Source organism: Camarhynchus parvulus, chromosome 4, assembly GCF_901933205.1.
Source record: "Camarhynchus parvulus chromosome 4, STF_HiC, whole genome shotgun sequence".
In the NCBI taxonomy this organism is placed as follows: Eukaryota; Metazoa; Chordata; class Aves; order Passeriformes; family Thraupidae; genus Camarhynchus; species Camarhynchus parvulus.
The window spans coordinates 35,561,804-35,705,982 of NC_044574.1; the positions used below are offsets into that span (position 1 = coordinate 35,561,804).

The 144,179-nt window shown below is 35.5% G+C and overlaps 1 protein-coding gene across 1 annotated transcript; it reads left to right on the plus strand.

Moving 5' to 3' along the window:
- The first annotated feature begins 2,319 nt into the window (after positions 1-2,319).
- Positions 2,320-117,937, plus strand: GPM6A (glycoprotein M6A). The gene is made up of 7 exons (XM_030947698.1): positions 2,320-2,881; positions 79,597-79,789; positions 92,354-92,510; positions 106,113-106,266; positions 108,287-108,363; positions 109,668-109,733; positions 115,696-117,937. The coding sequence occupies exons 1-7, from the start codon at positions 2,845-2,847 to the stop codon at positions 115,846-115,848; spliced, it is 837 nt and encodes a 278-aa protein (XP_030803558.1). The 5' UTR covers positions 2,320-2,844; the 3' UTR covers positions 115,849-117,937.
- Positions 117,938-144,179: the final 26,242 nt, after the last annotated feature.

Consider the following 144,179-nt stretch of genomic DNA (forward strand, 5'->3'; position numbering starts at 1 on the left):
TTAACAGCACCTGAAACTAAGCAGAGTTCTCTGAAGAAGGGGCTTTGGCACTTACATAGTTTGGAGGAGTTGCTGTTTAACAGGAGGAGCTGTCAGCATCTTCATTAACAATAATATTTACAATGAAAATAGAGTATTGTAGGGGTGGGAATAAAACTTCAAGCTATTTTTTGTCAATGTTACGCTTTGTTTCATCAATTACAATGTTTTCATCTTAACCTTTGGCATGTGAGTGTAGTAGTCTTTTTAGGAAGTTAAAAATCCTGTTATTAAGATTAAGGTGTGTGTGAACCTGATGTGAAAATGACCATAATGGGAAGTAAGATCAAGGATTCATTCAGCTCAACATCTCATATATTTGTCCCAAAAGCATTCTACCTTGGAAGTAGTACAAGAAATGGCTAAAACTTTTTCACAAAATATTCCTCTACTCCCTAGTAATCTGCAGCTCAGGGATTTCATATCCATGAATCCTTGGGATTCAGATTCTCCTTGTCATTTTGTTGGGTTCTTTTCCCCCTCTACAACAGCCTGCTACAACAAGTTTCCACAATTTAAATACATGTTGTATAATATGCCTTTATTTACTTCTGGGCCTACTTTCTTTGCAGTCCTGTCCCTTTACTGAGCAAGTTGTTTCTTTCTGACCTTTTTCTGTCACTCAAGATTGTACCATCTTTATTGTATTTCTCCCAGTTACCTCTTTCCAATCTTTATTCTTTTTGTTTCCTGTTATATTTTAAAAAAGTTCGTGTTTTTATTTCAAGTAACAAAGTAATTTGGTTTCATCAGTGACCTATATATTCCATTGTTGCAAACATCCCTGTTGAGGATGTTGGTCATCTCAAATATTTGGTGCTATTGAGAAATGCAACTTAGAAGCAATTTGCCAGCCTAGGTAAAATATTTGCTAGACTGTCTTTAAAATATGAAGATCTGTTAATGCTTATCTGAGAAAAGATTTTGAAGAGAAAGAATAGCATAGGAGACTTACAGAGGAGATCTGTTTTAAAGGAAATATACCTCTCCTAAAAAACTGTCTAAAAGAATAATTCCTAAAAAGATGGGAGCTGCTTACATCCTATGGTGCTTGCAGCACTTCTATATGTATAGACCTTCTCAATGAGTTGATTTTTAAATGATCAATTAGATCTGAGAACTAAAATAATTGATAAGTTTTTTTCAGTTATTCCAGAAAATGGAGCCCTAAATACATAAATTAAAAGGAAAAAAAAAGGTAAGAAATGTGTTGACTTATAAATAATGATTCAGTTAATGATATATATGCATTTAACTTTATACATGATAATTATTCTGATGCAAACCAGATTTGAACAGATTTATATGCAAACAGGGTAAAAAACAAAAAAAATCCCAACAATAACCTCCCCTCAAAAAGCCCCTCCCTAAACAAAACTCCAAACAAAACCCAGCCAGGCAAAGTAAACAACTTTTTTTTTTTTTTTTTGTGGCTTAGAAGGCAGAACTAAGCCAATGTATTTAGATAGCACAAAGTAAATGGATGAGCTATTTATCATATGTTAATAGGAGTTTTCAGCCATAGTAGTTTTTTATTTTTGTTTAAGTTTTAGTCACTTCCCCCAGAAGGATGAGAAGTTAAACCTGCAAAGAAAAATTGGAATTGTGTTCAGTTTGCAGTTTTGGAGGAATAATGGAAGTCTTAAAATGATGAGATATTACTCTGTAGACAAAGGTACAAAAATGCTAATTTATTGCTAGACTGCAGCGTCCAATTTGCATTCCAAATCAGACTGCAGATCTCCCCAAATTAGTAGGTGCCCTCACAGTGTATTTAACCTATGTTTTTCCAGAGCAAACTCCTAGAAGTGTATGTGTCTGTATGTGCTTCCTTGTGTACATACCCACATGTGGTGCTTCACCATTTTAAGATCTGGTTAGTTTAAAAGAGCTTTGAAGAAAGCTGATTTGAGATATGAGGAATCAGAAAAAGAATTGATGCAAAAACTGCTTTAAACCTCTGAACTGCCTCTAAATTCCTGTTTACTGTGACAATGAGGATGTGTACAGTGCATAAAATTTGCAGTGATTATTGTGTTGTGTTGAATTGTGCTTGTGTGTGTAAACACATATACATACACACAAAATTGTATTGCTATAAAGATATTTTTTAGAATACTGTAAGGGCAATAGTGTATATTTGTGGTTAGTTCCTGATGATACAGATATATGAGAAGAAGAGAAATGAAGAGTCATATTATTCTTAAATGTGCTGATACAGGAGGAGGGGGAGAGGCGGGGGGAGAGAGAGAGAGAGAGAGAAAGACAAGTAATACAGCATAAAGAACCCACAGGCATTTGGGCTTTCCCACTTCACTAGCAAATAGGGGGAATTATGGGTTGGTGGTCTGCTTCCCTTTAGGAGGACACTCCTCCATCTGTTTTCAGTACAGCCTGTTTCCAATTTAAACACAGATTTCAATACAAACCTCGATTTCTTTACTCCATTTTATATGCAAAGTGAGGCTTATGAATCAGTGTCATTGCTATAAGGGCTCAGACCAAATTTCCCCCCAAAATTCACAGGCTCTTCATTTGAATACCTGCTTACAGTGGTACACAATGGGCAGCTTTGAGAAGAAAAATTGATAATCTTCACGGAAGAGTAATTTGAATGAAATTACACTTGACAGCCTGTCTCCAAGCAAACAAGGAGAGTGAGGGAGCCTTAGCTAAGCTCTGAGGACTTGCCTAAGCCTCTGCCGTTGGAGCTTCCCAGGGAAAAAAAAATCCACACTTTTTCCTACATCTGACTGAAGCTTTTGATTAATTCTCTGTAGCTGTTTCTAGTGAAGAAAGGTAGCCATGGAAGAGAATATGGAAGAGGGACAAACACAGAAAGGTATTGTGTTAAAATTGCTTTTTCTTTGCATGGAGATAATTATTTTGCTGTTCTTTATTTGTCTTAGCAGCGTGCTGTAAGGTTGGGGAGTATCTGTATGTGGCAGATGGGGAAAGACATTATTTTCATATTATTTACTTCATTTTTTTCTCTGCAGTAGCACATAGCATTAAAAGAGTGACTGCCAGCTGATATCTAGTATAAAAAGAATCTAGGTAGCAAATTTTGCACCTATACGAATAATGTTGCGAGCATTTAATGCAGCCTGCTTTCCAGACTAGTCTTTGTTAATGTTCATTTATTTCACGTTTTCACGCTTGTCCAGCTGGGTCAAGGGAGTCTAGTGTGAACTATGAGAGAGCTACTCACACAATATTTGGAGCTGGTTTCAGTTGGATATCTAACAATGTAGCCAGTATTTACACCTTGAATGAGAATCCAGTCTGAACAAAGACCTGGGGTATATTTTGTATGTATTAGGCAGTATTGAAATTTCCCTCTGCCTTTTTGCCACTTTGGTTTTGTAATGTGCTGCAGCAGACTTGCTATCATTCCAATATTCGCATGGCATAGATTTGCAGAAATTAATTTTGCAGGCTGCAGCTGAAATTGCTTTAGCAAGATGTACACAGCATGTTCAGAGCATTTCTGTTCCATGGCTTCTGAATGAAAACAACTGATTGTTATAGGATATGTTAGCACTTAAAAGTCCAATTTAAAGTGATTGTGGACAATTAATTAATGTGTGGATCTTTGGGAGACACAGTGTTTTCAGTCTTTTCACTTAAGTGTTATTCTGTACAAGAGACATAACAGTACTGAAAGGAACCAAGGCTTTTTTCATTTTTCTTTACTGCTAGCACAAAGGGTAATCCTAGTGAATATTTGCTGTGTTAAATTTTTATTGCTTTCATTTTACATTTTTCTAATTCACTTCCATTCTTGGAGGAAGATATAGGAAGTTGCCAAATAATTCAGCATAAATTGCCTGTAAAGGCATATTTTTCTCCACTGAGGCCATATTCTGTTTTTCTGCTCCCTGATCAATCTGCTTCCTACATGTAAATGTCATGCTTTCTCATTATAAGTGACCCATTTAGACAGAATGCAGCTTTGAATTGTTTATGGTCTTGATCTAGATGCACAGTATATAGTCATGACAACATTAAAAGAGGATATATGTGCTCCATGTGTACACACACTTATTTTTATAAATAAGTACATCAGTACTTGATTACAGCAGTTTCTTCAGTTGAATTTTATTATTTGTAAATGAAAGATAGAATAGGAAAGTACAGGACAGGTCAGTTTTTGTTTTGGTTTGGTGTGTTTTTTTTTCCTGAAGGTAAAAATCAATACTTTTACTCTATGATTCAAATTGTTTAGGGTGCTTTACACCTAGAAATAGAACACATGCTTTTTTAAAAATTCTGAAATGCATTCTTTTGCTTCCTAAAACTAGTAATTTGAACTGTGTGACCAAGAAATCAAAATACGTCATTGCTACCAAATGATGTTGCCTGAAGAAACAGCGTGAAATTCAAAATCCCTAAATTCTTATTAAGGAGAGGGAAAAAAAAAACTACAGGGGAAAGAAAAAACACAGAGAAAAAATTGAATATTTTTTGTATGTTGAAAGAATTTGCTATTGATAAACAGTGCCCTCATTGTTCGTATGATAAGCAGTTGAATGACCAATAGCCACTCAAAATGGTGTGATTAATAGTGTGATTACAACAGCTAACACTACTTACCCCCCACCCCCATTTAAAATGCCATGTGTTCAACCTTTTTCCCCTTTAGTGGTACCCAGCTGTCATCACAGACAGTGGCACAAGGATGTTAAAAGCTCACAAATCATATGTATTTTTCCTTATTGGTGAGAAAGGGAATGCTGTTTAGTTTCTGTCATCACACCTGTGAACTTGTCATTTCAAAATGTGCTCCCCTGTTGGGTTATAACAGCTTCTAGAATATATTTAGAGTTTCAAGAAAATTTGCAATTCAGGAGGAAAATTAAAAAAAATATTTTCAGTTTTGAATTTTGGAGGTGCTTGACTGTATGATAGGGAAGTATAGGGATGATTATGAAATCCTGGATCTCCTTAAGTTTTGCATTTTGCGCTTGAAAAATATTGACTGGTACTAGTATGACATGGTAGTTCTCTTTCATAGTTTCTAGGGTCTTTTTGCTTTCTTTTAGTGTGCTCTATCTACTGTGTGTTTAATTGATATCCACAGGATAGTTCCAGGTCATCCAGACCAATTTTGCTAATTGTAGTGTTTCAGATATATGGTAATTTATATATTCTACTTTTCATCCTCCTGCCATCTCGAATGAAAATGTTTCTTTCTCTTTTCTGATTTATACAAAATCAATGGGTGTATAAATTGTCACTGCTTATCAGCTCCTGTGCTTTTCACAGCAGATGCTTTGAACCTCCCACTGAACAGCATTACGTCTTGCTAGCAGCCATGATGGAAGTGAATAACTTCATATTGATGCGTTTCATAAATACGATCAAGATAGCTCTAGCAGATTTGGAAGCCTTTATTTCTGAGAATTTTATCAAATAAGATATAATTAAGTGCAAACACAATTCTTAACACAGTGGTTTCAAATAATGACCTTTTGCCACAGTCTCTCAACATGCTAATATTTAATACTTATGATTTCTTCATGCCCGTATCTTGGAAAATTATAAGCAGGGAGATACATTTTTTTTTTCTGAAAGTAATGAATAATTAGAAACACTTCAAAGTAAGGTTCATCTTCTCCCCTCCCCATTTTCTTTCCATTGGCTGCAGAAAGTGTGTTTTCATACTGGCATCACTACTTTAATATGGTTAAATGAGATAAGGCTGTTGCCCAGCAGTTTTCAAGTATAAGGCTGTAAAAATTGAAACCAAGAATAATTTATACTCATAAAATTCCTGTTCTAAAATTCTGGAAGACTTATTGTGCCTCCTCCACCCTATTTTTTCCCCTTTGCTAGGAACTCAGTAAAGGCTGGGGAGGAGGTTTCAAAGGTATTTGCTCTGGAATTATCACTAGCTGTCCAAGAACTGAAAGTGTATAGGAAGTCCATCTCAAATACGAAGTAAATTAACAGTAAAATATATTCTAGAAGGTAAAAAGTCATAACATCTCAGAAATACCAACTTGTTCATGATTTCTGTAACTCTGACATTATGCTACATCCTAGACTTCAAACATACTAAGACATTTGACTGCAGATTTGCTGTCTGAAAAACCCAGGGTAACTAAACTGGGTTTATTTTTCAAAAAGTATCAGGTCCACTAAAAGGCAGAAATTTCACTGATGTCTTTAGGGATGCATGCTAATTTTGAAAAACTCATGCATAAATTGCATGTGGCAGTGATAAGTCTCAGCTGCCAGTGTTTGAAAGACAATGATGTCAAACTGATAGCTTTATGATGCGGAAAAAGGTATATTTCCAGTCTCTGCATTTCAGGTCTTCTCTCTGAGATAGCACTATGACTGCAATGGTGTCCCCAGCCCCAGTTATTCATCCCAATAAAGAACTTTTCAGAGGGCAGGCATGGTCATTTTTTGCACTGTAAGGAACTTGGTACAGGGGAGTGAAAGATTATTCTCACCACAATCTGTTTCAGAAAAAAAGAGAGATGTTCTGGAACACAGCAAATCACACCATTTGCACTAAATGGAAGATGAATTTGACTTTTTTAATGATTCATCCATAACTGCATTTTGCAGTTTGAATTCCTATATAAAATAAATGGGAATGAATGGAGCATCATGTGTTTATAGAGCAGCAAACAGGAGGAAGAGCCTAATTTTACTTAAGCTCTCTTGGCTGTAGTATAGCTAATACAGTTAAGATTTCACCAGTAGGATAGCAAAAAAATATGTAGTGTTATTGTGACTACAAATGATTGAATGCCAGAAAATAATGTTTGGCCTGCATTAGCAATATAAGTAGATCTGCAGCCTATTATCAGAGTTTTTTCATTTGTTGTCACAGCATACCAGTAAAGGGGAGCTTTAAGCAGAGTTTTGGAAGAAAATCATAAGGAGACTAGGATGCTATGAGTAAAATGCACGCACAGCCTCTGCTTCTTCAGCCATGAGAGGGTAAATTGTTTCCTCTTACTTCAGTACGTTTTGGAAAATGGTAGACTGACTTAGTAGGATAGTACAGAGTAGTGACATTAAAATTATGAATGAAAATTATATGTTTTATTTAATATTAAGAAACATCAACAGCCAAACAGTCCAAACACTGCTGACATCCTTTCTAAGTTAGTCTTCTAAATCTTTTTATTTCCCTCTAAAAGAGAAGAATTTTTCTTCTCTTTTGACTGTTGTTGCAAAGTTGGTTAAAATAAGAGTGAGGAAATCCCAGTATTTTGCACTTTGATTTTGTTTGGTGACAATACTTGTAAATAAAGCAGAGGAGTTATTTTTTGTTCTTTGGTGTAAATGCCACACTTTGTGTGACAGCCATGCTTGTATCTTCAGTTAGATCTTTTTATGTTGTTAGTATTCAAAAGGAAACTTGGAAATAGTGTTTAAATTTGGCCTTATGAGTAGCAAGTAGTGGACATGTGCGGGCTGATATTCTCCATACAAATCTGGATTTGTAGTGCTTGATTCTTAAAGAAAACATGGTGAGCAGAGGTCAATCTCTATTTCCTTTAGGAATATCTTTTCAACTTAGTAGGCTTAGTTCCCAAGCTTGTGTTCAGATTGGATTTTTGCAAGTTGCTTCAGAGTGGAATGGTCTTAACTTTCATCATGTTTATTGTTTCCTGTCCTTAAAGGTATGTGTGTTTAATAAGAGTATCAGATAAAATACTCACTTAACAGTTACAAAGTCACTAACAGAGTAAATAAATTTCCTTTGTAATCAATGCTAAATATGGAAATAAATTTTAGCATTTGGCAAACTACCTCACTGTATTTCCTGCTTAATATTCCTTAGTAGTCAATCAATATGGTTTATTAAAGAAAAATGGAATAACAGTCAATATGAATTTGAAGTTAATTGCTCTAATACTGCAAGAGTTATTCTCCTTTATGTAGTAACTACAGGCTACCTTACTTAATATTATTACATAAGGAGCCCTGACTGGTAGACCTGTAATTTGAATATGTTATTATTCAATACATTAGGCTTTTATTCTAAGATAATGATGTAAATAAATTTAGTCTTTCTTGCTTACTTAATCTTTAACATTGAATGTCTCTGTTAAGAGCAGAAAACTTTGTATTTCTCACAGGCTTGACATTATACTAGTCCTAGGCATGAAAATCCAGCATTAATAGGACTTAATTATAATTTTATATACACTCTTTCAGGGCAAGAAACATTCCAACTGCCCCAAGGCAGATTGAATCCTCAATTCAATGTGTGAAAATTTAAGTCTTCATGGTTATTTTGACACTTGGATGTCAATTTCATAAATAAGCTATATTAAAAAGATTTTTCATAGGAGATGTAAATGCATAGAAAAAAGTGTTGAATGTATTTTAAATTATTGATTTACAATAATTAGTGAAAAAATACCGCATCAAAATAGCAATATGAATTTTTTTGACAATACGAAGCTTTTTTGACAGTTTGTGAAAGTAAAGGCTCACCTTTGGGGAAAAAGGGCTATTCTGGGTTTCCAATTACTCTAAAAATAGGAAATAAGAACAATACTGTAGAGGCAGCAAAATTAAATTTGATTCAGCTGAGTGGTTAGGTTCCTTATGGAGAAGAGTTGAGAAATTGTTATGCTTAATATACGAATTATTTTCATTTTAGATTGTGACTGTGCATTAATTTCTGATAAGTACCTTAAACAATTTGGCAATGTGACTTTGTAACCTGTTTTAAGCAGCCTGCCACTGCACTAAAATTCAACATGGAAGAATGGAGGAAATGCTACTGGCCCCACATAACCATAATGTTTGCTTTCTTGACAAAATAATTTTTACCTATTTTTTCTCTCCATATACATAGGTGAGAGCATGCTGTTTCCTCCTAGTGGTTTTATATGGAGGACTGAGTAGAAAATGATAAAAAAACCAACCACATTTTTGGGCTGTTTTGCCTCATATTTTAAACACTGTGAATGATTTTATAAATTCCAAGAAGAATATAGGCAGCTGATGGCCATTAAAAAACAGAATAAAAAAGGCAAAGGTGAATATTGATCTTAGATTAAATACCTTGTCAGTTAATATTCTGTTTGACAATTCTATTTCAGGAGAATTTTCAGCCAATTCAAGTGACTAAAATGCAAAATTCCTGCTAATATCTCATCACATGGCCAATTTCTGAGACAGGCAGCAAGTCCCACATTGATGTGTTGGCACAAATCTTTCTCATGTGGGAGTGGGGAGTTAGGGAGACTTGAGTTCCACTGTGCAAGGAATGAGAAATAAGTCTTGTCATTTTCTCAGCTGCAGAGGGATCAAACTCAGAGCATCAAAATTGAGAGAGTCAAAGATATACACCAAGTATGAATTAACAAAACTGGGAACAATTGTGTATGTGTGCTCTAGGGTCTTATGGAGGAACACCACTGACACAAAAAAGTGGCTTATGTATTCTCTTAGCTTGTCCATGGTAACTCTTCAACGCATTAGTCTCAAGAAGGCTAATTTTTGTCTTTTATTTTTTTTCCGTCTCTAAAATTTTCATCTCCTTCTTACTAGTTATCGTGTAGGAGTTCAGTACTCCTTCCAAAATTTATACTTCAGCCATCTGGAGCAACATTTTTCCAAATAACAGTTGCTGAAATGCAACTACTAAATGCAAGCATTACTCTTTTTTACATTTGTAATGCACCTGACATTTGTGCTTGGACAGTTTCTGAGGACTTTTTTATTTGGTTCACATAGTGAAAGTTTCTCTTTTTTCCCACAGTACTGATAACAATACAATTCTTCAGCAAAGGAATATCACAATAAATTTAGTATCAATTTTTAAATTAAGCAGTGCATTTGCTGAGGTTCTAGTACAAACTTAGACCAACAAAATGCATTTGCTACACTTTTGGTGTATGAGATTTGCAGAAAGGTACTACTGCCATAATTTTAAAAAAACTTAAGACAACAATATTTTTCCCCTTGCTGGTCAGTATCTTCCTATTTGTACCGCAAGAGTGCAGTTTTGTTTTTTTTTTAATTCCTCTTAAAAAAAGAAAAAACAAAAAGGAAAAAAGAAAAAAGTAGCTCTTTTTGATTGTTGTCCTGCTTTTCATTTTTCTGTGGAAGTACTTTCTTTTCTTTCTTTTGCTTTTACTTTTCCATGCCTGGAAGTAATGGAAATTAAATTCTGCAGCATTTTAAAATCTCTTCTGGGAACATGTAATAGAAGATGACAACTGCGGATGTTTATTAATTAAGTCATAGCTGGTCACATCCTACTTCTCAGGTTGCAGAAGAATGATTTTATACAGGCAAAATTGGACATTAAGGAGGAATTTGAAGGAAGAGAGTAGTAGCATAGCTAAGTGATTAGGCAGGGATTGTTCTGCACTAAGGTACAATGAGAAAAAAGTAGAGATGATTGATGATTGTGCTGATAGAGGTTCAAGAGAGGCAATATGAACAGAAGAAGAAAGGAGTAAGCAGTAGAATTTGAAATACCTTTGGAGGGCTTCAGAAGTCTGAAGTTGATATGGTAATAGGGGAATCATATGATCATTTATGTCAAAACAGACCTCTGAGGTCATCAGAACCAACCATAAACCTAGCACTGACAAGTCCACTACTAAACTATGGTGGAAGAGTATATTAGAATTGAAAGAACATTTATGTTTTTCATAAGTTAATAGAAGCATGCATTTGAATTATCATTTTTAAATAGTGAACAAATAGTTTAAGCACATTTTCCCCTCAAGTAAAACAGCAACTATGTTCATGGCTACTAATAATACCATAAAATTACTATGGTAATATTGTAACTGGGGGCAGTTTCTAGCTATTTAAGGCTACAGGTGAGGGCAAAGGGAGAGTCAGTCTAGTTTAATCTTAAAGTGATGAGAGATAGGAAAGATTCTGTTAGTTGGAAAAGGAAAGTATATCACTTCACATTCATGGAAAAGAGTTATCACAATTGACCTGTTGGCCTAGTTTCTCTGGTGAAGGAAGGTGGTATTGCACCCCCTTACTTAGAAAGGTGATGCAGCCAATGTAGGAGGCTCCACAGTGTAGTGGCACTCTCTGCTACTGGTGAATCACTTTAGCTTTCTTTATGTAGTTTGTCAAAGCCTCCCACCCCCTGCTTTCCTACCAAATCATCCCTTACTCTATTAAGATACATGCCATTGTAAGCACCTGGCATAATTTTGAATCTATTTAAAAGCTTTTAGAAAACAACCATGGGAAGGGCTTGGAGTATATCTTTGCAGTTCTCAAGTGAGGAGCTTTGACCAATGCAAAGAATTTAGGTTTGCTTATTTTTATGCAGGAGTAGATCCTGAGGTTCTGATGCCATGGTTTTGATTGGTACTGCAGGGTGAGATGAGGAAACCCATCCAAACTGAGTTATCCCTATGCTTGGATGGCACAAAGCTCTGACTCTCATCTCTCCTGAAGAAAGCTATTACATACACCCTGTTGTGTTCTACTTCCATCTGCCACATTGTTTGTTCCCAGTCTCTTTTACCATTTTATGACTCATCTCACACCATACAACCTTCAAAAGATTTTCAGCTCTGAGACAGGGAATGTTACTGTCAGTACCATGAATGCTTTGGGAGCATTTGTGGACTGTCTAAGCAACAGCGAAGTCATTCAGTTGAGGATTGCTTTCCTTGTTAGTGAATGGTGATAGACAAGGTAAAATTACCTTAACCTGTCCAGACAATTAATCCTTGCCTTTTGCCACTTAAAAACCATAGTGTGTCTTAGTTTATATGCACTAAGTGATATGTATTCAGCAACTCCTTGCTCTTTACTAGTCTGCTTGTTCTGCAACCTCTGTAATGAAAATTTATTTCCAGCCACATTTTCCTGCATAATTTATTTACCATGTTCATGACACAACTTGGAGTTGGGATCTGTTCTCTGAGATGTTTATGTTTGATTTTCTCCCTTTCCAATGGAGGAGGTGGGGAATGGCTGAGATGAATGTGCTGCTGTCACTTGGACCAGACAAATGCTTTAGTGCCTTACCTGAGTGTAGTGTTAAACAGGCCAGGCAGCTGCAGTAGGAGAGGATGTAGTATCTGATACTGGGTGCAGTGAGCCCAAATACAGCCTCTCTGTCTGCTGGATTAGTCCATTGTGGAAAACTTTAACTGACCAGATGTCTGTGAAATAATTTTTTATTTTACTGATAATGATGATGATAGTAAAATAAAATAATATTTTGAAATGTATATATGGTGTGAAAGAACTTATAAACTCTAAATGATAGTGTTTTTCAAAAACATTATAACCAATAAAAAACATGTACTGGAATTTATGGGGCTAACGGGTTGATAAGTCATTGTAAATAGTAACTCAATATGCATAACTGAAGATGAAAGTAAATGTCTGAAATCGCCTTGAAAAAGGGACCATTGACTACTAGCCACGGTGTTGGTCATGAAGGTATTCAATTATATTATTGAACGTTGTATTATTGATTTTTAAACTGAGTAGCTTTAGTGTGAAATGCTTCCTGCTTAAACTGGTTTGCCTTTGTTCATGATTTGTTGATAAACCAGTCCCATATAGAAAAGGAATCTACATTTCTGGCTGATTGACACAAATACAGTAATTTACTTTATTATGAATTAGTCTGAGTATATTAGATATATAAAATGCTTTTCCTATTTGTTGTGGTATTTCAATACAGCAGCACAATTATCTTCAGAGAATTTCTCAGCCTTCTAATTTTTTACTGACACACTAACCACTGCTTCTGACCAACATACACTTTTGACATTATAAATAAACATAACCATGATTTCCCCCACCTTTTCTCTTAGTAGCAGATTGCAGTTCCTTGGAAACATCTGCAGGTTCTCTTTGCAGTTCTCATGGTAGTCAGGAGCCTTATTGCCATGTTACTTAACTAGATGGTTAACTAGATTAAAAGTGTCTTGTTTTCCAGGTGTTCATAATCAGCTTGACATCTACTCCTCTGAGTCACAAAACATGTCTACTATTTAGTCTTGACTTATATTTGCTACCTAATGTATCAATTTTGCTGGAAAACTCATAGTTCTGATAGAGCATTAAGGATCCCTTTTATCCACAGTGCCTACCAATGTTATAGAAAAGACTAAGATTTGCTTGTAAGTGCATATGTGGCCCTTGATTGCTTTCAAAAATTACAGACATCAGTAAATCTGGAAATCTGAAAAATCAGTGACCAAAGTTCTGATTTTGCAAAGACATTCACTGAGGTTGTGGTTCAATCCCTGCGTGGGTCATTTACTTAAGAATTGAACTTGATGATCCTTGTGGGTCCCTTCCAACTAAGAATATTCTGTGCATCTAAATATACATCTTTGATGTCATGCACTGTGGGTAATCCCATTGGTTTTATACCAATATAAGCAAAAAGGAAGCACATGAGTGTCTGTGATTAAGACCTAACAATGCCATGGAGTAATTTGCATGTTGCTGTCAGGTTTTTGGCAGGATATCTGTGAGAAGACATGATGATGCAATTTAAAAGGGTTTAAGAAACTGGAAGGAAGGTTGAAAGGAGTTTTCTTACCAGCTGAAGGGGGTTTTTTGTTTGTATCACATGGTATTACAGTGATTAATATGCTTTGGGTCTCCTGTGGCTGTCTGCAGTTTTTGAAAAAAATATATTCTTCTTATATGCCCTTTTTTCAAAGATTTTTGCTTGTACTTTTTTTTTAATTTGTAGAATTTGGATTTAGTCATGGGCAGGGTATACTGAACCTTCTAGTGGTATTGAACAATTTTGCTGTGTGTCCTGTTCAATATTTAAACCAAGATGATCATCAAATTTACTGTGCAGATGGAATTTTTCCCAAGGCAGGCTACTAGTGACCTTCTTTTTACCTTTTTTTTCTGCAACATGGTCTGCTTTCTAAGATTATCTGGGAGTTTATGTTCATTAAATTCTTGCTTCAAGTTCAAGACTAACACTGGTGTTTTCCCTCTTGCTGTCCTCTTGTAACAAAATATAGATGATCTTTGAATGTAGGTCTGGACCAGCATGTTGGTTATTAGCCTGTATTTTTGGGTAGACTGGAGAAGATTTAATAAATCCCTCTGAACTGGACATCTTTTACAAGGTTTTCTTTTATTAAAAGGTTCTGGACTCTGACAATGTCTAGTCTGAGCACTATGCATTTTTTCCTGAGATTTTTTACCATATGAACTGTGCTGTTAAACATTTTAAAGGGAAAAAAGATACTATTTTCAGCTATGTGTAGAATTTGTGTATCTTCTATTTTTATGATACCACTTTATTAATACAGATAAAATTAATAAAAAAGGTGCTCATCGCTGTGATATCATAAGAATTCAGTAAAACATGTATACTTCAACCACACCCATGACATGTGGCACAAAGGCCAGAAAATGAAAATTAGTTTCAGCTGTTCGGCAGCATATGGAGGCTACCTTTTCTCAAAGATGTTATGTTGCAATTTCTCCAAATTATTCTAGATATATGATCATTGTTCACTAGTGAATACGCTGGAGTAATTATAACCTAGTGGTGGGTAGGTCTTTTAGGTCAGCTGTGTTTATGCGTGTGGTTCAGACAAGATATTTTTCTCCCCCCTCCCCATCTGGTACATTCATCAAATATTTAAGACACGGGGGAACCTGTTAAGGACATTTGGGCTCTTTTATCTGCTTTATGGCTGCGTTTATCTAATGGGGACTTTTGCTGTTAATATTTTTTCATTTTGATCTGTTACATGTCTATGCCGTCTGTATTGTCTGCACTTCCAGCAGATATCCTTCCTTTGTTACATGTCATATCCCCTTCTAGACAAGTGCATCTACTTTATTACATAATTATTCACAGTATGAACAATTAAAATCCAGTCTGGACACCACTGAACTGGATTTAGTGATTGTAATATGTGGATTTCAAGACTTTAAAGAACCTGTAGCTGTTGGTTGGTGTGTTTCTTGAATATTATACACAACCAAAGAGCTGAAATACACTTTCCTGAGAGCGGACTAGCTATGTCCCTGCCTGGGGAGTTACCTTCTAATATACAGTTATTCATGCTTGTCTGTCTTGATTTATTCCTTTTACTGTTTTATTTTTATTATTATCTTTTAATGTAGACTCAACTAGATTTGATGTAGCTGCTGCAGTTGCTGTCTTGTCATGTCCTCTGGGGTATATTTTTTCTCCTTTGTGTTTTTCTTGCCTTAATCACTCCTGATCTTTTTTTTTTTTTTCAACTCCACACCATCTCTGTCTCTCAAGCTGGAAAGATGGACTGTCTCCTACTGGAGGTGTGAAAGTACTGACACTCCAGAATCCCTGATCTGTAATCATTCCTCTAATCTAATACCCTGACAAGGCGATAGACTTCAATGTTGTTACAGAATTGTGGTTGTTTTATTTCTAAAAGGATAATTTTACTAGGCTTTTTGTGGTCCTTCAGGGACAATGAGTTACACAATGGCCCAGATATAACAAGCAATATGTAGCAGTCATTAAACTAAATTATTGCACTCATCCTCACTGTCCTTAATCTGTTAACGTTTTGATTTTTTTTTCCTTAACCATCTCAGTGTGATAAACTGTATAATTTAAAAGCTTTCCTACTGAAGTGTGATTAGGAATAATTTGACTGTAGAAGTGATGCAGAATTTTTTCAGGTAAGCATAGTCATAAATTCTATAATTAGTTAAACTAGTAAGTACTAAAATATAGAACATTTGCACAGAATTAATAACATGACACAAACTTCTCCTTTGTAAGTGGGCAAACATGTTAGAAACTTCCACAACAATTCATCCACCATTGTCAGAATATGAAAAACTTTCAATTTAAAAAATTTCAATGATTTTATGTAAAAATAGCATAATTATTCACATTTGCTGTGTGCAGTTGCTTTGACTCTCTGTTTTATTCTTTGTCCATTATGACTCATTTTATGAAATTGTTTGTTTTACCTTTGTTAAGAAGAATTAAGAAAACACCTTTTTTCTTAGTGTCTTTATGGTTGTTGAAGTAGAATAGCAGTTGCTCTGTCAGTGTCACAGTGTTTATTTTAATCTCTGAATTTATTTTCTTGGTTGCTAGGCAATTCTACTTCATAGATTTAATGGAAATGACTAATTCAGTGTGCTCTCATTTCATAATAGGCAATCGTTTGCATTAGAACTGAAACTAGGTTTCTCTATGACATAATGTTTGACAAATACTCCTGCCAGCATACAATTTTATTACTTTAGTGAACAAAATATTAAAATTTCTGTTATCCAGTCCTGTATTTCTTGCACAATCCAACAAAGCTGTTGTAAATATAAAGTATTCAAAAGAGGGAGAATTGGCATTTTACATATATGTAGAGGGCAAACACCTGCCCTAAGGTCTGACATTTTGGAAATTTTTAAGGCATCTTATGGAGATGGTTCTCTAGTATGTATTTAGAGCTGGTATCAGTTAAGTCTTTTTATATCCTCAATGGCAGTGGTGTAATTAATAACTGCTTTGTATCTCAGTTACTCAGCCTACAGATGTATTCAGCAGATGCTGCTTATTAGCAGTACATGGAAGTTCAAAAATAGGTATGAATATTCAAAGTAATAATAGACATTATTAAGGAAAACTTCTCAGCAGTTGGTCATTCTGGAGGTTTTTCATACTGAAAAACATAATGCCTGAGGACAGTTTCTTTAAAATTTAGAATATTGTGTTCTGCTATTTTGATACTATTTCTATTTAAGGACAAATATGTAGGAAAAGGACTTTAAATGAAGCTTCTTACGTTCCTCTGTATCAGGGTAGTGCAGGCCTCTTTCATTTTGTTGCTACCAGCTATGCTTTCATTTATTCTGAGCTATCGTCTGCTGAAATACTGTCTTTCAGCTTGTTATCTCCATTTCACTCCTATGTCTCCATGTTGGGGAGCTGCACAGCTTAACAAGGAATGGAACCCACCCTCTTCTGTAGAAGCATAAAGGATTCTGTGGGCCAGACAGCCAGTGGTGTACTCTAATATTCTCTGGCCTTCTGACGTTGGTTCAAAGTTTATCAGTTCAACTTTAGCCCAGAACATCATTCTGCATGCTTATTTGCTATTTATTTTCCTTCTCTTTAGTTTATCTTACATTTGTATTCCTGACAGCGGCCACCTTTTTGTACAGTTAGTGTGCTGAAGACCACAACTGATTTGGTTTATCTATAGTTTGTGGCCAGCAAAACATTAAATTATAAGTCCAGTTCACAAAGACCTAATATTTTATCAAGATTGGGAATGATGTATATTTTAATCCTTTTTTTATTTAATACACAGTCTTTCAGTACCTATTAATAAAAAAACACTCTAGAAAAATCTCCCAGTTGCTATCTTATACCTTTAATTACCACCTAATGATTATAAAGTAAGCAATAATACCCATGCTATTTTTGAGCTTTTTTTTTGGATTTGAGAGAAAACAAATTTCAAAAATCACACAATTAAAAGTATTTTAAGCTTTTTTTGAAAGGACATAGGACGAAAAAATTAGATCACTGAACTCTATGCCTTGCAGAAAAAAAAAGTGGTTTTGTTCAGTTTTTTGTTTTATTTGAGCTAATAAGATGGGTAGTTAGCCAGAATACTTGCAACTGTAATTGTAATGGACACTGAAAGCAAAAAGTCGGCTGGTTTGTATTCAATACATACTTGTGAGACTGTCTCAGTTTTTGTAAATGAGAGGCGGAGTATGAAGCCAAAATGAATAAGATTATATTTATGTCAGTGAACTCTCGCAACTCATCTTAATCTATTTTAACATTTAAAGAAAGCAGTACTGAAATGATAGTTTTCTGTTTGTGGAACTGCGTTATGAAACTCCTGCAACAGAAGCATGAAAATGTTAATGTGAGTGAAAGCAAACCTCTAGGGAAAATGAAACAAATTTCTTAATGAATATACTCCATGTCCCTGGCTCCACGAGGCAGAACACTTACTTGGATAAACTGGTTGCCAAAGAAATCTCTTTAGTGTACTAACTTTACAAAATACCAACAATTGCCTTTCAACAAATGGGATAATGGGAAAAACCTTCAAAAATGAAATCAAAGACCTCCAGGTAGTTTCAGCAGTGTGCCTTATCCATGGGGATGAGTAGACATGAATTCTCTTTTTATGGGGATATAAGGGAAAGGTTTTTCACCCAGAGGGTGGTTGGGCACTGGAACAGGCTCCCCAGGGAAGTGGTCACAGCACAAAGCTTGATACAGTTCAAAAAGCATTTAGACAATGCTCTGTGGTACATGGTGTGACTCTTGGGGGCAGAAGTTGGACTTTGATGGTCCCTGTGGGTCCTTCCAGCTCTGCATATCCTATGATTTTATGATTCTCAGTAAGAGTACAAAATTACAAAAAGAAACTACATCATAACAATAATTTCCATCATGCTTGGTATTTCTGAGGAATGAAATTGTTATGAAATAGTGAAGGTATTAAAAGTTATGGTATTGAATTAAAAAGTAAGCTCTCTTTTCAGCCAGTAATTCATAAGCTACTTCTTTAGAGATAATGTTTTGTGAAATTACTGGGACATCATCTAAGATTCTGGATTTAGATATGAAATACCTGAAACACATTATTTGTATAATTTACATTTTCCAGTTTGATTTGCAGAAATTGCTACAAAATTATTTGTGACCCTGAAAAATCTCACTGTAATTCACTGTGCCTTGATTTCCCATTTGTGAAATGAAATATAGGACATACACAAACTTTCATTTCTTCCACTCATTCTGATTTGTTTATCACTTTAATTGGTGTGGCAGTATTTACAATTCTACAATGCAATCTCAGTTGAGTCATCTAGATATTAAAGCAAGATGAAGAATGCTAGGGAATACTTACTTATTTGTAAATAAATAAATAAATTGCAGGCATTTGATGCTCTTTGCTAGTAAGGGTGAAATGTAGTGTAATTGAAAATTCTTTCCTGTCTCACCTTAATTCCTAATCAAACATTTTATTTAAATGAACAAAACTGAAGGAGTTGCATTCATTATACATATGGCATATGCGTTGTTAAAATGAAGAGTGACAGACCTTTGATTTTTAACAGAGACATAATGTAAGTCAGAGTGCTGTGATATACATATGGTGGATGTCGGTACAGCATGCCAAAGGAAGGAACAGTTCAGAAAGTTGTTAACTTCATTCCCTTCAAAAAACCTGAATTTCTTAGTGATTATAATATGTGATATGGGAAGTTCAGAATGGATATGTCTCTACTAGCCTGTGTTTGCTTGTTTGTTTAAAAAAATACACATTTTCTTGTGATGAATGGCTATTTTTCTTTAGGAAGGTGATTGCAACACTTTCAGCTACTGAAATGATGACAAAATTTGTTCTGTCTTTGGCAGCAAAAAATATAGACTTTGTTTTATCAGCACGTGATGGAGTATAAACCCAAATACAAAGAAAATTTCAGGCTGGAAATTAACAGGCCTAACTCTTAACAGAAATATACTCAAAATATTGTTTTTTTAATGTGTCTGCTTTCTTTGAATATATTTGGTATACAGCCCATGCAGAGAGCCTCTGAGCATCTTCCTGCACGTGCATGTGATGTGGTCCCATCACATGCCATCCAGTCTCTCCCCAAAACTAAGCACCACCATCTACTTTGTCTTAGTGGGAAGAATGCACTGTGGGGAACTCGACGCTGTTATAGCAAGATTTATGTCTGCTAATCAAGCTATCTTGTTTACATTTTGTTTATAACCCCTTCTTTAAGACTGCTGTTTGTTAAAAAGATGTACAATTAAATTAGTTGTAGAAATAACCAGTCTTTGGCATACCTTACTTTGTTGCAAGTTTGAAGTCCTCTTTAAAAGCAGCCCCAAAAAATCTCGTGATATGAACAAAATCTCAGCAGCTTCATTACAAAAGCAAATTTCTGACCTTACTGGCTTCAATAAAAAATTATCCTTAAAATTACATTTATTATCTATTTCATCAATAGCATATGGATTATGTGGAGGCTCTGACAATGCTGGTAACACTTTTGGCAGGCATGGGCCCTATCTTTGTTTTAATTTACTTGCTTCCAAAGAATTTGAAAGGTTGGTTGGTTTTGTTTTCTTTATTTTCTTTCTTTCTTTTTATTCTGTGATAAATATGAGTATTCCTCAGCCTTTGGTATTTTACTTTTAATGTCAAAGCACATGATGGACCTAGTGTTTGCCACTAATGCGTTGAATAACATTGAAGAGCAGTTCTGCCCTCAGACAACAAATGTTGTATTTAGAATGACTGAAAGCAATGTCAAACTACTACAGGTTTCTCTAGATATATATAAGTAGGCAGAAAGGACTTGTTGTAATTCAAACAGATGAAGCATAGAATATAAAGTTTTCTGAAATATAGACTGTCTAGTATGTAGATTGGGAGAAAAGTGGATGGAACTTTATCTTCTACATCCAGTCAGAAATTGTAGTAGTACAGTTAGCTTGCTAGAGAGGATTAATGATAATACTAGGTCAGTCCATGGAAGCATATTTCCAATTGCTTCCAGTCTTTTTTTTCAAACATGAAGTATTCAAAAGAAAGCTTTGCATTAATTTTTTACAAATTTTATACTAACCTATGAAAATGCATTTATGAATTCAAATCTTTTCTAAAATGTTTTTCTCTTCATAACTCTATCTAATCTTATGGCATTTTCTTAAGAAGTTTGAAGTTTGGGGTTTTTTTAAGTTTCTGTTAATAAGTGTAGTGCTTTCTTTATATTGTGACATGCTGTTGTATTTTAACCCATCCAGCAGCCAAGGTGCACACAACTGTTCACTCGCTCCCCCAGCAGTGGGATCAGAGAAAGCAAAAACTAGAGAACTCATGGGTTGAGAAAAAGACAGTTTAATAGGGAAAGCAAAAGGCATGTACACAAGGAAAACAAAACAAGAAATTAATTCACTACTTCCCATGGGCAGGCAGGTGTTCAGCCATCTCCAGGAGCACATGCATAGCAGTGACTTGGAAGGACAAACACCGTAATTCCAAACATCCTCCTTTCCTTTATTTTCTCTACTTTATATACTGAGCATGATGCCACATGGTCTGGAATATCCCTGTGGTCAGTCTGGGTCACCCGTCCTGGCTGTGTCCCCTCCCAGCCTCCCATGCACCCCCAGTCTCCTCCCCACCATGGCAGTATGAAAAGCAGAAAAGGCCCTGGCTCTGTGCAACCCCTGCTCAGCAATAACAAAAACATCTCCCCATTATCAGCCCTGTGTCCAGCACAAACCCAAAACACAGCCCATGCCAGCCACTGGGAAGAGAATTAACTCCACCCCAGCCAAAACCAGAATACATATATGGAAAACTTTTTGCCCATAATAAACACTGCTATCTGTGGGGGAGAGATATACTGGTGGAAAAGGAAGTGAATTTATAGTGGTTTGGTTTAGTCATGGAACAGTGCTTTTCTGAGTCCCAGAGACAGGTAAAGTAGTACCAAAAGAGTAGGAAATAAATGTTATTTGGGTCTGCACTCTGGGGCTTAGTCATAGTAGGTTGTACTAGCGTGCTGCAATAACTATTTTATTTTTTTATATAACTATACTGTAGTTGTACTGTAATTGTTAGATGAGCAAAGTATGTAGCATTCTGAGATATGGTTTGGTTTTCTCAGTTCTGTGAAATGATGATGAACAGACCTTTAAGAATATATTGTGAGAATAAAGAAGGCATTTTTTAGAATATTTGCTTTTGCTGTGCAGCAAGTGTTGGGCCATCATTCAGATCATGAAGCAAAAGAGACCCATAAAGTTTCCTGTGCTGGCAGCAGGGGTAGAACATAGTTGTATGTTGGTATTCCTCACCAAGGGAAATTAGGAAAGAGGAAAATGGAAAGTAATTGCAGCTTTCTCATGCCCCACTGTTCAGCAAAGCCAGGTCGATCTGAGGGTGACCTAGTCTGGAAGAAATGAATGATTATCAATATTCATGACCACTGGAGAATGAAAGAACAACAAGAGAATGAAGAAGACTTTCAGCATGAAGGAATTTTGAACAGCTATGCAGCACGTAAGGTGTCTGTTGCCTGAAGTTGTGTGCCACATCCGCTTAGATTTTCAAAATCTCCAAGGACTAAGTGATAATAATTAAATGAAAATATCAGTCTTAATGTCATTAAAAAAAAATGAGACATCTTGAAAATGTGAAGTGGATGCATTCTGAAAGCTCTGGAACCAAAATTAAAAAAGTGAAACAATAGACGACTTGTTAAAATAAACAAAAAAGAAAACAAATAAAAAAACCACGAACACCTACACACAAGGCAAAAAAAGGCCCCAAACTTGTTTTAAGCGTCACGTGGAAGCCTCCTGTCAAGTCAGGCCTCATTTACAGTTGATGACAATTAATGTTGTCCTATTCAGTGAACTATTTTAGGACAGTAAAGCTAGCTGTCCTTTAGCAGCTCTTTTCATTTGAACAATTAATTTCCTTGCTCCTAAAACAGACAATAACAGGGCTACTAAGGATGTCTAATTAGAGTTCCTGTGTCTAAGAGTGCAGTAGGTGGGTACAGACTTAGTGTATAGTGTTAGGTGAAGATCTGCACTCGCAGGAGCTGGATAGTGGAGTACGTCTGATGGGCCACAGACAGGATTGTATGGTCTTGGAGTGAGAGGGTAGATAGCTGCTGAAATTGCCAATGGCTGGCAAATTAGCTAACTACACAGGTTGCAAGGGTTTAATGTACAGAGGGAGTTGTTAGGACAGGAGGGTCTCCATCTTTTATTCTGTGTTTAGGGAATATGATATCATACCTGCACAATATTTTACTCCTCCTACTTGAAGCAAGAAGCTGAGGGAAGAAAACCAAAATCACTTTTCAGCTAGAAGGAGTTTCTGTAGCAGTTATGTTGGATCTGTGCAAAGCTGTCGGGGGTGGCATTGGCACTGAGACTTTAGCCAGAGAAGCTTCAAGGACTGTAGCAAATCCCCCAGGCAACAGAAGAAAACAGATAGAAAATGCTATGCCTGCTCCTGGCTGCAGAATTCCCATATACTCTTAGCCCTGTATCACAGAATCACAGAATAAGCTGAGTTGGAAGGGACCCTCAAGGATCATCAAGTCCAACTCTTGGCCCTGCACAGGACAGCCCCAAGAATCACACCATGTGCTTGAGAGCATTGACCAAATGTTTCATGAACTCTGTCAGATTTGGTGCTGTGACCACTTCCCAGAGGAGCCTGTTCCAGTGCCCAGTGGGTGTTGCTGTGCCTGATGCACCCCACAACATGGTTAGCCCTCCTGGCTGCCCGGGCACAATAAGTCAGATTCAGCTTGTTGTCAACCAAGACCTCTTGGTTTCTTTCTGCATCTCTGCTTTCCAGTGTCTCATTCCCCAGTCTGCACTGTACATACAGGGCTGCCACATCCCAGGTACTTTCCCTTGTTGAACTTCCTGGCTGGAGATTGTCCAGTCTTCTACTGTACCAAGGCCTCTTTGCAGGGCCTTCCTGCCTTCAAGGGGGCCAACAGCTCCTCCTAGTTTCCTACAATCTGTGAACTTGCTTAGTATCCCTTCTGCATCCAAGTAATTTATGAAGATGATGAAGAGCACAGGCCTGAGGATGGAGCCCTGCAGAACCCCACTTGTGACAGGTCCCCAGTCTGATGTCACCCTACTCACTGTAACCCTTTGTGCCCAACCTGTGAGCCAGTTGCTCACCAACCACAAGATATATTTATCCAGCTGTGTGCTGGACATTTTGTCCAGAGGAGTATGGTGAGAGACAGTATCTAAAGCCTTACTGAAATCCAAAAAGATCACATCAGCTGGCCTCCCTTCATCAACTGGTGGGTTACCTTGTCATAAAAAGAAATAAAGTTTGATAAACAGGACTTTCCTCTCATGAAGCTGTGCTGGCTGTGACTGAGGACTGTGTTGTCTTTCCGGTGTTTTTCAATGTCTCCCAGAATAATCTTCTCCATAACTTTACCAGGCACTGAAGTGAGACTTACAGGCCTCTAGTGGGGTTTTCTTTCTCTCCCTTCTTGAAAACTGTGACAATGTTTGCCAGTTTCCAGTCAGATGGGACCTTCACAGATTCCCAAGACTACTCAAAATCACCCAGAGAGGTTTTGTGAAGACATCAGCCATCTCTGCCAGGATTCTGGAATGAATCCCATCAGACTCCTTAGATTTGCAGGGATCCAGCTGGAGAAGCAGATCCTGCACCATTTCAGGGTCAGCTGGGAGTTGATAATGGTTCTCTAGCTATCTGGTTTCACCATCTAGGTTGCAGTGCTGCATAGGGTGTGCACATTAATTTTGATTTTAAAAAATTATATAAAAACATTGCTTTACTTTGAGCAGCAGCTTTAGCATAGTCCACTGCTAAGGCTGCTCTTTGGTGATACTTGCCAAAAGCTCAGTGCAATATGTGCAATGAATCACAGAATGTTCTTCTAGCACAAAAGATTGAATTCTCTCATTTTTGCTGCCCTCAGTCTTTGGCTTTGGGAAATGCATTTTGCAGTGGTTTCTCATGGAGATGGGGGGCACTGGACTGAGATCTGCTGGGAGATTTCCCTAAGCTGCTAATTAGGAGGAAAGGCCAGACTTGTGGAAGGGAAGACTATCTAACAGCATACAGTAGATTTTGATTTTTCCCTTGCAGATGTGGTTTGAAAAGTGGAGAGAAAGCTGAAGTAATACTTTCTCCCAGTTTGAACTGACAGCATTTGGAAAGCTTCACTTCCAGAGAGGCAAGAATGTTGAAATCATTCACAATGACTCTCATTTAAGGATGTGTTGAGGAGAAACCTAGGTACTTTCAGTCACTGGTAGATGCAAAGCAGATTACTTGGTGTGGGGAGCAGAGGGGAACTGGAAGGTTAAATTGTCCTGCAATCAAGAACAGCAGACTGGGCTGTAAGAATTCTTATAGAGTTTCAGGGAACTGGAAATCATGGAGAGCATTTGGTAAACCAGCAGATATTCCCTCTTCACAAGGGTGCCATAAGATGCAGTCAGTTCAGGATAATTCTTTCTATGTCCTGGTTTGCAGAGATACAGGAGAAGCTCTGCTATGGCCCATCAGACCTGGATTGTATCGCTGACAGCATTTGTTCTACAGTTACAGCAAATCTCTGAGTGTATATCACAAATTTCATGGAGCAAGTCTGAAGGAATTTTTTTGTGCTCTTTTTTTCAAAGAGCACATATCTGAGAGTATGCCTGTCCCATTGCCATTTTCAAGTCCCTCCTGTAAATCCTAAAAGAAATCTTAAAGTTGTTCAAAGAAAAGCTTGCTGGATTTCCCACTCACAAGGGAAAATTAATATATTTTCCTTTAACTTCACTCTTTGGAATAGTGTGAGATATTTTGGCTGTAATTTAAGAGATTGCAGCCTGGAGGGACACCATGCATAGCCAAATGCATCCTTAATAATTGATTTTGGAAAATTAGTAAATGCAAACAGTGTTTTACATTGGAAAATATTGGCATAATAATGCAAGTTACTACATATGAGAGAAGTCAAGTGTAAGAAAGAGGGGAAAGGAGTGGAACGAGAAAATCAACACAGCTGTGTATCTCTATTACTGGTATGTAGTATCTATGAAGAATGAGACTTTATGGATTTGATAAAATATGTATTGCTTAAAGAATTTAACTTATGTGGTTTCATAATATTCTGATATTTTTCACAGCAAATGCAGACATTAATTAGACTGTGTATGGAATAAGACAAGATTATAAACAAAGATAACCCTCCTGGGAGATGGAAAGGAAAGTCCCTGTGTTCCTTTTGCATGGCATAGTGGCATGGGCCTAGGGAGCCTTTTAAAGAGATGAGAAATTTGGGATTTAATTTTGTGGAAAGAAACAAAGCTGGAAGAGCCCAGAGGAAGGACTGAGTGATCAGTAGTGTGGAATATAAAAAATGTGCATGGGAAAGGTGACTGGAAGAAAAAGGGTGGTGTGTGGTTCCCCATATCTCCAGACTAGCCAAACTATTAGACAATACTGCAGGGATATTATATACAATCTAGAATTGCAATTTTTACCACACACTGATGCTGACTTTTTTAGAATAAAGTTTTCACCTTTAAGTCTGTCTGGTATCAGTAATCTCATGCAGGCATAAGGAACATTTGCCTTCCCCCACACCTCCTGAAAATAATATTTTAAAAAATGTCATACAAAAACTATGGGAGTCTGCAAGCCTCAAAGGTTTGGAAATATCAGTTTCAGGATGTGAAGAAATACCCACTCTTAGGTGTTAATTAGAAAGGTATTTCTGCCGGGGGTGGGTGATGGAGAAACAATCCAAACCAAGAATTTTGATAATATCCAATTGCTGCAATATGGGTTCATATAGCCAGGCAACTAATAGAAATATACAAAATATTAAGAGTAAACATATAAATAAACCTTCATTGGATTAAAAAATAGCCTTTTCTACAGATACTGCAGAAGGCTGAAGCTATTTTTTGCTCACTGCATGGTTCCTCAGATAATTCCATTTGGTAACTAGTGACATGCGTTTAAAAAAAATTGCTGACTTTCATTTAAAGTGACAGGGTAATATTGCTAAGAAACTAAAGAATGTAGGTAAACATGTATTAAAAATACATTTTTTCTATTTGGTAATATGCCATAATGTATATTTAGTTCTCTTGGTAGTTGCCAGCCTTTTTAAGCAAATCATTTATGTTTGAATAATCTATTTGCAGAGAATGAAAAGAACAGAAGGAAACTGGGAATTGAAGGAAGGGGGAAGATTTTGAACATGCCTGCAGTAATATATTTGTAAAGGGGAAGAACTGAATGGGAAACCTGTAACTATCCTGCACATAGTTAATTTTTAAATATAAATCCATGATCTAAATGTCTTGCAGAAATCACTGTGGGGGTTTTTGTAACGATTTGCTCCTACGATAGCCATCTGTACAAATATATTCTAAATTAACCATTGCATTTGTATAGCTTCAAAAAAGGTTTTCAGGTCTTAATTCTGCTCAGCTCTAGCCAAGAATGCAATACACAAAAGCTATTTATTTCCCATTACTCTTATGGCAATATTGACTTAGTTTTGTGAACCTAGTTAAAAAAACAAATACACAAATAATGAATACAGATTATCATGGTAGAAATTTCTCCTTTAAAGCAACAAATACATGGGAGGATTAAAACATATTACTGTTAACTCTGTTTATAGTGTTCTGGCTTTTCAAACTGACAAAGATTTTTTCCAGACATTGTAGTTCAGTCCCTGGGATTTAATCTCTGTAATGTGTTACACTCACTATTGTCCCAGTGAATTTGTTGACAGACAGTAAGTGGGTCACTGCATTGAAATGCCCGATGTAAGCCCCGAGTTCTCTCTTTGCGTTGGCAAGGCAACGGCAGTGGTCCAGGAATCATGCGCAGAGCAGGCTCCCAGCCTCCTGCTCTCACGGGGTCTTGCTGGAGGGCAGGGAGGAAAAATCCCTTGGATGCTGAAACAGGCAGTGGATTCTTCCCCCCTTTTTAATGTGTCTATTGTCTTTGGTGGTGGGAGGGACAGAAATGCAATCTTACAAATTAAATGAAGCAATGCACAGCACTTCATTCTATGTTCTGTGTCCTGTGTTGCTTTGTTCTAAAGTCTTGGGATATTATTTTAGTTTGGTGAGATTGAATACATTATACATCAGTCAGACCTAGTTGTTCTAATGTATAACACAAGAAAGATAAATATTTCATAACTGCTTTAGATCTTGCTAAGGTTTGCCATTCTCTCCCCCGCTTTTCCACAGCTCCCAAAAACAAGAAAAACACCTGACAAAGTGGTTTTTTTTCATGACTCTATAAAGAAGCAAAATATCATGTGTTGTAATCCTCATGTATGCGAACATTTAAAAAACATCTGCAATAATTAAATTTATAACAGTTTTTTGAAAGGTAGTCTGATCACAGAGAAAACTTGAATCTGAACATCCACAAATTCATAGTAATTGTTGATCTAATGAACTGGTTCCTACAGTTGACACTAACCCCTAGTATGTTACCACTAAAACTGGATGAAAAGGGATGTGAAGGATAAAGGAAGTAATTTTGTAATTGCAGAGAGGTTCAAATCTTTCCCATTGACCACATCACAGCACCAATGAAAGTTGCGCATCTGGAGGAAACAGCTTTGTTACTAACAATGGACTATGTGTTCATTTGTTTCATGCGAGCAGCTGATAACTGGAAGAGGTATGGACTTTGGCAAAACCAACTATTTCTGTAAAATAAGAGTTGTACAGAGTTGTACAGGGCATGTAAGGTTCTGTAGTTACAAAGTTTTTTTTCTAAAAAAACTATATTCAGGTAGGAATTTCTAAGAGTAGTTTCCTCCTGAAAGCTGCTATAGAAGTGGGAACAGTCGCAAGAGCCAGCTCTGTTTCGCAATTCATGCTAAGCTAATGTAGGGAGCCAGGCTTCACTGTATATTTTACAGGGCCTTCAGTAATCAAAAAAATCCCTAAGAATGACAGTGTTATAATGCTGCACATGCGGACTTGAAATAGTACATAGCTTTTGCCACCTTCATAACTCATATGCTTCCCATCCTTGGCTGATCAACAGAAATAACTTCTGGAGAGTAAACTCACATTGCATGGTAAATATTTCATACTTCATGTTTTGAGCCTGCAGGTGTTTCATAAGTACTGGAAAAAATATGTTTTGGAAACTGTCTTATACACAAGCAAAAATTCAAACTATTAGGGAATCTCAGAATGGGTTTTGAAAGTATTTCTAAGTAAATGGCCTAATAAAAAATGGCACCCTGGACAAATAAGTAGGCAAGCTCCAACTCAACATAGCTGAAAGTAGAAGGTGGGAAAATTAGTTACAGAAGTTATTCAAGCTTAAAAACTGAGGCTAGATGAACACTGAGTCATGATCTGGTGCAATGCCTTCTAATGCTCTCCAAAGATTTTAAGCAAAAGGGAAAAAAATCTGAAGCTAACAGGTCTTCATTCTCCCAATGTCCCTTGTAGCTTATCTTTCTCTTTTCTCCTTTTCTCTCAAACCATCCTTGTCTGACTTAATTATTTCCCTGCATAGTTTAACTAAACCAAATTTTGAATAGAAGAATGCAAAAAATTAATTGATCATTATACTACTACTAATTTTAAAAAAAGAGAGAACAGTAGGTTTTGAATTTTAAAAAAAAATGTTATTACTGTTTCTGAAGTAGTTGACCGCTTTAGCCTTTCAGCTTCATTGCCAAATTATTATGTAGGCAACTGAAGGTATATTTTTAATAGGAAAGTTAAATAAAAACAGCAGTACATAATCATTTTTAAGGGGTAGCAATCTAGTAGCAATTTTATATTTTGTTCTTGCAGAAAAGAGTGAAGAAAATTTTCCTTTTCATTCATTTTCAGTTCAAGTTCAGAGAAACTCCATGGCTTTTGAAAACATTGTTTTTTCCTTGATAAATGTGAAATAATGCTGTGTAGAATTTTTCAGCCTTTTAGGACTACTTTTATAAAATAATTGTCTCTTTTTCTTTCCTTTAGGAAGTTTCCAGTATCTTGTAGTCTATTTCTTTAATAGTTTCCTGCTGTATGTTTATCTTCTGAGCAAAATAGCTAGATGTATTGCTGTTCAGTTTGACCCAAGTAGTCCTGTGATTATAACTCTCTGCGCTGCTTTTACAGAAATTGATAAAACTGCACAAACCCCACTGATGTATAGTCAGATCTTAAATTATTTGCCTCTGCAGGGCTTTAAATCTCTTCAAGTTCACGAATAAAAACTTCATATTTCATTGGAAAGTGTTAAAGAATGTGAGAGACAGAGCTGCAAAAAAAGCCAGGGACAGTAAATAAAGTGACCATAATGCCAGTCACTGGCACTGGGGACTCAGATTTCTAGAGGCTGTGCTTAAGGAGTTTGTTTTCAAGTGGGTGCACAAGACAGTGGAGGACATATGGCACAGTCTTAAATCTCACAGCTTTCTCTGCTTTTATTTCCCATTTGTAGCACTGTTATTTTCAATGTGTTCTGTATTTTCCAAAATGAACTCTGGATAGTCAAAAGACATGAGAATTAAATTTTGTTCATCTTCAGTGATGCCTTTTCTCCTCTAGACTGTGTATATGGAGACAGCTAGTACCTGTAGCAAAGTATATCTTAAACCCTTACTGGATCTCTTTTAACAGATGGACTGCAGTGAGAATACAGGAAGCTGCTGCCAACTTTCAGACAGCAAAATGTGTCAGGGATGAGGATATCTTTAAGATGCTAAGGACAAGTAACTTCCCCCTGCACCAAAAATGTCCAGATTCCCCTAATGAAATAAGTCTAAAAATCCTATCAGTTTGATTTTTGAAAAGTGATTTACTGCATAATTAAAATGACATATAATTTTCCAGAAAGAGCAGAAATGCATTTTCATTTTGAAATTATTTTGATTAAATATTTTACTTGTAACTCAAGATGAAGCTGCAACTCTTTCCTGGCCCAGCTGTCATGTCTTTTGAGTAGCCTGCTAGAAGTGAAAGGTAAAACATATATGTAATTTAGTGTACAGAGATGTGGATAAGATCCTTTTGCTGGGATCCAACTACGTGGGGCTTCTTCTAGTATCTTTTCCAATAATATTTGCTTGATTGGTGGCTTTGAAAGTGATATATATGACTTTAACTTCATTCTTAGGGACACAGGACGTAGCCTAATAGATTGAAACATCACAGAGAATATTTCTAATTTTCTGCATTTTAAGTTCTTGCAGAGTTAACGGAATGCCACTAAAGCATCTCTCTCCATGTTTCCTACTTAGTATGCAATGTTATTGTAACATATTCTACAGCTCTTTTATTTTAAGGTTTTTTTGGGGACTCTGAGGTCTCTTCCTTCCCCTTGCTTTCTCTTCAGTAGTGGGATAGAAGAAAAGCTGAAGTCAATAAACATGAATGGAATGGAATGGAATGGAATGGAATGGAATGCAATGCAATGCAATGCAATGCAATGGAAGGAAGCACAATTCTTATTGTGATATATTTCTGCAGTAGAAATGCTGGGACCTGAGCATAACTTTATCACAGTTCATATGCAGAACAAAATATGAATGCCTTTATTTCAACGTATATGCACAGATACATTAGCTGTACATTTTGACATTTACTGCCACAAAATATTCAGCAATCCTTCAACTCAGCAATCAAGGGTTTGCATCAAGGGTTTGTATCAAGTGTCTACATCATGAACTTCCAAAGAGGCTTGTCTTAAAGTGTATCTGTGCTTTAAAATAAAGAAAAATGCTCTACTTCTTGTAAAAGAAATTGTGGGAATAAAAACTATCTAATACCAATAGGAAGATCTAAAATCTTCTCATCATGGTGTTTGAGTTTGTGGTTTGTTTTTTGTGGGCTTTCATTCTTCCCTATCCCCCTCCTCCAAAGTTTCTTGGGTGCTTGTCCCCAGAGAACCTCCCACAACTCAGTTTTGGATTGGATTGGATTGGATTGGATTGGATTGGATTGGATTGGATTGGCAGGGAGGCTTCCTGTGGCAGTAGTTTGATGCAGGTTGTGATGGACAGTAGCACTTTATTTTCAAGTTCCCAGCCTAAATCTCTTGCAGTTGTCTGTATAGAAGGAGTGGAAGACTTAGGACTCATCCAAAAAGGGAGTTAGTTTAGGTATGTACATTTTAATCTGATCCTCACTAAACCTCATGACGTTTTGCCTAATCCTGGTGGCTTCTACAATGTGTGTGTACCAAAACACCTTAAGTTGCATTAGAGACATCCTGGAAGTGGAGCTGCCAGTAACTGGCTTAGTGAGTTTCACATCTTGTGCAGTTCATCTATGTGTAGAGTCTTGCTTTCCCTGTGCTGACTTCCAGGTTTCATCTTGAGAAGTGTGATCTGAAAATGCATCAGAGATGAAGAGTGCTATGTTAATGGTTGCAGCATATGCTTGGGATCAGGTCCCTTCTCACCTACATTTACTATATCCCTGAGCATATTCTGATGATTGATCTGTATGTTGGGTTAGAATGGGGCCATTCTATCTCTGCTGAAACTGTTGAATATAACTGAAAATAATTATAGATTGAGTAGAAAAGAGAGAGGGAGAGGGAACATGATGAGGAAGTCTAGTGTTTGCATGCATATTTTAAATAAGCTGTCACTAAATAAATTATTGAAATAAGAATTTGAAGGTTTGCTTATTGTGCAGTACTATCACAGTAGCCTTTCTTGTAATTCTTTTGCTTCCACTTGAAATTCTTGCCCTTGCCCCAGCTAAGAAAATTGTGCATCTTACAAGAAAATTTCATGTTCTGCAGAAGAGATATGAAGCCAAGCTAATGTTGGACTTGTAGCTTAATATGTGTAATTCTAGACACCTGAATGAAAAAAACCCCTCCAGTCTTAATATAAGATCAGCAGCCACTTTGTATCACCATAAGGGTGTCCTTATTTTTATTTTTTAAAAATCATATAATAGTTTGATTTGGAAGTAACCTTTATGTAGTTCCAACCCTGCCTCACCAGCATGGGCAGGGACACTTCCCTTTAGATCAGATTGCATTAAACTTCATCCAACCTGGCCTTCAACATTTCCAGGGATGGCACATCCATGACTTCTCTGGGAAACCTCTTTGGAACAGATTGTATGTGACTCAGCACTCCCAAAGCAAAAAATTTCTTTCTTACACCTAGTATGAACCCACCCTCTGACAGTTTAAAGCCATTCTTCCTTGTTCATCACTACATGTCCCTGTAAAAAGCCCCTCTCCAGCTGTCTTGTAAGCCCTTTTTAGGTACTGGAAGGCTGCTAAAAGCCTCCCCAGAGCCTTGTCCAAGCTGAAAAACAGTCTCAGCCTGACTCCACAGGAGACAACTACTTCATCTTCATGGCTCTTCTCTGGACTTGCTCCAACAAGTTTCTGTTCTTCTTATGCTTGGAGCCCCAGAGCTAGAAATGCAATATAAGAATGTAAAAATATTTCTAAATTTCAGCTGATACTCCCAGTTCCTGTGATTCTGGGGTTGATGGTCCTTTGGAGTCTTCAATGAGGGCTTCAGTTTAGCACACGGACTTGTTTTCTGCCTTTTCTATAACATTAGGACACATGGGACGCCAAATTCAAGATCTTAATGGTATACATTCTGTATATATAAATAAAGCACTTCGAATCTGTTGGATTCTATGAATAAAAGGAGCCTTTTGCCTAAGGAGCTTAAATATTAAATGCTGTTGCAAATGAAGTGTGAAAGATGAAGATAAAGCACATAGCTGATGTATTTCTATGCAAATATTAGGTATTTTAGAATTTTATATATTATTTTTCCAGTGAGCTATTTGAAAGAAAAAGTGCTAGCTCATAGTACTTAATGGAAGATAATTTAGGAAGAATCTGCTGGGAGGAAAATGAAGCTTATATAATGAGTGAGACATCACGAATGGAGCAGTGAAATTCTTTGTTCTGATATCTTCCATGTTTGAAGTTGTTGTATTTATATGTCATTGGTAAATGAAGTATTCATAAAAGTGTTTGAATTGTCCTATGAAATGTGATAAAGTAACAAAGTTATATAGATTTTAAATTTTTCTTGTCTGTTGTCTCATTGCCTAGCTAATTTGTTTTCTTTATGAGTACATTCCAGGTCACTTTGTAGTACATTTCCAGTAACCAGTATTAAATAGGACAGGACAAAAAAATCCTGAAAGAAAATGGCTTAGGTTACAACCATAATAACCCATACTGAGCCTACAAAAGAAGTAAACCAACATGAAAAAGGAGGAATATCTTAAATGCCTAATCTGTATTATTGCAACTACATTTAATAGTTTTCTGATGGAAGATATATTTATTTGTTTACATATATTATTCTAGTATGGTGGTTGTCACACAGGTTCATACTATTGTGTATGAAATCATAGAATATCCTGAGGTGGAAGTGACCCACAAGGATCATTGAAGTCCTGGCCTGCACAGGACAGCCCCAAGAGTCACACCATGAGCCTGGGAGCATTGTTCAAACACTTCTGGAACTCTGTCAGGCTTGGTGCTGTGGTGTGGAGGGATAGAATGTAAGACAATAGTGCAGAAGGCAGTCTCACACCTGAGGAGTTGCAGCCGTACCAATCACCAAAGCTTAGGAACAGGCCTGCCCTTAATAGGCCACAGCTGTGTCCAATAAGAAGAAGAGTGCTACAAAAAGAGTGGGTTAGCTGGGTGAGGAGGGAGCTGGAGTTTGTTGGCTGTGCTGAAGGAGTCAGTGTTGTGAGGAGATGTCCATGTGAAATCACCCATAAGGTATGGAACTTTTGAAATAAGATGTGGTCATTCCCAGGGGGAATGTGGTCATTCCTGGGGGGAGTCTATTCTAGTGCCCAACCACCCTCTAGGTGAAGAATCTTTTTCTAATATCCAGCCTAAACCTCCCCTAACACAGCTTCATGCTCTTCCCTCAGGTCCTATCTGTGGTCACCAGAGGGGAGAGAGCAGTACCTGCCCCTCCATTTCCCTTCATTAGGAAGCTGTAAGTTGTGTTGAAGTCTGCCCTCAAAATTCCACTATTCATGGTGAGGTGCACTGATGCAGAGCAAAACAGGGCAATCTCCTCCCTTGACTGGCTGGTAATATTTTGCTTAATTCACCCCAGGACCCAGTTGGCCCTCCTGGCTGCCAGGACACTGCTGACTCATATCCAACTTTCTCTCAGCTAAGACGCCCAGGACCTTTTCACGGTATTGCTCTCCAGTCTCTTGTTCCCCAGTTCTGTAGGTACATCTAGGGTTGCCCTGTCCCAGGTACTCAGAATTAATTTTCTGCCTGTCTAGAGTATTTCAAATGCAAGGATTAAGTTGAATATTATTTGATCTACTAATATTTAAAATATACCTTCATTTTACTCTGTGTCAAAAAAATATATGAAGCACCCTAAATTAATTGAACTGAAGATGCTTAGTTTTCTAGTAAAAAATATTAAAATGGTGCAGAAAATTTTCGAAGAGTAGAATGACCTATTTAATGTGTTGAAGACAAATGTCTCATGGGTGAGAATTTCAATATGTGTCAGCAATGTGCACTAACAGCCCAGAAAGCAAACTACATCCTGGTGTGCATCAAAAGGAGTTTGGCCAGTGAGCCAAAGGAGGTGAGTCTGGCCCTTCACTCTGCAGTTCTGAGAGCCCATCTGAAAAACTGTCCAGCTCTGGGACCCCCACACAAGAAAACTGTGGACCTGTTGGAAGAAGTCCAGATGAGGGCCACAAAGTTGAGCAGAGGGCTGGAGCTACTTTCCTATGAGTCAAGTCTGAGGTGGCTCAATGTAAAGTAGAGAAGGCTTTGGGGAGATCATATAGCAGCCTTCCAGTACCTGCAGGAAGTCTACAAGAAAGCTGGAGATGAACTTTTTACAAGGGCAGGCAGTGGCAGAACTAGGAGGAATGGCTTTAAGCTGGAAAAGAATAAGTTTAGATTTAATATTTGGGGAAAAATTCTTTACTGTGAGGGTGGTGAGGCACAGGAACAGGTTGCCCAGAGAAGCTGAGGATGCCTCATCTCTGGAATTGTCAAAGGTCGGGTTGGATGGGGCTTTGAGCGACCTGATCTCGCGAAAGATGTCCCTGCCCATGGTAGAGGGCTTGGAACTAGATGATCTTTAGATGGTCCCTTCCAACCCAAGCCATTCTAGGATTCTATGATCTTAGTGTAGCCCAGCAGGAACAATATTAGATCAAACTGGTCATTAATTCTCAGTCTACCTAACATTTAATCGTCTAAGTTGAATCATAACTATGTAGTATATGCTTGAATGGGATTGTGCCTCCTTTTTGACTGCTGGCCTGTATGGCCACAAATTGGCAATTTCCGAGCTAGATGTGCAAAGTCAGTGTCTCATATGAAGCTGCATAATAAAAATAGTTGAGACTTACCTGGATTTTTGGATATGCTCTTTAACATTTTTTTTGGTAATTGCATCACTGTTTTATGCAATTCTTCATTGGGCTATGATACTGTCTTTGTTCTTACATTATCTGAATTTTCTGATATGAGCATGCTACAAGAACGATTTGCCTGCTGTAGACTTCATCCAATTGTTGGAAATAAAAACTGGTTGTCCTCTCTTATTTCTTATTTACATCTTTGTAATCTTCACCCATTTTCAAACTGTTTTGGGTTCGCATTATTAAATCATCTTTATAATATGTATAGTATGGTTTTGATGTAGCAAAATAGAAGATAGAAATTTTGTGGTAATAAAGAAGACTAAATTGTTTTTACCCATTCAAAAAGAATGGTATGAACATATTGAATATGTATCTCCTTGTTTTTCTTTTGTGTATATGATGCTGCTATTAGGAGTTCTTCTATGTACATATAAAAGGGTTCAATAAAGTCAGTTGAAAAGTCATCCTTTTAAGCTAGCAAAAAATTACTAATGATAGCCAGGAGTTATGGTAATATATCATTGTTTTTTCAGAAACTGATAAGCAATTTTCAATTTTAACTTCTTTACTGATAGATTTGTACTGCAGCTTTAGTATTATAGCTTTAGCATTGCAGTGATGTTTTGCTTACTTTCCTTTTTTATTGAGCAGAAATGAGAGAAAGAGGTTTCCTGGCAACTTAGTGCTTAGAACAGTGAGGAAAACTTGGGATTTTCTGGTGGAGGTTTCTTTTGTTAATTTGAAGTGAATTTCAGGTTTTTTCTTGCCCTTGGTTATTGCTGCTTAGCACTGCTTTTGTACTCAGTTCAGTGTGCTTGCTTGCCTGTGTTAACTGATAGGAGAAGCTAATGCAGAAAAACACTTCCTGCCGTGCCCATCCTAGCACTTTCCTAATTGATTTAATCTCTGCTTCATCAGAGCATCGAAGCCTCAAACCTGTTCCTTAACCCAGTCTATTAGTTTGATGAGAATCCTGCCATGAGGAGTCCTTGGTTTGTTTCTCTTTATTGACTTAAAAAAGCCAGCAGCCAAAAAACCTTAATCTTTGCTACATTACGAAGCTGTGGACATAGACTTAAATCACTCTGCAGCAGGCTAATAGAGATATTGGTAACTGATTTTTTGGAAGAGACAAAATAAAAAAATCTGTGGCTTAATGAAGTATTTTGCTTTTATTTTTTCTTAATTGTGCAACAAAAATGACCAAAAGAGCATTTTGTTTCCATTCATTTTTTTGCTATGCAAAAGCCATCCAAGGTCCAAGACAAGTCCGTCAACTTCTTATTTGGCCTGTACAGCTGGATATAGTAAAAACTGGTTTTCTGTTCAAAAACACTTTGCTCAAACTGGTTGTCCCCTGGTTTATTCGTTGTCTGTAATGATTTATATTTCTTTTAATATTTTGTTTTCTGTTCTTCTCATTGTATATGATCAAATTTAAATATCTGTAAATGCACATGCAGCACAGAATTGTGATAGATGTATTGACATCTAAATGGACACGGCTGCATGGTGATTGATAGAGATGCCATACTAACTTCCAGGTTTGAATTTTTTCCTAATGAGTTTGTTTTTTGTGGGTTTCTTAACTGATAATCTTTCTTGTCTGTACTGATACAAAACTGCTTCATGACATAGTGACACTGGTGATTTGTACTTACAAAGAGAAAGAATCAAATGCAGTTGTTAAAGCTGCTTTTTCTCTTTGTGCAGTCTTCACTATGAGTATTCTGTACCATAGTTTTGCATCATGGCTGTACAATAGTTTGAACTGTTAGTGGTTCCTTCTAGCTTCCAAGCTGCTGTGGTTTTGAAGTCATGGCCATCAATTAATTTTCAGTAAAACACCTGACCTTTTACGTTTTACTTAAATTTCTTAAGCCACATTTAGTGTGAGCATGTTCCTTTTGTTCTGCGGCAGAAACGTATATTTGTGGAGGATTTAGTCTCACTTTCATCACATTATTTTTTACCTGAGGTCTGTGTTGTATTGAAGTATCTCTCAGCTTGCTATACCCACCTTACTTGGGACACTAAAAATGTTGATAACATGAAAATCTTGAATAATCATGGCGTAGAATATGAAACATATTACATTTTAACACTTGGATTTTTTGATGAATGTTTAAAGTTTCACTTGTGTATTTAATTCTATTAATATAATTGTTGAATTTGTTTATCTTGGAAACAAAGTTGTGCTGATTCAAACTGGCCAACAAAAGAAGATACTTTGTTTTCTAGGGATACATATCTGGAATGGCATGGTGTGGTGAGAGACTCCCCATGACTTGGGTAGATTAGGGAGAACTTCTGAATTCTCCAGTGTATTCAGGTAGTGAATGCAGTCATCTAAGACTCTTGTCCACTTTGCTGTGCATTCCTCCTACCTGGAGAGTCACATTTTGCCATAGTTCTATATGTCAAAGCTAAAGTAAACAGTCTAGGCAAGCAAGATTTGAAAAATCTATCAATCTTATTTTCATTTAACAATTTGTATATTCTGAAGTAGAATACAGATCTCTGAGCCTTGAGGTGTCAGGTATCTGAGCAGATACAGAGTCGTGTCAGACCATGGTAGCCTTGACTGTATCATGCTCTCCTGCATGTAGCCAGACGTGCCTTCTCTGCTCGGCAGGTGTATCAAGTGTTGTGGTTGCAGAAAAACATAAGCGTTTATCCTACAAATAAGTTGAAGGAAATAATTTGATAATGAAGAAGAAGAATACATATGCTGGATGTGAGGCAGAGGAGATTCAAAGGTGCAAAATAATGTTTACAAAACTTTTACTGTTATAAGTACCTAACCCTTTTCTTTTCCCATTAACTTCTGTTTATTCACTGCCTTCCCCCTAGAAATACTCTAGGTAAAACAACTTTGTGACGCATTTGGCAGTGAGCCTATCAATGTGCCTTTTATATCACAATTATCAGACAATCAGTGAATGTATGCATTGTTAGATATGTTTTTCATCTTCTGACTGAGAGACAGCTGGTTATTCAATCTATTGATCGAGCACTAGTGTTTTGTTTTTGCATTAGTTGTGGTTAAGTACATGTAGTAGTTATTTATAATACACAGTGATTTACTTAACACTCTCAAATGCTTTATGTTGCATTTGTAGGTATGTGACTTTATCAAAACATTCAGAACTAACACAAAGCTTCTCAGTGTGTGCATGCTAAATTTGTTGGTATTTGAAATGTCTGGCATGATAAATTATTGAATGTATTTATATGGATTGACTTTTCAGGGCTTACTAGTAAAATGGAATATTTTTTACCTAAAAGTGGCTTCATGCTAGGAAGGTTTTGAAGGTATTCCATCTGCACAAAGTACTTGGGATATAATCCACTTAAATCCTGTCTATTTCATTTGAACTGTAAAGTCAAGTACTAGGCAGGTCTCGTGCATTAGGATGTCTGGTTTTCTGTCTGCATTAGCATGTGATAAAGCTACTATTTTGCATATATTTCAGCTTCATATGGGCAGCAGCATGTTCAAGACAAAACCAATATGCATGTATGGCTCATAAACTTTAAGAGCTATGTCTTTACATTCTCTTCATGTCAATAATCCTTACAGTGGTTCTTCTGAGACCCAGAAAGATTACTTGTCTCTGCAAGTACTACTGTGCAACTACTACTGGTGCTATACAAACCCATCTTGGCATATTTTTTTGTTATATGCTTGGACAGCTTTTTTAGACACATTAAAAAACATTTTTAAGCTGTATTTTTGCTACTCTGGGTGCTACTTCTTACAACTACAGTATTCACCAGCAGTTTTTTGCTAGAATCAGCTTTTATATGGTTCTATGATTTTATAAATATTTTATTTACAAAGAGCAGTTGTATCTTGGTTGAATGGTGTGGCAGTGGTAACTGAGTGACTAGAATGAAGAGTGTGGTAAAGTTTCTGCCTCTGACATTAATTATCTCTATGTGGAAAACATAGATATAAATATATTGTAAGGAGGATAAAAGTCTACATTTGACTTTCCAAATAACAGCTGTACATTGCAGTTAGTAATTCAGCTGTGATGTCTATGCCATACCAGGACAGTAGATGTTACAGTGTGTGCAATTATTATGTAAATGTGAAAACACCAAATTGCAACTGGATGGTAGTACTCCTCATCTAATCATACTCTTCTAGAGGTACTGCTAAGATGTCCATTTTAAAGCTTTTCAGAGTGAAATGCATTAGGAAGAAAAGGTAACTTAATTCTTCAGCCTTGAAGGAAAGTTTCTGTACTGTAACAGAGAAGATAATTTATTCAAAGACAGTTCTTTATTATTTTTTAAAACTTGTAATATTTCCAGCATCTGTACCTGAGTAAGCAATAAACAAACTAAACTAAGACATTGCAGAGGCATTTCTCACATCTGTCTTTTTTTGGAGCCCATCCAAATTGGTTAAGTTTTCTGAACTGTGCTAATTACCAAATCATTCAATTTTTTCCCCATCTGGATTTATCTCCTTGGTATTCCTAACCAGCTGAGTCACTGTTTTGCATGCCAAATGTCATGATAAATACCTAGTTTGTATGAGCTACGTCAAAAAGTCGTGACAATTTTCTCACTTCTTTTATATGTCAACTTGCACATTATGGTGTGGATAATTAAAAAAAATGTGTAGTATTACTTAAGAAAACTAAACATTTGGCCATGGAAGGTAAAAAGCCTTTAGAGAATAGAAAGAGTATATTCATACTTTAGGTAAATACATAAGTTATACACAATGATGCCCAGATTTATAATTCTGTTCTGTCATATAACCTTAAAATTTTTTAAAATCTTTTGAAATAAAGACTTAAGTGCACTTCTTTCTGCTTTTAAGGTAGCTTTTAAATTATTTTAAGTTTGAATTTTACAAGGGAAACTGTTCAGTGCTTTATTGAATCTTAAATATACTCTCTTGAATGAGAACCTTTGTTTTTATAAGTATGTAAATTGTTACTAAAATGTGCAGTAGTTGGTGGTTCAGAATTTTAGTGCTTGTTGGGGTATCAGAAGGCATCACTGTCTGTGTCTTTCAGAGGACTGTGGGGGCAAAGAGTTTCCTGCTGTAAGATCAGGTTAATGGCCACCTGAGGAACTTGAATGTACCTGTCTATGGATCTGATAAGATGCATTCCAGAGTCCTGAGAGAATTGGCTGATACACTCTTCACACTATTTGAATAGTCATGGCAGTCAATGAAGTCCCAGGTGACTGGAAAAAGGGAAATGTACTTCTCTCTAAAAAGGGTAGAAAGGAGGACCCTGGGAATTATTGACCTGTCAGCCCCACCTCTGTGCCTGGGAAGATGATGGAACAGATCCTCTAGAAGCTATGCTAAGGCACATGGAGTACAGGGAATGTGCTGCATCTGGGTTGGGGCAAGCCCTGGTGTCAACACAGACTGGGGGAATGGGCAGATTGAGAGCAGCCCTGCTGAGAAGGACTTGGGGATGGTGATGGATGAGAGGCTGGACATGAGCTGACAAAGTGCACTCTCAGCCCAGAAATCCAATTCAGTCCTGGGCTGCACCAAAAGCAATGTGGCCAACAGGGAGAGGGAGGGGATTCTGCCCCTCTGCTCTGCTCTGGTGAGACCCTGCCTGCAGTGCTGCATCCAGCCCTGGGGCCCCAGGAAGGACATGGACCTGTTGGAACGAGCCTAGAGGCAGCCACCAAGATAATTAGAGACATGGAGCGCCTCTCCTGTGAGGAAAGGCTGAGAGAACCGAGATGTTTGGGCTGTAGAGTGGAAGACTTTGAGGTGACCTAATTGTGGCCTTTAATTTCCTGAAAGGAACCTACAGGAGAGCCAGAGAGGGGCTTGTTATAACTGCACATAGTGGCAGGAGAAGAGGGAGTGGATTAAAACTTGGTGTAGGTTTATATTAGGTGTTCATAAGAAATTCATTACTGTGACAGTGGTGAGACACTGGAACAGGGTGCTCAGAGAAGTTGTGGATGCCCCATCCCTGGAAGTGTTGAACACCAGGTGGGATGGGGCTTTGAGCAACCAGGTCTAGTGGAAGATGCCACTGCTAGTGGCAGAGGGTTTGGAACGAACTCAATTATATTTAAGGTGGTCTTCCAACCCAGGCCATTCTAGAAAGTCTTATATCACTAAACCATAATCTTCTAAGTTAAAAAAAAAATCATTGCTAGATAACACACCAGGAGTCTAAGGCTGAGAGAATTGCCTAATGAAGGCTGCATTTTCAACTCATGTGGAACAATTTCTTTCTGAACTAAAATGTGATTGTTATTGAAAAATAAACTTTTGCCAGAATTTAGCAGATTAAATTATATCTAATATGCAATAAAAGAGTTTACAGAAGAGTAGTGAGAGTTAAATCTCCTGATGAGTGCTGAGATCCCCATTTGCAATAAGCACTCTACTTGTCCCACATCCTCAAACTGAGGTCATAAGTTTCTAAGGAAAACCACATTTAATAATATTATCCAAAACTGTTTTATGGGCTATGCCACTGCTGCCTGGTATAAAGATTTTACCAGTAGGATAAAGAGGGAGCTATATTTATATGGTCAACAACAAGTGACACAACTGAATTAATTCTAAACCTATTTTTATCCCAGTGGAAGCTCTGTGGTTTTGGGTGTTTTTTTGCAGTAGAAATGTCCTGTGGGAAATGACGATTTTATTTTCTTTCTGGTTTTTTTTTTTTTCTTTTCTGGTTTGTTTTTTTTTTCCACATATTTAAGCCACAGATCTGAAAATCTTCTTAAAGCACCTAAATCAGTAAACATTTTAAGTGGGAAGGTTACTGTATTGCCACTGTTTAAACAGAATTAACTTTTTGTCCTAGTAAATTATTTACTTTAGTCTGGTAATTTTAGTTTAGAATTGTGCCTTCACTTAGTCTGAAAATATCAGCTGGGTTGTTGTATGTGATGCTGGCATGTTCTGTTTGTTTTTTTTTTTCTCTCAATAAAGCATGCTGTTGGAAGTCTGGTTTTTTAAGGAGAGTTATATAAATATGGGTTAAAAAGGACTACTTTTTTTCCCAATGGTGTATACACTTAACAGCATGTTTAATTCATCCCCTGAAGAACATGACAGTTCACTTTTAAGATTTATTTTAGCTTTTGCACTGAAAAACAGGGGTTTGAAATTTTGATCAGTATCTTTGCACAATACGTGCATACTCTTTTCAGCCTTGTGACAGTTGGTGAATGTGCATTAAGAGATCATCTTCCTGTCCCCCACAGGAGATCACCTCCACACAACATATGCAGCATTTATCTGCCAAAATTCAGAAGTCTCTTGAATCAAGCTTTTCAAAAAATTCTTCCATCTGGAGCTCTTAGTGTTTTCCAGAGATTCTAGAAACCTACCAAGAGAAAAATCAGAACATTTCAGAAGCTTGAGTTAAGCTCATATATCTTTTATAGGAAAAGCATTGTGAAACAAGTAGCACATAATTTTAAAGGCCTGTGTGTGTATTTATATGTTTAAATATAAAAAATGCTCTTTACATGCATGTAAAATGCATATATTCCATGTATAAGCAATGAGAAATAAACTGTAGTTTACTAATATTTTTTCCCTTCCATTTGTGGTGAGATTAATACACAGGACTAGTGTCACAAAAATGGCATACATTCCCTGGGAGATTGTGATATTCCCACTACATCATTAATTTGATACTAATACCAACTGCAAGTTTGTAGTATTGGCAAGTGAAAAGCCTATGCTGATTTTACATCAGAGAACTTGAAAAAGAGAAGCAAAAATGGAGCGACAAAAATAAATGGAAATTGCAAAGCCTTTATTCTTCTCACACTCTTCTCTTTGGTTTATATACACAGGATCTAACTCCCTAGTTGCCTAGACAGGGCAAAGAAGGACAGAAGTGATATTGTGAATACTAAACAATCTTTTCAGTACAGCTTTTTGGCTGGGAAGATGTAAACCTTTTTCTGCTAGCTTTGCAAAAGTGTTCTTTCAGTTATGGTGGTCAGCACAAAGAAAATGATTCTTGAAGAACAGGGAAGGGAAAAGGATTGGTAGATCTGCTCCCTAAACTTTGACTATTTATTTGAAGAATGACAATTGCAGACTTATGATAGCGGTCAGCATTCAAGACTGAATGGGTGCAACTTGTTTTAATTGAGATTGTAAGGTAATTTTAGAGTTCCATCATATCAGATGGTTTCATTTAGCCAAAGGCTCATATTATAGACTACTTGTTTCCTAACAGATTTTGACAATCTGATTTTATGAAATGGTTGTCTTGGTAACCCATTCACTTTGCTTCCATCTACGAAAAAGCAAATGAGAAAACAGTTATCTGGCTTGAATTTTTTCTTAAATCTTCCGCCACTCACTTGTTTTTATGTTTGTGTTAGTTAACATACAAACTGGAACCCAAAGTAATAAAAATATGTAATATATAACCCTGAATAATGTTGTCTGTATAGCTCACAGGCAGATAGATATCCTCAATTACTTAGTATATAATTCACAGGAGAGTTAATTATAAGCTCTTCAAGGCAGTGACCTCATTTTTGGAGACATCTGTAAAGTGCCAAGCATAATAATGGTGCTATCTGAATAATAACACAAAAATGCTACAAAAAATAACTTGTGAGATAGAAAGTAAATTACCATTTGTGCATTTATATATATATATATGTGTGTGTGTGTATATATATATATGTATATATAGTGTTCTCCTTTATTTGCATACTTACCTAATGGCTATTTTTGCCATAATACATTTGCACAAATTGATTTGCTTATATCACGTTTTCAACTTATGTAGTATGGTTGTGTCTGTAGTATGACTGAGCATTTGTTTTCATGAGGTACAGTACTTTGGGAGGTTTAAATGCCATAGGAAAATTTGATTACAAAAAATGTAGATGACAGAAAGGTTATTAAAAATTCTCAGAAAATAATTTGTTATGAGTTAACTGAAATGGTATGAAATTAGAGCATTTAATGTCAGGGTTAGCAGCCTTCTTGTGTTCAGCCTAGAAGTAATAGCTCAGACTGCATAGAACCACACAGGACCTTTCAAATTTGGGAAAGCAAATTTGAAATGAACTGAGAAATTTAGTTAGTATGTGAAAAATGAGCAAAAAAATTCTGCCAAAATGGAACACAACTGAACAGTCTTAAAAAACACACTGGTTAAGGCATGACTGAACACATCTCCAAGTGAACAGAAAGAAAGAAACAGGAAAAAAGCCATGTGCCTTCATGATACAGTTGAAGGTGTAAGGCTGAGAAAAAAACATAGCTCCCAAAAGAAAAGGAAAACAATGAAGCAATGTGTCAGCACTAGTTAAACTGGAAAGGATGAAAATAAGGAAAGCATAAATGGAAAATTGATTCATTTTCATAAGAGGGTTTCAGGATTTATGAAGAGCTTGGGGAACAGTATAATGAGATAATGAGAAAATAGAACCAATATTAGGAAAGGTAGGTAAAAGGAGTGAGTTTGGTGTTTTGTTTGTTTTTTTAAGAAGAAGAACTGAGTCCCAAATCATAAGGTTTACATCACCTTAATTTTTAAATTATATTTGTCTTTTAAAAATTTTTAACAAAGCTAAGCCTTGATTTTCATCTTTCTTCCTTTTCTTCATTATCTCCCACAGGAATGCTAGTTCATAAGAATTTTTAAAAAAGAAAGAAAAAAGTACTTTCATATATGAGGCAAAATGTTTGCTTTCTTAGTTTTGTTGTGACAGAGAACAGATTTCATTTTCTACTGCTTGTTTCCTGAGATGTTGTTTGTGGTTACAAAACTTTCATGTCATGCAAGAGTTCAGGATCAGCTTTTCTTAGGTCCTGTGTGATACCTTACCGTAGCTTTATAAGGTTGATTTTGTTGATTTGGTTTTTGTTTGTCACGAATGCAAGAAATTGTCATGATTTCTCTTTATATGCAAGCATTCATTCTTCGTTTCTGAATCACTGGAAACCAGATAAAAACCTTTTATCTGGCCTGTGCAACTCCAGTGAGGTCCCACTTTGTAACCTGCTTGATACAATGCTGGGGATATAGTTAAGGGCTCCCAAAGCCTTAAAAACTATAAACTTTCCATGCTCATTTCATGAATTTCTTGCTATTATTAATTCTCTGAAATAATATTTTAATTGAACTGAATTTCTGAAAAATGCAGGTATACACAATTATTTATACAGGTAAATCAGGCAGTAGGGGTCCAAATTATTATAAAAATCTTAGGTAAAGAATGGTAATAAAAAGTGCTCTTAGATATTAATGTAGCAGTATCATGATAAAACTCTTCCTCTTTTTTCTTCATCTGACTTTTTGTTCTTGACCAAATGATAGTGATAATTTCAGCATTCTTTCATGCCTTTTCATTTGTGTTTAGACTTGATTGCGTATCTGTTCTTTCAGGTCTTCTCAGGTTTAATCTTTTTTCCTGAAATTCCTTCATTTGTTTTGTACAGCGGGAGAAAATTATCATTTGGCATGACAACAAGCTTGAGTAACTTTCCCCAAATTCTTCCTATGGTGAAAACCACCCACATTTGGCAAAAATCTTACTGCCAGTAGCATCATCATAGTAGGGAACATTCGAAGTCCCTCATATGCATTTTCTGTATCATTCACCTTCCCTGTTTTGGTATGTCCCCACAAAATGCCATCAGTCCTTAGATTGCTGTGGGCACGCAAGTCATGTGTGCATGTTGTGCACAACTGGCTGGGAGCCCAAAAATCATTGGTCCATGGACTTCCTGAAAAGGAGAAAGTCCTGGTGCCTGAGCACATGGCTGTACCTTACCTCATTTGGTAGGTAAGATTTTGGCTTTAGGCACAGATGGATAATATGAACATACATTTTTTATGCTAATATTAATGAAATAATAATCGTAAAATGTGGGACATGTAATACAAGATGACACATGGTGGATTAAACATTAATATTCATTTGGAAAGATCTTCAGTAAGCAGTGAGACATCCTGTTGATGGTCTTTACACCACTACCTCATGTATATGTTATCTCTTTCCTCCCCTTAATGGACCAAATTTTCCTGTGTCACAGAACCTTATCTTCCTGGTCAGCTAGGGATATAGAATAGACATGTAGCTTTGGTATGTATTTCAGGTACTAGAAGAATTTTTGGCATGGGTCTTTGTAGTGGTGCTCAGTTTAATAAAAACAACAGTGATTGTATCCCTTTCACAAGGCTAATATTGCCCCCAGATATGTAAAGAAGTATTCATTTTGCATGTATGATAGATTGCTAATTGTATTGATTATGTGTCAGCAGAAGAAACTTAGGTAGTAGAAATAAAAATGCCAAAAATCTCAGTTGTTTTCTGGGTTACGCAGGAATCAGGGAAATGAAGACTAAACAAATATTTATAATTGATACTCAGCGATGAGTCTGCCTTACTTTCTTGCTTATCTTGTAACTCTACAAAGCTTATGAGATACTTTATGAATATTTGTCCTTTTGGTTTTTTACTTCTGTTGTAAATTCTCTTGGTAGTTTATAGAAAACAATTTGTGTTTGAGAGAGGCTGATTACCAAATGTGGGAGTCAAAGATGCCCGTACATTCCTGGCACTCCACTAACATTCTGTGTGTGACATACTGCAGGCCTCAGAGATGAACTGAATTTCCATCTGATTCCAAGGAGTTCTCATGAAGTAACTTGATAGGTACAAACAGAGGTTCAAGTTAGCTGTATATGCATGCTGCAGGAAACCTGAGGTGGATTTGACCTAGGTGGTCTATACCTAATAGCTTAAAATTTTGTTAGGCTGAAATGCTACTGAAAACTAATAATGGATTTGGGTGATTGTCCAGAAAACAAAACAAAACAACACCTGAAAGGTAATTTACATTTGTATGAGTTTATGGATGGCAGAATGAATTAATTTCCAGTTTATCCTAACTACATGATGCATCACTGTTGGCTCTCTGAATTATGTGGTGGTCATCTGTCAAGCTCATGGAGTCACAGCACAGTGTGATTTCTTCTGGATGCATCAACACTCTCCCTTAGCTGGCATACACCTCTCATGCAGAGACACCATCAGGAAGGCCTTAAGGACAAAATAGCTGCCTTTCTGGAATATCTGACCTTGAAAAGATAATAAATCTTATCTCTAAAAGCTATGAAAAAAATTCCTTTAACTGCAGTGAATGGATTACTCAAATTATATTACAAATTCAATATAACCTGGATTTCACAAATTGTGATGCACAATGAAAGTGAAAACCTCTTTTAGGATTTAAATGAGGTTCTTATGACTGAAAGCTTATATGGTATTATTCATGTTGCACCTTTGGACCTGTATTTAAATATTTTGTCATTGATCTTTAATTTATGTATTTGAGCAAGGCTTGTTTCTCTTGATGGTTTTGGATGGAATATGTGTTATGTTTTTCAAGGAACTCTTTACTTTGAGGAACACAAGGCCTAGTTATGCAAGCATCTACAGGTGAGCAGATTGTCTTTGATACATGGGGCTGAGCAACACCCTTCACAACACCTGATGGGTCTGTGGTCAGGCCTCCCTATCAAATTTGCTAATGTTTGAGTGGAGTGAGGGCATGGTAACTGTTCAGAATAAAAGGTGAAACGAGCAGACTGGTATCTACCAGGGCTCTTAGCTGGTGCGCTGTTTGTCCCCAGGCTCATCCAGTTAAAATATTCCCCAAAGGAAATACATTAGTACAAGTTTCTCTGTTACTTCTGTTTGGAGAGGTTTTTGGAGTGTCTGCAGGGATGCAGCAGCAAGGGAATGTGGAGATATGAGATGCAGATGTCACTGTCTGAAGATTGTGCAGAAGCATGAGTCATTTAGGCAGAGATTCTTTGAATTCCCATAATGGACAGGCTTGGAAGCAATGACTTGATTGTTGTAGCAGAAAGTGGACAGTCCTACTCTCCATGTAGCCAGAAACACTGGAAATAAAAATATCTTTTTAAACCATGATCTCAGGAAGTCTGTGCCAGTTCTTTCCAGAAGGCTCTCAATATATTCTGGCAATACACTGCAGATTCCTGTGCATTTCTAAGATCCTACAGCTGTGAAAATCTGCAAATCATGAGCAGGAGGGCATACCGACAATCATTGTACTTGAGCAGAATCCTGATGAGTCTCAGAACTGAATTTCCCCCCAAAGTTTTGTTGTTGCTGCCTTGTTTCATGTTGAAATCTGTACACAGAGGAAAAAACTGGTAAGTAGAAAATGGTTACTGCAGTATGAGACTAAAATATTATTCAATATATACTTTAGTAGAATTCTCTGGCTTGTAAGGCAGAAAAATCTTAGCAGATTTTTTTTTTCCTCCATAATTTAAAAATTCTGGTTATCTCCATTTGTATTTGACATCAGAGTAGATGCTTTGCATAGATGAAATTACTTGAATTTAAAAAAGACAGATGAATTTTACTTGAAAGCGATATGCAGATATGGTACTGATACCATAATTATAAAATATATATGATGCCTAAGTTTTTAAGTGCTTGCACCTGTGAGATTCTATAAATAACCCATAGCTGATTTGTTTTAGAATTAACTAGACCAGATTTTCCCTGACTTCTTTATCTCACTCACATTACCGCATTCATCTTGGACTCCCCAACAGGGATATTTTCAGGGATATTTTCACTCTTCCCTTGCACAGAGATTACTGCTCTTCCAGGAGCGTTGGGCTGAAAGCTGTACTATTCCTCTGCTGCTTGTACTCATCTTGGGCAGTATTAGCCAAGGACCCTGGGTGACCATAACAATTGCCTCCATCCAGCTGCCTGATCTCCTGAATGGAGAAGGATCACTTCCAGGATCTTTCCTCCAGCCAACGTCTTTACCACCTTCTATCCAGGTCCCTTTTTTTTTCTGTCCTTTTCTTTCTGCAGCCCCAAGGCCTCAGGGTTCCCAATTTAAGCACAATATGTGATCAGCATTATAATTTGTGGTTTTGTCTTATCTGTCTAAAAATTGGAATATTTGGGAGATGCCACTTTCTTACCAGATGTTAGAAAGATTTACAATCAGAGTGCACGTGCAGCTGGCAAATAGCAAACTTCTACTTGAAAGTTCAAACCCTGAGTTTTTGACATGCAGTCCTGCAGTCCTCCCACACGCATGCACCCAATTATCTGCCACCTGTTAGTGTTCTCAGTATAAGATAGAAGATTTTTTTTTATAACAGGTGCTGATACTTCCAAAATATCAGCAATTGGATATCCTGAAGGATGACACAATCCCACATTGTTTGCTGCACCTCTATTCTTCCTAGAATGGGGTCGTGAGTGGGGTCAGTAGAAGGGACAAGCCTTTCCAATGTACCTTTGAGCTTCACCCTAAAGGTGTAGTAGTGTTTTAGAGGTAGGTGCTGACATCAGACTTTCAACAACTGCATATGAACGATTAAGAACATTTTTGCCCTCATTATTGGATTATGCAGAAATTAACTCCCATCTATACTCTAAGTAATAATATATTGTTTTACTGTCTTACCTTGAAGTTCTTGAAGCATTTTAGGGAAGAAATACAAGCATTCACATACCTCTGGTCTGGAAAGTACAGCGAAGATAGTTCATATTATTATCAAGCTATAATTTCAATTTTTTTTCTCTTTTGCTAAGCCAGAGCTGATGAAACAAGAAAAATTTTTCATATTTTGCAAGGATAATCAAAATGCCTGAAACTTATTTTTTCTAGTTTCTTATAAATACAAAAGAAGTGCTTGTAATTAAAAGGTTAGGATTTCTCTTTTCATATTATGTTGTAAATAGAAAATTTAATGAAACACTGTTTGCATTTTAATGGTTTTCATTGACTTAGAAATCTTCATTTATCTAAGACACAGTCTTTATATAGTACAGCCATCCTTTGTAACTTTTATAACTGCACATGCTTTTATGCTTACAATGTGCATTTATAAAGAGTCTCTATAGATACTTTAGTGGATTTGAAAGATTTCTGCTGTCCAAAGAAATATACAGAAGGGCCCACTGACATCAAGCAAGCGTATCATTTCTTTGCCAGTATTTTTGGCAGTCAGTATTTCATTGGAAATCTCCTATTTATTCATAAGTGCTTTTTTATTCTTTAAACCACTGCAGTTCCACACATCCTGAATTCTAAATCTCAATTAAGTAAATGAAGGAATGTCTTATAGGAAAAGCTCATACAAGTAGTTTGTGTTAAAGGGAATTTGCATTTTGGCCATATCCCCAGTGACAGCTGAAATGAACCCAGTCAAATGATTTTAGGCATAAAGCTGTGCTAGCTGCAATTGTCTATAGATTTAGTCATTAAGAAATTGTAGAAAAATGGTAGTAACTGCTACTTCTGAATTTTTATATATCAAGCATTGGAGAAAGATCTATTTGAATAAATAAGCATTAAAAATGAGTTAAAGTTTATTTCTGTTAAAAATGATCAAGAATTTGTCCATTATGCCTATGCTGGTGTTCACTGACTGACAGATTGATGTTTAATTTATGTAGTGTTCCCTCTTTATTGACATGACTCAAAATCTTAAATATTTTTACATGGAATTTCTATTTAATACATTAATTGCTAAATCAATATAGTGATAAATATGATTCTGATGTTTCTTTCTCTTCATTAATGCTAAATATAAAACATATCTTGTATTTTTGTGGCTTGCATCATAACTTGCCATTTGATTATTGGAGTTAAATGAATTGAGATTAGTAATTTTCCCATGAGTAATTTCTATGAACATTATGATTCTTTCACATCTGTTTATGTGGGACAATAAAGCAGCTACCATTACTGGACAAATTCCTGAATGCAAAATGAAGCCCAGACTAATCCCCAAGTTTGCTGATTACAATTTAGTTCCTCTTCATTGCCACCATTATCTCAGGTTCAGAGAATCATTAAGATAGAAAAAGGACTTCATAGTCCATCCACCTAGCACCACTATGATCTCACCTAAACCATATCCCCAAATGCAATTTCTATTGATCCCTAAGACAAATACCTGTAAACTCTGGTAGGTTTATTGTGTGAGGGGTTTTCTTTTGTTTTGAATTACATATTTAGTCGCGTGGTAATGCTACATGTTATAAAGGCTCAAGCAGGCAAGAAGCATAATTAGGGAAACTTGTAGCGTTGGTAGTTTCTGGGATTGTTACCTGATATTCTCTGAAGCTTTTTTAAAGCAGCATTTCCATTAGAAAAAGAATTGTTGCAGAAGTACAATGATGACAAATATGTGAAGATTTGATAGAGTGAATAAAGCTGAAGCAACTGGCATCAAGTAGCATATTGTCTTCATTGGAGCTTATTCTCTCTTCCTCAATATTTGGAGACAGTTTAATTCTGTTGTTTCCCTGAGGTTTCTTTTCAGCCTGAAAATTCCAAGAAAATGGCCTTGCATCATAAGTTTTAAATAGGGGGTTCTATTCCATAGTTATGGTTTTCAATAATGGAAGGGATATTTTGGCTTTCATCAGATATTTAATGAGTATAAAAAGATTCAAGCAAAATTGGCTGTTGCAACTCCTCTCTGTGTGATGTGAGTTCATGAAGAAATGAATGTGGCAATAAATGAAGGAGTTTGACTCTAACTGGATGGGTTTTGGAGCAAATATCTCAAAATCTTCAGACCAAAATAGTCCAAAATACTAGTGTTGCTGCGGCTGAGGAATTATGTGCAAGTTTTTCTGACTTTTCAGGAGCTATTTTCTTAAGTCATGCTGTGTATTTTTTGTAGAGCAGGTAGCATTGCGGTCTCAAATTTTAGAGGGTGATGCCTGAAGTCTTCAGCCTCAAGAAATTTACACATGATAACTTTCTTCTGTCATGTATTCTTCCTTTTAAAGAATGTTTTTTTAATACACTGAAGCACAAATCAGCCTGTACAAATCCATACTGTTTATGTTCTGTTGTGGTTGTTGATAATTCTGATCATACTAGGAATTTCAGTAGATTCCTCACTTGTGTGTATTGCAAACTCCAAAAACCCAGCCCATGCTTTTCCTCTCTCTTGAAGGATTCTGGTTCTTTGTCTTCTTTTTAAACAATAGATCATAAGGCTTTCTCTTCATTCAGCATTTTTCAACAAAATTTGGCCTTACATTGCCAGTAGATTTCCCAGTAACAATGGGAATACAGCTGAAGAAACCTGTCCTTTGTAGCGAAGCTTTGTTCTGGGTTGCAGCTATAGATAGAGTTTTAAAAAGCAGCTCTTCCATGAGAGCATCGCTTGGACTGTACAAGTGAAACTGTCTGCACTCTGTGATCTTCTGAAACTAATTGCTGGTTCCAGATCTCACCTTGAATTTAGTATGATTTTCTAATAAAAAAAGCAACTGCTAAAGTTTCAATTGTCACTTCCTAGATCTTTCAGGAGGCAGTAGAAACTATAACATCTTCAATATCCTCTATTAGAATATGCCTACCTTGGGACTCTAAAATAATGGTCATTTTAAAAAATATTTTACAATAGATCTACCCCCTTTGAAGGTCATTATGAGGATCTCTTCCAGACTAAGATATTATTCTTATAGACCAAGCTATTAATAATATTTGGAGATTAGACTAAACTAAATTTACCAATAAGATAAAAAAATCCAACATGTTTTTTATCTGTATTACCTCACTTAATACAGTAGAATGCTGGTGTTAATGCCTACAGAAACCAGCAGTACACCATTTGGAGGCAAAGATGGATAATTTCTTGTCTCTTTCAGTCAATACTTCTTATCTTCTTTTAGGCTTAGGCAGAAAGGGAGATTTGATGCATCAAGAAACAGGTGTCAGGAAGGTGTTTATTTATGAAACTTCACCTATGGAAAAGATCTTGCCACTCTTTGGTTCTTTTCAAAATAATTTCAAGATTTTAATATATTTTCACCAACCATGTGAAGGAACATTTTGGCACCCCAAATACCATTCTGCAATAATTGTAGGGAAAATTTTGAGTAAACCATGTTTTGTTTTGTTTTATTGTAGCACTGACTTATAAGCAAAGAATAATAGAAGAGCAATGATCCCACAAACAATACCCTATTTCTTGCTTAACTGAAAAGAATTTTTTTTTTTGCAGAACATTCTTCATTGTTTTAAAATCAGGAAGGATGTATTGATGTTATGTTCAACTGTGTTGTAGCATTAGTTGTTTAACAGCTCAGGCTATGTGACTACAAGTGTCCACATATATATAAAATTATTAAAATCAAAAATGTCTCTTCCAATTTCAAAGACTATGTTTTTTATTAGGGTAGTTACCCTAAATATTGTATTTTGTTGTTGATTTAAGATCTTGGATACTCATTTTTTACACCCTGGTAAAGTCCTCAGTTAGTGGGTGTAGAAATACTGGTCTCTGAAAATATTTGCCTGCTTAAAGAAATATCTTAAACCTGAAAACTTGTTTAGTGACTCATTTATACTTCCTAAATTGTTAGTGCTGAAATGATGCCATATGAAATGTGTGAACAAGTTATGTGTTTTCTCCTTAGCTTTGCTTTTATCTTCCTTTGTGCTTTCATGCGATATGAATTTTATATTTCAATTTCTCACTGCATAGTATGTCAGATATGTCCTAAATTTCATATAACTCATGAAATTACATGAATATCAATATATTTCAGTAATTTTCATATTTAAAAAGAAATTAGGAATTATAATAAATAACACATTATTTATAGTATGGTGATTTACCTATAGTATACTTAGAGACAAATGTAATGCTTGGGTCTTCATTAACAATTATTCCTTGTTAATTCTTAAAACCTTTAAAGATTCTTTCTCTGTTCTTTTATCTTCCTGAATTGGAAATAGGAAGAGGACATACCTTTGTTAACTCTTACATAAATAGATGCAAATTATGGCTCTTAGATGTATGGAAAAGCCAGTCCAAATAAATCTGTTTAAAGCAAAGATACAGAATATCTGTTGGCAGGGGATTTCCTTATCAGGATACCAGGAAGCTGATATAAGGGCGTTGGGCATGACTGGTTTCTCTCTGATAGTAGCAAATGGCCTAAATAGCTTTTGGAGCTAGCTCTTCTTTCTTATTTTATATCATATGATAGAAATTAAAACCTGCCCATCTTAAATATCGTATGCTGTTATTTATATAGAAGTTCTAGACAAATCCCCTGTTCCATTCTGGGTTAAAGCAAGCAAACAAAAGGAAAAAGGGAGAGGAGGGAGAATTTAGCATATATTACTCCTATACTTGCCTCATGTTATCTAGCAGAACACTACAATTCAGCGTCTTCAGAGAACTAGGACTGGAAATAACCTGTATACCGCACCAGCTTGGTGGGTCACTATGTTGTGATTTTTTTAATTTCATGAAAAGAAGGAAAATGTTAGCATAAAATCTGCTTGTAACAGGTTATGAAGTTTTAGGAGCTACAGCTGTGTAGGCCATATTATGACCAATAGAACTGCTTTGAACAGTAAGCTGTTAAATCCTTTGGGAAGAGCAGAAAATTAAAGGAAAAAAGTCAAATTCAAATCTTCAGTTTCATAAAATGGTGCTGTAAAGACTAATATGAAACCAGCTTTATGAGGCAGGGACAAAGTTGCTGCAACTAGAAATCTATACAAGTTGAAATTTGAGCTAATTGCTCTGTTGTAAACCCTGAAATATCTTTAGGCCATTATCTTTAAAATCGACATCTGCCCTACACGGTTACAGAGAAATTTAGTGTTCTACTTCTGTAGTGAAGGACATGTGCAGTTAATTGCCCAAAAGCAAAGAGTAGTTTAACCAGACAAGAGGAAGCCTTTACTTAAGGTCAATAAACCTTCTGGCATTTCCTTGCCAAATTTGTCAAGAACATGAATAAATCTCTCTCAAACCCTTTGCTGTTTTTTGGAGGCATCAAATCTTTTGAGATCAGAGCAGGATATTCTGTACAGCATCCCAGTGTCTCTGAGAACTTTCTCCTTGGCTGGGGAATCAGTGCCACTTTTAACTTCACCTCCGGGCTTTGACATTCGACATTCAAATAAGGCAAATAAAATAACTCAATAATCAATAAGGCAAACAAGTTTTATCAAGAACTGAAATTCTTGTTAACTTCTTTATTTGTAGGAGAAAAAACCCACTCTAACCCTATGTAAGTAAGCATCCATATTACTTTCTTAATTATTTGTATAGGATTTTGTGTTCTCTTTAAAAGCCTTGTTCCAGATTTAGATGCCAATGTTGCATCTTACACTGAATTGAACTCTGCAATGACCTGACTTTGGAGTCATTGAGAACACAGGTATTTTGTTGAAGAAATCAAAGGAAATTTTTTAAGAAGGTATGTCATACTCGAACCGATACACAGAGATAATATAAAGACAAAGAATATGTGATGGAATTTTGCTAAAACTTTAGTATCTGACTACTGGTTGAAGACAAAATATTGCTTAGCTAAGCAAGCTCATGCTTTAATCTTGAATATGCCAAATGCTGTCATGAAGAAAGACAGCCCTTTACAATCTTCCATGTTCAACTAAGGAAGATCAAAATTTGATACTGTCTTTAGAAGAAAGCCACTGTTATATTTAATATTTTCCCTTATAAACAGAAAAGAACAATGCCTATCTTTTTGATGTGTTTAAAACAAATTTTAAGACTCTATCACATATATGGATGTCAAGTAGGTCCCAGAAGTTTATATTCTTTGCATAATCCTAAGACAGGTGCATTTCTGAAAGATGCTGACAGAGAAGACTTGGTATTTAAACAAGTATCAAGTTTTTTCTGTATTTAAACATTTTGAGACAGCAAATATATTTATAGTCTACTGTCTCTGAACTTCATCTCTATTTCCTTCTGATATAGAAGTTCACTTTTCTTCTTTCATTTTTTTCTTTTCCTGTATGTCCTATTATCAGAACACATGCACACAAAAGAAAAATAGTCAAAATTTCTTTGCTATTTCAATATTTTTAACCTGATGAAAAAACAGGGGCTTAAGGGAGGTTTTGTACCAGATTTATGCCATCAAATTCAGTTTGTTACAAAGTATGATCAGCAATTTTTTGTCCCTGAGGAGAATAATGAACTTATGACTCATTTCTGACTGAATCATTACTCAATGTATCAACAATGTATTTCTAGTGCTTTAGAAGTAGTGGAAAAGAAGGAACTCAAATATTTTTGTTTGAAAAATATATTCAAATGTATTTTTTTATGTACATCGGTGTTGTTTTCTCCCACTTTGACTGGGTTCTTTGTCATCTTAAGACAAATTATTGACAGCAGTTTTAACCTGTGCTTCCCTGGGGACAAATGCCTTGGCAGCTGGCCATTGTAACAGATTTTCTGGGTGACATGCATATTCTGTACTGATCTTGCCAAAGCCTGGTGTTTCAGATAGCTTCCTTTTCAAGAGCAGGTGTTCATTTATTCCACATCATTCTGCAACCTTGGCAGATGAGATAAAATTCAGAACTAGTGCAAAAGAGCTCATTGATCCAGCTACATAGAAATAAATCTTAACGCTTAGAGCTTGAAGGAGAAAATCCAGAAGGAGGCAGAGTGTGAAGTGGTGAAGTAGCTGGTTGGGTTTAGGAAAAAAGAGTGACTTATACTTGGACATACTACCATATTAATTGTCTGGATTCTGCATTTTTCAATGGAATATGACAGTAGTTTTTCTGGACAGGAATCATACAGTAATAACAAAAATTTATTTGCATAAATAGCTGTATCTGATAGTAATAGTTTTATTCTTAGTTGAAATAAGTCGCATTACCCCTGTTATTTTCTTTCACTTTTAATATGTTGAATTTATCAATGTTGTTTTAACAACACATAATGTAAACAATCAAAATCCATCCTTAGTGCAAAACACATGCATGGGATCTGATAGCAAAACTGTGCTTAAGAGCTGAATGTGTGCTAAAAACCCCTAAAATAAAAAGGAAAATATTGTCAGCATGTGTAGTTCTATGGATATTGTACGCTTGAGGGAGGTAAATATTTGATGAGTTCCATACTGTAGTAAACTCTATTTTAATTTACTTTCATTGCCACCAGCTCTGTTCTCTTATTTAGTAAATGCATTTTATCTTTAAACTGTTCCTTTACCCTTTCATAGATAATCTCAATTAAGCCAGCTACAGAAAAGCTTTGTTTTATGCATGTCTTTATTCATCCCATGGTCAGTGTAAATGTTTGAAAGATATTCAACAGACTTACGCCAGAATAATCAACAACTGTAGATTATTAAGTCTGCAGAGAGAAAATGAGATTACTATAAAAGCCATAGAGTATGAGTATAAAATAAAATTCAATTAGAGCCACCTAGCTGATCCACTCTGTGGACTGAAGACTTTTTGTGATGATTCAGAATCTTCTCACAATTATACAAGAATGGGCTATGTGTTTTCAGAGGACCTATTGTAAAATGATTGTGCATTTAAAGGGAGGAAGAAAAAAGAAGCTAAAATATGACTGCAGCTCTTGGGGATATTTCTGATCTTGCTTCATGCATAAAAAACCAGCTTAGGTATTCTTATCAGTGTACACTGGAGAGGATGTAGGCCAACGACCGAGCGGGTTTCTCAGGTGGATTACGGAGCTTGTGTTGCTCTGTGATGGCACAACTGCTCTGATGGAGATACCTGGGCCTACTGCTGCGCATATCTGTATGATTTAGAATTACAAAAATTTGCTGTCTCAAAAAAAAAGTTAAGTTCATCAAATAATGAAAAATTAGCTATAGTTCTGTGAGAAATAAATATTGACTTTCTAAAATAAATTTACATCTCTCCTTTGAATGTAACCGCTAGTCGAATCTTTGTGTTCTGCTGTTTTTAAACAGACATTCCAGTCTAGAAATGACAAAAATTCATCCAAAAAATATGTTCCTCGGAAATATTTTGTTCCCATTGAACTTGCCTCTTTACAATGATTTTTTAAGCAAAAAATCGCTGACCAGCCCAACTCTTTTTAAGAAAAAAAATCCATTATTTTCAGATTATCAGCAAGATGTTAAGATTTTCTTTAGTGGTTTGAGACAGAAATGTGTCTAGGTTTCAGTACCATGCTAATATTGATTTCATAGTGGCATACTTTTTCTTCTACACTCTGGAATCCTTTCTCTTTATTTGCAAAGCAGTGGAAATAGATACTTATTATGTGTCTTGGGCAGATTTAATTTGACTTAGAATGCTCTAGGTTAATTTTGCATCATTAAAAAAAAGAATTGCCAAAGCACTTTGATATCATATTGTGAAGGTGTATATGGGGCAATGAAGGGTAAGGAGTATTGAGAAAAAAAAAGCTATTCATATTATGTACTCATAATATAAAAAATTTATTTTGAAATAATAAAGAACAAAGGAATTGCTATTTGGTCTCTCAAGCTAATTGAATTTCGGCAGTGGCCTTGGCACAAAAATTTTTCAAATAACCTGAAATTGATTTTGCAATATTCGAAAAAGCTTTTGTACCATGCAAGTAAAATGTATATGCATTCCTTAGTATTAAGAATATCAGTTCTGACTCCTTCCTTCCATATTTTTTTCCTGCATTCTGTCTTCTTCTTCAGACTTTTTTCCTTCCCAAAAGGGGGTCTAAAACAACGCAAGCAACACCATGAAGTCTTAAGCACAGGTTTTAATGAAAAAACTGGCCAAACAATTTTCATAAAATTTAACTTACATTATCTTGGTTCTGTCCACTGAATAACCCTCTCTTGTAAGTGCAGTTGTTTTTTGCTCCATCCCTGGTTGTCTTCACAGCCTGTTTACTTTCATTCTGTAGTACATTTGTTCTGGACATACATAATCCATGGAAACCTTTCTATCTCTAGGGAAGATAAGCATGCTTATTGGAGAAACTGGACATTGTAAATCTACTTGTGAGGACTCTAGAGAGGAAAGAAGGGGTCCCAGGTCAAAAACAACAGGGGTTAGGATAAGGTAAAATGCAGAGTATCTGTATTCTAACAGCTGCCTATGATTGGTCACAAAAAGCTGTATTGCTCTTTTGCCTGTTCTGCAGGCAGGGGAAATATTGATATATAATCCTGGGTTGGGCGATAATTATTTTTCATATCATAAATCATTACAAAATGCATATGTTTGCATTTTAATAGAGAAAATCATGATGAACTATTGAACCAGTGTTTTTCTTTTAGGACTTTTTTAAGGGATGAAACTGTGTTCCTACTTTATACACCTATAAAGTAGAAGACTAAAACTATTCCTGAAGATTTAAAAACTAGTCTTCTAGATTATTTAGTTCATAGAGGCTTTTGATACTGTACATCTCCATCTTACCTACAGTTGTCACATAAATGCCTACAGCTAAAACACAGTGTAGTGAAAAGACTATAGATTTGGAAATGCAAACTGCACAATAGAAGTAGGTTCTAACATTTTAACTGATTTTGACAAGCAGTAAGTTCATATTTTGTTGCCAATGTCACTGTCAGTTAGTTTCTCATTTACTGAGACAAAGATGCATGGTTTTTCTAGAAGATTCTTAAAATTCTTATAAGTTTCCTATATAAAGCGCTCACTGGCTGCTCTGAATATTTGGAACTTTTGAAAGCTATTTTTCTTTTGAAAGAATTTACTATAAAATCTTATTTTAAATAACAGTATTAATAATGGTTCTGCAATTTCAACAGTATTCTAGTCTAACTTGTTTCTTAATGCAGGTTAGCTTTCTTTTTGTTCAGTTGTCATTTTTTACTGATCCTCTTTTTACAAACTTCTGCATTTGTATTTGTCTTGTCTTTGTAATACTAGTGCACTGATGATTGCAGAAATGTTTGTCTCAGGAGGACCTGTAATGTGCTGCTGCTGACCTTTAAAAGGTCCAGGTTTTTTGGATAGTAGTCAAGTGAAGATTTTCTTTATGCCTCAGAGAAGACATTCCTAGACATCTTGAGAACAGAAACCAGAAATGTCTATTAGTCAATTTTGTGTGTGTATGTGACTAAGAAAATAAAACTTTCATATGTGTTTCTAATGAGCAAATATAATCCTTTTTGTCTTTGTAAAAAGGTACATTTCTAATGAGTAATTATGATCCTCTTCTTTTCAAGAAAGTGTGTGAGTAGATTTTTTTATCTGACTGGAACATATTCAGTGATTCTTGAATCCCATCTGGCATTGGACACCAGTATGATGGCCAGGAATAACTTTCCCAAGAAGGCTGGGAAACTGGATGTGTGACAGTGTACCTTAACACTGCACGAGAAATAAATGTTGCACCAGACTCCCAGGAATTGTACTGGGTGTTTACTCTGATATAAAACTGCACATGGAGCAGAACATGAACAAACACTTTGGTGATACTTAACCATCCTAACTTTAGGTGTGTGGGAGTGGGCATCATCTAGAAAATGAACTGTCTTCTTTTTTTAGTGCAATTTTGGAGCCCATTCAGCCATCATAGCTCTTCAAAAGCTTGTTGGTAGGAGTCTTTCAAGCTGTAGTAAGTTTTAAAATAAAAAAGGCCAAAGCAAAAAAAAAAAAAACCTACAAAAAACCTTTCATCAGCGGAGCTGCAAATTGTTCCATGCTGAAATACCATCTGCTCTCCAAAAGAGAGGATTTTTACTAGAATGCATGTTTGGATGAAGGTGCACCCTGCTGTGTGTTTTGCAGTTTTCCTTTGTTGTATATGCCCTACCATATACATTCTGAATTCTTTGACTTCTTTATTAAATATTAGTTGAGTGGATCTGAAATGTACACTTTCTGTCTGAATGCATGGCCAAGTTTTAGAAGGATTCTTGGGTTCTTTATCATCATCATCTTAAGCATTATGTTGACCTTTTCATGTCTCTTTAGAGTGATTTTCCTCAGAAGGTACTGTTGGAGAAAACAGAAGAAAGTCTTTTAAGGTCATTTAGATGAGCTCACATAAACATATTGCCATTTGTGCTTTGTGGAAATGAGCAGTTTTCTGTCATTAGAGGACATACACTTCAAGGTTCAGTAGGGTTTTTTTACTGAGCTTACTAGAATTAATTGGCAAAATGTAGTGTCAACCGTCATGTATTTGTGCTATCCTAACCTACAGAAAAGATGAGTTTGTGTGAGGGTCTGATGATGAAAAATCATGCTGGTTTGGCCTTGTTTTGCTGGCCCTCTCTTGTCAGAATCTAAAATGTATGAAAGTCAGATTTATTTGCAAATACAAGATTCAACTGTCTGCTCCCTTTGTAACCAAATGTTAAGAGAAAAGCATGTGTTTTCTATACCGGCAGCAAATACAAGTTTCTAGTTGTTATATTTGACAATTTATGGAAATTGCAGCTTTTTTCTTTGCTTTTCTCTCCAAGAAGAGCTGCCCTTTAACTTATTTGCATAAACTTATTTGCATAAAACTGTACATTTACTCATATCACGCAAATTCCTTTGTACCGTATATGTGTCATTCTTTCATGGCTCAGAGCCCAAACAAACATAAAAAAAAAAAATCTAGTTATGAGTTTTCTGATTCTAATGATGGGTTTCTGGAGGCCACTGTATGTGATTGCAGGTAATGTTAACTATTGTTTATCCAGAAGGCCATTGGTTCATAAAGTGAGTTTGTTGTGTTGTGGGAGGAGCACTTGTACTCTCAAATACTATTAGCAAATGATAAAAAAGAAAAAAGTACTGTCCATTTCATCTCCATTACCTTGTATCTTGTATTATCTGGTCTCTTGGCTTACTCAAGGACTCCTTCAATTTCTGATTTGGTTATTGAAATTTTATTCGAAGGTCTACGTAAATAGTGTGAGAATTTTACTTCACTCAGGCTCTTCAATAGTCTGTAAAGCTAAGTCCTCTGGAAGTAGCCTGAATTTTCAGTCTACCAAAATAAAGTTTTGTAGTGTTTCCAATACAGAAAAGCAAGTAATTTCTTTTTCCCAATATCTATATTTGGCTATGTAAAGCCTCGTTAGTGTGTAATGCTGAATAAGAATAGGGAAAGGCACATGACAAATTATGTAACTGGAAAATGAAGAGGTTGCCTGTGCTGTATATTGTGCCTGCACGTGCTACTATATGGAACCTAGTCAGTAATGTCTGTTTGGAGTCTTTGAGGGTTATATGTAAGGTAATTTTGTAGCAATGCTGGAACTCTAAGTATTTACCCTTTAATATACTCAGTAAGTACACATCTGCCTCCCTGACTATGCATCCTGCATCCATGCTGAGATTTGCCCGCCAGGAATTTAGCTATTCAAAAAGCTACTGTATTCACAGTGCTCAGTGAGTTTTGTTAGCTACACAAGGGAATAATTTACTGTAAATTGATTTTTTCCCATCATCTCTTTTAAGATTTCTACTAGGCCAGGAAGCAGATGAAATCCCTGGAGGCAGATGAATTCTTTTTTCCTGTGCTGGTGTCTGTAACCTAGCCTGGTTACTGTTATCCCATGGTTGAAAGCTGATTGTCAAAACCCATGTTACACACTGATATGCTCCTTGCATTAAAATGGAAAAGAATGTCAGATTCTATTTTTTATAAGAATGCCGTGGATTGACTAACAGTGATCTGAGCACAATTTTGGAAATTTCCCATGATATTTATCTGCAGTGTGTGGAATTAGAGTCAATTATAGTTGTTACAATAGCAGTTAGCATGCTTCTCATAGTGCTCCCTAGTGATGTTTGCCTGCAGTGTACAGAGCTCTGAAATCTTCACGTGGGGAGAAGATCATTCATTATGGAGAGAACTTTCATGCATTCATCTGCTCTCAGGCACTGTTAGATTTGGCTGTGTATAATGAAAAAGACTAAAGGATTTGTTTTCAGTAAGCTAAGAAAACAGTGTTGTAAATCCATACCAACAGTGTTGCAATGTTAACAGCAAAGTGTGTATAATTACAATACTTCTATAGCATTATATGCATGAGTTGTTTGTAGTTTGCTCATGTTTTTTGTGTCTTAACGAACAGAGAATATTATAGCTTTCCATTGTAGATTATATCCTGTTCATAAAATGGAAATTCTCAAATCAATGTTGTTTCAGTAAATTAAATAGTAAACCAGTGTCCTGGTTTCTGCTGTCAAGTATGACATCTAGTTGTAAACACTCATCAAAATGTAAATGCCAATAACTTGCATATTTCTCCTATGCATAGTTAATTGGTTGGTCTACAGTTTGTTGGTAGGCCCTTCATGTTGTTGATATCTAATCAGAGTATGTGGAGTTCACTTAAAATTCAGTATTTCAGTCTCCTTCATTCCACATACATTGAGGATTTGGTCTGCAAAATACCTTTCTTCCAAGTCCTTGGGTATCTCTCTATATTATGTTTACTGCCCTCAGTTTTATTTCATGTGTTGCATGTAAAAGGGATTGTCCAGGTACTTGGCAAGTGAATCAGAATAAACTTGTCTAGAGTGAAGATAATGTATGTAATCCCAAATTAAAAGTTCAGAACTCTTCAAATACCTCCAGGTAGAACAGGTAATGCAAGAGGCAAAGTAGGAAGGCTCTCTAATAATTGTTTAGAATTCATTGGAAAGAAAAACAATGGAAAATTATACAATGAACCAAAGGCTGCCCCAGACTTGTTTCTTCAAAGTCTAAAAATACAAGGAGCATCACTTATCTGCTCTGCATACTACTTCTCTATTCTGAAAGAGCTAAAGTTGTGAAGCTTTATTTTATTGGTTGTTAATTCAGAGAAATCACTTGGCTTTATTAAAAAAATGTGCATTTTAATTTTGGCTTCATTATAATATTTTATATAAAAACAGGTAAAGAAAGAAAGCTTAAATTTACACATCCATTTGAAAATGCTAAAACATTTTAAAAACAAATAGATCCCCCAAAATTTAAAAAATCTGTGAAAATCATAATGTCCCTTTCAACAGATTGGTTTAAAGGAACATTTTTTTGGAATGCTTTGGGCAAGTGGGTGAAAGCATTGTTCAGAATACCTGTTAAAGAAGTCAAAACCCTTTTGCCTGTCTGTATAGCTCAGTGCCGCCCCTTCACTGCTGCAAAAAGAAGTGTAGTGGCAGTGAGAATAAATTAATTATCTATTTGCTGTTTGTATGGGTGATATCAGATCACAAAGAATCTAGTTCTTCCTTTTAAAAATTTTCTCTATATTCCCATAGTGAGTACTGTGACTGTTGCCTGTTATCACACTGCAGCAGCTGTTGAGTATAACAGATCTTTGTTCTCACATGGGAGTGATGAGTTTCCCATGTAAATGTAGGTGAAGGTGTGTGTCTGGAATGATGGCATTGTAAAGCTTACTAGAAATCCCAGACAGAATGGCCTAGATATAATTGCCATGGACATAAAAATTGATACAGTAAAAAAGACATATTCTCCAATTGCTTTTCAAAGAAAACCTAGAGTTTAACTTAATTGAAGTTGTATAAATACTTAAGTGTGGTATGGATACACATATGTGCATATCTTTTACATTAGCAAATTATTTTTCCTCAAATGCATCTGTCTTTGTTTTATTCATTTTTTTTTTTTTTTTGCCTTAAACTTCTCTGTCTGTTGACCTTTTCATTTCTGTACTTTTTTATTTCCCAGGAGTAAAATATATTGCTCTTAGAATAGGGTTACAATGAAGAGACTGTATAGGAGCTCAGTAAGACTTCCTGAGACTGTGACCTTTTGTAACACTAAATGGCTTACCTCTGGAGATAGATGTGCTAACCTAATTAAATTAGTGCAGAAAAGATGCAATGGATTAATTTTGACAGTTTCAAGTTTAAAAATTTAGCTGTTTACAATGATCATGTCTTTAATTTTCGTGCAAAAAATGTACATATTTTCATTTCCTCTAAAAAAAAGCTTTTTCAAAAAGGTTAGATATAACATTAAACTGCTTTTTCAAAGAGGCCTTGAAGTTATTTTGTTCATGTTTATTGAATGAGTAGGAAGACTTTTACATTGAAGATAATAAAATGAAAATAAATTTATTCACCAAATGTGTCCACAGTTGACACAGGACTTATGTCAGTAATCCTTGGGAAAAAATCACTTGTGTAAGAGATAAATGTCTTTTATTTGTATAGTAATAACTAGGTGTTCCTAAAATATCTGTTGCTCCCTTTCTATTGTGATCTTGCTTTATATGACCAGCAAATTTCATAAGATACTTTATGTGTTATGTTATATTAAAATAAATTACATTAGAAAGCTTTCAAGTTCAAATCTTTTGACATTATGAGAAAAAGAATTTGCATTTCAAAGACAAACACACTACTTGAAAATTTTCTGGTTTTTATTTTTTTATAATAAAATATCTACACATCTTTTAAATAAGGAAAATCCAATATAAATTTTATATACTACACGTAATTTTGGAAAGACTGTTTTCACTGACAAAATACTAATATTTCTGTGAAATATTCTTTTTAACTTATTTTTTTGCATCTATTGTTTCTATGCAAATGTGATGCATCATCTTGATTTTTGCTTGGTTTGATTTCTCCCTCTGGAACTGCTTCAGTGAAATAATTTTCTGGAAAGTAGATATTTCTCACTGTGATATGTGAGATTAGCAAGCAGCCCATCACAGTGGTGTAGCTGTGAAGAACTACAGAGATCTCCAGCTGTAGAGCAAGCAGGCAGAGAAGGAGAGGCGTGAAAAATGAGAGCAGTCATCATTGATCCTTGCTGCTGGACAGTGCTTCCTTATTTCGGGATTGGCCTGTCTTTTTCTATTTCATATAAAAGCTTTCTTTTCCTTCACATTTTAGGAAGAACAAAATTTATAATAACAAAATGGTCTAAAGCCAACATTAGCTGCACTCAATGGCTGCAGGCATTGCCTATTTTAAAGTTAAGGCATAGGAATCATGAACTGGTATATATATATATCACACAATATCTATATCTAGAGTTATAGGTGAAACTGTATCTATTTGAGCTGTTAGTCTAGTGCTGAATTTCACGCAGTCTTGTAGTTTCTATTTTGTGCAAGTCACACTTAAATAGGTTTCATTCTGCATTATTTGAAAATTATTTCTTTCTAAAGAATTTTTAAGAACAAAACCCTAAATTACAGTCTTAATGCAATTTTGTCTAAGGATTAGGTTGGTCAGGCTTGTTTTCATAATCAATGGAACCAATGGTTAAAAAATTGATTAGTAGATGTCTGCCATTATTAGAATGAAAATGTTATATGGCAACTCTACTTCCTTTTTTAAACATGTTTTCCATGTTGTATTGCCTTTGGTCTTTCACAGATCTTTCCTTGCTTTTGTGTGCCCATCTTAAAAATAGTTCTCTAACTCTAGATTTCTATGTGGGAAAAAAAATAATTTTATCTAAGTATCCCACAAATGAACTTTTGTGAAACAAGAAGGTAGTCTTTTACGGCAAAGCAGCGGGTGAGTTAAAGTAATATGAAATATGATTTCAGTTTTCCTGTCTGTGTCCCATACACTGTTTGTAAATGTCTTTTAGTATTTTAATGTACAAGTATAAATGCCTTTTCCACTCTACATAGAGATTGAAAATGAAATGTATGCTTGATGCAGATTGATCTTGTACTAGATTCTATTTTGTTTGGTTGAGAGCCATTTTCCTCAATACAGTTATTCATTCCTTTAAAACTTGTTTTTACATTTAATACTTGTTGAGTTTTCTATTCCTGTGAGACTCTGTAATAAAAGCTGTTTAACTCCAGTGGGAGATAGCTTAGGTTTTATTTATATGGGCTTTTTGAAGCCAGTAGAAGTCAGTTGCAGATGTTTCCGTTCAGAAGGAATACATAACTTGATCTGAGGTCTTGGTAGATGGAAGCTTAATGATTCTGTTCCAAAAAAACCCCTTCAGTTTTATATCACTAAGATTTTTAGTTGTAGACTTGAGAAATCATGTAACATACTGGTCCACAGAGACTTTGCTTATGACCTGTATCTTTCAAGTTATTATCTACAAAAAAAAAAAAAAAAAAAGAATGTGTAAATTTGCACTGACTAAATGATACCTGTAGACTATATTCCAAGTTCACTAACACTTATGTGTGTGTTTTATTTATGTCTGCAAACCTGCTTATTAATAGATTCATTGGTTTGTGGTTTTAAATCAGATTAAGCTGTTAATTACCATGTAGGAGGGTTAAAATAGCATATTTTAAAGTGTTAAACATACATATATTTTTAAAATATGTACGATGGCATTAATTAGCTTCATGGAGCAGTCTTCATAAGTAGTCATGTCATGAAGGATAGCAGTTATCTGCCCTATCATGATCTATTTCTTACTTTTTTTCCCTTTCTGAGGTGTAAAAGTGGCAGTCATAAAATACTTCCATTAAAAGATTATCGGTTTCTTTCCAGACAGAAATATTCAGAATATTCAAATTTTCATACTGAAGCTTTTTATAATTCCTTTTTCTACTACTTTAGTTGAAGATGTTCTACCCTGTTGGGTAGTAAACACGAGAGCCTGTGCCAGTCTGTTTCATTGAGGAATATCTCAGTGCCTTGGAGGGGGGTGGTGAACAAGGATGGGAGAGAAGAGGGAAGCAATGCTGTGTTCCTGCTGCTTATTCCCCAGAGCAGATGAGTTTTCTGTCTCCCAGCTTTGAAGAGAGCTAGCAAGATTATCAGCTCTGATTGTTTCTCAGGCAAATAGGTGTTCAAGGGAATAGGAGTAGCCAAGATGAAGACAGCCTTAGGGTAAAGGGAACAGATGAAGCAAAAAGAGGCTTTTGAGCTAAAAGTTATGTAAAAACATGAGGACATTAGAATCAAAAGTTGTATATGATGTAGAATGAAGAGAAAGGGCTATATAATTCAAATTAATTTAAAGTTTTAATTGATACCATTTCCAAAAGTCTGGGCTTTTTGAGTTCTAGAAATCCACTGCTTTCAGCTAACAGCTGTACAAAATACCCCCCTATCCTCTTCAGCACTGAAAAGATTTGTGAGGTAAAAAAGATCATTTAAGGATGCTGAATATTTAGTATTTTATTCATATGCTTTTGACCACTCTGCCCTGCACAGCTGCTGGAAAATTTCCTGAGATCAAAGTACTTGCATCTCACCTCTACTTGCATTTTTGTTATTTCTGAGTTTTAAACATTAAGAATTGGAAATTACAACAGCAATGTGTGCTTTGATAGTATAAATGTAAGTATTCTGAGAAATCAAATTAATATTATTCTGACTACCAAACTGAAAATCACTTGCTCACAAACCTCTTTGTTTGTCTGTTCCAACACCTGAAAAAAAGGAGAATGCTACCTTCCCTAAAATGAAGGTGTGCAGAACCCACAAATACCTATTAAGAGGTTTGTAGAGCATTCCATCCAACAGATGAGTGCACAGAAAAATCATGAAGCAATGTTTTTGGGGTTTTCAAGATCTGAATAATGCACCAAAAAAAAAAGAAGAAAAAATATGTAGCTTAAAGCCTAGTATAACTCTACCTATTTGTGAGTGAGAAAAAAATAGTGCAGAATTATATTTCAGTACATATTTCATAGTAGTTTTTCCTTTGGGAGAAATAGTTCTGTTCAGGCTGAAGGAAAATAATTGAGAGATTGATTCCATGAACTCTAGATGAGAGAGATGAAAAGAATACTTATTTTCTGGTTTTATGATCCATGGCATTGTCATTCACTTTATAATTAGCGTAGTAAGTGTTGCATGGAATTAGAATTACAAGTTATTGTTTTTAATTGAATCAAAAAATAAAAACTTATAATTGTTTCCATCATCATCTATGCATTATTGATATATCTAATATGCATATAACCCATTTATTAATAATAAATTTTAATTTATTTAATGTACAAATCTTAGATACGTGATCTGTGGAGAACACATAATGGACAAACTCTTTGAATTAACTGACCCACATCTTCATTATTTGTATCATGTTTGTGAAGCTAGTTTGTTTTATTTCTGTCCCTTTAGCTTTAGAGCGATTTTGAAGCTGACAAATGTTGTCTGTGTTAAATCAGCCATAACGGTTTTTTAAGATTATGAAGATTGACTGTGTTATGCCTGAATGATTTGTATTTTAGGCAGTGACTGCTCTGTGTCAGTAACTTTAATACTTATTAACTGCTAGGTTGAGATCTGACACATTAAACAGCAATGAACCTAATGTACTGAAGACTCTATAACAGCTAATCACAACACAGTGTTCTGTACATTATTGTAATCATCAGTGTCCAAAATATGAGTACTCATTTCTGTCCAAGGTGTGAATGTATACATTTTTGCATGTATATAATGAAATTATTTTAATTTATAGTTTTCTGAAAAAATTGCATTGGTTTACATTGCAAGCAATACTGATAAAATCCCTCTACCCAAGCATGTACTGGTCTCTTTTCTAACCTGTTTTTCTTAATAATATGTTTCTTTTTCACCAGAAGCAATACCTCCTTAGGCAAAGATAAACAGAACCATGGACATTCATAAATATCTCATATGCAATATTTTTCATATGAGTGTGGAACAATTAAGGTGTCATATCAACTGGTGTAATGTTATCTAGCTCTGGATACCTACATCATATTCTGTATATTTTATTAGTTACAGTGTTAATTTGATTTTAAGTCAGTTGGACAAGCCACAGGTTTTCAGCCAAGCACATTCTCAATACCTTACTAAATGGAGCCTTGTGTAGGTACCTAAATAGTAGCTGAGCCAATTTCTTTGACAAGCTGTGGGGTGTGCAGCCAGGAGCTTTTGCTTAAATTAGTTCTTAGAATTACATTTGACAGGGCTGGGAAAGATAGCGCTGGTACCTTAAAGGAAGCATGCAGCATGCAGGATGATCATTTACCAGTCCATCAAAGAAGCAAAGAAAAACAACCTTAGAGTGACAAAAAGGTTAGTTTCCTGTCTGACTGGCAAAGCAAATGAGGCATTTTGCTTTAAAAAAGTGTTTCCATTCAATCCCAGGTAGCTTCCCTTTGTTGTTGAGTTATGGAGTCAGGAAGAAATACAGAGTAGCTTTTCAGGGTGTTGTGCAGTCTCTGCTAAAGCTTGGAATGTACCTTCACTGCATGAAATCTAAACCTTTGATCATGACTCATTATAAGACTTTACTGGCAAGCCACTGTTTCTCTGGTGTCATTACAACTTAGATCTGCATTTTGCCAAAAGGTGCTAATCCAGGTGTATTTCTTCACAGTGCTCTTTCATTAATGTGTGATTCTCATCATTCATTAGAGAGTTACCCAAGTTCAACAAGTACTTTGGCAGAATACTTTGGTGCAACAGGGGAAGTCAAAAAGCTGTTTGATTATTGATAAAAGAGTAGAGTTGATTATGATGGAAAATGGATTTTTGTATGTGTGTATATAAATATATTTGTGTATTTATCCACATTCAGCTATCCTAAGCTGTGTTTCAGTTATTTAGGAAAAAAAAAGGCTGTAGGTATCCTGTTTGGGGTTTTTTGCCTCTAGATTTAAGAGCAGTTAAGATGGATGGAACAAGAGAAGCTTGTTTGTTATCTTGGGATTAGTACACACATGTGACTCCTAAACTAGGAGAAAGAGATGACCTCTTCTTCCTTGCTGTTTGTTTTCATGCTTTGGGCTTCAATGAGAATGAAAATAATGTTTCTTTAAGTTAGCTGTGTCTTTAAACTTAGCTGAAAATCTATTTTAATATAATTTAGCTCAAATATAAAATACATCTTTGATTTGGCTTTGCAAATTTGTTATATCAGTTGATGGTAACGGTTATTGTAGGTCACTTGGCAAGGTGGATTTCCTAAACATAGTTATTTGAATAGCTAAATGTTATAGATGAAGGCTTCTTGAAACAATATTTCTTCTCATTGGCAAAGTAGCATGTTTCATTTTACTCTAACTCTGCATTAGGACAGTGAATTATTAGGTATCTATATAGGCAATCCATTTGAGATTTCATTGCCTTGAATATAAGGGAAGAAATGTGTTCAATGCAAATGATGAAAATGCAAGTCTAAGTTACATTTCTGATGTAGGAGGTACCATGATTATTAGTGAGCTTGCTGAATTACTTTTTTTTTTCTGTCATGAGTGCAGTTTGTTAAACATTACAAATTGAACTGGAGTATTGAATGCTTAACAAGGAACAAGAGACAAGAACAAGGGACAGCTCTGGATGAAATCATACCTAATATTAAGCAGTGTACAAAAAATGTACTAATTCTATTACCCTTGTTCAGATTTAACTGTTATCTGTTACTGAGATCAAGACAGCATCCATATGAGAAAAGGAGGGAGGGATTTTGTGTAATGTACTGTATTTTATTAAAATACCATGCAATCTCCAGCTCCCCATATTTCAAATGAAAATTACCATGCAAGAAATAACTTTAAAATTTGCATATGCACTAATGATAAAAAAGTCATTAATAAATGAATTTTAAATTAGGTTTTTGAAGGTCTTAGTAATTTCCTTATTGAAAAAAATATTTTGCGGCACAATTTTCTCTTCTAAAAATATTTGTGATGCTACAAGGAGGTTTTAAAAACTTAAAAATAAAAAACTGCTTGCTTTCCAGGAAACACTTGAATTTACATTGGACTACTGACCTAGGCTGGATTTGGAATTCTAAAATCTCTAACAAACTTCTCAAAGAATTAAGTTCAGTTTAGAAAAGTTTTTACAACAATGTATTTTCCTAGTAGAAATACTGAGCAATCTTGTATTATTATAGGATACAGTAAGCAAGCAGTTTATTATTTCTATTTTTCTTAAAAATTGGTAGCTAAAACGGAGCTGAACTCAGTTATGTTCCTTAGACTGTGACCGCTCTATTCCCTTTTCTTTAATGACTACAGAAAAGATTTTGAATATTTTCTTAATTTCAAAACATTTTGAAGGATCAAATGTTTTACCTTTATTGCTTCAATTTCAAGTATTTCACTATTTTACCTTTACTGCTTCAATTTTCAAGTATTTCAGCATTTAGCCACATAAGAAAACATCATCTCTTAAAGCTGTCGATAAAGATGTGAATTTTTTTTCCCTGAAGAATTCCTGGCATACATATTTAGCTCTTAAGGCTGCATTTTCAGACCACTTCATTACAAATGTATGAAAATTTTGCTTTCATTTTTGTTTTGAAACATCTTAGAAGGATTTTATTGGGTTTTTTGTTAGTGAAAATCCTTGTATCCACCTATAGACAAAATGTAGTAGTAAATAAGATGGAAAATTATGGGCTTTTATGCTACAAAATGATCATTTTTGTTGTTGGCCTGGGGCCACTGGGGAATATCTGTGTGTGGACCTGGGATGTCCATGGTGACATATTCCCAGTGTCATTCAAATATCTGAAGTCATATTCTTTTTATGACTGAACATTTCTCTAAGTTAGAGAATCAGAACATAGGTGGGATGGATGTTGCAAAGGTAATATTTTGTTGCTTTTTAGTTAAAGGAGGAATTGTGTGAGACGTTATAGAGCAGTTTCTGGCCGCAAGTTGCACATGTTTATCCTCCATGTAATTCCCTGGGCATCAATGTTATCCTAACCAGTCCACAAAGCTGGTTTCTGGGATTTTTTGTTTTTTTAATGCAAGGCAATATGAGGACAGTGATCTGGTGAAGGCCTGGGTTTGTGGGAGCTGCTTCCAAGATCCAGCATAACCAGTCTATATCTCCACTGCTTAAAACTGTCATCTTGGCCAGTGAGACTCTCATGAACAAACACACATTATAATGATTTTGACAATGCACAGTGTTAGTTATGTCAATTTAGTTTGAGGCATTTTGCATCTAAATAAGAAAAAGTCTTTATGATTCCTCTTAGCCTTGGTCCCATGCTGAGTGCAGTAACTGAAGCAACTATAAACTGCAGAATGACTGTAAAAGCCTCAGGACTAACATTTTCATTTTCTGTATTAGCTGATATCTGATTAGCTAATATCCAGTCACACTGTGGAGATAAGTCAAAGTAGATCCAGTAATGATACACAATTTAATGTGTAAAAGGATACCTTCATATTTGTTTTTTTTATTTTCATGCAATTAGTTGCCTATTTCCTAAAATCCTTTTGTGTTTGTTGGGGCATTATGCTTGCTTTTCTACATATCATGTTTCTTACAAGTGTTAATGTCAAATTTACTTTTCCACTGCAGTCATAGCATTCAGGATATCAGAATTACTTTTGTTGTGAAATTGCTTTTTGTTGCCTAATAGGTAATTATGTAATTGTAAGCATTCTTATTGAAGGTTAATCTAAATGAGAAATCATCTCCTGAACAAGACTAAGAAACAACTTCAGTTGTTAGCATTACTGGTGTAGTTTCTAGTAGATCTTGTATAATGGGAGAGGGTGGAGCAGAGTGGGCATGTATTCCATTAATAAGCCTGGGATCAAATCACATGGGATTGTGCTTGCAGCACTTCTTGAGCAGGTTTTCCAAGTCAAAGTAGAGGGGTAATCTTTGATGATTCATTCCCAAACGTTGCTTCACCTCATTTGCAGCTTTATAAAACCACATTGTGAATGTCTTGTCATTCCTCTGTTCTTGGGATAATATTGAGAGAGCTGGATTGCTTCTACCTGCTGCTATACTGTGAAGTCCTGGGGTCCAGTTTCAGATCAGGAAATCATGCTGCATGTTGAGTAATTGAGGGAATGAGATATAAGTAAAAAGTGTTGCTTTTTGTTCAATACCTTGTGTTTTGATGGCTCTGTTTATCAATTAAAATATTACATAGCAGTAGCTTGAGTTGAGGTTAAGTCTAGCTCATTAGAATTCAGAAGTAAATCTTCATGTTTCATGATGGGGCTGGGAAACTGTATTTGAGTTGATTGGCCATGAAAGCTGTGTGACAAGGGATACAAATTTAGATATGAAGAATATGCATGCCTGGCCAGGCATGGAAGACACAGGAGATTTTGTTATTTTGTTTTCCATTGCAAGTGTATGTAGTTCTCTGGCATTTTACTTGGATTCTGCTGTCCTGTCTTCTAATATTAGATAGAAAACTCTTTAAGAAAAGTAATTTAAGAAAAAATGTTATTAAAATGTTGTATGTCCTTCAGAAGTACTTGTTCCCATTAGAGAGGTAATTATCTGTGATTAATCAGTAATTCTTTGGACATGTAGTTGTCTCTGATTAATCGTTTAGGTATTCCAGCTGCAAATTAGTTGGAAAGGATGAAAAAAACATACCCAGAATATCCTTCTGTCTTTTCTATGTTTACTTTTTGCATATTTTTAATATTGATTTTCTTCATACTAATATCTGGGGTGAATGGGTTTTCTTAACCATTTATGTAAAAGGCAGTAGCATAACAGCATTCTGAAACTGGTTCTGATATCACTGATTTAACTTTCACAGACAGAAGTGGCATGAGATGTAAGTCCTGAATCTTTTTTTTTTCCTTTTAAAAATACTGATCAGAAATGGACTGAGTATTTTATTTGTTAGTTACATGTCCTGATCTACAATGAGGAGAAAGAGTTCACATATCATAACACATGAACAAAGAAATTATTGTGGTGATGCAATTTGTGGGCATAATTACATTTAAATCACAGGGAAAATTTCTTCTTCTGCTCAATATCTAAATTTTTTGCCTTTTTAATGTAGAGATTGTATAAACAGAAAGTCAACTTATTTTTGGCTGATGCAATTGAAGATATAATAGAATACTTAGGCCCAAACCCCAGAAATGAGAAGAGGTTTGCACAGATTTGCCGGTATAAGGAAGTTTAGGGATCTATATCAAGAATATTTCTGGTGTAGACAGTAATAATTTTACTAAGACTAACAAGGAGGTAGTTGTCTATGAGATGTTTGTTGACTGGAAATGGATGAATGCAACATTAATGTGTTGTGTTTTGATAGCTGAATATAGTCAGTATTTGGAGTTTCATTTATTTGCATAAAATAAAATTTCTTTTCTTGTCATCTTCTGTGTATTTCATGATTGAATTTTCTCTATGGAATGATTTTAATAAAATAGAGAAAAAAAAAGAACAGTACAGAGTTTCATGTTGAAAATCACAAAAAAGGATAATGTTTTCAATTACTTCCTGCAGTTTTGGTACAGACATGTGGCCCCAGAAGATTTGGATTTTTACCTGAAGGAAAAATATTGGTATACATAGGCAAAATAAGAACAGTGGATGTTGAATTATATAGCACAAGTGTATTGTGCAGAGTGAACAGTTTGAAAAGTACTGAAAACTGTATTTGAAGAGGAGAATAAACATCAAAGGAGCACAGAATCTTTTTAATCTTTCCTAGCAATTATTTCTGTGACTGTATGTGTTAAGTGCCTTGTGAAGAGGGTGTTGGGAGAGGTGAATGACTGCCTGTCGCACACAGACATCCACACATCTCACAGCTGAGTCACACTGTGCTGGTGATTCAATATCACTGTGCAGGTAAAAATAGCATTGCTATTGTTCTGGTATTAAACAGCCATTTGCATGTTCTGAACAATTGAAAGAAAAGAATTGGAGCAGATATTACCTGTAGCACATTACCTTGTGTGGTGTATGAATGATGTGTAATATCCATTTTAAAATCATAACGCTAATTCACTGGTTTTCTTTAGTTTTCATTTGCTTTGACGGTGCTGAAAACTCTGGAGTTACTCATTAAGTAAGCAGTGAGAAAGGTAGTAGGGCTATAGAAGAGTGAAGTAAATGAGCAAGGCTTTGACAATATATGATTATCTGAAAATTTCACGTGGTTGAATTAAATTTTTCCCAGTATTTTTTTATGAATGAGAAGAGCTCAGGTTGGTGAAATATACCAATAAAAGCTTCCCTCAAAGGCTTATAAACATGAACAGTTTGAATGTGAGAGATGAATAGAAGCACTTCACAAACTATAAATTTGTTTCAGTTATTTTACAAATTTTGAAGTGACGGATGAAAAAAACTGATTTATTTTTGGATTTAAATTTTTCCTTGGATTGTACATTATACATCTACCATTTATACTGGTTTTACTTTGTTATGCTATTTTACTACAGATTTACACTGTTTCACTATAATAAAGCTCAAGTAATATGGGTTTTGATTGTGAGTTTTGATGACATCCAAATTTGTGGCATCTGGGTGTGTGCTCAAGCCTCACTGGACCTAGAGAGTGAGGTGTAGCAGCTTCAGGAGATAATGCTCAGCCAGCTGCTCCCAGACAACAGTGTACACAACTTTCTTCCACTTCTTCTCAGAAGAGGAAAAAGAAATCTTTACAAAATCTCTCTTCCTCTTCCCTGCACCAGCTATTGCAATATCAAGAAACACTCCCTACAGTCTATGTGTCCCTGAAAATATTTAGGTCTATGCTATTTTTTCATCTTTGACTTTACAAGCCCTCATACATCATTCCTGTTATTACCCTATTGTTATCTTTCCCCTTTTTTACTTTCTCATATAATGTCAATAGATGTACAGTATTAATTTTCTGAGGCTTTTCCTGCTGTTATTCTGTGCTGAAAATGGCAATGGGCATTTTGTGTTAACTCGGATGTCAGGTAACTGTGTTATCCCATAATTCTTGTTCAATGAACTTATTTCAAATATATACTTCTTGGGATTTTTGCCTTTAAGAAAAAGATTTTCCAGTGAATTTTTTTTTTTTTTTTTTTTAGTATTTGTGTAGTCTTTTAAACACTGAAGAATTAATCACAGTTGGGTAATATTAGAAAACAGGACCAAGGAAGCTTTAAGAGATTCCTGCAGTTATCTGCATGCAGAATTAATGACTCCAAAAGCATTTATAAATTTTTCTAGTCCGTTCCTAAGACCTTGCACTGATGAAAAGTCCAGAGTCCCTGGGTATAAAACCGCTGTAGTCTGTCACTAAAGAAAGGTTCATCCATCCTGGACATCCAAAGCCTTGTGCTGCTGAAGAGGAGAGCTGCCTGCTGCCAATGCAGTGGAATGGTGGGAATTGCAAGGACAATCTGCTCTTCACCCAGTAATGTATGGGCTCAGAGATGGGGGAGCAGGGAGATGAAATGCTCTCACCTAAAATCTGAAAGGTGTTACCCCCCAGTAGTGTGTGGTGAATGCTCCAGGTGGGTGACTTGTACTACAGGTTACTCAGCAAGACTTTGGCAGCAGTTTGAATGTATGGTTGTGCACATTTTACCTCTGGTATTTCACAGCTGGCTCTGATACAGTAAGTTGGCCTTAAACAAAGGTAGTCTCAAGCTATAACTTTCTTTCTCTTTTTGTACAACTAGCATACATACTTGGGTATTATTTTGTCTTTTATATATTTAGTATATTCAATGTTTAATATACTATATTTTTTTTTACCCGGAACTATCCAGCCATTTGAGTACTGCCTTCCATAATATTACTTTTATTTACAAAATAGCAAGGGGTTTCTATTTGGGTAAAATGTGTACATATTTGAAAATGGCTTAAACTGTTCTCTTCATGCAATCTTGTATATAAATTTATATACATATATAAATGCTAAACATATATGTATGACTATTTAATATTTGTTCATTAAAAGAAGTAAATGAAAAGTAAATGTAGGTTTTAACAGATAGAGGGAATTATTACTTGGCTTATCTAGGCTAAAGTAAGTAGAAATATACCAAATTGAAAGACAAAATATGAAATTACACAGAGAAGCTACATTTGAGAATTAGACATAATGAAAGTAGACATACTGTCTTTAAAGAATGGGTTTTTTTTGATATATCTCTGGTACTATAATTAGCACAGCATAAAGCCTTTGGAACAAGTTAAAATATATTGAATCATACCTGTTGAGCATCTTATATGTAATTTTTAATTGGTCTTTGTCTGTATAAATATTTAAAATCTGTATGCCTCAATTTGTTTTCTATCCAGGTCCTTTTTGCTATAAACTGGTAGTGCTTAGGAGAAAACACAGCTTCTGATTACTGAGTCAGTGCCTGTTTGTCTTCTCTCAGCCAGTGGTTCCCGCCTTCCCCATCCCTTCAGAAGGCAAGAGGAAGAACTCCACGGGGTGTAAGAGGTGTTATGGGATTGATGAGATTTGGAAGAGTCAGAGATGCTGCATTCATGAAACTTGGCAGGGTAGTGCCAGAAACTTGAGGACACTTACTGAAGAAATGTGGTTTTTTTTGTGGAACTGGGCATTGTTTTAGACACTGTGATGGCGGGACAAGAAGTTGGCCTTTTAGAACTCAAGAGCAATTACCTTCATTTAAGAAACATCACACCGAGTAAAATATATTGAGAGAAAATTCGACTAAATTTTTTTCTAATTCTGTGTTCTTTGATTGATGTCTTTATTTATGCTTGTGTGTTATTTGAGTGATACACAAGGAATTGGTGTTGTGGGCAGGAGCAATTCTGTTGTCAGAAGTGTATGTCCAAAAAAATTGGAATAAACCTATGATGATGGAAGGTATTGGACTGAAAATCTTTATTTTTTTTAGTGGTTTTCCTGTTATTGAGAGTCCTCCTCAGTAATCTGATAGATGACCAGCAGGAAGTGTGAATATAGATATAACCTAAGACTGACGTTGTAACATGCTCTGAATAAAAACGTGAAGGAACTGACTGTTTAACCTTTCATGTTAATCAGGAGGCATGTCTACATTTAATAGGTCAAGTAGCAACTGAGAAAATTCATAAGTTGGACTAACCTTTCACATGTTTTCTGACAGTCTGGGTGGTTATACTCAACCTAAACTCTCTTTGGCCTACAGTCTTTAATTCTCAGAAGTGTTTCTCACGAGAAAAACATTCTTTTTGCCTTTTTGATATAATTTAGTAGCATATAACCTTTTTCTTTTCTTTCTTGTAGGATGCTTCGAGTGTTGCATCAAATGCTTGGGAGGCATTCCCTACGCATCTTTGATTGCCACCATCCTGCTCTATGCTGGAGTTGCACTGTTCTGTGGCTGTGGGCATGAAGCACTTTCAGGAACTGTCAACATCCTGCAAACCTACTTTGAGATGACAAGATCTGCAGGAGATGTTATTGATGCCTTCACCCTGTAAGTTCTTTTTACTTGTTTCCTTTTAAAACTGCTGAAAAATTCCATAAGATATGAATTTGACTCAAGGAAATATTCTTTTAGTGAAAATCATAAAGAAAATGGTTTGGATAAGCTTAGCAGATGAAGTCTTAACCAAGCTAATGTTTTTAGTATTTACAAGCAATTTATAATACTATTAAATATCCCACAGCTTTAATTAATTTATTACTAAAATTTATTTAGTATAATATCGATAAATCTGTTCCATACAATCTTGCATTTAAAAAACAAGCAAACAAGCAAGCAAACAAACAAGCAAACCCTGTGGCCACAAACTATAAATAGATAAAGCAGACTTGTGCAACAAGTATCTGGGAATAAACACAATAAAGAGGTAACCAAGGAGTTGTTCAAAACCCTGAGACTTGAAATGTCAAAATTCTGTTGCCTCTGGTTTTTCTAGAATTAATCTGTTTTGAAGATTTCATGCCTTGCTATTCCTGAAAATCTATTTCTGGAAGACCTTTGTTTTGCTGAGCATCAACTTCTCTTTGTTAAATTTATTACCTTAAAAAAATAGTTTATTGCATGCTAAAATTAAATGAAATGTTTTCTTGTGTCTTTAAAATTTTCTCTTTAAGACATGATTTTCTTAGGTATTTGAAATTAAAATTCTTACCTAGCTGCTAATGGTTGTAACTAAAGCTGAAGAAGTCTATCCTTAAATTTGTAATTATTTTCTTTAATGAATATTTTCCATAAAAGCGAAGTGATTTGATCATCAAAAACATTGACCTCTTCTGATGGATGGTTCCACAACAAACATCTCCAGGTTTAGCAGTGATCAAAAAAGAAACCAAGTAGTGGAAAAATCAAAGTGAAACAAAGAACATATTTATGCCGTTATACAAGTCCATCTTCAGTTCGTATAATAAATACTGTATAAAACGTTGGTTCCTCAACACAAATAAAGGATAATAATAGAACAGGAGGTAAATGGTTAAAAATTGAGTATAGGATAATTCTTCAGTCTAGAAAGGGGATAATTAAGAACTGTTGCATGAGTGGTCTGTAAATTCACAGTATTATGAATGAGACATGCAAGATTGGATTGTCTTTCCATTCCAGTACAAAAAGTGTGAGGTATCAGAGGGCAGTAGGCACCAGATTCAGCAGGAGCAAGTTCTTCAGTTTTTTTCGTAGCAAAACTGTAAACCTATTGCATATTATGGATGCCAGAAGTTTTTATGTCTTCAAGGGAAGACTGGATAAACATGAAAAACAAATCCATTGATGGTTTCTAATACACACAGACTTATCCAGCTCAGGAAGTCACAAAGGCTTGACTAGTGTTGGAGGTTATCCTGTTGACTCGCCTGCTCTTACTCTTTCCTTTTATTCATGGTTTGACATACAAAAATGAACAAGATATATGTATATTTGATCTGACTGGGTGCCGCTGTTTGTACAAGAGCTAGAAATGGAATCTGAAATTTCTTAACTTCTCTTGGGGTATGTTATCAACATCCTTTCCAAAGCTCCTCTGCAAATTTTAGGTGTTCTCACTGTGGGATTAGTAGCCAAAAGGGAGCATGAACCAAATAAGTATGTCACTGCTACAGCAAATTAAAATTTCTTCTTTGGATCAAGGAATTTTTATGTCCTTGTATAATAATATGTTGAGTTAAGGGGAAGATGTATCTTCTGCTTTGCCTTTTTGTATTGTCATTTAGAATGATGAGTCTGGCTTGACTTGGTGGCTAAGGTTCATTGTTATCCTGAATGAAAGATCAGTCATTTTATTAGGCTCTAACTTATTTTATTAGTCTCTAGGAAGCTATTAGTGCAGAACAGCCACAAATCAATGCTTTCTCTTCATAGTACGTTTTTCAGCTTCTCTCTGTCACATCCTAAAGTGAAAGTATCAGTCAGGGAATATAGTCCAAATGCATATAATTCACCATAAAAGATTAAGGAATTGTAATTTTTTCCCCCCTCCCATTTGTTTTTCTAAGCTAGTAGCTTTTGGATCAGTTTGTTTTCTTACCTGAAGAGATATTAAACCCAGTTCTTTCTTTGGTAGACCTATTGTAAAATGAAATTTGATTGTATTCAGTTGTGAAAGGTATATCTAAACTTATGTCTTAAAGGCAGGAGGAGCAAATATACTGATTAAAAGCAGATAAGCAATTGCTTTGAACTGGGTAAACTGTGTGACTCTCAAAGAAATTAGCACATATTAATTTTCTACCATTTAACTAGATATTACACAACTTTTAAAATAATTTTGTAGGGAGAATAAATCCCTGATATTTTCTCACAAGTATTAAGTGTTGGCAGTACAAAAGCTCTGTAGTAATCATAGTTTTGAAAGACCAAAAACCAGAAAGAAGAATATGTAAGTAGAAATAAACGCTGTAGTGCCTACATCCTTAAAACAATACACATTGAAATGAAAATGAAACCTTTTTTTTATTATTTTTATGATTAAAAATAATAAGAACTTCAAAAAAATCTGTCAGTGTGCCCTACTCAACTGTACTTTTTAAAGGTTATTTAACACATTTGGGCTCTTAATGCTTGTAGTGCTGAAGTGTCTCAGGCTGGCCTGGAGTCTGTCCTTCTGTGATAAATGTCCCAGGCAGATGCTGCAGTGGAGTGAAGTGTGTTAGATTCTGTTTAATCATGCTTATGGTTTCTGTCTATATTTTTATTAGCATGCTGCAATTCAAATGTCATTCAGCATAAAAATCAATCCCAATCTGAGAGCTATTTATGTGGGTGGCAAGAGATAAAGGCTGTTTTAACTTTTTGCATTGTGTTCTGAATGCAAATAACACAGCTCACAAGCCACCCTGTATCTTTTATCTCTGTCAATGCAGCTACTGGCTATAATTTAGAAGAAGCAGCAGACCTCTGTAGAGAAAGTAGGGCATGATGAGGGCATAAACAAAATCTGAAACACTCTCTAAATGCCTAAAATAAAAGCCAAAATACCTAGATCCAACGATGCCATTCAGAAACGCCCATATCAATGTCCCTGAGGGCATCAACAGCCCTGACTGTCCCTGCCTGGCCTCTCCTCAGCCTTCCCATGGTCCAGGACCCCATTTCAGTGAAGCCAGAGGGATTCAGACCCTCACCTCAGACTCTTCTGGCCACAGGGTTGGGGCTGCTCTGGGCTGTCCATGCTCCACATGATGCCTTGACACTTGGGGAGAGATTAATTAACAAAGCACCTGCAATAGGCAGCAAAGTTCACTTGGAGTGTTCAGCTCTTGGGGATTCAGCCCTCAGAGGTGATCTGAGTGCTGGTCTTGCAAACTGGTCCTTCATTCCATCTCTCTCTGGATTACTGTCTGAATTCAAGGAGTCCATAACAGCTGCATATCATATCTGCTGTGGAAATATTGACAAGTAGTAAATATTTGTAATTTAAAAACTCTAAGAAAGTTTTGTAGCTGCCATTTAAATTCTATAAATGCCAGTCAGTTGCATAAATTTTCTCAAATTTATGATTTTCTTTCCAAGTTACAATACAGAATGATCATGGTCAATAATTCCAAAGCTATGGAGGCAACCTAGAGAGGTGCTGGGTAGTGTAGAGAGACTGCTTTTTCACTTGCTTGTTTTTAGGGGGAAAATACAACCCAAAATTCAGCCTGTAATAAGATGCAAAACCCAAAAATTTCTAAAAAAAAGCCAATGATTTTTTTTAAATGATTTTGTCTCAAAGCAGTGGATTAAAGCCTGACTGTAGTTTCTTCAGGGGAGAAAGGTAAAACAGTTACTCTAAAGACTTGAAAGCTAATATAAATCAAAGGTATTCAGATTCACAAGAACAAATGCTGTATAGACAGGTATTCCTTATGGAGAGAACATGTCTGCAAAAATCACATAGCTGAATGGTAGACTCTTCTTTCTTTAGACAGTAATTTTTAAATTCATAAACTTTTATGAATTGGATGGCTATGAAGACATTTGGAATTATCAATTTGTGCCCTTTTCAATGAGACTAACCTGTAATTATATTGCTTTCTGAATGACTTCTGGGATGCTTCATTCCCTCCAGTTCCAGACTTTTTCACTATCAGCCATATCACTGTTCTAATGGTAAATGTTTCCCTCTACCCACTCCCTCACCAAGTGAAGGAAAGCTTGTTTAGGAATTTGCAGAAATCATAGGCCCTTTTTTTGGGATGTGGATTCTTTCAGTGGCTGTAGAGAAGTTATTTTACTTCCTCGTGATCCAAAGGAAGCCTAAGAAAATACATATGATGCTTTAAATTATCCTGAAAACGGCTTTTATAATATTTAACTACAAGAGGTGAATGGTTTATGTTGCTGACTTTGTCAGTTTATCAGCTCTGTAGGTTTGACTAAAATTGAACCATCTGCTTGAGGTGGATGTGGTTTTCAGTCATTCTCCCAATAACTTAATAAAATGCAGTGAACACTATCTGCAAAGTACCAGGTATAACTAGATTTTCTTACTTAATCACTGATTTTGAGAACATTACAAAGTCAACAGAAAGAGACATATGCTTATCAAGCATGTATCACATGAGCTGGATTTTTATATTTTTCTGGTGTTTGCAAAAAATTCCAAAAGAAGGTTTTAGAAAATCAGCAGCACAAGATATGTTTTGTGTATTTCCCAACAGCATCCTTTTCCAGTTCTTTCTCTCTAGTACGCAAAGCCAGTTAGTGCCATCTGTCACATGTTTGTGATATATAGGCCATGGAACAAGGGAATCATGCTCCTAGAGTGGAAAATGAAGCAATCTCTCTGATAGCAGCATTAAACCCATTTTCTTACTACTGTCAAAGCTAATTCATGTAATTGTAAATTCACTTCCTTTAAAGGCGTGAAACTAAATAGTAAACTAAATGAAGTTGCAATCTGTAGTTCTGTTGTCACTGTGTTCTCTACAGGAAGTTGCATAGACACTGTATTGGTGCCACCTTCCTAGGTCTAAAAATTTCCTTCCTTTTTTGGGTGTGAAACCTGTGTTTCAGGTACTGCTGTGGCCAAGTTTGATGCTTGCTGATGACTTTTCTGTTAGTGTATAGTCAGCGTTTATTAGATAGTATTGTTTTGTAACATACATATGTATGCACAACTGTTTTCTTTTGAGCAAAACAAAAAAAATGGTGTAGAATCTTTTATATCTCCCCTCTTAGGGATAAAAAACAATGTTTTGAGAGGTAGATAAATGGATGTTATTATTTCCTATCTTTTTTGTTGTTGTTGTTGTTGACTTTGCTGCTATCACAAGTTAAATACTGGTAGCACTAAAATGTTACTGTTAGCATCAATCTTTCTACATTTATACTAGTGGAACGCCATGAAAGTTATTACAATGTGCCCCATAGTAAAGGACAGCTAATATTAAATGTGATATTTCTAAACATTTTCATTAGACTGTGTGATGATTCTGTTTAAGGCATCTACTTAATACACAGCAGTAATCCGGTTTTCCCTATACATTTTTGATCTGCTTACAAAAACATTCTTTAAATTTGAACTTTATGTTCAAATACTTTATGTTTTATTTGTATTACAGAAAGCAAAACATATAAAGCTCTATATCAAATAATTGCTAATTTAGACAGGCCTGTGCCATAGCATGCTTGGAAACACCAACAGAGATTGTGTAGAAGAATGAAGCTTTCTCTGTGTGGAATATCCAACCTTGACCCATGTGTCTTCTTTGGGTATTATAATTTGGCAGGAACCACTAGAGAGAGAACAACGTCATTGAAGATTCAGGTTACTTAAGGAGAACAGTTTTTATTTCATTGGAATAACTGAGTCACATATAAATAGCAGAACTGGACAAATACAGCAAATTAAATATTAGATGCAGAACATAGAATTTTAGATCTAGTGTCATTGGCAGATGCATCAAATCCAGCAAAAAATATCACAGCACCTGAGAGCATATAAGATTATACAGCACTGAAAAGTCACATTTACCACCTACTCAGCTATATTATGTAGTCCAGTCTTCTTTATTCTGTTAAAGGCAATACCAATGAGAACTTATGTAAGTAAAATTTAGGATTTGTCAATTACTTGCAAAGACCTCATAGTCCTCATTTTATGAAATTGAATAAGGAAATTCACCCCATGAGAATACCAGTGGAATAATCTGGAAAATTCATAGCAGTGCATGTGAATACCAGCAGAGTGATCTTACATAAAGAATTTATTGGTCTTCTTCTGTGCAAATACAGTCTCCTACTTTTCAGCAGACATCTGTATTATTTAGTACTGTGTTAAGTAGCTCTCCTTCCTGGTTGACTGGAATCTTAGATTAGCTATAATAACTTAATGTCTTGTGATTTTCCCTTTCTCAGTAGGTGGTTCATCTCCATAGAAACATCTTTTTCTTTTTTAACTGCCTTTATTTCTCTTTAGTCTTAGTTCACTTTATAAACAGATAAAATGGAAAGTGTATCTTTATATGTAATATCCATATTGCTAAATATGCTTTATGCAGCATGTAAAACAAGCTCTCTGTTCCACAGGATATCTGAAAAGGGTAAATTCACTATTTTGATCCCAATCTGGACATACAGTAACAAGCTGTCAGTCTTACACTGTCAGTATGTACTTTGTATGCCTCCAAGTTTGTAGCTGTACTAATGAAACGCTCACAAATCCTGCCATATGCTTTTGCAACATCTTTTACACTTTCCTGCTACAGAAAATTGCCTGGAAATTCAGTACCCACAGTGTACAACAAGCATAATGTAATTCCACCAGAAATCAGCGCAATACTCTGCGCTAGTTCCAGTGAGGCTTTTGCCTTCTTCAGACAAAGGAGGCTTCTGATCTCTTCTGTAATGAGTGTCTCTAAAAAAGTTTCTAAGGAAGTAGTTTTAGACAGAACAAAATTAGGCTATCAAAAACCCCGAAACAATGTTGAGGAGAAGGCTTGTCTATCAGTAGTAGTAAAAATTCAGTCTTCTGGACTCAAAGTTTTCATGATTACTAAAATTCTTATGCTGGATCTTTACCTACTTCAAGAAAGTTACAAGACTCACAGAACACAGGTGTGGTTTGTGCTGCTTTTGCTCTTCTTCCATTAGTTTGATGGCTTTTTAGGCGTTCTGCAAGAAATCTGTACTCAACCATTCCATTCCTAGGAAGGAAGCAACGTACTTGTAGAGGATGATGATCTAGGGCTCTACTCTGCATGGCTGTAGAGAGCTGTACATCGCAAATTAAAACCAATGGGTACTTATGTCACATCAGCTTTGTTTCAGAGCAGAACAGGAAAATCTGGCCCTTGCAGAATATGAATGTAACTTGCATATTGTAGTAGGATGATGTCTTCTTTATATAATACTACAATCTGGCTTTAGTTTTGAGCAAATCTTTTCTATGATTACACAATTACAAATTTCCCCCAGAAATGCATAATCAAAGTCTCTGTTTTTGTCTCTGTTTTCTTTCTATTCTATATTCAATATTATTCAATATTTCTATTTTAATTTTTTTTCTACTTTAATAAAAATTACTTTTTGGTTTTTTTTGGTCTTATCCTTTCTTTACTGTTAATCCTTTCTCTTGTCATTTCCTAATGAACTTTAGTTGAGCATTCTATACTCCAGTTTTATTTTCTTCCCACCTGAAATTTAGAAATTAGACTCCTTATTAACCTAATCTAGAAAAAAATCCTCATAGACTTATGCTGAAATTTTTTTCTATTTTCATTTTTTTTCCCTTCACAGTGAGAATATTTCAGTTTCTTTTACCTCATTGGGTTTTTATTGGGGGTTTTTGTCTTACTTTGCAGGTAGTACATGACTATTAATAAATTCTTCTTTTTTTCTATTTGTTTTCCTTCAGAAGTTTGTCTTTGCTTGTCTCCTCCTTTTCCTAACAATTTCGCTTTCTTCAAAGAAGAAACTATCTTCTTTCCTCAATCTATTTAAGTGAATAGTATCATGAACTGACACCAAGAAATTGTTCCCAGGTGGTTTGCAGGAGAGCCTGAGCACATCTTTTCAAAAGTTCCAGGGGGCTTGGTTTCTGCATAGCCTAACCAGACCTTTTTGCTTGCAAACATCCCCTTATATCTTGTCTGTCTTCTAAAAACACAATTGCAAAGCTATTTCTACAAGATTGAGACAGTATGAGGGGGGAGGCTGCTATCTCAGTGTCTTAACGCCCTCTTGGCATCAGTCCCTTAGGGGGCAAGAGGATCAGCATGGAGGCCAGCATTTCTGCTGGTTTACAGAGTAACAGAGGTCATTGTGTGTTCTAGATGTAAACATCAAGTATTCAAAATTCCCCATCGTTGAAAGAGAAAACAAATTTTAAAAAACCCAAATAATCCTCCAAAACAGAAGAAGCCCTTCTACCCTAATGGTGACATTTGCATGTATTTCTCATCCTTCTGAATCGTCTATGCAGGCTGCAAAAAAAAAAAACCACCCAAACAGTTTTTCATTAGATATTGTACTATGACAATCTTATTAACATTTCAGTACTTTGATTGCTCTGGTATTTTATTTTTCTTATTATGTTTGGAAGTTTTTAGCTTGGAAATAGATGTAATTGCCTGAAACTTCTTACAGTCACAGAGTATAGGTACAATTCACTGACAATCATGTTCTACTTAACACCTGTAATATATTAATATTATTGTATATATTGGACATGTTATGTTATGTTATAAATTCTGGAATAGAAACATGAGACAGAATTATAAGTTCAGGAAAACTAGTCCCACACTAATATCTGATATTCTGGTGGATAGGCCAATGAAACCTTTGGAATATTACGCTTTTATCACTTGTTTAGACTGAAGTGCACACATAATTTTTTAGAATATAATGGTTTTCTGGGCAGCATAAGAATCGTGTCATAGGGCAAATTAGTGTGAACTTTAGCTGTTAATTACAACTAAATATCTGTACTGCATTCCTATATTAACCATATTTAAAAAAAAATATCCCTAGCAAGTATGTAGATTGTTCCAAAACTCTATTAAGACACTTTTCACAAAAACCTGCTGAACATAGACAAGTTTGTTTAACAAATTATTTTATTTCTTGCTGATTTATTATAATTTTTAGTACTTAAATTTGCCAAAACACCATGAAAATACACAGTAGGAAATCTGCAACATTTGTCTGACTCACTAAGAATATTTTCACTCACCTCTGACTTGTCTCTGCTGGGATTGTCTACTCGGTTTTCAGTTCCAACCTGTTCATTGAGAAGTTAGCACTGATGGCTTCCCTGAATACCTTCTGCCAGAAAAAGAAAGTGTTTTCTCTAGAGATATTTTGAATATGCTTCTTGTTGGATAGAATCCAGATTCAGACTAATGAATTAGGGTAGTCTGGTTAATATGGAATAATTAATGACCTGGCAGCAGAGAAAGAACTAAAAATTGAAGGATCAGTTTGATTTAAATTGCAATTTAAAAACAATAATGTTTTTAACATTTCTAAATATAGTGTTGTGAGAAAGGGAAGATCCAGAATCCACAGAAAATCTACCAGATTAAGACAAATATATGGCTTAGATTATTCTGTATTTTTTTTAATCTTTTACTAACTTGCTTTTCACAATTTTTTTAAGTTTAGATAATCATTCCGCTTATTCTACTCAGCAGCCTAGGTCAGAGTAGTTTTAATAATATACGTTTTTCCAAAATAATTTTTTTTGTAAAATAGTGTCTATTTTTCCAATCCTGACAGAAGAACAAATTTTTATCTTTATTCTTTTGTCTCCTTGCTTTGCTCATTACCCACATCTTTCCTTCCATTTCACCTTACGCAAGTGTAAGCCCTTCTTGTTCTTTTTCTTTGTCCTTACCCATCCTGCCCATTGGCTCACATTCATCTCCCCTTCTGCCATTCCCTTCTACCTCCCTGGTTGCTCTCATGCTCTGTCTGCAGCATTTGAGAATCTGCTGAAGCACAGATGGCAATTAATCTCCGTGAGTTCATCCACAAAGAATCACATTTTATTTTAAAGAAAGGCAATCTCCATTTTATAAGGTCTATCTTTTATCTATTATGACTTAATGAGAAAATAAAAGTTTATGTGAACTGTATTAAATGCTGCAGAATAACTTAATAGAAATGCTATCTTCAAAACTATATATATATATACATATAAAGTTATTGTTGTAATACATTTTCTTTAAATATAGCAGACACTAAATGTAGCTATACTGCAATACAACTCTATCTGTCTTTTAAAGAGGTAGCTGAGTGATTGTCTCATCATTTTCATTTATCTTTTTACTTTTTGCTTTACAGGAGATGCTTTTCCCTTGGAATAAATCTGACTATTTCATCCCATATAGTCTGATGAATAGAGATTTTATGGCCTCTCTGTAACGAGTGGATGAGAAGGAAATAGATTTCTATATTTGGCTACTGTTGCGCTATATATAATTTTTTCCTTTTGTGAAAGGAAGGCTTAAGTGAAAGTTATTCCTGTAGATGCACATAAGGCTGAGGAAGAAGCAGAGATCTCTTAGCACACTTTTTGACACAAGCAGCTCAGTGGGAGACTCAGCACAGATGGTTTAAAGGGCTGTTGTAAGGACTGAAATAGTCTCTGGACTTCTCAAAAGTCCTAATCTCTTTAGGGCAATGAGAGCTTGTAACTGAGCACATTGAGGTCTGAGGGGAGCTGCTGCTGGCAGAACTCCCAGACTTCAACCACTGGTGAAGGTCAAAACTGTTTAAAGTATATAATATAGGAATTGGAAGAGTTTTTATGGAATAACCACAAAGTTTCTCTTTGTTTTGTAACCTGTTTTCTAAATCACTATTGAAAAGATAGAATTAAATCACAGTTTTGTTGTTACAAAAAAAAAGTTACAATAGCTGAATTAATATCAAATCAGGGAAATGAGATTTTTGCAATATAATCAGAATTATATATATCAAAATAAATTTCATCTGCATCATCTCATACCATCAACAGAGTTAAATTTTTTCACCCTTTTGAATTGTTCAAGTGTCTATTCCATACAGAAATTGACTTATTCTAGTTATCATTTGAATATGAAACAAAAAGCAATGTTAAAAAAAAAAAAAGTTGAAACTGTTTTGATATTAGAATGTTAGGGAAAAATATAACCTGTCTCATTTCCTGAATCATTCATTTCCAGTACTTCTCCCATCCCCAGTTATGTCAGAAGTTTAACTGCATTTTGATTGCATTTTTTAATGTAGACCTGAACCTGACTTTGAATCTTTTGAAAACCATTCAAGCTCAAAGATATTTTAACAGGTTTTTGAGCTTTTTTAATTGTATTATACATGTAAAATGTGTATTATGAGTTGTCTTTTTGAGTGATGACGGAAAGCGTCATCCTAAGGAATTGTTATCATTAAATATTTCCTTTCATGACAATAAAAATATTAATCATTGTCTTGAGAAAACATCCAGTGTGGGTAATGGCATGTCAAAATTCATCTGGCAGATCCTAATGGTTCTCAGCTTTATTTTTTGTCTTTCTCTGTTAGGAGATGACACTATCTCGACCTGGAGAATAAGATTGGAATTTAGTACCATCTTAAATCTGAATATAGCAATTTTATAAAGAGTTGCACAGCTCCTTCCCTGTCACATCACCAAACTGAAAAATTTGCTGTGGCTAGTTCTTTTAGAGACGTTCAAGTAGAAAACTTTGAAACCTGCTGATCTAAGGCTGTGGTCAGTAGGAATGTTTCCAAGTTTAGACAACAGAACAGAGAGGTGCTAAATCTTGTCCCAAATGCTGGTCATGAGAGAAAATTTAGGAGGCACAGTCTCCTTGAGCCAAGGTTGAACTTGCAGGCAGTGCTGGGCAGAACAACCACACAACCCAGATAATCTTCTCTGTAGTGAATTGAGCCTTCTAGGGCCCTGCATGTCACACTGCAAGCCATCCCTCTGTTGCTCCAGCTGTGTGCCTGTGAAATTATTTTTTAAAGCCTCATTATAGAAGAATTCCAGATGATCTGACTTCATTACTTCTGGAATAATACGTTTCTGGTTTGAAGTAAGGGATCTCTCTTGATGACTTTATTGTTCTGTGTCAAACACTTTGTCCACTGGAGAATAAGTGGGAGAATAACAGTGAGAAGGTAGCACAGACTGACATTGCAGACTTGTATGTGCAGAAAGTTTTATTGAAAATTGTAACTAAATATCTTCTATAACCTATGTGCTGGATAGAATGTGTGACTTAGGAGATGTGTCAGGTTTTTGCTTTCTTTTCCTTTTCTTTTTTTCTTTTCCACTTCATTTAGAGGAAAAAAACTGAAAAGTAACTGACTTTTAAATTGATGTGACAGTTTTTGCTGTCTTACCTAAACAGATCCATTTTTACATTTAATTAGATTCAATGGCCCAGTGTTTCTTATATCAACACTCTTTTATTTCAAAGTTCATTCCTGTCCTCAGCTTCACCTGTCATTATGGCACATCAGCACTTACACTTCCAGTCAGTCATTCCAGTTTGAGACTCAGGGGGTCTGATTATCTCACCCTGAAATTTCAGAGTCAGCTTTAAAGATTTATGCAGATAATTAATTTTTGCTGTTCCTACACAGGATTGACATCTTCAAGTACGTGATATATGGTGTAGCAGCTGCATTCTTTGTATATGGCATTCTGCTGATGGTGGAGGGATTCTTTACAACTGGTGCCATCAAGGATCTCTATGGAGATTTCAAAATCACCACTTGTGGCAGATGTGTGAGTGCCTGGGTAAGTGGCTAAGAAAGCTTTTGTGACAAATTCAATATGCTCTGTATATATTTTTAGTGCCTTGTGATGTTTATTTTTTGGTTTTGTTTTTCTTTAATATTTTGTGATACCTCAGTTCAGTGTTCAAAAATTACAGCAAAGGAGAACAGAGTGTTATAAATATTCTCTGTACTGGTTAAATGCTAAGTAATTCTTGCTACTCAGGAGCAGTGAATTTCACCATCTGAGTGAGAAATCTTGTTACCTCAGCAACGTAAGCTGTTCTGAGCAGGACTAAAACTGTAAGGGCTCCAGCTCTACTGGGAATGAAATATTTCCCTTACTAATATTTTCAGTTATTTCAGAAATCTTGCCTGTTCCTCTTTGGAACAAGCTGAGACCTGTCATCAGGTTCTAAATGGCAAACAGGCCTTTAGTTACAACTGTGTTAATCTCTGGTTTGGAGAGACCATTCACTTATGACCTTGGAATATTTGGATTTAAAAAAAATTGATTTGTACTAGGACTTAAATGGAACTTTATCATACTAAAATTGCTGACTGTTTCAAATGGGATTATTTTAAAAGTTCTGTTCAGTGTCAGGTAAATAACTAATTGTTTTTGGTTTTTTTTTTATTTGGCTGCTCTATGTCTAACCTAAAGGGCCTGTGTACTTGGTAGCTGTTGGAGTTAGATATTTCTGAAAACACAGTCTGCATGAAAACCTCATATTTTGTGATGAATACTAAATGAATAAATACAGCCAAATAGATCTGGGTGTTAGAGTACACTTATTTTTATGCCATATTAATGATAAATAACCTATAAATTGTAGGCAGGGTTGGGTTTCCCACTGTACTCAAAGTGTCAACATTTAATTAAGTGCAATACAGTCTGAACAAATATAAGCACTAGTTACTTCCAGTCACACAAAGACTATCAAAACGAGTACTTTGGATACCCTGAGGTTTAAGGTTAGACTAGACACAGATGACCTGCATCTTGTAAATTGGAGAATGCAGTCTGTATGTCATGTCTATGTAGACGTAACCTGCTCCACAATAATCCTGTGGTTTATTCTCCTTTTCTTTTGTTCTTGTCATCATTCTAGTATTTTGGCACTTTGACTAAGATTGCTTTAAAACCTTTAAATAAATATATAAAAAAAGACTGAGAACATTTTAAATTAAGAGCAGTCATTGCTTATGCCAACACTGCTTTCATCTTCTGGAAAGAAGTCTCTAATCTGCATTCACTGAGGGCCTACTGAGTTAGTTCCAATTCTGTATAGAGTAGCAAGATTTTCAGACCACTTTTTCTTCACAGCTTCTATGAATGCCTGTCCTCAGTATTGCAGCAGAGCAGTAATACATCCTCTCTCAGTTTTGATAACTGTAATTCTATAGTACATGTCTAGAAGAAATAAATGGTTAAGCAGCTATTCCATGGTTAATATCACTGTTATTACTAGTTATTCATGAAATTATTTCCTCCAACACTTTGCTTTCCTCATCAGTAATTTGCGATGTTTGTGTTTTACTTTGAGAAGCCCTGGGTTGATGTACATGGTGCAGCTAAGGTTCAGGCTGTATAGTCTTTATGACCACAATTACAACATCTCATCAATTAGTTTGAGTTAAATACCTTGTTGTCCTTGTTCTTGAAGTCAGTTTTTTCTTTTTCCTGGTGAAAAAACCCCAAACCTGCTGTTTGATTGCTCGTCTCGTTTTGATGCTGTGTCAGTAAGATTGCTATACAAATGTCTGGAGTTATTTTGGATTATTATTCTGGCTTTAGTGTCTGTACTCTAGAGAGTATATGTCAATTAAAACTTGATATCCTTTTGTCTAGGTTGATTTTCATTGTCTCATACTTAAAATTCTCAAGGAAAAAATAACATCTTAGGTTTAAAAAATACATTTATTTGGAATTACAAAATATTTCAATCCAAGACAGATGTGTTTAGAATTTATTCAGTTCCATAACATATGCAATAGTATCAAGAAATAAGACGTAAGAAGAACAAAAAGAATAGTGGAGAGGTAAATGAAACCAAGCCAGTATTGTGTGTCAAGGCCAGATTGTTCAATTGCTAAAATAGTGCTGTAATAAATTTTGTTCTGTACAGTTGCCAAAATGAGATAATGCTATTGAAAAGAGTTGGCAGATATTACAAGTTGCAAGAAAGCTTCTTGTATACAGTTTTGAGCTAGTAATTTTGTAGACATTAAAAATCTAAACTGTCAAAGATTAAACGGTTTCTTTTAGCAGTGCCTTAATACTAACAGAAATGTACACACAGGATATTTGTTGTTTTGAAAAATTAAAATTATAAAAATGGCTCCACATCAAAAACACCTTTGTAAAAACTCCAGTTGTGACTATGACTTCACGTCAAATTTGTTGATGTCTTTCTAAATAGAAGTTCAACATTTAACATTTCATTTAAAGTCTGAAAATGAACTCCTTCAGCTTTACCATTGCCATCAGTTGTTTGTCATTAATATTTTGCGGGAGCAAATTTCTTATGTCTGTGACTAAACCTATTATGAAAATGTAGGAAAAAATAAATAAAACATTTCTAGAAAAAAATTTATTTTAACTTTGTATGAATAAGGTATATTTCTATATATAGAAATATACAAAAAATAACACCTTTTCCTCTTTCTTAAGAAATATTTTTGAAAAGCAGACTTTTGAGAACACTGATAGCCAACATCTGAAGGAACTTTTCATGTGCTCTTCCTGACCTCCCTCCTTAGCTGCAAATAGCTCACGTTCGAGCTCTGGATTGGCCAAAGAAATTTTTTTTGCCTGAAGTAATGAAAAAAAAATAGCTCAGCCTAACCTTTCCAGTGAATGTATAGTTGACTTATCAGCTGATATGAGCATTCAGAGGCTTAGTATCCAAGTTGTGTCAGTGTTGCCACGGAGTAGAGCCTCTCACATCTGAGAGAGGCCTTGTGAAAGTGACAGTGAAGACTCTCATTGGCGTTGTTTGCAGACTTAATTTACTGTGAAAAGTAAAACAAAAGCAGTAAAACAATACCAGTCACATTCGAGGAGGGATGCCTTTCATTCTAGGCTTCATGTTTCCATGTCTGAATATGCTTTTAGAGTATTAAATATACATTCATATATTACTGTGCTGCAGCATGATTAGTAAAGAATGGGAGACAGGCCTGATGCCAACTGTGACACTCTTTTCATGTTTGCAATTTAATACCCTTCCTATTTATATTCAGCTCCCTTGGCCATGGAAAGCCTCATTTACACCTTGTTTTAGAATATCTGTTCACAGAGTCAATAGAAATACAATGACACTTTCCCCCACACGTTATGCTATAAAATGGGAAAGGAGGTTTGGTTTTTGTTTTATTTCATCAGAAAAAAATATATGAAGACTTCATTGTGGTAGTTGTATTTCTATTTCTTTGTACCTTGCTTTTTAAAAGAACCATGTTAAGGCTCTAGAGAAAGATGTTTTATGTTCTAAACTGCACTTACATATACCTTCTATATCTTTAGTTTTAGGAGTATTTCATTTAATTACTGACAAGGATTTTTCTGCCTTTGAAAATAATTTTGGATATCTGATTACCTATGGGCTATTTCATACATGCTTCTTGAGTACCTAAACTAAAACATGAACTTCCCAAAATATTTCCAGATTTTATTTTGCAAAAAAACTGTGGAAGCTGCACAAATGTTTTGAAAAACCATCTGTGAACTCATCACTTCATCTTTTCCTTACCAGACCAGTTATTCTAGACGCAGTGAAACTGCATCATATTGACATTTGATTCTTTGTGTAACAGGAGGAAGAGAGTTCAGTGCAGGCTCAGCTGGCTTTCCCACTCAGAACAGATGTATTATTTCTGAATGTTAGAAATGAAGCTCTCATTTCTGAAAATTACATACCATGTCTGGATATTCTGGGGTAAAACTGCTGATCTGACAGACAGGGAGGCCTTGCTTCTTATTAAATTTTTCTCCATCTGAGGGATGTAGTATGCTTCATACCATATTTATGAGAAATAAAGGATCTTCTCTCCAAGACAGCAGATATTCTTATGGATCCAGATTCCTTTAAACCAATTTAAACTAGGGAAAGTATGTAAAAATCTCACGTCCTCATACGTGTTTAGTTGTGTACGCTGTATGTAGTTTCACACTGTGATATGGGAAGTGGGGAAGGCGAGATTCATAGTGCTCTGACCTTTCAGAGGTCAACTGAAAACCAGAAATATGATTTTTTTCCCCACAAATTACCCAGAAGCTAATGGAGTAGTTAACTTCAGAGGGATTATATTATGGCACAGATACAACCCACCTAATTAAGGTTGTCAAGAAAAAGGCCTATGCTCCTTCAGTAGTTAAAGGAGAGGGCAGCTTAGGCAAACTTTATCAGATGAATTGAATCTTTTTGTGACTGTCTTACTTTCTGAAAAAAAAAAAAAAAAAAAAATTACCCTCAAGTCTTTTAAGTTATGTCTTTTATATTAAGCTCTTCAATCAACTATATGCATCTAGTTGGATGTATCCTTCCTGGCCCCTTTAGCTGGAATTTAGGTGGATAACATTTGCTATCTAAACACTGCTGAAGTTAGTAGATGAAAGAAAATATATTAGCAATTTTATATGTTGTTAGAATTCATCTTATCCCTGGATACTAAACCAGTGTTGAAATTTCTTTGCAGAGCTGTGTTCCTTGCAGTTTTCTGTTCTTGATCTTGAAACACCCTAGCAGCAGTTCAAAGCTCAGTTGAATGGTTAAGAGAGTCATCTTTATGTCACTCTCTCCCAGCTGCATTGTTAATATACATATGGGGTCTTGAAAAGAAAGAAGTTGTTTTTTCTCACTATTTGTTATATTTTTAGAAATATTTTGCAATGAGCTCAGAAATTTTGTTATGTATATCTATGTGCTGAATCTGCTTTTTTCTGTCTTGTTTCTATAATCTGTCGGAGCCTTTTTGTTTTTCTTTATTGTATAGTTGCAGATTTTCTCACTCAGGAATATTGCACATATAAAATAATACTTTCATTTGATATTCCTTTTCTCCCATAAGCTCCCATGTGTTGTATATGCAGTCCTTTCGTTGATTGTGGTGTTCATTAGTTCCTTTAATAGAAGGGTGTGCCAGACATTGTAATGTGCCTTGTCAGTACCTTCTCCTCTTCTCTTGGTCTTGCTGCTCGCTGACAGCAACGTTGTTGTTGGTGGTGATAAACTGGTTGTTTTTACTTCGCATTGTGCTTTATGTCTTGCGCGTGGATGACAGATTTTTTTCTTGGCATGTAAGCTCAGTCAGTAAGTATTTTTTTGTTAATAAACTACTGTCATACATTTCCAAAGTATGCTTGACTTTGGGAGCGGTTTCTCCATTGGCATTAACTTTCTTTTATGGGCCATCATAAAACACTTAAGATGATAGCTTTATTTCCCCTATGTTCAGATAATCCATCTCAGCTTTAACTTGAATGTTCCATCAGATGATGAGAGTTTTCCCTGATTCTTGCTCTCACCTGGCTAACTTATTAGCTGCATCTAGACATGTTACTCTTTTTATAGGTATTTAAGCCTTTGAATATCAGTGGAATTATCACAAATTCATTATTTTAATGGTGACAGAATATTCACAGAAACCATATACCTTTGTTCTTGTTATGAACTGCATCTTCCTGTTGATGTCTTACGAATTCATAATTAGCTTTGTAAATATCTTTGGTCATTGCTTGCATAGGAAGGAGGGAAACTTTTAAATTTATTTAAGGTCACAATAAAATCTTAAAAGACTGTGTTATTGACTTTGAATGCTTGGCAAGACAGAAATCAAGCAAGGAACGTCCCTACCCCTTCATTTTCACACAGGTTTCTCAAAGCCCATTAAGAATTTATCAGGAAAGAAAACACTTTTTTTTGACAGCCAAGTATTAACCTTGAGTGACATATTTGTTTAGACTTATAACTATTATTTCTGCTTACTAGTTTAAGCTTCATTGCCTTGTGTCCAACTACAAACCATGGAAATTTCCTAAAAAAATGTTGCATCGCAAATTTTGGAAATGTGAAAAATGTAAACAATCCATATTGTTCAGTCCTTTCCCAGCTGAGTGTTGCATCTTCATCTGTGTATAGAAAATTTGTCATCACTGAAAACCATTAGAGTATGGTTTATAAAAAATTTATCAGCTGTTTGGTAGCATAACCTATTAAATTTGCTTCTAGGACCAGCCTACATTGTCAGGGAAGAGGTAATGATGGAACTGATTGTTTTTTGTACTTAATGTCTTCGAATTGAATAGTTATGTGGCATGACCATAACATGAAAAAGGTTATTTAATGAAGATATCCATATTTTAAGAGCTAATAATCCATATTTAAAAAGCCATTTTTAAAACCAAATTATTTATCTTAAATCCCATTTAAATACAAAGCAAAAATCTTAACTATATTCCCAGACAGTACTTTGTAGCATAAGAAAAATACCACCAGAAAGAAAAACAAGAGAAGAAGGCTAACTTTGTGAATGTGAAAATATGAGCATATGCATTTTGAAAAAAAATATTTCTTGTTTAAAAGATTGTAAAAAAGATTACATAGGAAATTCTGCTTTTGTCAAGCAGCACTAAAGATCCAATGCTTTCTTCAGGGCTTCAGAAGCCTGTCAGACTACAAAACTTATAGTCTTGCCTGAAGGATATAAAACAACTAATGATAACTTTAGGCAACACAAGGCTACACACCCATCAACATTCTAAAGAAAATTCAGAAATAAAAAATAAATTACAATATTTGGTTTCTGAGGAAGTACCACAGAGAAAAATTATATCATCTTAAGGTAAAACTTTGTCTTGCATCAATGAAAACTCATCTTCTTCAAACTGATATTTCATCAATTTTTTTACTAAGCAATATTTCAAAAAGTGAATCAATTTCTTAGAGAATAATTTCTGACATGATTGTGGAAATCTCCTGCACTGCTACCAACAAATCAACAGCATAAATCAGAAACTAAGCCAGTTTTTTACATCCAACCAAATAGTTTCCAAAGCAATAGAAATAATGCATAGAATATTTTAACCTTGAAATACACATTTGGAAAAATATATGTGCAGGTGAAAAGCAGAAAGCAACAGTGAGAATTGATCCTAATTTTGACAAAATCAATTTTTCTTCCATCTAAACTATCTGTAGAAGAAAAATGTCTTAAAATGCCAAACCAAACTGTTCCAAAATATAATTTCCATTTTCTGGGATTTTATTTTTTATGTTAACATATTTTAATAATCAAAGGAAATTCTCATTAGGTAGTATTCAGTAAATGAATGAATTTCAATTAGGCAAACCTGAGAAGTCTGTCCCTCTATGGAGAGAAATTTGGACCAATATTGGCTTTTTTTTTCCCTCTCAAAGCAGTTGCCTTGAATGCAAGCCAAGGAATGTCAACCACATGACAGCAACGACACACCATGAAATCTATCCATGTTTCAGCAAGACTTTTGGAGCTGTGCCTGGCAGGATAATATATTAGAGAGAGAGAGAGGATGAACATGTTTTGTAGAGGCAATTATAAATGTCCAACAAGTGATTGTTAGCAATGGAAGTCATGTTATAGAAAAGACTTTGCATGTGTGTATTTTCTGTGGTTTACAGTGATAATATCAGAACAACAGTCTTTTCTAAAAGCATTGTATATAAAATGAGACAAGTTGAAATATTTTTGCTTAATTTTTTTTATTTCTTTCCATTAATGAGGCATGAATTTGGAGATGCTGGTTAGTACAGAAATGAAAATATTAGAAACCATTTCCTTGTGAGCTACTCAACAGTCCTTCTTTAACAGGTTTATGTCTAAAAACATCTGTTATTTTTTTTTTTCATTTTGACATTTATTTACATTTTAATAAATAATAGCATTTTTTGTTCTAGACAACATTTTAAAAGAAGCGGCTGAGGCTATTTGAGCTTCTGCATTGTTAAAATGTGTTCCAAAGGAATTCAGCAAGTTTTATACTCGCTTTCTTTCATATTTGCTTGTGAGGAATTATACATATAAAATGCTGTCACAAAAAAAATCCATTGGGAAGAGGTGGAAGTGTTTATGGAGAGACTCTTTTTTAAAAATGAAAAAAAATTACAAAAATCTGCTGGATTAAATCTGAACGTCTGAAAAGAAGAACTAAATTCCTGTGGTGTAATAATACAGGTGATGAACAGGAACAAATATCTAATCGTTAAACTGCTCTGTCATAAAGGTTATTGTTAAAGAGCCCTTATTGAGTCTGGACTGTTGATGTAAGGTGTTAGAGCCCTTCATTATAGAAAATTGAATGCAAATAAACAACAGGCCTGAAGTGGGAAAAAAAAAATGTGTAGTGCTTTAAATCTGACTTCTTGCAACCTGAAGGAAGAACTGTGCATTCTATGAGTACTCTCCCAGTACAACTGCATCAAGACAAATTTCAGCATTTGAGAAAATATGTGTCAGCTGCAATAAATAATTAAAAAATAGTATGCAAATGCATTTATGCAGAATGTGTTCAGGGTAAAGAGACAGTAGCAATAACTCAGAGGAATTTTTTCTGGGTAAAATGAATAAGATGAAGCAGAAGGCCTGACAGGCAAAGGTTAGTTATGAATTTGAGACTGTGCAAAGTGCTAAAACTATAAATAAGCTTTTATTAGTATTGAAAACTAAATAAGTTTTTATTAGTATTGGAATCTAATATATGGACAAATGAGAGTGAATGAGAGGTTTGAGAGACAGGACAGTTCAGGAAGAAATTGAAAAGATCTTTCTGTTCATGCTTCTGTGTGGCCAAAAATTCCAACACAGCACCTTGTTCTGGAAAATGCGCCCAAAACCTGGACTGCACTGCACTGCAGAGGCCAGCTGCTTGCCAGCATTCCCATAAGAGACAGCCAGGCTCACCCTGGGCTTATTCTGGGTGTTGTCCAGCACTGCCAGGGTTTCAAAATGAAGCACGATAAGCTTTGAGCAGGATGGATGTACATGATCTCTGTAGGTACGGTTTTGATCTCTGGCAAAAGCTGTTTGTGGGAATTTCTGAAGCTGTGAGGAGATTTGGAAGGAACCTTTTAGTTCATGTAGCTGAAAGCAAACATTTTTTGTGTGTGTCATAGGATAATAAATCTCAATGTGATGCAAACACAGCAAGATGCACATCTTTTTGCAACTCTGCGTCGAGAGCTCTCATCAGGGAGTTTGTATAAAATAAATATATGATGAGATTGAGAGAAAGTATAAAATAAGTACTGAGTGGTGTGGAACAAAGATAAAATTACATGGCAACATGAGCTTTCTGAAGTTTTACTTGGGCACTTAATTTGTTGCTATGTTTCTGTATTATTTTTCTTGTTGTAAGCAGTAGTGTCCTCATAAAATGACACGAATGAGATTTGTTTCCTTTTCATTCCATTTCTGTTTTTAGAAACTGTACCTTCTAGATAAGATTTCACTGTCTCTGTCCCTAGGCTATTGAAGTCATTGTACAATGTTTCTTCAGGTTACTAAATTATTTATAACAAAACTAAAGCAAGAAGAGTGTTTGAAATTTAATGAATGTGCTTTTCATGGGGCAAGCACCCATAAATTAGGAAAGAAGAAGGGAAAAAAACCCCAAACCAACCAGTAACTGAATTCTTGATCTTATTAAAATAGGATTTGAGTAATGTTTTCAGTGGAAAAAGGATTTCAACCAGCTATGACCACCAGGGAAGTTGTGCTCCAAACAAACAATTTCAGAATATGCTCTGAAATACCTGCTTCCTGATATTGGTTTGTTTTGACTTAAAAAATAATTCCAGAAGGTTGATTATTCACTTGCTTTGATAATTTATAGCTCAGAAAAGCCATTACAGGCACTGAAAAGCTTACAAAACCAGGCAAGAGCATTTTGCCAGTCACAGTGATGATACAAAAAAACCCAAAACACTAAAAAGGTTAAAGATTTCTTTGTTCAAATAATTATACATTTCAGCTATTCTTTGCAAATGTGAGCTGAGTTTAAATTAGTGATCTTTCATCTTCATTATTTAGTAGATGAATTTCACTACCACTTCTAGTTTGTTTTGAGTTTATGTGTTTGACTTCTTAGAGTGAAAATCAAACTGATCAGAGAAAGTAATTCTCACTAGAAACACAATAGCTAGGATGCTAAAGGACAAATTGTGATACCTCTTTAAGATGCTATACTGCTATTCCAGAAATCTTCAGCTTGTCACACAGCAGAATGCTACTTCAAAGGAGAAAGATCCCTTTGAATCTCAGGAGATTGGCCTCTGAATTTAATTCCTGGAGAGAACAGGCTCCTTAAGCATTCCTTGTAAGTTCTCTTGAGCAAAGAGGGAAGGTTGTAATAGCAGAGAAAATTATCTGAAAAAGACTTTAGTCTTCTCTTTGCTTTTTTAAAAATCAAATAATTAATAATTTCATTCAATTATAAAAAGAAGCTACCACCTGCTATTGCTAGAAGCTAATTTGCTGTACAAAGTTAAACTTTTTTTACTGCTCTTATAGCAAGAAGTGTATTACTGCCCAGACCACATTTCTGCGGTTTGCTTCACTGATATCAGTGATAGCAGCTTCCAGGTATAACTCATAATTACCATATGGTTTAACTTGAAGTTTTGTATTTTAGTTATTCTTACATAAACAAAGAAAACTTCTGTATTTTTTCTGTCTTCTTGGTGCTCTTGGTGTTATGACATGAAATTAGGTATATCATTGGCCATTGGCTCTTCACCTGAAAGCACCTCTTCTTCCTTTTCTTCATTCCGTTTTTAAAATGGAATCATCATTTGAGCAATTTTTCTGAGATACTCAACCAATCAGATTCATGTTTTTAAAGAGAATCTGTTCCATAACAAGCAGACAGTTCTCTCTGAGAAGGCAGCTCTTGTGACTCACAGCAGCTATCATATGACAGATTTCTACTACCATTTTATGCCCAAGGCAGATTTTTTAGAGGCTAATAAGCTCTGTTTCCCCCATCTTTGCTATCCTAGTGCTTTGTATCATCTGAGCTGAAATTTTTGAGTAGGCTTATCATTACTACAGATCAGAAAATAAATAGATATAAAAAAGAATTTGTAATGCTCATGGTAAGGCCTATCTTTTTTTCTCCATTTGGTGTTTATCACAAAACAGGAAGGTTCTCAAATCTATATGGAGCCCAGTCATAAAAACAGTTATTACATTTCAGTGATGTAACTAATTTAAAAGATCTAGTACTTCATTAAATTATATGTATGTGCTACATTGAGACAGATACTAAATTCATTAAGTATTGTTTATTTCACAAATTCTAGAAGGACCACAAGTATGACTTCAGACTCACTTGTTTTTGTCAAGATAAGAATATAGTCTAGAAGGCTGGTATACTTTTAAAACACTTCTAGAATAAATGAGAATTTAAAGTCTATACAAAGACAGTCTTCTTTCTTATTTAGTATTCCTGCCTTAGAAAAAAATGCGTGCGACTCTTTGGCTTGATAATAAATTAAGATCAGACATAGCAATTTAGTTGGGAATTCATATGCCTGAATCTACATTTCTATGAAATTTTCCGAGTAATTATTTGTAAGTGTGTGCCTGGGGTGAGGACAGATATTTCTTCATTAACTTTAACACTATAATACAGAAAAAAAAAAAGAAAACAGTAAAAAACCAATAACAACAACAACAGAAAAAGGAGCACGTACAGAACAGTATTTACTTGTGTTAACTATTTTTTTATGCAATACATGGGATAGAATTTCCAATATATAAGGCAGCTGGCTCATGGAAATGTCTAAAGCAGTATCCAAGGGTGCATATTTATTTTGCTATCACTTTCTCTATTTTACCAGCTGGGTTTGTAGCAAGTGGGTTATTGGGAAAATTTTGTAAGGAAAACAGCTGTTACCTGCATGAATGCATTTTTAGGAATCATTATGTGTAAATTAGACACATCAGGTTTACTTTTAAACTAGTTGGATGTTGAGGAAAAAGTTAAAACAGTTTTTAACCCTCAAACTGGTAAGCATGGATGTAAAGTATGAGTATTGAAGCATGGAGAACTAACTCAAAAAAGGATAGAAAGCTGATATCAAAAGTATTAAACAGCTTTTCAAACTACTGCTATAAGTCTCATTTACCTAGAGACAATCACGAAAATTAATCTGAAATAAATTTTAGACTGGATTAATTAAACTACATTAAATCCCTATGTAAATAAATTTCCTCAAAATTAAAATTACTTTTATTTAATAATACTTGGAAGTGAGTTAAAGTAAATCAAATTAAGGTCTCTTTAATATTGCTTAAGAAAATCCATCACATAACTTCAACACAATAAAGGTATCTCATTTAAAATTTAGACCTTTTGTTGTTTTGGATTGCTTTTCCTGATCAGGTCAATGTGGATAAGCCACTCTGTTACAATTTTAGTACCATTTACAACTTTTTAGATTCTGGCCTTATTTGATTTCCATAACTAAAATCTGGACATATATTAGGCTTTTTCCTGTATTATCTGAATTGAGAGATCTTGCATTAAAAAAACAAAACCAAAACCAAAATGAAAATGAAAATATCATCCATTTTCCCCTTATTTGCTCTTTAAGGTTTAATTTTTAGCAGATATTTGATCAGTTTATTCAGCTTTCAAAAATATTTCTTATTCTCACAGCCAATAGTTTTCTGAGGTAAGCCGCTAGAAAAATATTAGTGTGATATTAGTGTGATGAAATATTTTGTTTCCAGTAAAGTGTTTAGATTCATCAGCATTTCCGAAGCCGACAAATACTGGGGCTATTTTGATTCAATATTTAGAAACTGATTTCCCCATTTTACCCTGTAGCCTCTTCATATCCTTTCCACAGCATAAAATGAAAAGATGGTTTCTTATTAATAAGTGTGTTTCCCAGTGGTGTCAGGCCAGCAAAGGAGCAGCAAGGTAGCATGTTTACATATTTATAGTACATTTGCTTACTTTTATTTCTGCACGATGAATTTGCTTGTAGATCCCAAATATGTATGAGTGCAATAACAGAATGGCAAAAAATATACTCTCATTTGTTCAATGCCAAATGGATTTGCCAGTGAGGTTTTGTGGCAGTCATAGATAAAGGCTCATTTTTATTAAGAGCCTAATTTTAAAACAAAAGCAAGCAAAGTCTGCAGTATTTAATTTTAATTTTTGATTTCATGATTGGCAGTGGAAGACACAACCATAGGGCCTCTTGTCCTACCTATGGAGTAGCGGTGATGAGGGAAAGGGGCAGATATGTTTCACAAAGCATGCAGCTGTCTGTTCTTCAGGTACGCTGCTTTGCATCCACCGTTGGCACCAGAGTGAGAGGAACATGGAGTTAGCTTGCACTTCTGGAAGCATAATTCTTGTTCTTCAGAAACATCATGTTAGTGCTCTGGCATCATTTTGACTTGATCATTAATGGATTATCTGACCAAAACTGTAAATTAAATAAGGACAGATGCAGACAAAGCCAATCATAGATGTATTAGTTACTTTTCTGTTTTTTCTTTTTTTCCAATGGTGAATCAGTTCCATTTTGACTTACCTCTGGTTTTGCTTTTCCTTTTTTTATTGCAGTTTATTATGTTGACATACATCTTTATGTTGGCCTGGCTTGGAGTTACAGCTTTCACTTCTCTGCCTGTTTACATGTACTTCAACCTGTGGACCATTTGCCGAAATGCCACCGTAGTGGACGGAGCTAATCTCTGCTTGGATCTTCGCCAGTATGGTATGTAAATAAAAAGCACTAAATGAAAAGATTTCACAAAAGAAAGCATTCCACTACTTTGCTTCCATGTGTCTGAAATGAACTGTTCAGCATTTCTGAAGCAATTATTAAGTGTCTCTCCCTGCCCTTTTACCCACTAGTCTAAATAGTGCATAAAAGATGAACTGCATTGCCCATCCTGACAAAAACTGAGTCAACCTTGTCAATCTTCCCAGAGTAATGAAAATCGACATAGGGCTTTGGCTTAGTCTCTTCAGAAATAGCTGTAACTTGTCTAAAATGCTTAATTAGTCATCTATCTGGAGAATGACTTTTAATTTTGTGGTAGGACACTGGCTTGGAGATGTGAGATCCTAGGGTATCAGCTGTCTCTGCAGAGGTGAATTGGGACACAAGATTAATTGCTTTCAAAAACCTTGATGAGGACCAACAATACTGATAGTAACACTCAAGAAAGTGGTTGAAAGAGAGAGAGGGAGTGGGGCTAAAGCCTGAATGCTGGAGGTTAGAACAATGTGGGGATATGCCCTTATGTGTGTTTTGAGAGAATGTGAAATTTGGGTAGAAAGAAATTTGTGATCTTAAAATATCTGAGAATTCTTGTGTTGGTGATGGTAATTCAATCCTTCTACAAGACTAGTTTGATTCTACATGTTATGGTCTTAGTGATTACTCAACCCACAGAGCTTTGAGCAATCATAATCTCAGCAGACAGTTTCTTATCTTTCCTTTTGTTTCCTTGGCCATTTCCTTTTGCAAGAAAATGGTTTCTATAATAGTAAACGTTTCAATTAACCTGAAATAAAATATTTGACATTTTTCTTTCATGAGAGGGAAGGAAATTTGGGGTTTTTTTATTGTTTGTTTTTTTTCCCTACACAGCATGGCAGGTGAGTTTAAAAAGCTATTATCTGTATAGATCCCATCAAGTGTATTGTTTTTCTTTCTATGACCTTTTATTTTGTTAATATTCATGACTATTTTTTCATTATTTCTATTTAGGATGCTCACAGAACACTAATATGTACGGTGTGTATTCTGTGAACGTACCTTTTTACTGTGGATTCAGTGCAAAAAACTGATTGATGTTAGGAAAGAACCATTTTTCATGGTAACTGAGTTAATTGCAGTATTTTCTTCAAGCTAGTTTTTGATTTAGTATCTGGACACTAGCTAAAGGAAGCGAGGTAGCAGATTCTACTTATTGCTGCTGAATAAAGTATAAATTTGTGTAATGCTTTTTTATAACTTGTGGAAGAAGCTTTATACCAGATCAATATGTTTGAAACCAATATACAGCACATTTTTCCACATGAGGGTAGAGAAGGTTTGTGAACATTTGAAGTGTATAAACTGGTTGCAAATAATTTCTGGTTCTTTAATCGTTGTGCTGCTCAAAATCGGGAATAAAGATATCTTCAAAAATGGCAGAATAATTGTTACCTACATGTTTCTTACTAGGGCTTTTACCAAATAGATCATGTGTTTTGTGCTGGCTGAAATAGAATAGAATCCTAGAATGGTTGAAAGACATCTTAAAGACAAGTTCCAACCTCTTGCCATTGGGGCAGGGAGACATTCCTCTAGATCAGGTTGCTCAGGACCCCATCCAACCTGTCCTTCAACAATTCCAGGGATGGAATGTCCACCATTTTTCAGGGAAACATGTTCCAGTGCCTCAACACCCTCATAATAAGGAATTTCTTCCTTACATCTAACCTAAACTTATCCTCTTTGAGTTCAAGCTGTTACCCCTCGTTCTATTGCACATGCCTTTGTATAAAGTCCCTCTCCAGCTCTCTTGACAGACCCTTTTAGTCCTGGAAGGCTGCTATAAGGTCTCCCCAAAACCTTCTCTTCTCCAGGCTCTGCAATTCCAGCTGCCTCATCTTGTCTTCATAGGAGAGTTGCTCCAAACTCCTGATTGTCAACAAAACCCAGATATCATTGTTAAAATAAGTTCTTAACTTTTCTCATGTACCAGGAATTCCAAATAATATGAATATTTATTCTTCCCCAGGTATTGTAACTATTGGAGAGGAAAAGAAGGTTTGCACTTCGTCAGAAAGTTTCATCAAGATGTGTGACTCTAATGAGGTAAATAAATATCATAGTATTTTTGGCAAATCCATGATATATGTTGTAGCAGGAAGTAGCTGGTATATGTTTTCTTACTGTTAATGGTCTAATTCTAGCTATGGAGATTAAATAAATCACAGTGAAAAACACAGTCAAGCAAGTAGTTTTCCTAGTCTTTTATCAAATTTAGTCAGTGCAATTTCTCCCATTTGTTTTCTAAATGTGCTTGTGGTTTGTTTGTTTGGATTTTTTTAATAGTTCCAGTATCTTTTTCTTTGTTACTGAGATGTTTTTGGAAGCCAATGCCTCTGCTGCACAGTGAATAGGTCCATATAATGAATCACTGGTTGAAGGGCTTTGTACTACTCTTGTGACAGGAGAGTAAAGATTGCAAATGGATTTGGCCAAACCTTGTTGAACATTACGATAGTAACTCTTAGTACATTTTTCTTTGTAGTTTTTCCCTTGGGCAAATGCCACCTGTTTCAGTGCAGTTGAGGGTTCTGGTTTTGTTTTTAAATGATAAGGATGAAGACAGGACAAACAAAATTAAATCTGCCTAGAACAAAGAGAGGCTAAAATGTTGATCCCTCTGAAGCCAGAAGGGTCAACATATGCTAAGTGTTTTACTGGGTCTTACTATGGTTGAATCAATCTTAGAGGGAAGGTACACAGTCCTCCCTTACACCAAAACCATCTTCCAAAATTAGTTCTTGTGGTGCAGTTGACTCTCTGTGGCTGCTGCAAAAACCAGGTCAATGACATTAAAAGCAAATGTAATAATTTGGTTTGGAGTGAGGTGAGGATGATGTTTAATTTGAATTATGTAAGTAACCTGGTTTATATTATATCATTATGAATAAATTTGAGAGGAAAGTGGATCAATATATGAGAATGGAAAACTACAGTTAATGAAGGGAAAATGGGGTTTCTTAGGTTGTCTCTGCCACTGGAGAAGCCGCCACAAACATAATTATTGTAAGCTAGTATTGTAGTATTGTAGAATAAAAAAAACCCAAACAAAACTCTCAAAATTACTGGAGTGTTTATTTTAAATAATTAATTTTCTTAATATTTTATTATGCAAATGCTGTATATTTAAATAGTTTTGCTTTTTCCCTGACATGAACATTGTAACAAAACAAGCACAAGCACAATGACATGTAGTGATATCAATCTCTTGGAAAAATATTGCTATTCATTACTTTTGTGGAAGGGTGGCACCAGGAAGCTAATTATTTGTTCTATGTTAGTGTGAATTTTTGTTCATTTTTTGTTTGCTGTACAACCATGGAAGTCCTTTTCTTTGCCTCCCTTTGCAGCTAAACATGACATTCCACTTGTTCATTGTGGCACTTGCTGGAGCTGGAGCAGCAGTCATTGCTATGGTAAGCTACCATACCCCTCTATACCTCATCTGAATTGCTGATACCTTCTGGTTCTGACTTAGGATCAGCTGTTCATTTTCCATACTATCACTCAAAGCTATTATTAAAATACTGTTCCATAATTCAATACTCTCTTTCTTTTATTCTTTTTTTTTAATAAATATCATTATTACTTTTTTGAATTGAAAAAAACACCTTTAAGTACATGCTGAGAATTTTCACTGTTCTCTTGCTGTCTTCAGACAAGTGTCTGAATTCACATGTCTATTTTGTAACCATAGTATTATACTTTTATGATCTCTGCCTTTCTGGGTATTCATAGGCTTACCACACTGCTATTTTAGGAGCAGAATCTTTTTGTCAGTTCTGTGAATATATATGAATGTGTTGATTTTTCTGTCAGGACTAATTTTTCTGCTCCTTTATAATGAAGATCACTTTACATTTTGACATTTTGTCAATGAGAATGTTCCACTGAGAAGAAAGTATGTGAGCTAGTGCCCTGCTCTTCCATCTTTTGTCTGCTGCATTTGCTTAAGCATAAAGATATTTTTAGACTCACAATTCTCTACTGGTGTAGGTTTGCATTATGCATGCTGGAATGGGAAATTAAAAGTGACTGTTACTTCGTTCTGATGCTTTCAAAAGTGTTAGCGGTGGTGATTCCTATATACTGCTTATACTAGTAATTTTTTATGGATCATAGGGCCATGATTTGTTTTTTTATCCTTATAATTACATCTATAATAAAGTACATTCAGAAAATATTCAATGAAGCTAGTACTCCTCTTACATCAATGATATTTTCTGTTTTTTATCTGCCATTTTTTCATTATTACATGACACCCTGCAAACAGCGAAGATAGCTAAATGAAAAATATGTATTTTCAGCGTAGTTTTTTGTTTCAAGGCCACAAATAGTAAGTGTAATTGTAGAATGCAATTAATAACAATAATTTAATTGTTTTTTCAAACTGAAATTTTTCTGCTTATAGTTCCAAAAATAGTGACCATATAGCAATTATGATAATATATCATTAGTGTTAGGAAATTAAATCTAACAGATCATTAGTTTTCCACTGTGTGGAAAACTATATTATTTTTAAGTATATTCAGTAGATATCATAAAATGCTATTTTGTTCAGATGAAAATTCTGCATTTCAATCCAGAGTTTTGAATTCAAATAGCCACCAAAATACATTCAATGAAACATAACACATCTTAAGTGAAATTTAATTAAGTAAATACATTGTGTCACAGAGTTTAAATACATAATACTTTCAATAAAGTTTTTAAAAAGTCCCTTTGAAGCTCAGCATATCAAAGATACCATAGCTGCATTACAGTAGGCACAAACACCCTTTGAATTCGCTTTGATGGTGCACATTTATTCACAGGTTTTTGAAGGATTACCCATTTCCAAGTGTGCTTTCTGTTGAATTCTATAATGCACAGGGCAGACATGATAACACTGTTCCAACAAAAGTATAAATTAATGTTCTACGTGCTAGTAAATGGTATACTGTCCCAGTGCTGGTAGATGTACGTTTCATTAAATGTTTGCAACAGTTTTTTCAAGTTTCTAACTATGCTGTTTGTTTTTAGCCTAGCATTCTAATCTGTTAGGTACCTAAGGACTAGCACATTCCACTCTTTGATAGTGTAATGTCTAAAACCAGCATACCAGACCACATCTGTAGGCTAAAACATGTGCTTCACACTTGACATAGTACCCCAAACACAAGGGAAATAAAGGAAGACTCAGAATTTTGTGGTTGGACATGCAGACATTAAAAGGTTCTCCTTTAAGGAAAGTTTACTTTCCCAAGTTAAAAGTAATTTAAGGGAGGAAAAAATAATTTGGGGTCCTAAGTATCTCATCCAGGAAGAAGATATCTTTTTTCTCCAGATCTTACACTCAAATTAGGAGACAATTAGGTAATGCATCAGCAGGGAGAAACAGTGTGCAGAAGTCATTTCAGTCATTGGAGAGCCAATGCCCTTCAATACATGTGCTGCTTCAAGAATAATCACAAATATGAAGTGGTGACATTTGTCTTTGCTTATATCCAGAACATGTTTCTGAAATTAAACAGGAAAATTAGATTAAAATACCAGTCTTTTACAAACAAAAAAGCTTATTAATATAATGCACTCTTAAAACATTTCTTGCAAACAATTACTTTAAACCAGAATAGTCCATCTGACTAAAGTGGTAAATATATTGTATTTATGGCCAGCCAGTAACAGTAGTGCAACATCAGTGTTGAATGACAGAATTAGTAAAATCTGTTTCCTGAAATGACATTTTAAGTTATGACATCAATATACTCCACTATATCCTCACTTCTGGATTTACAAGTGCCAGCCTATTTAATTTCTGAAGATTTCTTAAACTCTCTAATATCAATATGATTCTACAAAATTCACAAAAGAATCAGCTTATTCATAAATGTTAAGTCCATCTGTCCCCAGGATGCTTTTCATGAAACTGGATTTGAAAAAGATATTTTTAAAAAAAGTAGTCATTTATTGCATAACCAATAAAAACTTGTTAAAACTTGCAAAACTTGTGATCAAATAATTTGATCACAAACCACAATTTCCCCATACCTCTTGGTCTCAGATTTGCTTATGAATGTTGGATTTTTTTTTTTCACAATTCACTAGATACCTCTTTAGTCTGCAAAGGAGAATGTTGTTTTGGGGGTTCAAAAGGAGAATTGTCCTACATATTAGGACTGATATATAGAAAACCTCATCTATTTTACAGTATATATCAGGGAAAGTTTCATTTTGCAGCAAAAAACACTGTCATAGAGTTTATTTTGAAAATGTATCATTCTTATATCAATGCAAGATGGGGAAAAAAGAACCAAAACCTGATAGAATTATTTATGCTGTAAATGCTTTTTGAGAGTCTATATCATGGAAAAAACTAACCAGGGTTTTGAATCATATTTAATTAGTACCATATATGATTCTGAGCAGTACTGTTCTCTCTTATGTCTGAATGGATAACAAATGCATGCGGAAAAGATCATTACAATAATACTTATAAATTTTACTGTTGTCAGTGTTGCATTAGATAGAAACAGAAGACTTTAGGAGGTTTAAATGTAAGCTCTAGCATTCAACTGTTGATTGTAAAGCCAGTATACATTCTAGCTGTTATGTTTCCCCACAAACACTGTGGAAAAACTTAATTATGAGATGAAAAATTTCCTTTCTCAAAAGTTACCATGTGAGCTGGTAACTCTTTTGCCTTAACTTCCACAGAAATTATGTCCTGTAAGGTGGAGATGCAATCAGTTGTCCTGTAATAGGAACAAGGGAAATGTAAAGCAGTCTATTCTTCTCCACAGTATGATTGTGCTCTTCTGCAGGTTGTGAGATGCATGTAAAAGGAGCAATTAAAGTTATTTAAACTTGGGTCCTGGGGATGTAGTGACATGTCCTGCATGGAAAAATAAAAAAAAAGCAAAAAAAACCCCAAATAGCCAACTCCACAATTCCTAAACACTGAAGCATACTTTCCATACCAGGAATAGGTATGGAAAGACCCTGCACTGCCTTGCATGTTGTCTGTAATTGAAACCTCCTGAGGCAGACTGTGGAAGCTCCCTGGCTTCAATTTAAGAAAGCCTTGATGAGGGCCCCACTGGCTTCAGGCTATTCAGGTCATGGAATTGTGAAATGCAATTAGACAGCCACTTAGAAATGAGCTCCTTAGTGTGGCAATGTTATCTAGGAACTTGGTGTTAAAATAAAAACCAAAGGTGGTGGTACTGTTCAATGTATATGTCATTATAAACATGGATAATATATATATATATATATATTTGAGATTATATTAGTTAAGGTAGGTGTTTTCTGGCAAGTCTTCCTACTTACATTGAATATGAACTCCCAGAGTTTTCAACAGTTATTACAGTAGTTTGATTCAGTATCTTCATAAGGAAGGGATGGGCACATGGGTGTTTAATGTAGGTCCGACTGTTACCAATATACCTTCAAAGTAATCTATTTTTTAACAAAGAAAAATGCTGAGTGAAATTGCAAGACATTAACCTTAAATTTTTTTTTACTGGGTCATTACCAAATATTTTGTGAAGGTAAGAAAAAGTGACTACATCATTCCATTTTCAACACATTCTTCAGTTGCAAGGATTTCTGGCCAATATGTTTTAAAAGGTCACAAAGATGTGAGTACACTGCTCAGACAGCCCCAACATTCAGGATTCTCATGTCTGCAATCTGTTTGAGGTTGAGACTGTATTTTTAACTGAAATTTCAGACTCAATGAACCAGTTTTCATTGGGTGCAAATTGCAATTGAGATGACAAAATTTTTAGTGTTATCAGCCTGTTTATTTTGATTTTTCTCAATAGTTTTACTGCAGAGAATTTAAGGCATTTAATTCAGTACAATGGGGATCCAGGATTAGGGTCTCCCGCTTGATCTAGAAATGCCTGATCCAGAAACTACCCGTGGTAAAAGCTTTTGGAAGAGCTGAGATAGGATAGAAGGTGTTTCCTTTTCCTGCGTACTAAATTATGACTGGAGAAGTTTCCAGAGTGACAAACAACATGCTGCCATCTCCAACATCTATGTTTATGGATTGCTTTGCTAGTGTTGTCCTCTAGATACCAAAAAAATACTAAAGATATGTAGAAATACTACTCTCTAGTTTTTTCGCTAGAGGACAGATTCTCTGAACAACTTCTTTCTTTTTATGTCTCCTCAAGTCAGATAGTATTCCTCAAATAAGGATTAATTGGAAACTTGACATAAAACATAAGGATAAAAAAGGTAGCAAAAATATCTAGTCTTTTTAGGGGCTTCAGAATGCTTTTCTTTATCTTAATTATCCAGATTAAGAAATGTACTTTTGCCTGTACTAATCAGCAACAATTGCCAACAAACAATTGTGAAAAAAATGTCCAAATATTCCAAAAGAAAAAACCCCAAACATATTAGAATGGATCTATTCATTTGATATGAATCTAAGATACTCATATGTACAACAGTACAACATGAAAAGGAGAATTTGCATAGTCTCAAGGTGGTTTTTTAAATTATTTTTTGTATTATTATTCCATTTTCCATTAACTGAATCCAAGTATAATTTCTTGATTTCTTAGAGAGGGGTAAATATTTTGGATCTCACAAAATAGTGCATTGCTTCTGAGGAAGTAGATTAACATAAATTAAAGAGATGCTCTCCTCAGAAAATGTCTAAAAACCTGCTAGAGAGGGAATAAATGTCCAGAGTATCCCAGCACAAACTAGTTGAATATCCTTGTGGGACACTTTTATTTTCTGACTGAATACAGAGTAAACAGGGCATCCAAATTTTTTTCGACTAAATTTTGTCACATTTTGCCTAACTGCACTTATTTTGCAATTATTGACAATTTTTTCCCCAGATTGGTGAATTAAATACAAAGCTAGAATTGTAGTTGAAAGAAGTCATAGCTAAATGAAACGAAAATGCTAACCTAATCAAAAATCAAGAAGAAAAACTTTCTGTAATTGTATTAGATATGCAATCATAAGATGTGTCTACGGCATATTTTGATGTTAAGAACTACTTTAACAAAAACTTCTTCAGTGGGGAAGAGTGTACAGTAAATACTTAGCCAGAAGGCATTTTTACATGTATCCTTGCAAACTAGCTGAAAAATAACGTGGGGATGGTTTGGAATTTGGATTTTTTAGGTTTTAGGGATTTTTTCCTTATATCTATTGCTACCAACTACTAGTTATAGTAACAGTAACAGCTATGAGATGAATAATCTGAAGGTTAATGAAGCCTGAATTTGCCATCATGGTTCTATAATACTTCTTGACACAAGAATGCCTAGGTCCTGCTGATGAGCACCTACAGCCTCCAAGTTTACACGTGCTGTATTCTGAATACCTCTATTGGTTCTTAACGCTGTGTTACCTCTCTTACAGGTTCATTATCTCATGGTCTTGTCTGCCAACTGGGCCTATGTGAAAGATGCTTGCAGAATGCAAAAATATGAGGATATTAAATCAAAGGAGGAACAAGAGCTGCATGATATTCATTCTACTCGCTCTAAAGAGCGGCTTAATGCTTATACATAAAAGAAACCTTGTCTTACTTCCTAACATGTGAATGCTTTGTTGTTTAACTAAAGGCCATCCTACCATTTTAAAAACAATTGAAAGTGCTTCTCACAAAAGATAGTTTGGGTGACTTACATATCACCTATATACAATTCTTGGTTGTCTAGCACTTGGTTTCTTAATTAGTTCTTACTTTGTGTGACCATTCTATACCACAAAGCTCCTAAATAGCCTTTCCTGAATCCCCTTAGGCTAATTAGTTCTGATAGGTCAAGGATACTAAACTATTGTCAAATACAACTATGTGTTTGATTTTTTTAATCACTTTGTATGTGTTATGCATAACACCTTTTGCATTGTTTCTTATATGTTTTTGGAAAAAAAGTAGCTTTTTATACTTTTTAGTTTTGAGTTCAGTAACTACTTTAACTACAGGTATACTTCAAAGGGACCATTGTACATGATGTACAATATATAAAGAAAACATTCTGATGACTTTCCTTTATATATGGAAAACCTGCCAGAGGGACCCTGATCAACTTGAATGAAGGTCCTAAGAACGTTTTAAACAATCAAAGGTGCAATTTCTAAATTTGTAATAGTGGGTAAAAAAATAAAAAAAAAAAGCGAAAAAAGAAAAAAAAGAAAAAAAAGAAAAAAGTGCTTCTTATCTTTGTTAACATTGTATTATTGATGTTTTTAAAGAATATTCTCTTGTTTCAAGTTCCATGGGTGATAATTCCTGTTTGTATTGTGAGCATGCAGTCCGTGGTGCTAACAATGCATGGCCACTTGCCTTTTGAAGGAATTCAATACCACGGCTACCTGTTAATGAGTTATGGTATATAGACAACTGTTAATTAAGTGATATAGTTATTCATAGTTTTCTACAGAATAATCTCTCTTTAATTCAATGATGGTTATGCTAAATTGGAGCTGTCCATGTGATGATGTAAGAAATTACTGCTTAGCTACATTTATGAAAGTAATATATCAAAAATGCAGTGACCATACGAGTCAGATGTCTTTTTACCTGCTTTAAAAATTTAAATGGATTGCACCTGTCTGAACTGTAAAAGATATATTAAAGGAGACTTCCATAAATGTTATAGCTTGGCTTCTAGCTTTCCTACACATAATGGTTTACCTGTATTACGTTGAAGTAAGGTGAAAGACCACTACAGAGCTTATTATTTCAAAGTGTAGTAATATATTTGAACCTTTATTTTGATATGAAAATGTTATCAGAATGATAGGTCATCTTGATTTGAAAGAATTACCTGTATCAAAAACAGAACAAAAAACCCTATTTAAGAAAAGTTGGTATTATTGGACCAAATTTGGTGGATTTTTTTTTTTTGCCTATTTCTAATGCTACAAGAATGCTGTAAAGTGTCTTTTAAAGTGATGTAGCCTGACAAGACATTTTTGTCAGTGTTAAAAATCTTAGGTAGTTTTGTGCACTTATTGGACCATTGTGAATTCTCTCTCAGTGTAAGTGCATTTCTAATAAAACTTCTTGAGTAAAACTCTTCTTTGTACAATAACTAGTCATGCATCATCAGTAATTTTTAACAATTCTTGTAGTAAGTAGAAGGTAATACTATAGTTACTTGTGGCATGATAATGCATTAAGTAGTATTAGTTGGTTGAGTTCTTTTTCTTTTCTTTTGCTTGTTTTGGGGTTTTTTTTGTTGTGTTTTTGATTTGGGGTTTCAGTTTTGGTTTGGATTTTTTTTTACACTTAAGCTGTCCTACGAGGTCAACAGTTTTCTGATAATGTGCAGTACCGGTATTACAGTTCTGCAAAAAGTATTAGGAACCTCTTTTTGGACTCTATATTGTAGTGTTTCAGTTTTGTGTCTTAAAATGTTTGTGCTGATTTTTAAAACTATGTCTTTTAAACTCATGTAATGATGTTAATGCTTTTGGCTCTTCTCTGGTATTAGAGTTTGTATTTTCACAAAGAATGCTTTGTAGCAGGCATTACAATTAATCTGTTTTGTACATAAATGTGCCAACAGCTTGATGGTGGCGTTTTTGAAATGTAGAACAAAGTGCTTGCAAAATGTAATAAACACACTTGTGTACTTTGTGTTCTTGTTAATTCTTTGTGTAGTTTTTCTTTGCCTATATTGGACAGGTCATTCTAACCAGAAATGGAAGAAGCTTGTTTCTCCTACAGACCTTGCTATTGCACAGACTGCTTTAAATATGTCTCCTAATCAGCATTTAGTGTCAGAAATCATACATCTTAAGACTAAGAGAGTAAAATGTTTTCTAAGAGGAGAGTTTCATAGTCTAGAAAGTGCCAGGTAGCAGAAGCCATACTTGCTATACTTTTAACATATCAATCAAAATAAAAATTGGGAAAGATTCCCATTACTACAGTGTCATTTGGAACAGCTCAGCAGAAACTGGTCTGACAGCAGTTTGAATATTGCTGAGGAGACTGATTTGTGAATGGTATGGCAGCTAACACTTTGAAACCTTGGTAACAATACTACATTACTTACATGCATGTAAAGTAATTTAAATGGTTAAGAGAGATCTATAACTGTGCCAACTAACCTGATATCACTAAGGAAATTATTTAAAATACAGTTCCACAATGTGTTTGTTTCTCAGTTAACCAGCTGTTATAGAGCTCTTTGTGTGCTCTTGATGAGGACTTGTGTCAGAATGGCAGAAGCAGCACAAACCAAGGGAGTAGAGGAGCTTCCCACAGCACAGTACATCAGTCATAAGTGATTCGCTTCAAAGTCTGAGCATATTTGGTTTATTCCAGAGACTTCTCTGTTTGTTGACAGCCTAAGCTGATTTTTCCTGAGTTAGGCTGCATGGATCTTGACTTCTATAAATGCTTCTGTACTCAATCTAAACTTGTGCCTATTGTGCTTTTAAGAAACAAGAAAAACATTGGAGGTTAATCTGTTTGGGGCAGGGTTTTGCTGGACAAAAGGCTGCAGTTAAATGAAAATTTTCCGTTTAAGAGGATTCCAGCCCTAGATACTCAATTTTGCATGTTCATCGCGGCTTATTATGACCCATAAAAACTACTAATAGCATGTTACAAAACAGATTCAAAATTTGAGATAGACATCCTTCCCAGACCCTGTCTCCCACTCAGATCACCCCCTTTTCTTTTGCACAAGATTATTTTATCCCTCAGCAGGACTGTTTCCCTCAGCAGCAGTGTTTCTGCTTTGAGCACAAGCAGATCAAACATTGAATCAGCGTGATTTAGACAATGCACAGCAGTGCACAGCAGATGTGGGGCTCAGTGTTCACACCTTGGTAGAGAGAATGGCAATTTTTAAGCCAATACATCATACAGTTTGGTGATGTAGTTAAAACAGGAGATTATACTGAAATTATATGCCTAGTTAATATTTCAAAATAGTTAATTATATTTTTTTTCCCACAGGACCTAAAGTAATAGGATTTCAACTATAACTGGAAATATATATATAAATGAATTTAAAATTATATATACAACTTTTAGTCCTATATTAATGCAATTATTTAAATTATAATATGTATGCATTGATTTTAAGTACTTATTGAACATTACCATGATTGCAGCTCACCTTCAATTGATGTAGTATATATTTTAAGACAGAATATATCTCCTATAATAGTCAAAGGCAACAGTTTATAGAGTCTTTTCCATAATCAAGATCCAGTGCATTTTTAAAATTTTCACTTCTGGGTTACCAGAAGTATTTATGTAGCTGATTTTCTGAAGAGCACAGCTTAGTTTATAGAACACAAAGAATTAGACTATAGTAAATTTCATCTCAATAGGAAAGGGGGTGTTTATACAAACTCTCTCTTAAAAAATCCCAACATTTTATTTTCATGAGGTTGCACAGAAACCCCACATATACTGTTAAGCAGCACATCAATTTATGTCTCACATTTCAGCACTGCCTCCATTTTGGCTAGATATCAATTGGAAAGAACAAGTTCAAAGCACACAGAGTCTTTACCAGCTCTTTCTGGCACACACGAATTCTTCTAACTTGTATTTTCTACAAGGGAGGAACTGCAACAGTTTCTGAATTTTATGATTTTCAACTATAGTTTCTTGTTCTTCCAGGTGTCTGCGGAGGATCCCAACACATCACAGAGTTGCTTCTGTGTTTAACAGTTATTAGCAGTGATGGAGGCAGGTAAGTATTTCTGCTGGCACACCAACAGAGATGGTGACTGGTAGAGAAGTGGATCATCCTTGGCTTGCAGTAGTCTAAGCATCAGCCAAATTTGCAGCTATTCTGCAGGGAGAAATTTATCTAAAAAAAAAGGTTCTGTCCACAAGCTGCTGTGGACTCTTTCCTTCCCTGTGTAAAGTGGAGTTTGGTCAGATAAATGTGAGCCCCAGGGAAGATCATTTCAGTTGGTCTTTGATTTGGCACTGCTGAGCTTCCCACGTTTGAAAGGGGTGGTTGGGGGCAGGTGCATCTGCTTTAGGAGTTATTAAAAAACAAAACAAAACTAAAATCCCAAGAGATTTGTATGAATATCCTATGGTTTTACATGTTGAGTTACTCAAGACAGAAATACTGTGTAGACCAGAAAAAGAGATTATCAGAGCTAGGTTTTTCAAAGAGTCTGAATATTTTTTCTTCTCAGTTGCTCAGAAAATGATACTTAGCATGAATCGCTTTCCTGTGGTTGAGAGAATATTTTGGTCTCTGAGACTGTAAGTCTTGTATTTTATTAAATAGCTTTGGTCACATGTATTTCCTTGTAAGGATAAATATTAATTTTAGAACAAATCTCATGGGGAAACAAATTTATCCTCAACAAATTAATGTCCCTGTTAAAGCATGCAAATCAATTAATGGAATTTTACAATTCAGCCAGTTTAGTTGCATGTGCAGTCACATTATGGAATAATAAACTAAACCACAGGGTTAAACGCAGAGCAAAAGTGTCAGGTTTATCAGCTGCCTGGTTTGAACTGACTAAGCAGATGGAAACCTTTCCCAAGAAGGCAGTGTTGGATGCCTCATATTGGTGCCTTTTTCTGAAGTATGAAACATGTTAAGCACGGATACCTCATTAAGGTGTTTAATTCATATTTCTGCTTTCCTTTCATTATTTGCTTCTCCATGACATTGCTGTTCCTTGTGCCCTGATTTGAATTGGAACTGATGCAACATAAAACTTTCTTCTATTGAGCAGGTGGCGTACCAATGCCACTGAGCAGTGATGTACCACATGCTTGGAAACAGGGGTGAGAACAGTGAAAAAGGAAGGCAGAAAAAATAAATATAAGATTTTCCTTTCCTTGTAAGCCCCAGCTGCAAGGTAATACCTGATTTTGAGACCTGTGCCTCATTATATACAGGTATGCCTTGCAGGACTAGGGCTTTAGGAGGAGTGAGAGTTTCTAACAAAGGGCAAATGCTACTTGAAACATGGAGATTTTGGACAGTCTAAAGCCATGCTTCTCTTGAAAGGAGCAGATGGCTGAGAGAAACTTGTAAACCTTTAATTGTCACAGCAGGATCTCAGGACCTCTTCCCAGCATGAGCAACATGGTGGCAGAGCTGATGTGTTACATGTGCAACCGCATGGAGCTATGGAGTGGAGCTTGTATCATTTAAAGCAGTTCAGGGATGATGCAGAAGAGGACCTCTGCTGCAGTCGTAGTCCTGGTCCCATTGCAGCAAGGTTATTTTCACTAACACAAGGAAGAAAAGTAAGGATTTGAGAGTGATCAGTCTGGAAAATCTGATTTTTGCATGTGAGAGATGTCAAGTGTTTTTGCAATGTAATAATTAATGTTAAGTGTTGCATTTTTCATATATGTTAAATATACACACATACATACAATATTGTGCTACAGAAATAATAATGACAGTCTTAACAAAAAAGAGTAATGTCAGTGATTATGGAAAAATTTTCATGCAAGAAATTGCATTAATTTTACTCTACCACAGTTATCAGATACTTTGCAAATGATAAGATCATATATGGAGATAATAGCAGCTTTGACTTTTGTTCATGAGCTCATTCATCTTGTTTTTCTTCCTGATAGTAGCAGGCTTCTGGCCTTCAGAGTGGTTTTTTTCCCCTACAGATCTTCCAAACATTCTGACAGAAATGCTAAGCCTAATTCTCAGCATTTAACACATGGAAATACATGCATGAGCAGATATTTTTCCATGCCTTTCTTCAGCAAGCTCAATACTGTTCTTTCTCTCACTGCACAGCCTCCAGAGTGTATCCACAGGTGCTGTGCCTTGATGCTTGCTTTTCCCTAACCCTTTTCCCAGGGCTCCCTTCAAAATCACTGCCCCAGGCAATTCACTGCTGGGCCTGGCTTCCTCCTTCATCTCTGCCAGCCTGCTTTGCTCCAGCTGCAAGTGGCTGAGACTGGCATTAGGGTTAATCTCACCTGGCTCAGATCAAACAGGACGCTGAGCCCAGCCAAGCCCTGATGCCCCTTCATCCTGCTCCTCCTGGCATGTTCTCAGCCTCGTTATCCAAATGGGAGATACCCTCTGAGGAGCTATGGAGAAGATGTTCACTAGGGAGACAAACCAGAGCTCCTGAAAGAAATTGCTATCATTCTTCAGTATTCCTAATGTAAACGGAATCCTAGGCAAAAATCCTAGGCAAATTGGTGTTATGCAATACTTTTCAATTGATATTCAAGATTTATTGTTGTTCTTCTTTAAGATCAAACAAAATTGTAAATAGCAATATTAGACAAAATAATATATATTATATAACATATATATTAGACAAAATAATTTCCTAAATTGGGAGGGGTGTTCATCTGTGACAAAGAAGCAGATGATGAAAAAGAATACCAAATCCATTAAGCTCACAAAAAAAAATTGAAAGTAATAATGTGAGTTCATACCATAATTTATGACGTATAATTAAGTGAACTGTAGGAGGTGATAATCCTAAGGAACAATGTTGATTAAAAGAAGAGATTAAAAGGATGTCCTTTTCAAAGTACAAGACCAACTAACAGTACTCAGAAATGTTTTGGTAATTTGTGTATGATGCAAAATTTTTGCATTTTGCCAACTAATACATGGATTCATATATCCATTGGTACTTAATTTTCTTAAATTATTATAGAAGGCCACGTGCACTGAAGGAGCCATTGAACTGTGAAAGTCATCTCCTCTTACCAAAGGCTTTCCTGTGTGCCATGGGGAGCAGTAAGAGTTTCTTATCTGCATTAATCTCTTTAACTGGATTAAATTCTTGAGAACAAAATCCACTCAGCTCCTGGACTAGTACATGGGCCAGAGCTGTTGAACAGGTATTTATGAACAGACATGCAGACAATTTGACTATGTTCCAGAAGATTAGAGTCGAACTCTGTGTCACAGGTTTTCCCAGGAGGCTAACTGAGAAGACTGCATCCCTTTCCAGGGTCATAGTCCTTCTAACCGTTCTATGGTTTGTTCTCTTTAATCCAAATGGAAAGAAATAGACGAAAAAATTATAGAAAGCAGAATGGAAACAAGTCTGTGTTTGAGCCAGCATTGTTTTGGCTACTGCTTGTGAGGTTTTGGGTTGATATTAGGCAGGAGCGTTACATTTCAATTTGATTAAAGTTTCAGAGATTATTTTTACTTTTTCTATGTTTTCATTTTGGCACTTGCAGTCGTTCATATACTTACAGGTGGCCTAACTTAATTTCTTCTATGTAGTATATTGAGAGAATTTTTCATTAGCATTCAACTTGTTTGGGGTTGAAACTTTTGGTCATTTAAAAATTATTTTTGATTATTTTTTAATACTTTTTCCATATGAATTTTTGAAAACACAATCATTTCAACTCTATTTCTTTCCAGGAATTTGTTCAGACTGAGAAATCTAAGTAACGTAACTTAAAGTACTCATCCTTTCTTTTTGAAGTGTTATAAGTTTCAAAACTCCTTAAGCTCAAAGCAAATAATTCTTCTACCAAAATAATTAAATTTAAAAAAAATAAAAGTAATCAAGTACAAGTGCTGTGGTGACTCTGAAATTGGACATTATGCATATTTTTCTATCCTAAATTGCACATCAAGATGTGCTACAAATAGCTGCAAGCAATCTTCCTATGAAATTCCGGCATTCAAGTTTATTTTTTGATGACCAGGCCCTCTGAGGGCATGATCACACCTCTTTAATGCAATTTAAGTAAACATCAGTGAAAATCCTGAAGGAGGAAGCTTTTTTTTTTGGCGCCTGTATGACAGAGCTGAGTGTTCTATTCATAGACACAATTGTGGATAAATTGAAAGCAAGCTAATTTTCTTGCTTATTCCTCATTAAATATGAAGAATCTTTACATCTTTACATTAAATATGCGGTATCTTTATATAAAAACACCACCATTACCACCATCCCCGAAAACACAACACAAAGAGATTATTCACGTAAGGTATTATTTTGTAGCTTTTAATGACGGTGAGGAAAATGGTTAAAGGGGATGACAACATGGTCGATCTGACACCGATAGGCGTAGAGTACTGACATCTGGCGGTAAAGCTATGTAAAACAGAAGAATGCGGTTAATAAGTCCATTTGAGACGGTCTGATTTTAAAGAACAGCTTTCATAAGACCAAACTGGTTCTTTTCTACTTCTGTATATTTAGAAATTATTCTGTAGCATAGCTTAAAAGCATTCAAACACTGTGTATATATATATACCTGTATATAAAAATATATATATAGAAATAAATTCAGCCCTTAATATCAGTCACAATTGGGAGTGGATTAACAGGAAGTGAATAACAAAAGAATTTCAGTGGGGAACCTGACTTTTTGGCATTGCTCATTATTCTAAACGAATTTTTTAATTCTTTAGCAGGGTTTTCCACCTACTTTAGAAATGGCATTTGTACATAATTATCATTGCAAGATAATACTGTGAATCACCACACCATCACCCCCCACTTCAAATGACACTTGTAGTACAGCAATTTGTTTTGCATATTTCAGGTAAAATTTATAAATATGCTATTTATGATGCTGACTTACCTTACCTGGTGGGAAAACAGGGATGCTAGCCTTTCAGAAATACTTGTCACTTTTTAGAATCAATATTTTTAATATAGCTATTGTTTTTCATTAAAGATTAATTAATCTTTAATTTTTAATTAAACTTCTGAGTGGTAAAATTAAGTAGTGACTGCTTCCAGTTATATCTAAGCCTTGTTTGGCATCAAAGTGACAAGCACAGTTCTAAATTCCTGTGGAGCAGAGCCGTGCTTTATTCAACAATGGGATCTTGGGCCCACTGAGCCTGGTGATGTCTGTGGTCAGTGGCATTACCTCTGCAGACAAGGAAGTTGCATCACATGCTGCCTTATGTCTAGCTAGCCAAGCAGCTATCCAAAAACAGATTTACCGTTATCACTAAAGCTTAAAATGTAGAGGGGGATAGACCAGATGATATTTATAGTAATTTTAGGGGCCTTGGGATATCGCTCCTGGTCTTCACCTACCACGCCAGAAGGAGTGTCAAACATGACATCTCACACCTGCTGGCCCTGTCAAGGGTATCAACACCCTGAAAAATGCAAAATGACACCAAGTTACTACAATTAGGTGAGTCTTATGTGACTAAATCTCCAGTGTTTTGGCTGGGGCTTCTCAGCATGGGATAAACATCAGAGCCAGCCTCGTGCTGCTGTCTCTGGCTCAACCCCCCAGTCTTGCTCCTTGGCAAGAAGACAATACAGTCAAATCCACCTGTGGATCTTTCCCATCCCAGCTGGAGGAAGAGGCACATACATCACATGTGTAGCTCTTCTCTTAATACAGTATTTCCTCTTAATATATAATTAAAATATATATCTGATTTAATAAGGAAAATGGGTAGGACTAGGGCAGAGGGTGAATCTTGCCACTTCACTTTCTGGTGCCTTCCTAAAGGTGACAAAATGGAAAATATTATTGAAAAATACTAATTCAATTCAGATATGGTGTAGTTTTGTTTTGTGCTGCTTTTTTTGTTTTTTGTTTTTCCAAGTGTAGGAAGCCCTTTCAGGAATGAAGTCATTAGCAAAACAAGATTCTAGTAAGAGGGCAAAAACCCTAAAATAAAATATTTGAACTCAATGCCTTACTAAATATGGAACTTTCTCAGTTCTTTCTTAATTCAGTTTAGCAACATATAGTCCCTTCCCTGGAAGAAAATTCCAAGCTAAATAGTGTTCTTTTTAAATTTGTTCTTGATATATTTTAGAATGGGAAATGTGACTTTCCCACTGCTTAAGATGTTTAAGTTTGCTTGCATATAGACTTCATCTGGATGACAATAGCTGGCATAAATACACGTTCTCTTGTTTGATTGAACCAGTTATCAAGATTCATTGGAGTGCTTCCTCAAAAAAAACTTTTCTCCCCCAAATGAAGAACCTGCTTGTATATAAATATGTATTTATCACTTCTTTTTCTCTTAAAAGGAATTCATTAGGATTAAGTGACTGCACAGTCAATCTCTAATTCCAGAAAAAGGCACCAGAATAAGTGACTAGGCAAATTCAAAGACAGAATATCTGTAATAAAATTTCTGACTCAAGTGGAAACATTGGCAGTGTTTAAAAGCATGTAACCTGTCAAAAACTGACTTTGCTGTTCCCCTCTCTCATCTGGCAAATGTGTGAAATATCCTCCTGGATGTATCTCATTATTTCTGCAGTATCAGAAAGCAGTCTGGAAAGAGTCCTGGAACTTGGCTTCTGACACTAAACACAGGAAAAAGAACGGTCAGCATGTTGTCTTACAATACCCTTATCTGATTTTGGTGCACTTATTTTATTTGGTGCTCTACATTTTCATATCATTGATATTCACATATCAGTACTCGTGCTTGTGGTGATAGTGTTTTTCCATAACTGCCATGCAACCAGGTGTGGTATCATCCTGGTAGTCTGTGTGTGCCTGTCCCAGAGCCAGTGCTGAGAGAGGAGAGCAAACTGTTCCAGGGAGCTGGTGCAGGCAATGGAATGGATGGACACGCAAAGCAATTGGTGGGGAAATAGACAAATGGGTATTGCTAATGGGGCAGAAAGGATGTGATAAAAGAAATGAAAAATTGGTGACAGAGTAACAGCAGAAAAGGGAGTGAATCAGAACATGATGCCATGTAGCAGGGAGCCCTGAGAGTAGAAGCAGCTGAGATGGGTCACACCTTAAGCACTGGACAGGATGGGAAAACCACTGAGGCATGGAGATAATTTAAAATCTGATATGAGACTACAGCAGAGATCAGAATGAGCAAGAAAGAATTTGAAAAAAACAACACTCACATATGCATATTGGTATTGAGAGAAATAAGTCAATATAGCAGTCTTTGGAGGTCATGGACATGTGTCCATAGAGAAAGTAGTTCTACACAACTTACAAACTCAGCAGGACTTTGAAATAATAATAAAAAAGAATAAGAAATAAAAATATGCAGCTGGTAAGAGACATATATATAGAATAAATCTTGACAGTCAGATATCTGAGAACATCTACAATAAGGCTGAAATACAGAGTGAAAAGAAAGATGAAAGATCTTCCTCTGTAAGTACATAACTTTGCAGTGACTCAGTCACTGAGACTGAGCAAGAAGATCCCATGAGACCAGAGAAGAGAATGAAATAAAGGTATTTCTTTCTGAATTTATTTGAAACGTCAGAACTATAGCAAGTAGCAAAAGGATTTCAAATATCTGATGGGACTTCTCTGGCATGTTTTTGTAAAGTTGTGTAGACTATAGAAAATGTATACAGCATACATAGCAAAAAATAAAATAAACATCCCAAAAGATAATTTCTGTTCAAAAAAATGTTAATTTCCTGACATATTTATACTACTGTTTGCCCTGTATTCTGTAGTCTGCTTTCCTACTCCACAATTTTGGAAATGGAAAATATCTTACTATATTATGACTGAGTCTTCATGTATCCAAAAAATTCTTAATGTATCTCTGAACACCGCTAAGATATATGGATCTCATGATTTTGTGACAACAACCTGCTTGGAACTATTTTTGAGTTTCTTTAAAACCAGGATAACAATAGTAATTAAAAAGGATAAAGGTAAAAAAAGAATGAAATTAAGTATAGTGCAAATGTTTGCTATTATGCACAAAACATATAATTTTGTAATATTTCTAGAAAGACATATCCTTAAGAAAATTTAAATTTCCTACACTGCTGTCTGACCAGGATAAAAATAATGCTCTCCCACGAAGCAGAAGCTTCTCCAGCTTTCAGCGAGAATTAATGAACAATGAAAACGCCTAGGTCAACCCTTGGCATTTCTCTGATATGATGGGAAAGACAAGGCAATAGGAATAGACATCAAAAGGCAGTCCACATGCCATCAAGAAAAGGCACTTGCAGTCAAAGTTTGAAAAAATTCAACACCACTGAGATCCAAAACAGAAAAGATTTACAACCACACTACAATGGAGATACCATCAAAGGAATTGCAATTGGAGGGGAAAAAATGAAAATTTGGGACATTTAGTGAGTATAAGGAAATGGCCTGGGATGATATCAGGAGCAGTGTAAAGGACCAAAACATGCTAAAACTAAACTCACAGAGGTTGCAAAAGCAGGGGAAAAAGTCAAGGAGGAAGACACAACTTGGAGGGGAAGATATGAGGGATGTGGCCTGGATACTTAAAAAAAACTAAAAAAATCTTTCCCAAAGTCAAAGCCATCAAAAGGCATGGCATGGCATGCCATCAAGTGCAGGGACATGCACCAAAGATTCCTCTAGTGGTCCCCATTGAAATCACAAGATTCCGTTTCCGAAAGGAAATTTCATTTCCTTTCGGGAAGGGAAACGGAATCTTGCGAGCCTGAAAAGAAAGGCTTCAAAACACTCTGGAAAGGAGATAGGATCAAATGAAATGCAATTGCAAAAAACCCCCCAAAACCAGAAAATTGGGAGTTTTAGTGTCTTCAAAAAATGGCCTGTCAGGAAATGAGCTGCATTGGAAAGAGCCAAAATATGCCAAAACTAAGCTCAGAGATGTTGCAAAAGCAGAGGAAAAAGTCAAGGAGGAAGACACAACTAGGAGGGGAAGATATGAGGGACATGGCATGGATGGAAAGAAAAAAACCCAAAAAAATCTTCCCCAAATGCAAAGCCATCAAAAGGCAGGCCATATGCCATCAAGTGCAGGCACATGCAGCAAAGCTTGCAAAATTGATCCCCGCCGAAGGCCAAAAGAGAAAAGAAGGACTTACAAACAGGCTGGAATGGAGATACCATCAAAGGAATTGCAATTGGAGGAGAAAAAATGAAAATTTGGGACATTTAGTGACTACAAGAAAATGGCCCGGGATGATATCAGGAGCAGTGTAAAGGACCAAAACATGCTAAAACTAAACTCACAGAGGTTGCAAAAGCAGGGGAAAAAGTCAAGGAGGAAGACACAACTTGGAGGGGAAGATATGAGGGATGTAGCCTGGATACTTAAAAAAAACTAAAAAAATCTTTCCCAAAGTCAAAGCTATCAAAAGGCATGGCATGCCATCAAGTGCAGGGACACGCACCAAAGATTCCTCTAGTGTTCCCCATTGAAATCACAAGATTCCGTTTCCCTTCCCGAAAGGAAATTTCATATCCGCATATCAGTTGCAGTGTAAAGGATAAAAACATGCTAAAACTAATCTCACAGACATTGCAAAAGCAAGGGAAATGTCAAAGAGGACGATCGAACTTGGTGGGGAAGATATGAGGGATGTGGCCTGGATGCTAGATAAAGATCATGTTTCCCAAACCAAAGCCATGAATATGCATGGCGTGCCATCTGTTGTATTAACCACGTTTACAAGAACACTTATATATTACAGTAATACATTATACAAATATACTTCTACATTACAGAAATACATTGTAACATTTACATTACAACTTCGTCTATCTCTTCTTGTCGAGGCGGTCATAACACAAAACACAGTCTTTAAATATCCCATTTTTATACACATTTATAACAATAGTTATACATTACAGCAATACATTACAACTTATATGGCTAGTTGGTGGCTCACCTACTTCCAGGTGTCTTTATTGATGGAAATCAGTTTCGGACGTCCTTGTTGCTTCCACATGCCACTATCAGCTACACCAATGCTGCCTCCCCCACTCCATCCCAGTGGGTCAGAGTTGCCCTATACACTTTACAGCAATACTTCTACACTACTTTCCTGAAGCATGCAGCCAAAGCATCGGCAGCTAATCCAGCAGCAATCCAATGAAGGATATTGCTGCCAAACTGCCGCAGAGCCATGACATGTCCATAGCTTCTCCAACCCAATTGCTAGGTGTTGTCTTATATACATTTACAATACTACTTATATATTACAGAAATAGATTGCAACAATTCCATTACAGAGTCCATCCTCTCTAGGGGCTTTTCCTGAAGCACACAGCCAAAGCATCGGCAGCTAATCCAGCAGTGATCCAATGAAGGATATTGCTGCCAAACTGCCACAGAGCCCTGGCACATCCATAACTTCTTCAACCCTTCTCCTGGGGTCTATCCCCTCCAGGGGAGCTCCCCATATTCTCCTGGTTCTTGCAACAGCCTTCTCCTGGTGCAGTCTTCTCCTGGTGCAGTCTTCTCCTGGCTCTGGCAGTCTTCTCCTCCATCTCCTGGTCTTTGTAGTACTCCTGGATCTTGCAGCAGCCAGCTCTTGCAATCTTCTGACTCTCACTCTGACTCCACCCTTTTATGCTACTTGATCTTAATTGGTCACAGGTGTGTTCTTAATTGGCCCCAGCTGCAACTCATTGGGGGATAAGATTACATACTGTGCCCCCTTACAGTTCTTGCCTACAGCCATCAAGTGCAGGGACATGCACCAAAGATTCCTCTAGTGGTCCCCATTGAATCGCAAGATTCCGTTTCCCTTCCCAAGAGGAAATGAAGGGAAATGAAAAAAATCCTTCCCAAAGTCAATGTCATCAATATGCAGGCCATATGCCATCAAGTGCAGGCACATGCAGCAAAGCTTGCCAAAACTGATCCCTGCTGAAGACCAAAACAGAAAAGGAGGACTTACAAACACACTGGAATTGAGATACCATCAAAGGAATTGCAATAGGATGAGAAAAAAAAGAAAATTTGGAAATTTGACACATTTAGTTACTATAAGAAAATGGACCGGAATTATATCAGGAGCAGTGCAAAGGACCAAAACATGCCAAAACTAAACTCACAGACATTGCAAAAGCAGGGGAAAAAGTCAAGGAGGAAGACACAACTTGGAGGGGAAGATATGAGGGACGTGGCATGGATACTTAAAAAAAATAGAAAAAATCTTCTAATACGTGCTCATTTTTAATGTAATGATCCCAATTGTCATTATCAGCGGTTTTTTTCCTATTTTTTGGGGGACAGGAATTGTCTGTAGTGTGGAGAAGTTGTCTTGTGTTTTGCCCTTAAGATTGCATTCTGTAAAGTGAAATGTGAACTTAAGCACCAAACGTCTGGTTGTTCATTTTGCTTAACTGCTAATTCAGTTTGTCTTCTGTGGAGAAGTTACTTTCATTAAAACATGAGAATTTCATTAAGAGTGTGTGGTGGCTGTGCTCTGGCTCCTGCTAGATGAGGATCTTCATACAGCCGTTCATGTTTGCTACAATTACCTGTTAGTTTCCTTCTTCCCATTCCATCTTCATTTCTATGTAGTTTTCCAGCTTTCAGAAATGCATTTTTCATCCTATGTTTGTTTTGCAACAACCAGAGAAATGAATGCCAAGCAACCCAAATATTGCATACACAGCAAACGATAGTTATGACAGATTGCCCAGTGTCTTGCAAGTGTTTCTGGCCCATTCTATTCAGATTACCTGGAGCATACAAAAATAGGCAGAGACAAGTGATAGCCACAAATTTGCGAAATTCAGGAATATTGCTTTCCCCGTGTGTTGATATTGAATAGTTTAAATTCCAAAAATTAAAAAAAAAAAAAATGAAAAATTCACTTATACTTTCATATTTTTATTGCATTCTGTTTCAGAATTTCTGAAATTTAAATATTTTATTCAGTCATCGAACTATTTTACCTTTCCTCACTTGAATGGAACTTGAAGTCACCAGTATCTCTTTGCAGGATTGGCACAGTGCAGTCCAGATTTGGCTGTCAGAGCTGGTTGTTCCATAACATGGATTTTCACACAGCTCTCAGAGCGTTCAGGGGTGTCATTATGAAGATTAGGAAGGCTGACATTTTATCTTGTCTATTCTTATAAAAATAGTTTAATGTCTTAGGATTTAAAAAAAAATTGTAATTTAACCGGCAGATAGCTTTGGGGTGAGTAAAACTAAACCAAACCAAACTATTTTATTTCGTGTTCAATCAAAAATATTTTGGGAACACTTTCCCAAATAGCAGTTTGGATTGGAGGAAACTATTCTCATGAGAGGAGCTGGTTCTGTAGAAAATAACTTGTCCCATACTGTGTTCATGCTTTGCAAGTCCTAGTTGTTTTTTTTCCCTAAAGTCTATACCATATCCCTTGCTGCCACCTGCTGTTGTCACACAGAGTGGCTGGAATAGTTACCCATAGGATTTTGTAGGTTTTGTAATATTGTACTTTGTAAACAAGTAGAAAATATTCAGTATCTGATGTGGTGTTTAAGCAAGCATGGGGTAGGTTTTTTGTGAGATTGAAAAAGAATACCAAACTCAAGTGACCAAACCTTCAGACCAATTTAACAGCCGTATAAAAATAGCAATAATACACAATCTGTGTTGTCCTTTTACTTGTGCAAATACTCAAATGAGTAAAGAAACAAATGTGGGATTAGATGTTATGCCAGAATGTTAGCTGGAGGTCTATTTAGGTCTCTGCTCTACATAGCTGCCACTCCCAAAATCTCTTGGTTACATACTCACGTAAAAACCTCTACATAGCTGTGTTACTAAAAAAAAGAAAAAAAAAGTAAAAGGCAGCTCTCAGAATCTTGCTTTAGTCAGAGTGAGGATGGCATATATCCTCAGCAAAGAGATGAAACCAGGGTTTTCTCTCTCTCTCTCTACCAGGATATCAAAAGGCTGCAAATGTCTTATAGGATGAATGAAAAATTTGTAGCTGAGGAATAAAAAGCAAGAGGTCTTTAAATATGTAAAACAGAAATGAATCGAATAGGAATACCTCCAGATCACTGGTCCTGAAGATTATATGCAGTTTCTTTCAAACTTTCTGCAGATTTAGGCATATAAAATATGCTTTTAGAAATTTATTGAAGAAAAAGATAAAATAAAACTTAGGTGATCACTGTTATATAATGATAAGAAATAATTAAAAATTATTGATATTGTGGTGCATCAGAAAAGCATTACAAGCCTAAGCTCCAAGGTTTTTCTGTCCTCTGCCACCAGCCCAACACCCAACACTGATGCTTTGTGGAGCTCATAGCAGTGCGCCAATGAAATACTTGCTTTCTATACCTGAAGATATAACCACAGTGTCCCATAGGAAGCCATTTCATGTGTTTTGCCCTTAAGATTGCATTCTGTAAAGTGAAATGTGAACTTAAGCACCAAACGTCTGGTTGTTCATTTTGCTTAACTGCTAATTCAGTTTGTCAAATGATACATTTTCAGACAATGCCAAGGCTTGTTTTTGTGGGATAGGCAAAACAGATGAGACTGTGCCAGATTTTGTCTGTAAAAAGAAAAATATAAAAAATTTGTAAAGAAAAAAATTAAAAAATTATGAAGTCCCTGACCAGTCTCAGGACTTTTGCTAGTCATTTCTTCATAGTTTCGTATAAAATCTATAACACTCATGCTCAATTTCCCATGTAAAATATTCTTATTGATTGCAATATTCATAATTGCCTTCCTTTTTATGTCTTTCACTCTGAAGTTTAAATAACTAAAAAAAATAACAATTATGCTGTATCTGTAAAGATCCCATATCCAGGCTGGAGGAGAGGCACAGCCCAGAGCTGGACAGCACAGATGTGGCCAGTCCGTACTACTTGAGCTCATATTGAGATAATGGTCCCTTGCATTGCTCTATTTGTTTGTGTGTTTACATAATCTTCCTTTTGCTAGCATTTATGGTGTCAGTAACTTGTGTTCTGTGTTTTTGAAAGGTTTGACATTCTTCCATTAAGATACAGCTTGGAGCGCAATGTTTAAAACCTACTGGAAGACTTTATACAAGAGGTAAAATACTGTTTCTCACTAAAGTTAGAAAAAACCCCAACTTTTAAAGTTTTTTTTTATTTGCCTGTAAGATTAAATAAAAAATTGCCTGTAAAGAATAGCAGAAAGAAACATATTGGTTACAAAAATTTAAAACTACTATTTCAGTCTGTGTTGGTTTTGTTGAGTCTTGTTTTTACATGACTAATAAAATTGCCCCACTTTTGTGGACTTGTAAATAAGCAATACCCTGTTTACTATAGATATTGGATTTAAAACTTCACTAAAGGAAGACTGGGAAAAATATGACTTAAAATATAGCTTTTTTAGCTATAAATTAATGGGAAACCTCTTTCTCTCATTTTTATGCTGAATGTTTTTCTTCTGTCCCACATCAAAAATAAGTTTTACCAAGAGAATGAGGGGAAAAAACTTTCAAGATAAAGAACTCAAGAAAAATAATTATTTTTTTCAGAACATATTGAACACAGGCAGAGTGGACAGAGCTCCTGTAAAACTGTGATTCTATTCATATACTAGTTGAAAATAAGTGCTTCAATATGATAACAGGACGGCCTTGTGTAAAATCTTTGCTGAGACATTGTGTGAGGGAACTTTGCACAGTTCAAGGAGTTGATTCTAGCAAAAAATACATGGAAATATTCCAAAGACCAGGTTAATGGAAAAGTGGCCATGAAGGCACTGGCATATTCAGACAAGGAAACCAAGGTTGACGGGTTTTGGTTCTTGCCCTTAACAGAAAACATGAATGATAGTGAACAACTCTGGCGAAGGGCAAACAATTATTCAGTCAATTAGTTAAAACTAGTAAAAGAACAAATAAGCAAAAACTAAATAGCTGGAGTTTAGGCTGGAAATTAAAAAAAAAAAAGTTCCTAGCCTTCAGTGTAAATCTTTTGTGTAGCAACCTTCTAATGGGAAAATAAAAAGGGAGAAGAAATAATATCTTTTTAAACAGAACTTAACAGTGATCTTGAAATTATTCTATTCTTTTCTTTTTAATATGGGCAGAGAACCAAATGCAGTGATGCCAGGGATCAGTTGACTTTTTCATTTCTGCATTTCCCCAGCCTATTAAATGCAAGAAGATAATATATTTTCTCTTCCAGAAGAGAACAGGGAGAATAGGACTTTACAGTGGAGCTGCCATCTAAAGAAGTGTTACACTGTAAGTCTCAACCCCAGATCAAGGTAAGAATTAAGATTTTAATTTTTTAATTTATATTATTTGTTCGCGTTCCCAGTGCTTCAGTAAACAGTTTATAGAATAAATGGGATTAATGCTCAGACATATAGCTATGTCCTACAACATGAATCCATCTCAGTTCACCTCTTATTATCTATGTTTCAGATTTAAGTTTGGAATTACCAGTCTTTGGAGCAAAAACTGAATGTGAATTTTTACCTGCTGTGATCTCTTCTCTTTCCCTCACATCCTCTCTCCTGGTGTTTCTGATAAACAGATTCAGCTCACGTTTACCTAATTGAAAATCTCATTTTGGAGCTATAAAACTCCATGGCAAGGTGAATGCAAGAGGATCTCTGTGGATACACTGCATATTTCAGCTGCGTTACTAGAATCATTCAGATCACACCCACAAATTTATTTTTCAACTAATGAATAACATATGCAGAAAATTTCCACAAGGTGGGGATAAAGGGATGTTTCATAACAAGGAGTTTGCTTTTACAAGACTCAATTTATGGTTTGCACATCTGTATGAAGTCTATGGAAGAGAAATTTCATCTTACAAATCAGGGTTTCAAACAAAATATTCATGAAAGCGCAGTAACTTTCCACTGATTGTTGTAGGCTAAAATGTAGGCTTGTCTAAATAACTTGAACAGTATAATCGTAAGGGTTATTTAGCAATGGCCCTGAGAGGGTTCAATTCAATATTTTTCACTTTGTTTGATTTAAAATTATCAAACTTATGCTTCATTTGCCTAATGTTTTGTTATCCTGCATTGAAGAGTCAACCTTCTAGTTTTATAATTATGGAAAAATATGGGGGCTTATAAAAACCTCATCTTGTAATGCTAAATCCAAATAAGAATGATTGTTGCAGCACAGTATAAGAAAAAATTAAAACAAAAATTATAATACGTGTAAATCAGATATGAAGAAATTATGAACTAAGTATAAATAGAATAAGAGATTTTACATATTCAGAGTATTAACAAGTTTTTCACTAACAGGTTTTACATAGTTTGACTAATCCTCAGTTCAGCAGAGACAAAAATTATTTCAGAACTCACCCACTTGTTTGTCTGAAAGATTTTAAAAGCTTTTGTTGTTAAGGAGGAAGTTAAGCAATGGCTTAAGAGCCACAGGAAACAGAAATTTCATGGGTTTAGAATGAGAGTATTAATCACCCATGCTAATTTAACTGTGTTGCGTTACACACAATTAGAAATAGAAGAAATACTGCGTATGATGATTTAAATTAAGAGGAATAGGCCAAAATCAAATCAAGAAGAGACTTGAATGTATTTACCTACCTGTTTTCAAATTGAACACACAAGTTTCCAGTTTAGATCAATTATACACAACGGTGACAGGTTATTTCACAGTCCAATACTTTCTGAACAGATCTCTTAGATATTCTGCACAGGAAGAGTTTAATGTTTTAATACCAAACTTGCATTTTTGAAGATACTTGACTCTACACAGGATTTAGATTTAGGAGCATGACTGGGTAAGTTACTGAAATTATTAAAACTGTTGTGCTTGAGCACAATATTTACAAAATACAGTTGGACCACACTGCAAATGTCATCCCCATGACTCATGTCAGTATGTCCATTGTGAGAAGGTGCCTCTCACAATGTGGCCTTAAGAGTGTCTGACACAGACAACTGTGCTCTTTATGTCCTTACAACCCTAGAGCTCCTATTTTGCATGAGGATGACAGACCAGGCAGGAAGTATAAGGTGTGGTGCACATGCTGGTGACCCATTATGTGACAGAAATTTACAGGCTGTGAATCCTAAACCAGTGACTCTTGCTCTATTATTCCTGCATCTATTAATTGCACACTGTCTCTTTATCATGACATTTCTATTGGTTTTATTATTTTATCTGGTTGCTAGGGTCATACTCCAGTCATGAACCAGCACCATATGTTTAGGTCAGGCTATATAGATTGATATGTTGCATTTGTTTTTCTATTCCTTTCCCTGCGTACTTTTCATGATTTTTAAGCCCATAAACATATTTTTCAATATTCTTTTCTGAAGTTGCTCATAAATTACCTGTTCAAGCTTGGATCCATAATGTGGTTTTAGCAACTAGTATTCATATTTTTCAGGACAGTGTATCATTGCTCAAATGTCTTATACATTTGATTTTAAAAGTGTTGCTCTTTGTCTTCTGAATCATGGTTTGTACCAGCCAATTCTATTACTAAACAGATACATCACCATACAACTTCTGTAACTCTTCTCATGATGGAAGTTCTTTGTAAATGGCAGAATACTTTTTTTTATCACTAAGACAAAGACATTAATTGAAGCTATTTAATTGCGTACCTTCCTTAATAACTCTTTTATTAGCTACTAGCAACTCCATTCATACTCTTGGGTCATTAACTTTGATGCAGCAGGCAAGTGCAATTTTGTTGTAATCAAGAAAGTAATAAAAGGATACTTTGTGCACCACAGGACAGTTTACAATAGCAATAAAGCCTAATGAATTCATTATTCACTCACTCCTAATAAAGGTTGAGTTTAGGTTCTGATATCAAATATCTGGGGAGTGAAGCAGATAAGAGAGGGACCATTCTGTCCTAATATGAAATTTATAGTTTGCACTTGAGAAATTAAAATGAAGCAATAGAAAATAAGTGGATTCCCATGGGTATTTCTTTGCGAACAATATATTGTGTCTCAAATGGAACCTATTCTTTGACATGATTGTGAGTCAGCAAGATAAACCTTAGCTAGATTTTACCTTCCCTGTTTTTACAGGACAAGATCCCCCTGCTGGGGAAGAGGAGTCCAAAAAGTAATTGTTGGATTTATCCAAGATGAGCTGACAACTTTTCTCAGTGTTTCCCTGTTTTCCCTGTGTATGCATTAACCATTGGCACTTGACTTGGCGCAAATTCCCTTACCACAAGAAAGGGAAAGCTATGGAGCCCTACCTTTCCCATAAAATTTGCACCAATCTATGTCTTATAACAGTTCTTTTGGAAGTTTTTGTCCTGAATAACATTCCAGAAAATAGTTAGATTAATAAAGCATGGTGAGACCTGATAAGAACCTGAATTAGAATTAATAGAAACATGACTGCTTCTCAAGGACTTGTCAATTTTTAGGTTGGAGAGAGCCTTTGAATTCTAGAATACAGGGAAGACTCTTGTGGAGGCTGCAGTAATTTTAGAAATCTCTTAGAAATATGTGTGGTTTGTAAAAAACATTTTCAGGGATTGGGGAAGAAACTGAGTTGGCTTGAAGCTGTGTTCTGTAATCTCAAGAATATACATTTTTTTTATTTAACCAAAATTAAAAAAAGAAAATCATCTTCAACAGACACATGCCAGAAATGGGCTGTACCTCCTCAGGTATGTGCTGTAGCAGGGGAATAGCATCACACCTAGGCATCTGATACTCATATTCTTAGCTACACTCTTGACTGCATTCAAAACATAGCACAAGGAAAATGCATGACACTGTATTAAGATGTACAAACGGCCTGGTGACGAGGAAAGCCCCATGTTTTCTCTATTCCCCCGTTGCCCACTTTTTGGATGAGTTGTACCCAAGTGCAGTTTACCTTGGTGTTTGCATACATGGTGTTACTCCTCTTCTTTCACAGTTAACAATTACCCAATTTCATACTGTTTCCTTCCTCCTCAATGCTGTTTTTCATGATTGCAGGGGTAACTCAAATCATGCCTTCATCTAAATCTTGCTTCTAGCCTTCACCACCTCACCAGCACAGTACTCCCTGGATCCTATTCTGGTTTCCTGAGGGGGAATGCAAGCCCAGAACTGCCTGCACTCTTTTATCAAACCTTGTGAGTAGCTTGGATGAGAAAGTCAAGAGCTTCTAATGAGTTGATTGATGTTAACTGACAGTCAACTGGCAGTGGCAGTCTATTGTCCAGCAAAACAAAACAATATTTGAACAATTACTCTAACACAAGACCTCTCTGTGGTTCATGGATGAAAAGAGGGTGGCTGCGTGGGCTAGTTTGAAATCCCTTCATAAGGCTGTTCAGCAAAAGATGTCCTTTCTCTGCCTAATCAGGCAATTCCAAATAAACTCTTTCTTGTATGTTGGTGCATATTGGATCAGTGTCCTTAGGGAATGAAGGTGCAACTCTGCTCCTTTCCTGAATTTCAAAGTGCCTGAGGCAACTGGATTCATACCTCTGCCAGAAGAGTGGCACCTTCTGGCACATGGCTTAGTGAAGATTGCCAGCAGATGTCTAAGACATCCTCAAATGCAGAATTAGACAAATTTTGCTCTATCTTCATTCTAGTTGGGATGTGAGTTTAAGTAAATGAGCAAAAAATACTGCAGCTATAATTTGGTAAAAACAGATATGAATTTTTATTTATTAACTTTGGAGCTAATAAATTTTTTGCAGAAATATAAAGAATGGAGAAATTTAAGGTAACTAAAGTCAGCAGCACTGAGATTTTTTTTTTTACTCTGGGAAAATAACGTCAAGGGTTGTCTAGACAGGCTGTAAAATCTCCAGCCTGTCCCATCCAGGAGAATGGGGCAACCTCCTTCAACTTGAATTTATTTGAACTGGAACTTGAAACTGGAAGACCTCCAGAGGTCTCTTCCAACATATTGGATTCTGTTTCTAGGATTTGTGTCTATCTGATGACATTGCTGGATATGCTACTGATCAGCTCAAAATTAACAGCTAATACAGATGGGATTATTCATAACAAATACATGCAGGGGTTTTTTTGCCAAAGGTTTTCAAGCCTATACTTTTCAGTTTAAAGCTCACCAGCAGGCAATACAATACTGTTGAAAACAGCAAGTAATTCTTAACACTGGTAATTTCTAGTCCATCAACTGCATACCAGCAGTATTTGGAAAACTTCAATTCCCTATCAAAAATGGATGTTCAATTCCATGTTAGAGCTAGAACCTGGGTCTCACAACAGGGTCTGAGAGAAGTTTTCCTGGAGAGTTCACCATTATTTCCACTCTTTCCCACTCTTTTATGTAGTAGGCATATTTAGCCACCCTCACTGACTATAGTTGAGGGAGCAGTGTTCTCATGCCTCCTCATTTTACTGTTCACTGGTGTACTGCAGCCTTCCAGCAGCCTCCTTTTGCCAAAATCCTTTTGCTGCCATATCCTTCACCTCATGCTTCTGTTAATTCTTAATGCAAGTGATGATTCTATTTTAAGTCTGATATTGATTCCCTTGAGTGAGAATGTCCATCCTTTGCCAAATCTGGGCACCTCAGCTCATATCCATCTTGCCAGCTCCTCTCCTACTCTGAATTTTGTGTTGTACTGCTGGAAAGGATATAATACTTTTCTTTTCCCCCTCAGCCAAATGATGACTTCCCTGTGAGCCCAGATTTTGTGTTTTGCACAGCCCTTACTTCAGCCAAAACCCTGTATGAAACTATCTGTGTGCATTGAAGAGCAATAAGTAAGCATTTAATCAGATTTGCCACACATTGTTCAGGGAAATCAAGCACTTCTGTGCTAATTATAGGTTTAATAAAGGATGGGCAGTGATAATTTTCCAAAATTCCTTGACAGCCCTCCCTGAACATACATGCTCACATATATATATATTTTTGTGTGTGTGTGTGTGCATATGTATATGTGTATATTTATAATACACTACAACTTGGTTCAAAGGAAAAGGGCTCTGCATTACCTTTATGAAATTGTCTTTCAAAAATAAGAGAAAAAAGTTAAAATAAATTTGAAATCTATTAATACTCCAAATGATGCTGCTTAAAATTCCACAGTGAACCATGAAGACATTTATATTATTGTAATTCTTGTGAAGGGATATTGATCTGCAAAATGTGAAGTTAGAAAGTTGCTGTTCTATCCAAAAGCAGACAACTGCCTTGCAAATGTTTAAATATGATCTGAGAAAATATTAAAATGAACATTTGCAATGAATCCTCAACTTTTATCAGGAATCTTCAGTGAAGAGGCTATGAGCTAGCTAAGGACAGGAAAAGACATGGCCATTGTCTTTCTCTCAAATTATTAGAAAATTAATATCTAAAGAAAGAAACCCAAGACTGTCACTGAGAGAGTTCACTTGAAATTAAGAAACCACTGAAGAAATATTCAGGGAAGCAAAATTGTTTGTCAGGGAAATCTGTAGACAAACAATATAACAATCACAGTTGCATAAAATTTGTTACATAGCCTTAGGTAAACATGGATATCCCAAGACGTTTTTTGTAATTCATACTTGCAGAAAGGGAAGTAAGTGAGAATGGATGTCTGTTCAAATATTTGAGGACTGATCCTGAAAAAAAGGTGCAGCTGGCTAACCAAGGTAATGGCCATTCAGCTAAGGAAAAAACAAAAAACAACAAAACCAGAACTCTTTGAAGTTTGGGCAAAAGGATTTATTTTGGACCTGATTTAGTAAATCACTGTCTTAGGTTTGGTTTCCTTCTTCCTAATGTTGCAGATTTAAACTCATCTACCACATTTTGATAGCCTGAAGGCTTTCAGTTGTTACTTACACAGTGTAGTGTAGCCACTTCCACAGATTTTTTTATACCAAAAGTTAATTAGTTAATTTTCCACTGACAGAAAAATGCAGAAACCGGAATGATTGCTCAGGACTTAGAAAAACCAGGCACTGCTGTCACAGGCAGGTATCTTATGCAGGATCTTCACCAAGGATAATTTTTCTCTTCATGTGTAAAAGATTCTTGAAAGTCATTAGACATGTTTATTTCATTAATCATTGAGTCATCAACTCAGAGTAGCCACAAGATGTCATTATGGGCCTACTAAGATAAGCACTGTTGGAGTTGAAAAAAACCCATGTTATTAATTACTGATATTCATTCTTGAACACAGAAATGCTATCCAGACAGTGACAAATGGTTTTAGCATTATAACAAGGAGTATCTCTACTTTCACTATGTAGAATTGCTTTATGCTTTTTGGACAAATATTTTGTAACAGCTAACAATCCTTGAGATCTCACTTTTCTTGTATAATACCATTATAATCTGGTAATGAGACAGAAGAAAGAGAAAAAATGCTGATCAAAACTGTAGCTGTAAGGCACTTAATAAAAACTTACAGTTAGAATGAAAAATACCTGAACATTTTTATTGTGATAGAACAGAAATTAGCTATAGGATGTTTTTAGTAAATTTTCCCTTTACATATTTTAAGAGTCTAGAGAAAAAAAATAATTCTTATTTATGTTATTATTTTTTTTTTTTTTTTGCTGAATCCACATCTAAATTCATCAACTGAAAGTTTTTGCCTCAGAGGGAGCACACAGGAGCCTTAGAACTAAATTATTTTTATATTTTGGGATAGACAATAAGGATCTGTAAACCTATCCATATACAAGATGTAACAGAATCAAAATGAAGGCATCAGCAGACAGTAATGATTTTATGGAAAGTTATTCAGTAAAAATATCTGAGAAAATGAGGAAGAATAAGAAAATAAGAACCTCAAAGGGACTATTGTTGTGGTAGGAATTATTGTGGTAGGATGATGAGACGTGGATGTGGGATGGTGGCAGATACCCATGTTTCACCTGCTGAGATGTTTAAAGTAGTGGCATTGGGAGAATTGTTGTCTGACAGACTGTCTCGACAGAATCATCTCCACTAGAAAAACACACAAGGAATGAAAAACATGGGTAGCGCCTTTGAACTACTTTCAGTGGCTAGAAAATATGTATAAGGCCAGTGATTGTTTGTTAATAATTTCTATGAAGGAAATGAGGAAGGGAATTACCAAAAATAAGGCTTTCTGAGAATCTGAATCACTGATAAAGCAAGGAAAACAAGTAATGGAAATGGGGTTTATCTGTGTTTTTTGATGAGGTGATGTCAAGTGAAAATCTCTTCATCAGGTAACATGAAGATTAATAGAGGAAGAAAAACTTTTTTGGGGAAAAATATGTCCAATAGTTATTACTGGTCATCCATCACATAGAAATCTTAATTGTTGAGAAATTTTGATAACGAGCTATTTCTACCAAAATAAGAATATTCTTTTCAATGCTGAATAATGTAAGTCTTGGTAGGCCATGCAATAAATGATGGATTAGTACCATTGTGGAAAGAATGAAATCTTTTGGTTGAGATACCTGGATTATGCTAAGAAATGAAACACATTTTTTGACAAATCTTCATGAAATAATAAATAAAAATAGAGAAAGGGAAGCTGGAGGATATGAAACATTACACTGACATCACGTTACATTATCACATGCACATTATCATGCTTATGATAATGCATTTGAAATGTTTATTGTCTGTTGAAAATAAAAGGCTTCTATTCCTTGACAGGGATTTCCATGATGTACACTTGCATCCACTACGTGGATTAGTCATGTTCCTCATACTACCTGTTGCAGAGCTGAGTGCTGGAGAGTCTGTCTGCTGGTCTTCTGGGTCCTCATCAATCTGCTAAGAGAATATAAGGAACAAGGACCCCAGGTATACCTAAGCTCAATTTTATTTAAAAACATTGTTTATGAAGCTAAGCTATATAAAATGAAATTCTTGGTTGTTAGAAAATTTTCAATGGATTTTTTTCTGCTACAAAATTGAATATTCCTGCCCTTCCCATCAAGTTCTATAGAATGAAAATTCTTATATCTTGTCAACTCTAATCAAAAATTTCTATTTGAGAAAGGAAGACCAGTTTGGCTATATTATGCTGCTATAGCTTTGCAAAACAATTTAAATCTGCATCCCTGAACTGTTAATGGAATTTGAGAGAATGACTTAAGAAATTGTTTCAGTTCACCCTCTTTCTGATTTGATTTGATTTGACACAGAAGTTTGTGTAGGTCAGGAAGCAGGATGGGACCTATATTTTGAATCAATGAATTTTATTTTGTCATTAAGTGTTGTTTTGTTATGGGTACTCCTAACATCTAACTTATCATGTTTTAAACTTCTCTGTTTAATAAACTATGATAATTAATATTACATTTATCTGAAAGAGATTTCAACACAGAAC

Excerpts from the sequence above, each read along its gene's own strand:
- GPM6A (XM_030947698.1), top strand. The coding sequence starts at position 2,845 with ATGGAAGAGAATATGGAAGAGGGACAAACACAGAAAG. Across the intron at positions 92,511-106,112 it reads GCAGATGTGTGAGTGCCTGG|TTTATTATGTTGACATACAT; the intron begins GTAAGTGGCTAA and ends TTTTTATTGCAG. Across the intron at positions 106,267-108,286 it reads CTTGGATCTTCGCCAGTATG|GTATTGTAACTATTGGAGAG; the intron begins GTATGTAAATAA and ends ATTCTTCCCCAG.